Raw genomic sequence first — 144,179 nt, 5'->3', positions numbered from 1 at the left:
GACGTGTGCAGTTTTCTTTTAAAGGAGCTTTCCTTGCAGAGAGAACTTTTCCTGATTGCTTTTCGTTTACAAAAACAAGAAGTTGACATTTTCTGCAGGAAGTACAGCATTTTCTGATTAGCTCTAATAGCCACTTTTGGGAGCTGCTGCAATTTATCCCAGCATTTGAAGTAGCTGAGTGTCATTAATTGCTATTCACCAGGGTATTCAAGGCACTTGGTACCTGGTAAAGATGGGAACTAGAAATCAAACTGCAGGCCAGGGCTGAGCAAAACACTTCAGCACATGAATGAGGGCTGAGGTGAACACAAATTCTGCAAACTGTTGACCTGGAATTGTGTTTTAGAAACTCTGGAAAATGTGTCAGACCAAGTGCTAGTTTAAGCATCTGGTAGCAAAATATGTGCCCATTATTTGATTTTCTAATTTCAAAAGCAAGGAAACTTTTTCATACATAAAGTTTCCTGCTGTAAACTTTTCCATATTTTTTTTGCCTGTATCGCTGTCTTTTCCCTCTTCATGTTTCTCAAAAATTCTCTCTCTGGACTGAATATATCTCAGTCTTATATTAAAAACACATGATCTTGTTATACTGATAAACCAGATCTTGATAATGCCAAAGCTACAGTAATATGTAATTCTTGTCAAAAGAGTCACTTATTTCATTTCCCTTCCTCCGAGGTGTGCTCTCTAAGTCAGTTTCTGATGGAAACAAATGAAGGCAATGATTTGTCTTGAATAATAAAGCACCTGCAGCTGTTTGCAGCATTTAGAATGATGGCTTATCATTAGCAGAAACCCTTAGATATTCTGAGCACCCTACATGCCTTGCAGGTAGGACACCAGGGTCTGTGTCATTTACCTCCCTTTCTCATCATTTTCCAATAACAAGAACATCAAGGATGCAGCACATACATCACCTGCCTAGGAGTCTGGATTTGCTTTAGACACGAACCTCTGAGTAACTCCCCTCTGCCCCCCAAATGTCAATAGGAAAGATTTTCTTAGACTTGAATCATGTAGAATCTATAGAGCAGGTCCTCCTTCTGGGTCTGTGGTGGGAGCTGCTCTGTGGCTGGGCAGAGGTAAATGCTAAACCCAGCGAGGATTTTAAAGGCAATTATACACTCAGGTATTCCCCAAGCTGGCACAGCTTTGAAGACCAACTGTCAGGTTTGTCTTTGTTGTTAACAATCCCAGGGAGGTAAAACCTACACACAAATTCCTGTGCAGCCTGCTCACGAAGCAGCAATAACGCTGTGGAAATGGCTGTGGGGCTGTGCCAGCCAGCTGATATGGGACCTGGAAGCAGCTTTTACAGCATAGTCATACAGCAAGCAACTCAGCTTCATTCAAAATAGATTAACTCATTACAGAGAGCAGCAGAATAAATTGCACAGGAATGAGTGAGGGATTTTCAGGGGAGTTAATGCACTCTAAACCACCACAACACGAAACTCCTGTATAACTAGAAAGGATAAATTTGTAGCAGTATAATTTACAGTTTAGGAAGTTCAAATAATTACACATGAATTGCTAAAATAGTCATTATGGGAAAATCCCTTTGCTTTATAGAGTAGCTTTAGTTTTTCAGCTGTTCCACAAACACAGCCAGGTGAAACAGTTACTTGTCACCACTATTCAAATCACTGGTGATCTCAAGAAATAAAAACCCCATCCAGTTATTAGTGTTTTGCATCGTTGTGATTTTGAGTCAGCATTTTCTCTAGCTGCAAACTCACAAGTTACAGCTCCAATGCAAGGTTAATAGTAGATCAGTTACTGTAATTAACAAGGTCAATAATAGGCTAAGAATAACGCATTTTCCTCCTGGGATAAACTGTGCTGCATTCAGATAGTCCTAAACTCCAAGAGAACCACAGCATCCAGATGACTCGGGGCACCAGGGCAAGCACAGAAGATCTTTTCTGCCAATACTTAGAGGATTCCATTTCCCATCCCAGTCTGACATCCCAGTTTTGCTGAGGATGGACCGATATCAAAGCATGAAAGCTAACAGGGCCCATTTTCCCTGCCTCCCTGTGGTGTCACACAGCCATGCCCTGGTCTCTGAAGTGCCACCAGCCCATCCCAGCACACATCCAGAAGGGGCTGTACCTGCTGCTGGTTTCAGCAGGATGGTAACTGCACTTGGTTCTCGTGTCCCTGGGCATCCTGCACAGCTTTCACTTGCCCTGTCCTCTGTTTATTTTGGCTAAGACACTGCTGCCTTTAATTTCCTCATACCCATGAAAGGATATTCCTAATTCCTCTGCTCCCAATTCATTCACCCTTCCAAGCTTCTGCTCCTTCCTAGCAGCAGGACTCTGGCAGACATCACAGAGGACACCTGACTGCTCCACCAGCCCCACGACCTGTTCCACCTGTCTGGAGGCTCCTCGAGCCAGTTTTACATTTGCTGCAGGCTGTATACTGTGCACCATCATCTGAGTCTGCATCTGAGCTGCTCTCTCCCCAGCAGAAGAGCTGGGGAATGAAGGAGGGCAGCTGCCCAACCTCCTCTTTGGCAGGGAGAGGATCTGCTGAGGAGGAGAGCAGCAGTTCTGGACAAATACAACCAGTTTTGCCAGAGAGATTAGGGTGATTGGGGAAGTGCCAGCAGACACAAAGGAGCAACAATGTGCAGACAGCATGACACTGCTCTCCCTTGGTGAAAGGCTGACTTTGGTAATCAGGAGATTGCTTGGATTTATTTGCACCTTCAGTCAGGGCATGGGAGAAGAGCTGGGAGCTGATGTGCAATAGGAGTAGAGGGAATGGCTTCTCTCCTTTGCACAGTGATTGGAAACAGCCACAGTCATACAAGAAGGTGAGAGAAACCTATTTACACCACCCACACCACTGTCCTTCCTTTGTTCCCCTCTGAAGGAGCAAGAAATCCTGGAACACTAGTGCTTGAGAAGTCACCCAATACATGTCCTCAATGCCCAAATCAAGATCACATCTATTCCTAGCAGATGTTTCTCCAACCCAGCCTTTAAAAGCTCTGAGGATGGAAGCATTTATCATCCTTCTTGGTTAGGCTATACATAAAAGTTTAGAGATTTTAAATAGCAGCATGCAAGCTGCTACAGCAAGTGTTGCAAGCCTGTGCATTCCAGTAATCATATTCCAGTAATATTGGCCTTCACTTTTGCTCTGGGTTGCTGAACTAATACAAAATTCTGATTGAATATGTGCTGCCAGTGGAAAAGCTGGAAATCAGTAAACATACTAAGAGCAGTCTGTCTCTGCAAGAGCACCAGGCAAAGGACTGCCATGGGGAAAGAGAGAAAAGCTTGAGGAAAAGCACCAGGGTGAACAAGCCCTGCTGAGCCCTCTGGAATTGCTGTGGGAAAGTCTGCCCTTCCTCACAGGGATCCCTGCAGCAGTTTGAAGCCAGTGGCTAACGTATCATCTAATGGCTATTGAAATGAGAGCAGAAAGGACAGGAAAGGCAGAGAGGAAGAGATTATTTCAGCAGCTTTGCTCTCAGTAACAAGGGTTTTCTCCTTTATGGAAAGTATAGCATCATCTCGGGTTTCTTACACAACTGGAGCTTTCTACACAACCTTTCAGACTGCAGTTTGGGTTTATTCCCATGCAGTTTCACGTCTTTGACATGACCTCGAGGACTGTCATTCTGCAGCAGCCTAGTTTTGGGAACTGGCTTGGCTGAAGTTCACCATCTGCAAGGCGTTTCTCAATTTCCTTCCACAAGCCTCCCTCAGACTGTGTGCCGAGGTTGGTTACCAAACACACCACGTTTTACAGTCCTCACATAGTTGCCTTGGCCCCCCCAAAGGCCTTTTCTCCTGCATTAGAGCTCTTTCTGAGAATGCTTTCCATGGTCTGAGATGCAAAAGCACCACTTTGAAGAGGGAAAACAAGAGCTCAGGGGTCATGCCCAGAGGCTGTGCTGCCCCATCCCTGGGCAGCCACACAAGCTGTGCCAAGTGCATCAGCACTAATTTATCAGACAACAGCAATGGCTCTGCTCTCACCCAGGGCAGAACACCCCAACCTGTGTTCAGTTTATCCCGACAGAGAGCACCCTGCAAAGCAGTGCTGCAGACACAAATCGTGCATCTCCTTCCAGTCCTTCCCCAGTGCCTCCAAATGGGTGCTTCATCCAAGCACAGCCACATCCCATAGGATTGTCTGCTAAAAACCCCTAACTTTTCTGAACCAATGCAACTACAGTCAGACAGAAGCAGCAGGGTGGAGAGCAGTCCTGTACTTGTCTCACTGCAGCCACGGCACAGCAGGGGAGAATTCCAGCCTTTAAAGACAATACAACCATTATGTGGGCAGGAGTTCAGGATATACTGGAAAATAACCACATGGGGAAAACGCAGTTCAAGGGCTACATTTGTCAACATTTTCTGGCATCTAGAACCCAGTCAAACCTCATCATAATTCATGCAGTCACGCCAGAAGCTAATCATCACCCTCACTATTATTTTTAGTGGATCCCAAGTGATGACTGTGCATGAGCAACATAGAAATAAAGTTCTGAATTATTTATGGTGCTCAAAACACCTCAACAAAAATGCTGGCCCTTCTTGTGTTCATGCAGAGTCCTGGATTAGGGGCAAAGAGTGGAAATTAGGATTAGGAGCAGCAAGTGGAAAAAGTCAGGACAGAGGTTACAATCCAATTTTCTTTTTTAGCAGCCCCCTTGGCTTTGAATTATGTTTTATTTTTCACACATCAAGTTTCACATACCAGGCTTCAGGAGATCTACACTCAATTTCCAGTTCTTCTGCAAATCTGATACAGCTGTGACCAGGACATTTTATTTCTCTATGACTCAGTTTACCACATATGAGAAGGAAGCTAATTCTCAAGATATATAACTAAAAATAAATGAATAACATTTTAATTGCCTGGATATTATTGAGCTGGTCTACATAAGCAGAAAAATAGCTCAAGACAGTGTTCATGTAGAAAAGGGTGTAAAACAAACCAGCTTTCTAGATCAAAACAAGCAAATCTAATTTCAAATCAGAAATGGTTTTTATATTTATTTCATTATCTTGCCATCAATGCTTTAACTATTTTTTTTTTCCCCAGAGGGAGGATGTTCAGTTTCCTGGAGTGATTCTACAGATGCCTCTTTAAGCCTTAATTTCTCTGAATGAAGGAGCCAATTTCAGGACTAATAATATGGTTACAATTGTCATTCATTCAGAAAAGCAATTTAATTTTGATCAGGACCTACCCCTCAGCTTTGAATTCAAATTAAGATAGGCCACAGATTCTGAATATAGTTACTGCTAAAATGGAAGAGATCCTGCTGCCCACAAGAGACATGTGGACTCTCACCATGCCAAAAATTTGTGTCAGATAGATAGTACTCGAAACACAATTCTCATTAAAATGGATTGAAGCATTCATGTTCTGGAAACACAAAGAATAGAGACTAATGGATTAATCCGTGGAGAGTGCCACAATGATCTTTACCTTGTTCTTGGTAGAACAGCCTTCCCACAATCCTCCTTCCTTCATTCAACTTCAAACAAACAAGATGCTCTAGCTGAAAAGAATTCACTGAAATCAAAGCATCCCAAAATCCTAAACATGTTTCCATCCAGCAGCATGGTCTGACATAGGTAATGACGCCTTTGCTCCAGTAAATCCAAAACTGCCTCATCTTTTAATACCTTCCTGTAAGAAAATCTACATCTGAAAAATGCATTTCCAATATCTATATTAGGTATATTTTAATAAAAGTACACCATAAAAATAAAAAGCCTGCACCAATGAAAAGCCTCACTTGCATAATATTAAACATCTGTGATTAGGTGGAATCAAATTTCATTCTTTCCAACTGTAGTGATTTTTAAAAAAATAATTTCAAGTGATAGCATTTATCATCATGCACCTTTCTGAAGGGAGAATACACTGACTGGTTCACTGTATTTTAAAGCTCCTGTGATAAAGCCAGGAATGAGACATTTGCATGTGAAAAGTTCTGCAGAGGAATGCTCTTACTTATGCCAGTAATTCTGTGATTGCCAGCCCAGTGACCTCTGAATAGGCATTATACACATCTCTACTACCTCAACAACCATCTGTCTTAAATATATCCATCACAGACACTAACTATATTTAGAGATCAACTCTATAAAGATCACAAAAGGGATTAAATAACCCAGCTTTTCAACAGCAGGTGACTTGACACATTGATGTAGGGGATCACTTTTGGTCCAGTGCTCCATATTTCATTACCCCTGACCCTGGAGGTAAAAGTCAATATTGGAGCTGCTCTAAAACTGGTATTTCATCCACATTTCTGCTTCACTGCTAGAACACAGAATTATAGGACCATAAGGAATGTGGAGAGGTCACAGGGGTCATACAGATACAGCATCAATCACAGGTGTCATCTGTGATCTAATGTGAACCATTTCCAAGGAGAGAGGCTCCACAACTTCACTCAGGACTTCCCCTGGCAAACCCTCCCTGCAAGGGATGCTTTTCTTCTGCCTAATCTTGCTCTAATCACTTGTAATAGCTCCGTGCTTATTCATTCCTTTCTCCTTAACAACAGCTCTATGCAACCAGAGGTCTACTGGGGCAAAGCAGTACCTTTATTGTAACAAAATTTGCAGTTTTCAAACAAATATTCTGATTTCTTTTGCCCAGAAAAATAGCGAGCTAAAGTAATTAATTTTCAAAATACTAAGGGCAATGAAGAACTGTTCAAAGATTGCAGCACTACAAAGGGAACAGGACCTTCCAGTGCTTTGTCTGGCAGGAGGAATACAGAATTTATCTCAGCAAATGCATCTTCAAAAGAAGAAATAAGCCCATAAAGTCCTGTTGACTTGTCTGTAGAGGTGGAATTAATTAATTGCATCAAAAGGAATTGGAGCTCCTGCCCCTCTTTCCTTGCCAGTCATGGCTTTCAAGAAGAAGCCAGGCAGGAATAGTCAGCTGGGTGTAGCACCACACAAACCCTCCCAACCCTTGCACCATTGCTGCTGCTGCCACCAGTGACCAGTGCTCTGCTGGGTGATAACACAGCACTTGGATTTCAGGGTGTAGTTGTGGGGGAGGAGGGCTCTGCTCCACCATAGCATGAAGTTAAGAGGAATCTCAGTTCCTGAAGATTGAAGGTCCATCCAAAAGACCCAAGATTTTTCCAGGAGGTTTTTTATTATGCTGCTCACACCTTTCCATATAGAGGATAAATAAGATTTTACTGTGTGAGGCACCTAACATTACACCATTGCTCAAAAGCAGACACTGGATTGAAAAGAGATATTCTAGCCCACCCTCTTGTATTTATTTTTGAGAGAGTAAATTTTAGTTGAAGTTACTTCTGTGTGCAGCACAAGACAAGGAATCACAGCCCCAATTAGGGGTTTTATAATTTAGAACTGTTCCACATGGCTGCCCATTCAATCCATATAATTCGTTATCAAATCTCAGGCCCTCTTACTCACTTTTTCTTTGAATGGGTTGGATTTAATTTGAAGTTTTATTTAAATGGTCACGAGCAGCATTTAAATATGAATCTATAGAAGTTTGGTTATGCAAAGTTCAATTAATAGTCCACATGTCTGTGTAATCTGAAGGCCCAATTCCATCCCAACACCTGTTTTGTATTTAACAGCAGGTCACAGCCACAAAGGTTGATGTAATGCCAGCATAACACAAAATACTGTGTGAATATTCTCCCTCCATTGAACTCCTAGCAGATGAACTATTAATCCCATGATGAAATTAATGGGGCACTTCTATAATTTTACCAAAACCCCCTCCAAATGGCCTTTTCTTTATGTCCATAATTTGCTTTCTTTTACATTTCATTAACAGTGCAGAATTATTTTGTGTCTTGACTTGATCTGATACTCCTCAACCCCCAAACAACCTTTGTAATATCTGGACCATTTATTCCCTTAAATAGTGAATTTTCCTGAAAAAACTTTCCACTAGAGTTTTATAGATCTCATGGAAATTGCCACATAAACTTGGAGAGCCAACACCAGAGAACATTAAAGAAGGGGTAAAATTAATTTGCTTTCTGGTTACTTTAGTCACTCATTAACTCAAGGACAGGAGAATGACTTAGTCTTGACTAACCCCCCAGAGTGAGTGTCCTGCTGTGTGAGGGAAGGACACTGTAGAGTTTTTTGTCCTGGCAGGTACTGGAACCCAAAGGATCAACCTAACCTTGAGATCTGACCCATCCTGCAGCCCCTCACTCTTCTGATACTCTGAGAAATGCTGAATCCAAGTGATTGGAAATAATCACCCCCTCAATGAAATGATAAATTCACAGAGAAAACGATGCACTGTATTTAGAAATTGTTATTGTATTTGTCTGTATACATACAAATGAAATTATAATCCACCACGCCAGAGGAAGAACATCTAAAACAAAAACCTGATGACATTTCCCCAACTTCTGTCCCTGTTAGCTTCTGTTACTTACACTGGAGCTGACACATGGAATGTTTGTCCATACTTAGACATATACCAGCACTTATCTTAAAAAATAATGCAAGAAGTGGATAAAACTTAACCTCAGCAAAACACCTCATCAAAACAGTGAATTTCAATTTAAATTGAAATAGCCAATCCAGCTAAAACACACAAGAAGATCAAATTGTCATGCAAACACAATACCTGTAAAGACTGTAGATAGATATATAAATGTGTATATCTATATATGGCAAAGTCAGAAAGAATAAAGCCAAGGTTCTTCTGAAATGAAAATTGAGAGAACTGGTGTAACTCTGAGGCAAGTTTTTGCCAATTTCTGTCCATCTGTGGAATTCATTATGGGCAAAAACCCCTGTGTGATGGGATGAGGAAGGTATTCTGGAGCAGCAGCTCCCTAGCATGTCTGCATCACTGAACAATGAAGTGAAGGCTGTTTAGTTTCAAGGCATCTTACTTATTCTGGGGTACACCTGGAAACACAGGAATCACCTGACAAAAGCGTTGTCTTCAGGGATGTAAAACATCAGAGTAACAGGAGCTCAGGCTGGCAACTAGCTGGATTTGCTCAGTGTTCAGAACAATGTGGTGGAAATAAAAGGAATTAAGAGCTTGGAATTGCCTTGATTGTTATTTTCCAAATAGAGCATGAAAAAATAACACAAAAGAGAAAAATCCACTGGGAAAGATGCAACATTATCAGTTTTGGATCAAAGTCGTAGTATGGCTAAAACTAAATATATTATTTCAAACTCATGGTCAATGAAAAAAGCTCAAACACCCTTTTTGTTGTAGGTTCTCGGCTCAGGTTTTTGTTCAGTAAAATTGTACAGGTTCAGTGAGGATTTTCTAATAGCCTTATTGAGGGGTTTTGCAAAAGTAACATCAAAGGGGTAACCTGACATCTAGATCAAAAAGATTTTGGAATATGGAAAAATAAAGTTTTTTTTGACAGACAAAAAGAAATCAAATACCCCATATCACTCATGCCCTGCAGTCTGAAGTTTAAGGCTTAAGCTTCAGCCTTCACCCTGCCTTGCTCACACAGCCAGGTGTGTCCCAGCAACTCCCTTTGAATTCAGCCAGGCTCAGCCTGGAGGTTTGGGGTTTAGTGCATGCACAGCCCGTTCTGGCTCATCCCAGCACAGCAGATGCCAGTGGATCATGGCAGTCAGAACTGGAGCCTTTACAGCAAGTTTTTAACTGCTCCTTTTAATTCTATTTTTAACTTTTTTTTTTTTTTAATTCTTTCCACTGCAGATGGGAAGCAATTTGCACTTTTCATCAGACATCCTGGATTACCAGCTGCTTTGGTGCTCATCCCATACCCCAATCCCTCCTGTCCAGCCACACATACAATCCCAGTACTCACTGGGGCAGTTGTGTAAAATTCAGGTGTTCAACCTTCCTCTCTCTGCTAGAAACCCTCTTTTCTGCTGTAATGACACCATAATGCATCTAGACTGGGGGAAAACCATTGGGAAAGGAGCTGCAGGGCTGCTCAGACATTGCTCCTGCCTTTTTCACTTTTCAAGTGGAAGCACTTCCTTTGTGGGGATGTGCAGCCCACTGCAAACTTATCCCAGTCCCAAAGTCTCTTTACCAGTTACAGCCAGCTTGCTCAGATGGGAATGCACAATGCTCCCAGTACTCCTCAAGACCAGGAAAAAAAGCTCTCCTTTCCCCCTCAAAAAATACCAAAACAACAACAAAAACCAACCAAAAAAAAACCCAAAACCAAATAAACAAACAAACAAACACAAACCACCACCAAGAAAAGGCTACAGAATCCCACATAGGAACACAGGAGATAAACTTCGAGTTACAGCCTGAGCTGGCAAAGAGAAATCACAGCTCTAGAGCAGAATGGGAGAGCTGAACATGAGAGTTACTGTCTCAACTACACAAGGTTATAAAAGGCAACTGGCCTTTCCATTCCTTCATAAATAATATCAACAAATATTTAGTCTTTTTAAAAACTTGGTTGGTGCCCAGCAGGAAAGCAAAAGGCAGCAGCACACAGGTTAAGGTGCTTATTTAGAGCTGATACAGCTGCACCACTTCAGTGTCCACTGCTGTCCAGTTCATGCAACCTTCTCAGGCCATACTGGCCATCATCACACACGGATAGGAAGATCAACTCTTTATTCCACAAGATGAGCTCTTTATTCCACTCATTTATTCCGTTTCAGACACCAAAATGCAAGGCAATGAAAGCATTTCCAAAGGAAAGGAAGGCATCAAGTATTTGAACTGCAGTGGTCTTGTATCACTGAGAAAGGGGGTTCTTGTTAAGTGATAGAACAATATGACAACAGCAGAGCCAATCTGAATCTTTGCAGATCTGTAAGTAGGCAGCTATAAATTGCAATATATCCTGACATTCTTTACCAAGTACAACATTAAGGAGACAAATTATACTAATACAGTATGATTTCAAGGTGTACCCACATTTGCAGCATGTGTAAATTTCTCAAATAGAATCCGATGTTTGCTAATACGGGACGATCTAAGTTAATAAGATCAAATTATGTCTGATCATACTACATTAGCAAATGTCACATCAAATTAGTCATTTTCAGAATTATAATGAAGCGCAGAAAGCAACCAAAAATAACTTTTCCAACACAAGTAAGCAGTGCTGAAATTGAGAACTGAGCTAAATACCAAGCCCTCAGAAAATGCTTTTTGAATGCAAGATTTGCCATTTTTTCCTCTCAGTCTTATCCCAGAGAGCTCTCATACAAGATGTGAATCATGGTCACAGTAGAGTCCTGTCCTGAGGTCACAAGTAGGACCTGGAGATAAGGTCATGAACTAGGAAAAGATGGCACCCCCACTGAAGGGCTTTTAGTTCAGGGGTAGTCAACTTTCAGTGGTCCCAAGTAGGAAAATCCATGAAAATCCACTGAACAGAAATTTTGAAAGAGAAACACCTTGAACAAGAAGTTGCTTAAACAGTTATTAAACTTTCCTCTTTTGAAGTGTGTTATCTGAACTACCATAATTAACCAGAGCTTTTATTTTTCTTCCCTGTTACTGAAACCTGTCAGATGCACCTGTGGTATAACCTCATTTACTTGTAAACATACAGGGTTTGGTTTCTCTGAACACAGCCAGAAAAACAAACAACTTCTTGGCTCAGGAATCCCAGAGCCTGCCCTCAGCACGTTCCTCAGCCCAAGGTCCCTGGCCATATGCTGGATTCCAGCACCACAGTCATTTTTTCCCACGTCCTTCCGCCAGCTTGGAAAGCTTCCCACAGATTTCCTCCCCGTCCCTTTGTCTAAAGGTAGAGAATATTTCTTGAAATGCCCACATTAAAGATGACCTGTCTTGTGGCAAAGGCAACCCAAGTAGGATGCCCAAAGTCTCCAAGCCTACCCTAAAAATAGAAGGCTGAAGTCAGTCCTGTTGAGTCTCCAGAACATCTCATACACAGCCTTTCCCAGAATGTTTAACAGGGATAAAAACCTGGCAAGTGGCAGAAGCAGAAACACCAGAAATTTTAAGTAATGTCCAATGTTACCATATTCACTGGGAACACGTGGAACCTCAGTCTCTCCATAGGCCCCCATCATCTATTTAAGTGTGAGAGTACAAGGAAAAGAGGAAAAAAACCAAAAGAACCCACCCCACAGCAAAAATCCCCAAATAACCCCTCCAAAACCAAACAAAAAAACCTGATGGAGAGGAATTTTCTCCCTATGTCAACAGTTAAAGCAGAGTCCAAGATTTCCCCAGGTGATTGTGTCAGCTCCAAGACACAACATTTTTGCCCCTTTTGATGAACTAAAAGACATTGGAAGGGGAAAAAAATACTTGAGAAATTTCATTTCTGTCCTTACTGAGTTAAAATATTACCCATGTAACCACAGCTATCCAAATCTTCTGGGTAATCCACCTTTATTCCCAGCTGAACAAATTAGTGCCAGCTGCAAGCTCCAAGCCAGAACCATTACTCTGTACAGTGCTATGAAAAGTCAAGGCCAAAGTAGTGGTGAACACCTCAGTTATCAGTTCAGGGTTGGGTTTTTTTAAGACTAAAAAGCACACTAAAAAAGATGCCCACTGTTGGAAGAAGGATTTCTAGATACTTTATCAGAAGGTGGAACATATGTTCAATATTGTGACCTGTAGTGTTTAATATTAATTTTCTTGATTTAGTATACACTGGCATATGTTTCAAAGAGCACTTTTTCCCCACAATGACTTTACCAGCCCCTGTTGCTCATGACTTTTGTTTATTTGCTTGATATTTGTTTCTTTTTAATCCGAGCTGTCTGCATGAATTTTAACAGAATTATGGGTGTTTACATAAGGCAGTCTGTTCAGGGACAAAGTTGTTGATCCCTAGAGAAAGCATTGTTCCTATCCTGTCTGCATTTCAGCAGATTAGGTTTAAACCAGACCTATCATCAAAATACAGTCACCAGCACACAAGCTTTACATGTGTTTTAGTTTGAATGGAATAGCCATAATAGAGCAGCCTTTTGTTATTAGTAATTATGAATACTTCTGTTGGATTCTGGTATGTCAGTGGCCTAGGAACCCTTTGTTGTCTTTAAACTAATGTCTACATTATTCTGCATTTTCTTCTTCTAATCCTTCCTCTATCCTAAAGGATTTCAGCAACGTTTTACTGTCATTCTGTTATGAAACTTGTTTTCCCTTGAGCATGTGGCAATTTCATTAGGTACCTGAGGATTGTGTAAAAATCAAATAACAACAGAAGCTAAGCCAAAGTTAAAAAAATAAAGCCAAACCAGCATTTCTACTTAGCTCAAGACAAAAATAAAAGCACATGGGAGGAGGAGGGGAAAGGAGAAAATAAGGGAAGCATTATTTTTTGCATTGTGTTTAACTCCTTGCTGGCTATTTTGCGGTGGATCTCAGAGGGTGACGTGCAGCAGCAGCAGCCAGGCAGCTCAGTCATGTGGTGGTTCCTGAGCCCTTCTCCAGCCCAGGAGCAGCCCCTGGCCACTTACCCTGCTCTAGAACTGGCAACAAGGAGTGTAACTTTCAGGGGAAAACTGGTATTTTTGTATGGAGACCAACTATATCCTACAGTGATATCTTTAACCCAACCTGCTCTACCTTTCTCACCCCCTCCTCTCAAAAATCTTCCTTCAGGCTCAACTCAGCTTTAAAGGAGAATATTGCAGAAAGTGAAGTGAAATTGCACCAGACAGAACCTGATGACCCAGAATACTCTCTAGGATCTTCTTCCAGGGTCATCATCTCAGCTGCTCCCAGGAAAAAACACATCAGAGATGCATGGGACACACTGTCCTACAAACTTCTCTCTCTGACCAAATCAGGCCACCTAGAACAGCAGAGCCACTTTGATGGGACAGGAAGTCTGTTCACCATTTTAGCAGGACAAATAACTCTCCTGCTCATTATAGCACATCAAACAAGGCATTCCTTCTCCTTGGGACCTGTTAGCTACATGCTTGAGCACTTCCTGAAAAAACTATTTGGTGGTTCATGAACATGACTGCTGAGCGTTGTTCTATTGACCACTGAGCCACTCCTGCTACCAACTGGTTCACATTTGAATTAATCACTCAGAAACCCAAGGGCTTGGACATGTGGTGCTTGCACTTCCCAGAGAAGTGATCTGAATCCAGCTAGAAAAGGGTATAAATTCAGCACAGGCTCGAGCCGTTCTGCGGAACGCCACCGTGCAAGCAGAAGTTTGCACGTACGTAGGAGTTCAGCTAATTAAGCACAGCTCAGTGACACCAGCACAGTGAGCAGCACTGCAAAGCTGGCAGCAAGAAGTGGCTTGGCAGAGGAGCCATGTGTGCTAACGCTGCACAAACAGCATTTTAATCAAAGCCACAAGTCACAAGCTTCGGTCTCTTGGCTTTGGCTTAAATCTTGGGTCATTTTCTCATTACACCCAAACCCATCTCGTAGGATATAATACTGCTGTGATTTTACACAGAAACACACACACCCCCTGGAGAAAAGTAACATTAGTAAACAGCAACATCAATAAAACAAGCTTTTCATACAGTAATTTATGCCCACAATGCACAGACAGCACCACAATGGCCTTTGCTGGGCACGGAAAGATGGGACATAAATTGGTCATGGTGTGTGTCAGTACAACAGCTGTGATAGATCAAAAAGGAGACTTTGAAGATGAAAATGGCTTATATAAAATTGGCTGAAAATTTATTAGTGCCAAATTAAACTAAATATTTTCTAATTTTTTTTAAATAGGGTGAAAAGACAGCAGTAACAGTTTTCCTTTGTGTTTAAGGAATCAGATTTTTCAAAGCTAAAGGGATTTAATTGGTCAGTGCCTGTTATCCCTGAGTGCTGGGCAAGTCCTTGAATTGCCTTTGCTAATTGCACTTTAAGACTTAGAAGTAGAAATAAGCTTTCTCCTCTTGTTTATAAAAATGAGTCATGTTTATGAGCAAGAAAATTAAAACAGGTCTTTGTTCATGGCAGGAGAGTTCAGATACACTTGAAAAGGGAAACACGCCAAACCTTTGCTTTTAATTTCTCCAGGGTTATCCACCCTGAGTGCTTGTCCTGCCTAACCTTTCTGAGAAGAAAATCCCATCTAAAGTTATTTACACCCCCTTGGACACGAGAGGTGTCTGCATGCAGACAGACACACCAAGGAACAGAGCAGCACTCAGGGACCAGCTGAACTTACTGAAGCTCCCAGGGAATTACAGAGTTTTCTTGCCTGTGAGCACAGTTAAAGCTCTGCACTGGTCTGTGTCCCCCGACCAGCCTGGGCAGACACAATGAAATCTCAACTTTATTATCTCCAGCACTATTGAACAATCGATTCCAGTCTCATCTACTGCCCTTGAATTAAGGGATGCAACAGCACTTTCATCTTTGCTGCCTAATGAGCAGCCCTCAGCGACCTTCATGAACCGAGGCTGCCTGAGTGTGTAACTCTTTGTCTGAGCACATTACACAACCCACCAGGACAGAGCAGACTGGTTCTACTGCTGCCCTGACAGTTCCAGGGTCCCCAGCAGCACCCCAGTGTTTGCTTGATGATAGGCTGCTGATTTTAAAACTCTGCAGCCACCAAAGTATCTTCCCATTTTATCATTGCATGAAATGCAAGGCAAGGGTGGTGGTCTTGGAAATAAAAGGCCATCCAAAGCCCAATTATCCTTCTATTTCTTTGGCAAGGCTAATCCACATCTGGCCTGTGCCTACAGCACTCCAGACAGAGACAGACACAAGGCTCAGCCCATTCCTTGGGCATCTGCCCCAGAGTGTGATTAAACAGACACATCCAGCATCTGTTTCCTTCTGTAGAGCTGTTCTGCACAGGGTGAGGAGTCTCCCTGTTTCCCTCTTACATGTGTGCATCAATAATTAATGAGCCCTGTACAGTCAACTGCTCCTTCCAAGAGACAGAGAACCCAAGATCACTCACTCTTCATTCACACTGTGCAGTGTTTTCAAGGCAGAGACCATATCTGGCCAGAGGAGTTAAAATAAAGCCCTTCTCCCAGCAATTCAGAGGATTTATCCATACCTTATAAAGCTCTGTGATTCCAGGATACTGCTGAAAATCCTCTCTCTGCTTGCAGAAACAAACAGCCAGGTGACATCAGCCTCATTCCCTGCAGGACAGATAAAACACAGAAGGGTTGCAGTGGATTCCCACTACCAGGACTGAGTCTGCTCTGGGGTAAGTAACTCTGTGCTTAAAGGTTTAGATACCAACAAGGACCACTTGCTCAAATACAGAAATCTGAGGACATTTTTGTAGAAATCTTTGTATTAAGACATCTTAACTTATCTCAGATCTATTGTTTCATCAGTATTTGTTTCTTTCCTTCCTATTCCCTTCTTTGGTTTAATCTCCTGAGGCATCTCCTCCCCATTTGATATTTTTCTTCCATAGAAAAGGCACAGACAGGGTAAGAAAACAGCTTCACAGAATCAGCAACCAAACAGCACCCCCCCCCCCAAAAAAAAAAAAAAATCCTAGGTTTAGAGCACTGCAGAAAAGCCAGCTTCCAAAAACTCTGCTATTCAACCCAACAACAACAACCCTCATAAAAGAAAAATAAACAGGAGAGGAAGAAAGCACAATTTTCACCCTACCCCAAACCTGCACAAACTCCAACCTCCACACAGACTGAATTCAGTCAAGCAAGTTTGCTTGAGCAAATTAATTTCACATGTGAGGGAATCCCTTCACTCAGGACAGCTGTCCCTGCCCTAGCACCCCATGCACTCAGGGCGTGCAGCTGAGGCCTCTCTTCTGCTAAAGAGCAGCACTTAACCCCTTCTCTGCCAACCCAAAATGAAGGCTACAGAGCAGACAGAAGGGGAATGTGACTGATGGCTCTTGATGAAGCCTTGTGCAGGTGATAACTATCAACTTTACAGCTGAAACAAATTAATTTTCCAAACAGAAACAGCTGCCTGACTTTGCTCCTCCCATGCACCTTGACCACACCACATGCCATTCTGGTTTCCCCTTTTGATTTCTAATTTCTTCTTTTCTGGGATTTCAGCACCTGGCAATGAAACAGTCTCCAGAGGTTCCTGAATGACTCTGAGCTCAGAGGAGCTGCACCACACAGAGCAGAGACAGCAGATGGTGATTTTGCATCAGTGTGATAGTTCAAATTACAGACACACTTTAAGGCCAATGTCCCAAAGGGCCCCAGATTTGGTTCACCCCACAGCGAGGAGTAGGGGCTTGTGAGTTGGATTGCTTGGGTAACTTTAGAAGTATTACTCCGTGTGCCAGAGGAAAACTTCACCCTAACAGCAGGAGTATTGCCAGTAATCACAGAAACCAGGTGGCAGAGGAAGAGGGGGTAGGTATGGAGGTGGAATGGACCATGCTCTTTGATCAGATTAACATGCAGGCTGGAAGATGGAAAGGAGATTTGTCCATGAATGCGTATTCCTCATCTTCTGTGAAAGCGTTTTGCTCCCTCAGCCTCAATATTTCCCACACACATGTTTCACTTCTAAGCCTTCTGGCCTGAATCTCCTTCAAGAACCATGTCTCATTCTGCACCACACCCCTGGACATGGGAGGGATTCGCTGGTTTGCAGTGGTTTTACTGAAAGGACAAAGAGGCCCATGTGGAATTACAGAAGAAGGATACTGAAAAAACCCAACATTCTTACAAAAACATGGGGCCCAGCCTGCTGCTCACTGCAGCCTCTGTGAACCAGGGGCAACTTGGTCAACAAGCACAGTTCAATGGACAGTCAGAGCAGAGAAGAAATCAGACATTTTATCCTCAAAAACCAGTATGTGCTTGTGGATTTACCCAAAGGCATTAAGGAGGGGGGTCTAGCACCCCATGAGTGCCCCCAGCTGCCACACACTCACTTCATGTGGCCTCAGGACTCCTTCACTCTCCCACCAAGACAGAGCTGCTCCTGCCATTGGCACATTCCAGACCTGAGCCTGGACTCTGGTTTGCCCTGCAAGCTCCTGCATGCCATTTGACAAGGGTTTATGTCATTATACACAATTAATCCGTGGCCTTCTCCCTTTGGACTGGGAAGAACAAGCTGCAATTCCACTCAGCACACACCCTCCCTGGGCTGCAGCTTTTACCCTACATCTGGATCTGCTCACTAAGGAAGCCAAGAGCTGTAAATATATTTAAAAAAAACACCAAGACTTGTAAACGCTGCAAGAAATGATTACTATCTCTCAATGATCAAGAAGAAATATGTCTTTTCATAAATGTGAACCATCTGACCCCCCAAAAAAAGGAAAAAAAAAGAAGAAACGAAGGCAAGAAACTGCTATTGCTTAGAGTTGGCTTGATCCTGGCTGTGCTACAGAGACCTGGCCCATCAGAGTGGTGTTGAGGGTCATGGCCTGCTGACCCCACTTAGAGATGTAAGGCGTGGATGATCCCTTCAAATTTTCAACACCTGGACTTGCATGGGCTTAAATACTGTAGCCAGGTGGGTGACAGTCCTAGAGACTGCCTGGTACGTGACTGCATGAGAATGGTTACTTTAATTAATTTCTGGGTCATTATAGGGATCAGTTGTGGTGTTGTGGCCCATTAAGCAATTTGGTTTGTCCCAAAGCACTTGGTCATTATTAGCTCAGAGCCAATAAGCCACATCACACACCCATAATCAATAGATGAAAAAGAATTTTGAAGGAAAAGAAAGAAAAAGCATGGATTTTGATCTCACTTAGATCAATAATCTCCCAGAAATTGGTGGAATTCCCTGATATAAAATCAATGTGAGCAAGTTCAAAATTGAGTTGTTTTGCTTTGTCAAGAAGATAAAATGGAGAGCTTGGGCTGTGCCTTTAAGGAGAGACATTTATATATTTGCAATATCTTCCTCTCCAGAGATTTTCTCCCCATTTATAACCTTGAAATATCTGTGTTTGGAGCTGGGGGAGGGGGGCAGAGAATAGAGGGATTTTGCACATCTGCCTGAAAGGAACCTTTGATAGCACTTCAGGCCACTCCTCATTCACAAACATATTTATCCTCTGTCCTCACCTAAGACAGGGAAACTGATGCTCCATTTAAACCCAGCACTTTCATTGGGACACACCACTGAAGGTGTCTGACCTTTATGGCCCTTGGTTTCAGCATTAACCTAAGGTGTAGCCTGGCCCAAATATCACCCACGGGGATGTGAATACCTTCAAGTGAGCAGCCCCGCTGCCCCTTTGCCCCATGCATTTTGTGCAATTACCAGTGCAGGGGCACTTCTGAGTGCCATTAGCATCACCCTATCCCACTCTGGGTTATAATAACCCACAGGGATAAGTCCCAGCATGACAGAGCTGCTGGCAGACTCCAGGGACCCCTTGAGAGAAAAGCTGTTTAAGGATATCTAGATGGATCAAATCCATAAAGGAGACATTTCGAAATCACAGACTAACATATGTACATAGATAAAACAAGCTTTTTTGCTAGTAATCCTTTGAAAGGGTTCCAAGATGGTTTTAGGTTACTCAGTGGCAAATACTGAAGCACATTTCACACAGGACTCCAAATACCTGTAAAAATACATGCAGCAGGTAAATGCATGATCTGCTCAAGCTGTGCACAAGCAGAAAGGGATTCCCTTACACCTGCAAGTTAGTGAGTTATAGAAAGCTCTTCTTTCAAGTCCAAGCACAACAGGGGACTGGAGAAAGCAGGTTTCACCACTAGTTTGAACTTGTGTTTGTGCACTCATCCGAGGAAGGCACGAGTGACTCACTTGGTCTCACACTCATGAAATGCAATAAAACCCCTGAGTGCTACAAAGTGGTGATGTACACGTTGATGCCACCATCTGCCTCTGCTTAAAATTTCACAGGAAGCTTTTGGTGAAAGAATGAGATGTTGTGCTCACTGCAGGCTCTGGGAGCTCTGTGTACTGCTGAGCCCCTGTGCCTGTGCAGCAGTCGGAGCCTGGGATCTTCAAAGGGTGTGGGCAGGGGCTACTGAGGGATTACCCTCAGCATGAACCTCTGGGCCCTCGATTATTTGACAGTAATTGCCTGTTTCTAGCTGCTACAGCATTTCCTGCATACAAGAAACCTCACTTCTTAACTGAGGCTTTGCTCTCTTACTGGGTAGCTGGGAAGGAGCAGCTCTTAGGGGCACTCAAAGAGCTGCAACTTCAGTGCTCCGTTCCCCCTGCAGTGACTTGTTAAACTCCTCCTTGTTCTGTGAGAAAGTTACAGCTCCAACAGAATTTGTCATCACTGATAACTGCTAATGGTGCTCCTCTGAGTCCCTCTGAAAATCCCAGCCAAAAAAAGTCATCTCCTTTGGCTATCAGCTACTCCATGTATATACAATGTAAGCCCAGAAGATGGAAACACTAAAAAAGGGGGTTTTGGTTTCTTTTTTTTTGCTGTAAAATATTACATCTGTGCCTGCAGCAGTTCACTTTAGAAGCCCTCAGAAGCCCCAAGTGTTCACTAGCAGCACAAGCCAAATGCTCAACAAGGGAATTGACAGTGTGACTCTGAACCCACCTCTTCAGCTAAATCTTGGCTTGGAGGGGAAAAATGTGAAATTTTTCTGCTTAGAAAAGATGCAGATAGAAACTTCACACCCATCCTGCCCACCCAGCTGAATACATGCCCCTGTCCCTGTTTCAACTCTTCTGCAGTTAATGGTTGCTTTTTAATGAATGCTGACTGTTAGGATGGGAAGCACTGTCAGCATGGAATAAAGGGCATGATTAAGAGCACAGATTTGTTTCCAAATTATCTGTAAAAAACACTGGAGCATCATTACAAACCCCCAGGGGCTTTGGGCAATTCAATCTCCAACACCATTTACAGGCTGTTGTGCTACAGCTGCCCAGAGGACGACAGTGGCAGCAAGATGTGATGGCAAATTCTGCTCTGTGGACACTCGGGTGGGATTCTTCACCTCCACCTTTCCCCTTCTGAAGAGGGTGAGATTATCACAGTCAAGGCTGCAACAGAAAGGTGAAACGAGTCCTGCTTTGAAGGAGGAGACAAAGTTCAGGCCTGGGCACATTCAGGACTTTCTCTCAGATATTTCAAAGTGCCAAGCAACGCCTGAAACCAAGCTCTGCCATGAAGCAGGGCAGCAGGTCTGTGGTCTTGCAGGTACATCTGTGACCGATGTAACACATACCTGCACTTCCCAATAGTCCTGTGAATTGGTATTGTGTGTGTTTAAATGTTTTGCTTGTTCTCCTTCCCTCCAAGAGAATAATTATGGCCCTACCTTCTCTCATTCATTAAATCAAACCTCGTTCTCCACAGTGAAGAGCATTCCCCACTGGATACACTCACTCTTGTGCTGAGACCTTGTCAGCTCAGTTACAGCCTAAAGCAAAATTTTCTGGCTGGGTTTATAAGCTCTCCTATACAAAGGGATTATAATGGAAACTGCAATTTTTCCACTACTCTGCCAACCTGCCTACCCTGCGACGGGACTCTCAGTACCCACCAGCCTCTCCCACATGCCCTGGGGCAGTGTGAAGTGACCACTTCCCTGTCTGACAGCCAAACCTCATGACTCAGTACAGCTGTGTGCTATGTTGCTCCACTGATTTGTTTTTATAGAAGAATAATTAATTCACAGTGACTGACATTGTTTTATTTCCAGCCCATCACTGACATCTTGTCTGAGTTACATCATATCCCTCAAATTGCCTATCTTTTTTGGCTGCTAGTGCTCTTTATTCCTTCTTCTTTAGTATGATACTCATTATAATCTGCTCTCTTATACTAAGGCCAAGACTCCTGCTGAGTTTCCAGGTAACGTACTCTTTTACTGAGTGATTCATTGGGGAGGAGAGAGGAAAGAGAGAAGGAAAAGCCTTGAGATGAAAAATATCCAAGTTTCATGATTTCTGAGTCTCTGAAACAGTTCCAAAATTCCTTGGTGTTCTGGAGGCCTTTCCCTGCACGATGAAAGCACTGAGCTTTTGTATTGTTTGCTTTATTTTGCAATATTTTATGATTCTCATATATTCTGAATTGCGTTGATTTGTGACTAGTTTTTCATCATTACCCCAGGAGGAAATTTCTCTGGAAACACAAGCAAGAAACAACACCCTGAAGTGAGACAGTGCAAATGAGCAGCTGCCATCAGACGATGGATTCTGTTATTTACCCCGTTCGTGCAGAATGCTGCATCTGATCACCTCCAAAAATGATGATGGGAAAACAAAAACATCCTTCTCCCCTTCCTTCCCCTTTGCCTCCTGCAGGCTATTACACAGTGAGGAAGAGCCACAGTCTTCCTCAGCTGGGGAAGTGGGCTCTGTGATTAAAGAGGTAACCATGAATGCAAAACAGCTCAGCTCAGTTCCATCCTCCAACATGTATTTTCTTGAAAAAAACCTGCCTGCTACAGAGCATCTAAAGTCCCCTGATTTGTCGTGAAACCAATAGAAATTATATATTTAAATCTTGTTAGGGAACTAGGCTCCAGTCTCTCTCTGTCTCAATGCAGTCTGTGCAATGAGGATATCAGCACCTCCCCAGCTCACAGGCAGCAATTGATCCACGTAGATATAGAAACACTCAGATTCTGAGGCCATGGGAGCTGTCGAAATATCTAAGAATGATGACTCCGTCTCCTTCCTCTGCGGTTATTCTTGATTTACAGAAATATAAATGAGACCAATTTCTCACCATTCATATTTAAGAGCACCTCCACAAAAACAGTGATTTCGTTGAGCACTAGAATTCAGGGACCTAATTTCCTGTGGATTTGCATCTGCATGCTGGGAGTCCCTCTGGATCCTCTAATAAGCACTGAATTCATGATACAGCCATTCTCTTAACTGGGCACTAATAGGATTTCTCCTCTTTACCCAGACGCCTGCATTCATGAAATGTGCTGAGCTTATTCTCTCTACCTGTCTGTCTCAGTGGCCACCAAGGCTCATTTCCACTAAGAAACTGCCCTCACTAATTTAAAACATTCATATCCTCAGCTGCTCTAGCAGAAAGGGTATAAAGCCTAATACAATTAGTTTCAAGCCAGCTTTACTTACATTGGAAAAAAAAAAAATTACACTGCTTTCAGTTCTGATCTCCCAAAGGGCTTTCATCATTTCAAATTCTGTTTGTATATCCCTGGAAGTACACTGACATCAAATCAGCATAAGTTAAGTGAGAATCAGTTAATGGAAATTTAATCTATATCATTTAAATTTTGTTTATCAAAATCTTGGCTTCACTCCAGCATAAAGGGTAGTTGCTGAGTGTTCTCCCTACAGCTGGTAGAACTACTCCCCATGTGCTCATGGGACTAAAAGCAAATCTGCAAATGCATCTATATCTAGGGAAAGTGGGCAAAAGCCTGGTGCCAACACCGTGGTTGTATGCACCGGGCAAAAATTCCACCTTGACTTTTCTCTGGAGCAGGAAAGAACGATTCCACCAGCTTAGAGGGGTTTTTTTCATGACCCACATTGTTCCACAAAGGGAAATGAAACCAGCAAAAGCTAATTTGCATGGAACTGGCTTGACTGGGTTTATAAAGGCTCTTAAAAAAGAAGCACCAACTTCCAAACCTATTTACAAGCCCACTCCTGAACAACAAGTTTCTTGGCAATCTGCATTTTTTACCCATTCTTTTGCTTCAAAAGCAAATGGGCCTTTTCTGGAGTATATATGGAATAATGTCTTTTGGCCAGCGTTCACATTAGGTGTCATTTTAGGAAGCTGAGTTTCTTATTCTTGGCTACTCACACTGAAGCTGCCATTCTTATGAGTCCATTTTAATGCAGCAATTAATATTCAGAACAAAGAACCTACGGTTATCCCATCACCAGAAATCCTTATGAGCTTGATTTTTTACTGTTTCCATTGTGTGGGAATATGGCTGCCATGGAAAAATAAAACAAAGTTTTCCTTTCTTTTCTTTTTTTCCCCTTTCTTTCCTCATGCAATTTACTTCTGGAATAGCAAATCTTTGTGTTTTGGGCTGGGGGGTTTATTTTTAAACCAACAAGCATTTGTTGTGTATTATAAATTGGAATGGAACATGCCTTTTCCCACAAATGCGTTAACCTGCTGGCCAGATGTGTACTTTGGCACACGGAGTGCTGGTTCTCTCATGTAAAGACCCACAGTTCAGACACTTTGGGTCTGATCCCTCTTATCAAGTAGGGCAAAAATCTTGCAATATCAACAAGTACCAGATAAGGGTTCCTTTCCTCTATGCTTTTTCTCAAAGCTTTGAGAAAACTCTTTAAATGATTTATGTGCAAGCATTGAGGTGCCTATTAAAGATGCTCTAGTAGGGAAATTTTCTCTAGTGTGAGGTAGCCAAAAAAGAATAATCTGATTCTTCTCACCAATACTCAGAGATCTGCTACTTACTCACAAGGAAACGACACGTCAGTGTTGTTCCATTTGCCAGAATACATTTGTGTTTATCAAGGCAGCATGAGCCTGTAACTCCCAAGGCAAATTTTTTTTTTCCAATTAAAACTGCAAAAAGGCACCATCTCCGCCGCCTTCAGAAACTGTATTTTCTTTAGAAAAAAGGATCTTGATGGAAAATTCCAACTCAGCTCTTCCTAGCTCATAGGAGCAGAAAGAGCAGCGTGAATTCTGTCATGGTGGGTGATAACATCCCTCGAGGGCAGGACCTCTTTCTGCAGCATCTCTTGCACAGAGCTGCACCAACCCCTGGGGACTGCACACCAGCAGACAGCTCCATGTGTGTCATCTCTTTGCAGAATCAAGGCCTCACCTGGTATTTTTGAGTTTTCATTTACATCAGCATCTGTGAAAGAACATGATCTAAGCATTTTGCTCCATTGAGGCCCATAACATCAACAGAGGAGCAGAGAGAATTTATGCCAAGATAGAAAGGAGGTGGTTTTACAAATGCCTCTGCCCATCAACTTAAATTTGTTTGTCTTTATGTTGCCTTCTAAACTATAATTCCTTTGTACAGCAAACTCCTTAGGCAACACCTTCAGATCTTAAGTATTTGGGTGTAGTGAGCACTCTGAATTTTTACAGGGTGTTCCACCTCTTTCCTGGATTCTTCCCATGGCTTTGCAAGTCGAAAGAGATGAGAATGGACCTGGGAGTCAATCCAGATGCATATTTGACATCAGGTAATGCAGGAGAGATTTCACCCTGAGCCTATACCCCTCACTGACTCTGCTCAGGAAAGAGAGAATTTGCTGTACCTATGGGGAGAAAATGCACGATACAGAAAGCTGGAGGGCTGAGAAAGATTCCTGAAACTCACCCATAACCTATTTTAGGAGAAATAGCACTCCAGCTCTTAAAAAAAACCCCAAACTACTCAAAGGTATCAAGGATCCTCAGGTCTATTTTCCAGAGTGTGTTTGCTTTGGCTGCTTTCAAATCCCAGGGCTTGCTTTCCTCGCTGTGTCTCACTGTTAATCCTTTAGTCACTTAAACTGAGACAGAGTTTGCAAGAAGCTTTTTGAATGATGCCACCTAGGAAAAGTCTACATGCTGTCTAGAAGCAGTTCATTGGGAATTTATCCATCACTGATAGCAGAAACAGACACTCACAGCATTCAATCCAAGCATGTGACACTGCAGGAGAAAGCAATGGATGTTGAGTATTTGTATTTATTAGGAAATGAAAATGGAGAAAAGCTGAGCTTTTGGCTTCTGTCCACTACTTTCCTTCACTGTAAATGTCTGCCCAGGCTTTGCTGTACCTCTGCATATTGTATTACCCAGGACTTGCAGAGCTCTGTTTTCAATATTAACCTAGAGAGGAATTATTGGAAGGCTCTGGTGTGCTGTGTATCACATAAACCCTCACAGGGCTGCCATGGCAATAGGCTGGACACCAGCACTCATTTTTAAATGCTCTGGGGAATGGACTGGTACTTTCACAGAGACTAAATAAGTTGTCCCAAACAAAGTTACTTAGAGCTCAATATAATTACATTTTTCCCTGCAGAGGTGGCAGCAAGAGACTAAACTGTGTTCTCAGCTTCACATTCAGTAACATCCACTTTTCTGCAAAAAATAAAATCAGCTTCATTGTTTATCCTCATTTAGGATTATGAAAGATGTTCAGGGTCCTGTGCAAGATGATTAATGTCTTCAGCTGCCCGTGAGGCAAATGGGAGTCGGAGATGCTCAGGTTCTCACTTTAGTTAAATGGATTTCTGCCTGGACACAGCCTCTGGGCTGCAATATCCATTCCTGGGGGACACCAGTGGCTGAGGTTGCTGTGCAATTAAGGAAAAGCTCCTGAAAAGAGCCAGACTGCACTAGAACAGCATAGCAGGAGTACCTGTTCCCAGCAATGCTCATCAAAAGATGCTCAGGAAAAAGCTAAAAATGAGGATCTGTGCAGACCCACCCTTCTCAGATACACATTCACTGCCATCCAGAGCTCTCCTTCTGCTTTGTAAAGGTGATGCTGCTCCCTCAGATTTCCAGCCATGGGACAATGGCATCTCCCCACAGACAAAGGATAACACTGACCTTTGTTAGAGTTGTCCCTCTAACCTGCACTGCCATTTGGACCCAGTCCCACACACTCCAAAATCCGTCCCTAGCACCATCAGCAAAGACAAATAGCATTTCCAGCCTTCCAAGAGAAAGGGAATGAAGGACAAAAATGTCCCTTCATTTTTCTTTTGCATGCTGGGCCTTACTGCAGATTTATTAATGTCTGGGCAAAATCATTAGCATTCTTTAAAAAGTCTAACTCTCCAGCCAAAACTAAAATTAATTTGATAAATTCTCTTTGACTCCCAAGTTATTAGGTGAGCGCAGAAAATGTTCATAAACATGAAGGACCTTGACATTGCATTCTGAAAATTGCCCTCATAATAAATTAAACATTACTAATATAATTTCTCATTGCACATTTTGCCCTGCTCCTTCTACCAAAGAAGGTTTTTGTATATATTTCAAGCTCCCTCACTCCACCACAGTTGCAAGAACTTTTATGTGCATTTTGAAATCAAATCTTTGCCAAATAGTTCTAACAGCAAATGTGAAATAACAACATGAGCAGTACTGCTCAGCATCACTTCAAGACTTCACAGCATGCTGCAGTTTGGTTTGGAGGTTCACAAAGATATTCTAATTAAAAATCCCAGTGGATTTGCTTTCTAAGGAAACTACCATTTACATGATAATGTTTTATGTCTCAGCAAGAAAGTACAAATAGGCACTGAAAAGAGAAAGAAAGAAAAAATGCCAGTGCTGCAAGGACATTAATACATGAAAACTGGGTCAGAAATAATTTACAAAGATTACAACTATTATAAATACTGTGTTTTCAGCTGGAAAATTTGGTTTATCAAACTGCTTTTTAATTTTGATGATCTGATTGGAAATCTGACATTGTGACCTCTGAACAACATCCTTCAGTCCTCCCATTTCCATGCAAATGAGAAGAGAATTTAGCACCAGGAGAATGGTGAGAGTTTGTCTTAACAAGAAATGGAAGTTGTGGCACAACACGAGACTGATCTGAGGGAGGAAAGCAGCATCTTGCTGGGCACAGGTATGAGATGTTGTCACCAATATCATCCTGAGAGGTATTTTCCTGAATTTAAAACTGCAGAACCAAACTCTACTGTGCAGCCACATGCATTTTACTAGATCATGCAAAAATCTCTGTAAGTGGCATTTATTTTTTTGTCTCCCTCTCTTTATGTTATCCTTGGTGACAGCATCTATATGGCTCAATTGTAAGATAATTTTGCATACGTTATTTTGTCTTTTCATAAATATTTACATTCTCTCGTTGAGCTGTTTCTTTTCTGTAAGTCACATGGGCTCTGTCTCACTGTTGATCACACTTCCACTGCTTGTCAAACTGTACAACATTTTCACACACAGGGTGAAAGGGATAAAAATGCCCCTTTTGCTGGTGTGGAGCATATTAATTCAATTTTTTTTTCCCCACAGATTTTAACAGCTAGTACACATCTATTTTTCTTTAAAGGAACTAAACATTTTGCTTTCTCTGACAGAGTGCTGAGGCTCAGTGCCACCCTTAATTACCACAAACCATCTGAGATCTACTGACTTAGGTGGAGCTACACCACTCTAACAGCAGAAGACCTGCTCTCTAATGTGCTGTAAAAATCAAGTTTTCCTGGCAATGCAGTACAAAGAACTTAAAAGCTAAACAGGGAAAATGTGATCTTTCACTGCCTTTTGTATGCACAGGCCATGCACAGGGCTCCCAACATCATGGTGACCCTCACTCTTCATGTGGCTGACTTAGCAGCTGACAAAGACACTCCAGGAAAAAGGCTTAAACTTTCAACTTGGACATCTATCACGTAGCTTCACTATATTTCAATATTTTTTCCACTCTAAAACAAAATTGAAAAACCGATAGAGACAGAAGTTCAGAAGTTCAACATATACATATATTTACATACATATATACATACATATATATATATATGAGAAAATTATTCTTTCTCCAGGCTCTGCAGTCTTCAAAAGGCCTGAATTAGTTTAGTTGAAGTGGCCAGAAATACCTTTCCAGGCACACAGAGAGCCTGTACAGAAGTGGGTGAAGTTTTGAGCGATGGCAGAAGGGGACTGGGACAAAAGTTGTTAAAACCCCTCTGTGCTGGTGCTCCCACTGGGATGAGAGCCCAAACCCCACATCTCCCTTACTCCAGCAGTTCTTTCAAATATGCAAGAGAACTTAGAAACCAAATAGAAAAAATGAGTCTGGTGACCTGAGTAGGATTGATTGTCCCAGGAAGGGAGTCATGATTACAGGGCTTTCATCTCAGGTGACAGCAATCAGGATTTTCATCTTCTGCACGAATTTGTGATCCCAGAGCAAAGTCACTGCAATAGCACTGGAGAGGCCACATGTAAAGCCCCTCTCTATCATCACCAACCAAGCCTTAAAATCTATTAATCAAATATATGGTTTATTGAAATAAGGCACTGCCTCAGTTTATGCACTGTCTAAAGCCCAAGGGGGGTTCAGAGGAACCCTAATGAGACTGGGATGGGTCCACTCTGCCTGCACATCCAGAGGTCTGGAGAGCACAGGGAGTCAAATTGGTTACCCCAGTCATGTGTATCAGGCTACTAATGCAGGAAAACAAGAAGAGAGGAGGGAGAAGTAAAGCATGGGAAGGCACAGGGGAGAAAATAAAAAAATAAACTGGACTATAACTGCTTAGTAAACGTAATTTTTTCTCACCCTGGGAAAAAACTGTTTTTCTGAATGTATTCTACATCATAATGGCACATGGAACAAATTAACTTGCAGCCATGACCTACATTAGGATGAGAAAAAGACTGTTCTGAAACAAAGTTGTGAGTTGATGTTGTCAAAATACTGAACTGTTGTTTTCTTACAGCCTTTAGGATGATCCCCTGCAGCAAAAGGCTTCAGTGTATTCAACAGCAAAGCACGTCTCTTAATAGCTTTCAACCATTTAAGTCCTCAAATCCCTGGGAAGCATGGTTATCCCTCAGTCATTAGCCTCATTTGATCTAAGGACAAGCACAAACAAGAGCAAAAACCAGGAACTGCAGGAGTGGAAACAACATTTCCCAGAAACATTCAGTAGGTGTGAAATATTTGGAGTCCCCAGCACGACCACATGAAGCCAGTGAGATGTATATGTACTTGGCACAGCCGTACTGGCTTTGAAATTGCTTTAGCCCTTTTGGATCACATCCAACGTGGGGGAAAGCCAGCAGAGCCTACTCTTCTGCAGAAGAGGCAAAGCAATGTTTGTTTGTTCAAGCAGCCCGTGCTCATAATGAGCAAAGCACACAGAATTTGCTGGCAGAAGGGCTGGATCCTGGCTTTGGAGCCGTACTTTTTGTGACCTGAAGAAGGCAGAGATGGGTTTCAACCAGGGCACTGAGTTCCAAGCCCACGAGCAAGCACAGAATCATCCCCTTGCCTCTGGCTGGTTTTAGTCTGTTTCCAGCAGTCTGCTTCCTGCCTTCGCTCACATTCCCCGTGTCCCAAATTCAGGCTACACCCTGCATGTGGAAACGAGTCCCTTGTGAAGGGCTCTGCAGAGCTCTCCCCTGACAAAAAGCTCCAGTGTGCTCTCCCTGTCACTCCGCTCTCCGAGGCTTTGGAAGCACAGACTGACCCATAGGCAACCCTTGCCAATGGACTTAAATATCGAGTTGCAATGAGGAGTCTGCAGTTGATGATGCGTGACACAGGGAAGGATGACAAGGCTGAAGGAGAGCCACAAAATGTCACCAGACATTATCAACCACCGTGGGGCCTGGAGCTTTCCTAGGGAAGGCTGCCAAGGAGGCAAGAGAGCACCACGGCTGCAACTCGGTGGCAAGTGGCCTCAGACAGCGTAAGAGACCCAGAGCTGTCGTGTATAAATCTCTGAAGGGTGGTGGAAAACAGCTCATGCAAGCAAGGGAAGCAGCAGGGAGAGAGCTCTGAAGGCAAATGTTGGAGCATCACCGAACCATATGCAACCCTACAAAGATAATGGCCCCAAATTACCCCTCACTAGCCTTAGTCCATTAAGACTTTGATAGAGCTCTACTGGTGGCACTGGAAGCCTGCTCAGGGAGCCAAGTGGACTCTGGATCAGGCCCTAGGACTGGAAAATATATTAGGTCATAAAGTACTGTTACATATTTTATAAGGGAGCAGCTATCAATGTCTGCTCCACCCGGAGAATATACAAAAACCAGCTGGAAGCACAAACAGCTGTGCATATCCCAGCCTCTCTTCAGCTGCAGCTTCTTTCAGATGCTCCTAAACTCATGTTAGGAAGACATTTCCACATCTCCCGATCTCTAAAAGGACTCTTAAACCACTGAGAAAACCATTATGTTTGGTGACATATGTGAGTGAAGATAATTATAGCACAAATAAGATATGCTTGGCATTATTGCCAGTTATTTGAGCTAACCTCTGGGTATGCAAAATGGGGATGATGAGAGATATGTTTGCAGGCAGCTTTAACAAGTGCTTCTTATATCACAACTTTTCAGTCAAGATTTGGGCATTTGTTAGCCAGATTTAAAATGATTCTGTGAATACAGCCCAAATCAGAGCACCCATTGCTTGTGCCTGAGATTCTTCCCAGAACGGGCGGCAGGGATGTGTAGTGGTGGGAGGTACTGCTAATGAGACTGATACTTACTGCTGAGGCAGAGATTTTTAAACCTGTACTAAATTACCAGATTCTTTGGCAGAATTCTTCGCTCTCGCTCACAAATCTGGTTTTGATCACACATTCTGTGCTATAGATCCATCTGCAATTCTACCACAGTGCCACCAGCACTTCCAAGAAGGAAGAAAATCTGTAGATGGGTGGTTCCATGGTGAATCTGGACAATTTTGCATTTAATTTCTTTTCCATCATGTCCAGGGTTTGGACCTAAATGGTTCTTCTGTCATGGTTTTCCTTCTCCCTTAGTCAAAGGAACTAAAATATGTGTTTCATTGATATGTCTTCTTGATCACTGAATCTAAATACCCAACAACTGATGAGAAGATTGGTTTACTTTTCTGGCATTATACCCCTGGCTTCCTGAGAGTAACAGATGGGTATTTAATTGTTATAAGGACTTCTATTTATTTTCCTAGAGATAAATGATAAAAAAAGAACACTGTACTTTCACAGAGTGCCCTTAAAATATAATGTCTCTGAGTGGAAAACTTGCCCAGAGTTTTCCATAACACACCAAATTAAATAGAAGCTCTGTTTGAAAGACTCACAGAGCGCCTGAGGCTGTTTTTAGTGCTGCTCACATGGAAACGTCACAGCACAAGTCTCCACTGCAGCCCACGCAAGGCCAATATTGCTCCCCAGGAACAAAGTCATGGCCTGTGCTGGTGGAGAAATGGATGCAAGCCTGCATGGATCATTGGGAGATTCCTGGTGGCTGAGCTCTCTGGGGTAGTGCTAGCTTCAGTATGGGACAGATTCGAGTGATTCACTGCCTCTGATTATGGCAGAACTACAGAAATCTGTACACAAGAGAAGACTTCTGGAGACTGGTGGTTGCTAAAGCTCATATATCTCACATATCTGTCCTGAAGTTTTAGGTGAAATGCTTCTACCATCTCATTTTATCCACACAATAAGAAGCAGACCTAAAACAATTGCCCAGCAATGACAGAAAAGCCCAGACGTGATAACATCTGCCAATTTAACGTGGAAGTTGCCAAGACATAGAGCAATTCCTGGGTGACAGGAATGTCACCCTGTGTCACCCTGCTGTGATGAGAGCTCCTGCTCCCAACACTTATTAGGAAAGCTATTGCCTCTGGAGAGAGGAAGAGCACAGAGAATACCAGTGACATGAAGTGTCTGAGCCACAAAGACCGAGCCTGCTGAAACTGGTTTTTAATAAATATGCTAACACAGAGGGAATTCCTGAAAAGTGGACAACAGCTCGCGTGGTGCCAAGAGTCAAGTGGAGCTCAAGTTTGAGCCAGCTAGCCGAGGCAAAGCTGATAAAAACACCAATTAATAAAGATAATTAATTAAAATAATCAAGTATAGAAATATAATTAACGCTGGTAATCATGGTTTTATGGTAAGCAGGCCTCATCACACAAATCTGATGTCACTCTCTGATGAGATTACAAATTTGCTTGATAAAGACGACCGCAGAGATGCAACACACGGAGCTTGGTGAGTCACAGGACTCAGCAGAACACAACATGCTGGTAATAAAAACATTATGAAACATCTGTAGAAGAGAGGTTGTTTGTAGCATGATATGGTTGCAAGGCAACCACAGCCAATGGTTGCAAAGCCTCAGTAATCTGACAGGCAGGACCAACTTCAGAAAATAAGGGGTCAATCATGGAGATCAATATGCATGATTTAGCAATTTTGGGCACTGAAAGCAAGGTGTGTTTAATTCAACCAAATCCAAAGTTTCACAGCTATCAGTGAGGAATGTAGGTCATGCAGGCAGCAAGGAGGACTACATGAAGCAGAGGGTTGGGAAAGAGTTAAGCAGCTGAATATGAGCCCTCATTCTAGGAAAGAAAAAAAAAAAGGCAAATAAGCAAATTTGACCTTTGGATATTCTAAAAGAAGAGAATTGGGGGTGGATTCTTACCTCTGCACACAGCACCAGCAAAACTGTCCTGTTTTAGCACTTACATATTTTAAGGCTGCTGAAAACTTGAATAAGGAGCAACTCTAAAATAATTTAGTAAAATGTCTTATATATATTTTTATGGAATTCAATCAACCTGGCCAAGCAGCAAAACAACAGAAAGTAACTACAGTGTGTTTATACACACAAAAGGAGAAAACATTGGAGGACCTTTCATCTAAAGCAGCAAAGCATGACAAGAGGCAAGGTCTGAAATGTGAAGACACAGTTTTAAGGGAGCAATCAAGAACATATTTTAATTGGGAAAGTTATAAACTGCTTGCAGAAAATACAGGAGAAATGGTGGGTTCTGCAGTTCTCAGTATATACAAGTCAAACCTAGATGCTATTTGCATTTCTGGAAAAAAAAAGTTAGCCAAATATAAGTTTTCAGGCTAAATATAGGGGTAACTGGCCTTCATTAAACAAAATGCCAGAATAAATGATCTAAAGGTCCTTTCTGGCCCTAAGCCAAATGAATCTGAAGAAACAGAGGCTGCTTTTTCTTAAAAAAAAATCACATGGTGACTTCTGATTTTCAGCCAGTTGACAACATGCTCTAAATTTTTCAGAGTTTTGACTGTTTTTTCCATTCTGCCTTTAGTATTTCAAGCAGAGCAGCATAAATATTGATAAAACATTTCCCACCAAAAAGGAGATTGTTCAGTCAATAATTTCCATTGGCATTCGTATATTCCTATATGTTTATGGCTGGCTTTACAAAGTGCTGGATTCCTCTCAGCATTTCTTGGTGCAAAACAGAACATTTTGTCATTTAAACACGCACACAGTTTTGGTTTGTACTGTCTTTCTTTCCTCTTAGCCATCATTCTTCCAACTATTCTCTTTATCTTTCCAGCACTACAGTCACAAAGTAAAAAAAAAATTAATATTTTGTGAGCAATCAATGAAGTGAATGAACTTGACATGTGACGTTGTTGTTTATTCCTGTCTTTGCAGCTGAGTTACATCAGTGCCATCTGCTAAAGTTTTTCATTTCTGTAGCACATGATAGGATCATGTTAAAGTGGAGCAGTTTCTCACTGCAGTCCTGTGTGTGGTGGGACGTTTTTTGCACCCCTCCATTGCTGCAGGATGCATTGGATTCGCAGACATTAACAAATCCATTGCCCGTGGATTTGTGCAAACTTTGGATCCAAAAATAACAGAAAATATAGAACTTTAACTGACCTAATGGGATGTGACCTCCAGGCCCAGCTTTTCCTGGCATTTCTCATGGTGTGTCCTATTCTTTCCCACTGTTTTCCCACCATGCTGGGAAGGCCCCCCTGTGCTGCTGACTCACTTGGTCCAAAAGGTTCAGCATAGCTCCCACCCACGCATCAAAAAGCTGAAGAAACAACATCCTTTTGTCTCACCAGCAAGATCGAGGCTGGTTATTTATTTTTTTTTTAAAGTGATACAGCCAAATACGAGTTGGTTTATCTCATTGGGAAATTCCACTTTGGGAAAACAAAGGATGAAGTGGAGAGTCCTAATGAAAAGCATACACTGCTGCAACCTACAGGCCACAGCCAGAATGCATCTGCCAAGAAACACCTCCTTTTGGGTGGGAAGACATTTTTCACTCTGTTTTCCTCTCAGTGTTGGGCTGAGAACTGGAGTTATCCCTAAACTGTACGATATCAGTGAAAGGAGAATTAGAACTCTGTTTCCAAAACTGGTCTCTAACAAGTACCAACATGTCTTCCATCCATCTCCAACCCATGCCAGATGTTTACAGCTATTTCCCTTATCTTTCTAGCACTATAGTCACAAAGCAAAAAAATTAAATCCTGCGCCACACATTTAAGGTATATTTAAAGCAAGCACATGGCAGCCTCAGTCAGAGCTGCACACTGCATACCAACCTTCCTCCAAGTGAAGTGGAGGACTCGGGGGGACTCAGTTTGGAGTAAACTTGGGCACCTTCTCCCACATTTTCCACAACTACCAACTTTGAGACCATAGTTTGTCAAGTAGCTATGTCTAATTCAACCCTTTTGCTACAGACATGTGAACAAGCACTGAAAACACCTGGAAGCATCTCCTCCTCCACCCATGGGGAGCTCAGGGCCCCTTGGTTCTGCTGGTGACAGTCAAAACTCCTTCCACATTCCTGACCAAAGCATCAGTTGTAGTCATAGGGAAAAATCAATCTGGGACCCCAAGGAGCAAGATGCAGGCTTTGCCTGGCTGGTGGTGGTTGGACTCCCCATCTGCTCTTCCCTTCACATCATTTTCCTGCTGTAACCATCAAATCACAAAGTCAAAAGCAAGGTAGCTGATTACACTCCACAAACAGTAAATAATCAAGTCCCCTGAAAGGTTTTACATTTAGGACATGGAAGTTGAGCTTTTCCAGTCTTCCAAGTGTTTGTTTGTCACTCGTGTAGCACCTCTGTGCTTTAGAACATCTCCCTTTGTACGGGAACGCTTCGTGTGCTGTCAATGATTTGCTTGAATTATACACATTTCCAAATAACTACATGGTCCAGAAACTAATGGTAAGCTCAGAAACCAGCAGCAGTTTGTAAATCATTCACAGATCAACCAGGGAACAGAGCCTCGAAAGTACTATTCAAACAGCTATAATGTACTTAATAATATTGCAATAAAATTTTGACACTTGGAAATCAATAGGGTCTGACAGACTAAGTATAACTCTGTGGTCACAAACAGGAGTTTAACTAACTTCAGAAATATGGCTTAGGCTGGATGAAGATGAAAATTGGCCTTTCCCTCTACTGAGGGAAGAAAACAAGGCTTTCCTATGCCGTGATCATGTAGAGATTTCAACTCCCTGCTGCCGTGCTGCTCTCCTGATAAGCAGCTGTTTAATCTCCCTGGCCCAGGAAACACCAATTCTGCTGATTCTCCAAAGGAAGGAGGATGTACAATGTGCCTTCATCTCATCTCAGACGTGTCTGGGGCCCTGAATGAGCAGCATGACAGGACATGCACCAGAGCTGCAGCGAGCCACGAGTCAGCCTCCTCCGGCCACAAACCCGAGTCATTGCAAAACTCCCTGCCATTTATCCCATCTGATCCTCTCCCCCTGATTAATTTGGCAATGCTGCAGCTTTAAAAGCACAGCTATGCTCCCTGAAGAAGGTACAGAGTCTCTGGGGAGTCTTGGAGCAGGGTTGCCAACTCACATGATTTTTATCTTGAATCTTATGATTTCTGAGTGTTCTCCAGCCTTGGCTGCCAGAAGCGTGCAATGACATGAGAAACTCCGCGAGCTCCTCTCTTAATTCTTATTAACAGTAATTTTCTAGACTTTATGGTTATACCCTAAAGACCCAGAAATCAGAGCACAAAATGAAAAAGGGACCAATTTAGTCATTTTAACTGTGATTTTTAAGATTACTGTGTAATTCATGAAAACCTGACTCAATATATTTTTCTATTGAAGTTGGCAGCACTATTTGCTTTTCATCCTTTCTAAACTGCCCTTTAATATTATTCTAATTTAACTGTCTAGATTATTAAAGAAATTGGGAATACAAACTCTCTGTATCTGGAGGCAGAACAGCAACCTGAGTAATTTTTTTCAGGTGGAAAAGACTTGTTGGCACTGAATGAGAAACAGCCATGGGGACAGTAGGGAGAAGAGGGGAAGGAGACAGGTCCTAACTGGAAAGGCAGAGAAGAGAAAGAGGAGTTTTCTTCCCTTAAGGAAATTCCCCTCCATGGAGCCTCCCAGAGGAAGAATAGCATCTTTGGCTGCTCTTCTCAGGATGAGATAGGCTGCAAGAAGCAAGGACATCTTCTGCAAAGCATGTCCCCAAGCACATGGCTCATCTGCTTCTCCTCTGGTTTCCACAGGACTGCAGAGTCAGCTCTGAGCCAAGGAAATGCTGTTTTGGGGCAAAGAGCAGCTTGTATTTAACCAGCTTTGAACCCAGAGGGGCAAATTAAACATACATATGATGCAATTCTTGCAGTTGCCCAGCTCCCAAGCTGGGCTTCTCCTCTGCCTGTCCAGGTGCCAGGGGCCATGCACGCAGTGGGTGCATCCACAGTGTCACTGCTCTTCAAAGCATCCAGGCTTGCCAACGAAGAGAGGGCTCCCATTCCCTCCTCAAGCATTCAGAAAGGGTTTGCTGAAGTCTGCTGTGGCCAAGTGATGCTGCTGACAGTGCCAAGATCTCTCTGTTGCTCATACAGCAGCCAAGCTCCCATAAAGGGGCTCTTTGTTAGGGCCAACTGTTGTGACGCTGAGGAGGCACATGAGCATCAGCGCCGCCGCGTTTCGGGGGCAGGCAGGAGGTTGTGCTCAAGTTGTCTGTGCCTCTCTAAGAAGAGCTGCTTTGACAGCAGTCAGACAATGGCTATCACTGCTCCTGGAGGAAGTGCCTCTGCCCAAAAGCATGGTGGCAGATACGCTGTGGGTGTGTGCTCCCTCGCTGAGCCGTGGCCTGGGCACGCACTGGCGGCCACAACGCGACTCCTGTGATGCTTGGCATCTTTGTAAGTGTTACCTACTGGAAGCATTGAATTAACTGATCATTTTAACCATCAAAACAAACAAAACAGAACACAACTGTTTAGCTCTGATGACTTTGGAGAAAACCTCAAAAACATAACCCGGGCATTCCCTGTAGGCATCAAAGGCAAGTGGAAAGGTTGCCAGACTTTGTATTTTGCTTTCAGATACTGTGGTTGTAAAGTCAACCTCCTACTTTTAGAGAACCTGACATAAGTTTTGCATGGGAGGAGGCATTAATAGCTTCTCTGGGCATTATCTTTGAGAGAAAAATCATTTAGCAGATATTAACTATCTCTGGATAGTAATGGGCCAGTGAAGAAAAATGTGTTTTGCTTAAGTGTTCATTACCACTGCAAGTTTCACTTCCTTTGGAACAACTTGCATATTAAGTAGCAGTAATGTAAGCCTCATTAGGGGCTTCCCATATGTCTGGCAGTGAAAGGATACATAGCCCTGGTACTGTGAAAAAATCAAAGCTATTCCCAGCCTCTGGCAATCCCACCCTGCCACACTCCTGCTCCTGGGCTGACCTGCAGTCATTCCTCCTCCCCTTTATAAATAGCTACTCACACATCTTCCCATCTGTTAAGAACTGCATCACTCTAAGTGCAAAATAGATGACTGGAATGTCCATTACCCAACTGGGCTGCTGGTGAAATAAAGTGATATTCAACAAAGATGAGCAAATGTATCAAAATGCAGCACTAAGGAAGCATTCATCCCACCTCAAATGGAGAATTCTTCTCAGCTGCACTGAGCTTTGCCCCAGAGAGAGAAGGAAAGGGACCCGAAGCACTGAGCCTGATAATATATATGTTAATATAAATGGGAGAAGGGTTCTGACTAATTGAACGTTTAAATATGCAAATATGCATTTGTAAATTTGCAAATGTAAATTTGCACACAAAGATGTAGATTTCCAAGTGTACTGAATATTTTGGAAATGTGGACATTTGACTCTGAGAAAAAAAAAAAAAAATTAAAACATCAAGATTTGGTGTACTAATAGCCAGACTCAAACTAATAATGGAAGAATTTCACCCAAAACTTAGATATCTTGTATTTTCAATCTATAACACAAAATAACTTTGAGTTCTTTGAAGTGTGCTTCTTTATGGAGTTAGAGGAATAAAAATTCTGACCTTGAAATGCAATCATATTTATAGTAACAAACGACAAAATACATACAATCCAGTTTATCACTGAACCTCAGCGAGATGAGATTAGCTAATCAGGCAGTTTATTTTCCAAACACCCATATGCTGCTATTGTTTGTTTGTAGTTCTGGCAGACAGGCTCTACAAGGATGCACAACATGACTAAGGATTTATTTACATTTTCTTTAACTATCAGCAGCATTATATTATAAATGACACTTCTAATCACCCACCCAATTCCTGTGTTGATAATGCCCATGAATTCAGAGCACTGATTTGGTCTTTTTTGACAAAACTTTGCTGCTTTTATGTACAGACCTCTGGAGCCTGATCTAACCCTCATTAAAGAATCAATGGCTCTCACAGACATCTGGGCATTCAACCAGGTCCCATCAGTACTTTTTCAATCACTGGCAAGAACACAAGAGCAACAGAGAACTTACAGCTTCACCTCAAAATATAAAGTCTGTGGTTTTAAAGCCAGTCCTTGGAGAGGCAGAGGTGAATGCACTCGCTTTTACAAAGAGCAGATCTCCTCTTGTGGGTGGCTTTTTAGCAGTAGCTCTGAAATCCATGCACATTTTATCCCTAAATTTCAGACAGGCGAATACAGCGTGCAGTTACATGGTGGATGTCAGCAGATCCACTGGCTGCCATTGGAAAATGGGGGAACTCTGCTCCCTCCTCCCCTCAGCCCCTGCCTGGCCCTTATGGGACATCCCACTGGGCCACTTCAACCCACTAATCCAGCAGAAAACTGTCCACATTTCCCACCCAGTTAGCAAGTTTGCCACAGTTACCTTAAACCCTCACTTCTGCACCCCCAAAGCCAACTTACTGCCAAGGACTGCCACGATATTACCACAACACATAATGTAAAATTATCTGCATCAAATGCCTTGAGCCTGATCTTAACCCAACAGAAATCAAGAGGAACCACGCTGGAGCATGGAAAGAGCCATAAGTGAGGGGAGAGTCAAGGCTTCAGGATCCCTGGGTACCCCAAATTTCTCCTGCCTTTGTGGGCTGCACCCAGGCTGTCCACTCAGCACCTTGGATGCTGCCTCTGAGAGGGGAGGGAAAAGGATCAAAGGCTGAGAACAAAGAAGGTCATTCAGCAGCTGTTTCAATCCTATATTTTAACCACACCCCAGGAACTAAGAGCCAGAAAGACTGAATAGGTCACCCTAGTCAACTCTCCGCAGTGTTTTCTTGAGGGTTTTTATCCAGTTTATATTTAAATGATTCAAGTAATGGGGATTCCACAAGTGACTGGACTTTGCTGTTTGGAAAAACCACACTGACAGCCAGCTTACATTTCCTTCTGCTCATTTTTCCTGCCATTCCTACTCCTTCTACCACCAACACAAATTTTTCCTGTGCTTGCCCTGTCCCTGCCATGCTGCACTCAGGATGGGATGAAGTGAAGGGAAAGGCTGACTCGTGTGAAACACAGCTTTAGGCACAAATTTATCCTCAAGATCTTGGGAATATTTGCTCCTTGGCTGCTGGCATAAAGCACAGCTATCCTGGGAATGTCCTGAGAGACTTAAAGCACAAACTGGTGATCTTAAACTAGATACCCTGCTCTGCTGGGTGTCTCCAGTGTCACTACTGATATCTAAATTACACCCCTCCCCCGAGCTTTTATTTAAGCCATTCAGAGTTCCTTTGAGCATCCCTCCATGGAAAGCCCTCCCACCCCCACTGACATCCTTCCAATCCATCCAAGGGAGCCTTTGTTCTCCCAACCCACTCCAGAGAAACAAGGCCCTTTACAAATTGCAGACCATCCTTTCAATTATATTTCTATAGTAATGCTGGCACATTAGTTCCACTTATCCTTGGTTAATAGTTCAGCTTATATTCAAAAAGCCATTAACATAAAATCAACACAGCAATTTTGTATGAATTCTCATATCATTAATCCATTTAAAGTGGATACACAGTTCACAGTCCAAATTCACTTAATTATTGACTTAATAACATTTAAAGAGACCGTGGTCTTTGGCTCCACTGGAATGCAATATAGTTTTTATTCCTCTCTCCCTATTTTTATAGGTTTCCTGCAGAAGTTAGTTCTGCAAGGTTTGGGTAATGCTTGGAGGTGTGTCACAAAACCTCCCCTCTCTGTGAGAGCTCCCCCTGCAATCACAGATAGTTTCAATCTCATGAGGAAGAGCCTGATGGTTGGTTTGCTGGGGGAAAGAGGGAAAATCTCCATGATGGGCTGCACAAAATGGGCTCTGTTTGCCCAAAGCCCTCTCAGATGGCAGCCCTGGGTGCCCCAGCCTAGAGCATCCTGGGGGAACTCCTGTCAACCTTCTCCATTGGCATGGACTGCAGGGAGCCCTCATGGCTCCCTGCTCCAGTGGCAGCCACGAGCCCTGCTGAGGAAGGGGAGAGAATTCCTCCATCCTCTGTAATTGTTTTAAGGAGCTTTCTAGCTCTGGCATGGGCAGTGGATGTATCATGATAATTTTTAAGCATACACACAAAATTAATAGTTTCATCAAAACTGTCCATGAAGAAGCTGGTTTTCCGCCATAATTTGATTCAATACTACTTTTTTTTTTTCCTCACTTCTTCCCCATTCCTCTCTTTTCTCTCCTTGTCATCATTCATGGCAAATGATGTTGTTTGCGCTTCAGCTGCTGTTACAGGCCAGAAGCAATCAGCGAGCGGCAGGTCCTGCATTTCACTTTGAAAAATGTCAGGTTAGGACTTGTTTGAATCCTCACATAATTTGTGTCACTGTTGGAGGCCTTTCCCTAAGACTTGTTTTCCTCTGGTGGCTCCAGCAGGATTTTGGAGCATGAACAGCGATCTGGGGAGGATCAGAAAAACATCTGAGAGCTGGGGGGAAAACATGTTCATGGCTGACACGGACCATTGACCCTTCCAGCCTATCCATGTGGCACTTCTCTGGGTGCCTCTGGTGCAGAGGAAGGTCCCAGCACCACACAATCCCAGCTGGATTTCACCTTGCTGTCACACACAGCCATAGGTAAAGAAGTCCATATTGGACGTGCTGTTTGACAAAAGTCCTTGAAAACTACTTTGAGCCATCCCTGTGCATACAGCAACTCATTTCATTACCTTAAAGCCACTTCTGTTTGCCCTGGCCATGTGGGAAGCTGCATCCCACAGCACAGACACATCCTGAACACCCTTTGTCCTCTTTCCAAGTCAGCAGGACAAGCCAGGCATTCCCACTGCCCATAGTACATTCCCAGCACAATATTGGCAGGAAAATTCCATTATAACAGACTCAAGTAGAGCCTAAATTGCATCAGGTTTTGTGCTGGAAATGGTCATTGGAGCCTATGAGGCTACTCTGCTTCTCCCTGCCTTTCATAGAGAAGTGAATGCTTGGAAGATCACACCAGTGGCAAGGAGCCAAATTTTACTAATGTACTCTTGCCACAGACATCAGCAAGAGCAGAATCAGATGCACAGTGCTGCAGGTCAGCACAAACATTTTAATCTGGATAGTGTAGTAAAAAAAGAGCAGAACCTCTCAGCACAGACAATAACCATAGCATGTGGTTTCTCCTTCTCAAATGGGCCTCAGGGTGTTTCCCACATCTTCACCATACTTAACTCTGTTTCCTCTTAATTCAGGCACATGGGAATTCCCAGGTAGCAGTTTCTTGGGATTGCCTTTAAAAGGCTGCAGTGGTACTTGGTAAAACTAAGTGCAACTTTGCACTCATAGCACGTGCTTGGTTATAGCTCTAAGAATGAATATTGTTTCCTCTTTGAGATCCAAGACATATCTGCACCAGTAAAATCAGTCTGTACTTTGTTTAATATCTACTGATGCATCTATTTATTTCATAAACTAACACTGTAACCCTGCTTTTACTACAAAATGAAATAAAACCATTGAAAGGAGTCGTAAAACTGCCCCGAAACTGTGACATTTCACAAACCCTGGCAGACATCTCCATGATGCTCTGCCTAATTTTGCCACAGATTTTCTAAGCACTGTGTTCAGCAAACACAGCCCTCCAAAACTTCTCTGAACAAGATCCAGAGCCTGGTTCTGGGCGTTGTGCAGATCAGTGCTCTCACTGCAGGCACCAACGTGTTCCTTGGGATCATGGCTGCCCCTGGGATTGCTGGGGAGATGAAGCAACTCAGCCCTTGCCTGTCCCTACGTGCACTGCCAGCAGCGATCATCACTCCTGGCAGTTTGAAGGCTATGACAGGACAGGAGGAATCTGCTAACACAGCTCCTGAACAGCTGGATTCAGGCTGGGATGTCCCTTACATCAGCCAGGTGGTGCAGAGCAGTGTGTGACCACAGCAGGGGCTGGACCCTGCAGTGGCCTCGCAGCTCAGCTGAGCCGCCTGCCTGGGGCACATGGGAGACCTGGGAGAGCCACGGGCTTTGGAGCCACAACAGCCCTACTGCCACCCAGCATTTCTGAGAGAAAAAGACCCTAACAAACTCACGGTGTTTGGGTACAGCACACAAACAGGTCAGGGTGCAGAGGGCACCCACAACCTGCACCAGGCCAGCCCCTGTGGTAACAGAAGGGTCGGTGCCTCCGCTGCTGGCACAGGCTGCCCTGCCAGCACTGAGGGTCTCCCTGTGCTGCTGCTCACACTCAAACACCCAGTGTGGGACGTGTCTGGACTAACAGGGCTGCTGAGCTCTCACCTTGAGCAGCAGGAGTGGAAAAACACCTCTTGCCCATGTGTACCCATTCAGCCTCCCAGCTGCTGCCCCCCTGTTGCACTGCATGGTGCACACAAGTTAATCTAAACCACCTTGGAGGGCTGCCCTGCTTTGGAGATTCACGTCATTCTTCCTGTTGGGCACCTCGCCACCCTCATAAATATGTACTGAAACGATGGTCCTTGTTCCCAGAATAGATCACATCATAATCAAATCTGGAACAGTGTGGTTAAATATTATCTCTGGCTTACTGGGTCCAGATATTTGCTGTGGAAAATCACCACTGGAAGGAACAACTTAAGGCTAGGTGATCACAAGTTTAACACACACACACACACACCTTTTCATGAAGGAACTTCAGAGAAAGAAAGGAACTGAGTCACTGCTGGGCTCCTCTGGGGCACGTGCCAGCAGTGCTCAGCTGGAGGGATGTACCTGGGGATGTCTCAGCTGGAGCCAACTCCCAGACACAGCTTCCCTCTTCCAAGGAGAGCAGAGATGCTCAAAAACACTGGTCTCAGAAAGAAAGCAAATTTCCAGCTGTCTGCATTCCCACTGACTTGGGGGGTAAAGGATCAGAGCCCAGTCGTGGGCCTGGAGATCATACACAGCTCTAAACCAGGGAATAAACACCAGGAATTGCCTTTACCTGTGGAAGTGATGCAGACACTCCACACACTTGCCAAGAACATTTGAACATGGCAGGTACTGCACAGATGATCTTACAGCAGGATCTGCTTTGTCTTACTTGCAGAAACAGGACAGAGAAGAGCAGTACTTTGTTTAATTTCCACACTTGTATGAAAACAACATAGTCCTGATTGCTGTATATGCTTGTTGAAGGACAGGATGCATCTGCTTACATCTTTTTTTCAATGCAGATGAAAGAAAAATAAGAAAACATGTTCATACCAATGAACAAGGCAGATTAGGATTTTATTCAGCACATGCTTTAGACAGATGGGCTTTTCTTAGTGCCATGCACTTTGCTCCTCTCCACAATTTTGCAGTTAACATAAAGACACCCAGAAAACTATTGAGTATTTTGCTATCTGTGCTGAGCCCTGCCCACTGCACAGAAAAAAAAATCCCACTCCAAATCCCATGTCCAGCCTTGCTTCCCAGAGCAGAGAATTCACCCTACTTCTTGTAGAGTTTTGTTTCGTTGGCAATTCAGCCCTACCTGAAATCTTTAGATTCTCTCATGATTTTCATCTACAGCTCTATGATCTGCAGACTCCTGATAATTTCTACATAGATATGAGGTGCAGAAAGACTGAACTATTTAAATATAACATAAAGCCTATGATAATAAAAGGATTTAAGGCCACATCCACCAAATCCTTGATGGTGCTCAGACCACTGGAATTTTATCAGTAAGAGCATTTATTGCAGCCCTGGGTCACAACTGGACATGCTGTTTCATGGAGGATATGTTCAGATGAATTTCTCTTCCACATTAGGCCAACATTTCAAAATTCCTGGCGAGAGAAATTTTTTGAGGAAATATTTGCTTTGCATGTATCAAAACATTTGGTTTCTGCATGAATTACTTCTTATTTTTGACAGTTTCTATGACAGTAGGAAAAACATAATTTTAAATTCCCCAAAGGGAAATTGGAGTTTCTCATTTTACTAATGCAGGCATGGACCATACCCATGCTGCTGTAATTTCCTTGTCTCCCCCCTCCCCCTTTCTTTTCTTGTTTTCTCTACAGCAGCCAGCAACAACAAAAGCACTAAACAACATGATTTCACAAACAGTTTTGGCTCTGTAAGATTCCATCCCCAACAGAGACTCAATGAACACCCCTATGAACAGTTCATTCGTGTTGTCAGAGGTACCAACCAACACCTGCAGCTGAACAAGCAGGTTTTGCTCTGCCCTTTTTGCTTCCAGATGTGCCTGTACTGCCCCAGCACAGCCTTTTCCCCACTTTTGTTTTCCTCTTTCCTTTGCTCCATCAACACAACCTTTCTGCAGCAGCCTGGGATGCCAAGTTGGAGTTGGCCAAGCTGCAGCTCACCACAGAACTCCAGAAGTGCTGGGGCTCCTCTCATCCTGAACAAGGATTTCAAATGAGAGATATTTGCTGTCACATGAGGCAGACATAGTTTAAATCGACTTTTTAGAGATGAGCAGGAACTTCATCTCTTCAGGAATAAAGGCCCTTCTAAATTGTACCATCAGTTGTGCAAGGGGGTTTCACAGAACTCATGAACCACCTTGGGGAGGGTGGGGTGATTTTTTTTTGCTCTGCATCAAGTACAAATTGCTGTCCATGTGGGGTTTTGCTTTAGGCTGCTACATATTTTGCTATTGTCTCTTCCTTCCCCCAAAGACACTGAGAATTCCTCTGCCTCATGTTTTATTTACAAGTTTTTGTGGTTTTGTGCTTTATCATCTTGAGTGGGTGGGAGAAGCTCAGTTTTATGGATTTTTAATAGAAAAGTAGAGAATAGCTCACCTCAAAATCTTACACTAATGGTTTGTAATATGTCAGGAACTATCCTACTTTCTGGAAGAGAGAATATGTATTTCTCTGGTTTGGGTCCTGAACTGAAACAAACTTTCCTCTGAGGAGGCTCAAGTCTGAACACCACACAAAACAAAAGAGCAGTGCAGTTCTGGGCCCACAGTAATTTGAGGCTGACAGCTTGTTTTCCACTGCTGGTTTTGCTGTATTTACTGGATCAGGTGTAAAGCTCCTCCTGTCTTACTCAGGCATCAAAGATGGGAGGGAGATTTCTACCCTCAGAGGATCAGAACCCAAGGAAACAACAACTACATAAAAAAATAATTGCACGTGAAGGGCTTAGAAAACACGGGAGTGTGAAGAACTCTTCCCTTTCTCTGGAGTAAAGATCATATATATGATGATTATTTCCTTTCTTGGTCCAATCCTTTTTATCAGAGGCCATGGCTCCACCTCAGCCCATGGCACACCAGGATTTCTGAGTGATTCTTCCAAGATCCTGGCATGGAACAGCCCTCCCTCTTCAACTCATGGAACAAAGCAGCTGTTTGACCCCTCAGGGGCTGGGAACAAGCAACACTCAGGAGAGAAGCATTCACCTCTTGGAGCTAACAAGGGGAAGGGGTCTGCATGAAATATTCTGTTTGTGCAGGTGGAAAAAAAAAAAAAAAAAGCCTTGCCCTAGCTGAGAAGCCACCCATATTTTTTCAGCTGCATTCAATACAATTTTATAATCGCACTTAAATCAGCACCCTTGGAGCAGGGTGGAGCCCAGGTTTGAAAGCCAAGAGTCATTTGAAAACATCTTTCTCTGTCAGCCAAAAGCTCTTCTTATTTGATACGGCCAGAAGGATGGGAAAAGCTTTAAAGGGGCCTCGAGAGGTGCTCGTTGTGGAGTTTCCCCAGAGCCAGAGCTCACACACAGCTACCCCAGCTCAACACCCTCTGCCTCGCTGTGTGTCCTCCCCAGCAGAAGGGTCCCTGTCCCCGTGCAGCTTCTTCCCCCAAGCTTGGGACTGGCTTGCATTAGCAAGGATGTGCTGGTACTGCTTGACTACACACACCCCTAAGGGGAAAGCAGCTCACACCCATATAAAAGAATTCATTTGTCAGGATTGCTCGGGCTGGCTCTCTGAGCAAACCAGCTCTTACAGCAAAAGGATGTTGTTGCTGTGTAAGCATGTCTCCATTAAGGCTTTTCTCCAAAAGTAAAACAAAAGCGTAGAAAAATCATACTTCTGTGAAGTGCTAAAGTGAGGGGCAGCATTTGGAAAAAAAACCCAAAACACTGGTTTTGCAAAAGCAAAGGTCTATAATCCTGATAATTTTTCAATTCATTGAAAGAAATCATGGGTGGATACTGTGTTATGAAACAGGTTTAAAGACAGGTCACAAAAAGGTGATGGAAATTGGCTATTTAGAATTAGGGAGAAAAACCTCATGGTTTTAAGCACAGTGCAATTTTACTCAAGCAACTAAGATGGGTGATAAATATTAAATAAATCATAATATCATTTTATTATTTATAATGCTTACTGCAAATATGAGTATTTGAAATAGAAAATTGAGCCAATTTCATAATTACTAGTGATAAAATGCTTTAACCTCTGCATTAGCTGCTACCCATATTGTACCTTTGATTCCACTAATCGATCTTAATTGATTAAATGAAAGCACTTCATCTTTGGATCTTATTGCCAGCATATTCTGCCACTTTCTATTACAATCCATTTTGGAAGATACCTGATGATCATACCCGAATACCCTTCTCTTTTCTTCTCACTTTCATCCTCATTAATTATCTGCTGCCAGCCCAGCTTTCTTGCAGCAAGGGACTCCAGCACACAGACACACCTAAAACACAGCACATCCCACACCACCAAGAGCAAATAATCCTTTCTACTCAAGTCTCTGCCTCAGCCAAGCAGAAGCCCAGCACAGAAGACCCCTTTGGTTCACGTGCTCTTTTCCCTTAAAAGTTCTTTGGGCATTTTTTAACAAGGACTCAATAAAGAGCTGCTTAATAGAGAGTTTTGTATGTGCTCCAACAGTCTGTTTAAATCTAGGTAATATGAAGATGTTTTTCCTCTGAAGTTTGCCCCAGGTTTCAGGGTACAATTCCCCTGCAGAGAACCTGCAGTGCACCTAAATGAAGGTGAGGGAGGTAGAGAAAACCTCACAAACTTGAATAGCATGAAAATTGTGGCTGCATTTTTCAAGCTAAGGAATTTATTCACCTAGAAGGGAAATATTCCCTGAGAAAGCAGACAGTGGACCACCTAAATTATATTTTGCATATTTTTAATCATGAAGGGATAGGTACTCAAGCACTCAGATATTGAGCAGTGCCCTACAACCAAGATACTAGAGGAATACAGGCCTGTATTTGGGTAATTTGTCCCTAGGTGCTTCAGTCAGAGCTCATCATGCAGACTCAGAATGCAATACATAATCTGACCCATATATGTTATTAGAGCACTGCACAGAGCACTGGGAAAGCGCAGAGCAAGGGGAAATGTGTTAGCACAATCCCTGGAATCTTTATTCATGAGAGCCAGTGAGGTAGATAATGTGCTGCTGTGGTTTAACCCCAGACAGAAACTCATCCCCAAGCAGCTGCTCGCTCACTCTCCCCCCTTGTGGGATGGAGAGAGAAGCAGAAGGGTAAAATTGAACAAAACCAACCTCAGACACTTATTAGGTAAAGCAAAGTTCACACCCACAAGAAAAGCAAAACAAGGAATCCATTCACCCCTTCCCATGGGCAGGCAGGTGTTCAGCCACCCCAGGGAAGCAGAGCTGCATCACCTGTAACAGTGACCTGGGAAGGCAAACACCATTCTGAGGGTGTCTCCCCTTTCTTTATTTCTTCTGCCAGCTTTAAACACGGAGCATGAAGCTCTGTGGTCTGGGAGATCCTTTGGTCAGTTGGGGTCACCTGTCCTGACTGTGTCCCTTCCCAACTCCTTGTACACCCCCATCCTCCTGTTTGGTGTGTGGGGTGAGGAGCAGGAAAGGCCTTGACTCTGTGTGAGCTCTGCTCAGCAATAACTGAAACACCCCTGACTTACCAACACTGATTCCAGCACAAATCCAAAACACAGCCTCAGACCAGCCACTGTGATGAAAATTAACTCTACCCCAGCCAAACCAGCACATAGGCAGAAACCAGTGGTGCAGATAATTAAGAGAAAATGGAAATAAGTTTTTCAAGGGAAAGAAAAATGGACAATTCCTCTTTCTCTGTCACAGCTTTGAAAAGGCAGTGTTCCCAGGAAAGAATAACCCCTGCTTGGTTTTGAGTTCTCCTAATGGCTGGGAATGCTGCCACCACAGTGACTGGGAAAGGCTCAGGAATGATAGTCCTGTAAAAGTCTTTTTGACCTCACTGTAAGAAAGAAACTCAAGAAATACCCACATAAGACACAAGCCTTGCAGCCTGCTAAGGTCAGCAGTTTTTGGAAATGATTGCCACACATGTTAACATGGCATGAAGGCTGTCTCAGAGCAAACAACTGAACTTGCCCAGCTCCAAAAGCTCCAGAGGGGAGAACTGCAACCTGCAGATGATGCCTTGGTTACCATCCAGTCTCCAACAGGAAATACACTGAGCCAACAACTGGCCTTTGCTTTTGCTAGAACACAGTACAAATCCATACCTATTTTATTTTTTATAAACTGATGCCTGCTAAGCTTTTTTCTCCTAGAAAATGGCTCTTCCAAGTTCCTGCTGCACTTAAGTTTTATCTCATATATAGATCTTTATCTTATCTACTGTGTGAGTCAAGTAGGGAAGGAGGCTTTCTAATCTATCTTAGCCAACAGGGAAGAGCTTAATGAAAAAACCCTATTGTTCTCCAGTAACAATCTGCTCCCAGCTGCCAGCCAGGCACTGATACCCGATGGAGATACTCTGATACCCATCACACTGCTACAAACATCCCTTTAGATCCAAATAACGCATCTGAGTTACTCTACAAGAGCCCAGACAGCATTTCACCACACTTCCCCCCCTCCTTCTTCTGGACTTCTGAGCATGCAGGTGTTATTGGATTCTTTAGCTGGAAACTTGTTTCATAAACGTTTCAGATTGTTGTGTGTGATAAAGTTCACCACGTTTACACTTGGAAGGTGATTCAGACTAAAACAAGAGTCTGTAATGGTTGTTTCTCACTAACTCCTTGTGCAGACAGCTGTCATTCCAAAACATCATCTCCAGGGCAGATCTTTATTTGGGGAATGCATTAATTCAGAAGTATCTCTGCTGTTTCAGGAGAACTTGGAGACCACTTAATCTTTCTAAAGAGATGCATTAATGAGTGCAACACCTAAAGGAAAACCCACAGAGGTCTCTCCTGCTGAAGCATCAGGAAGTATTCTGACTTTGCTAATTTATTCCTGCAAGGGAAGGCAAATAAACTCACCCAGCATATGTTAGTTTCTATGTTTTTAGAAGTTTCATGCAGGGATTAACGCAGATATAAGTTTCTCTTACACTGAGTTGGGAACACCAGAGACTCAATTCATCAGGTGTACAAAGGGCCAAAGCCCTGACTGGTTTTGTTTTTCCTTACCAAAACACAATTAAAATACAAATTCCATCTTCTCCTTGCATCAAATTTGTGAAAAGGAGCCATTTTCTTGTAATAAATGCCTAAAGATTTTACTCCATGAGTAGCAGAGCATAGTAGAAGTACATAATAAATCAGTCCAAATTCTAGCTGTGTCTAAAAGGTTTATAGAAAGCTCTCTATCCGTTTTTCACACTCCAAAATCTGAATTATAATTAATTTCAAGAATCAACCAACCTACCCCTTACTTTAAAAATGTCAAGCTGAGGAGTGCATTATGTGAGATTACAATTAATCAGAAGTGGAGGCACACACACACACACACATCTTCCCACTTAAATTCTTTGGCCAAAAAAATATTACAGCAGCCTTGACAGATACTAAATGATCTTTTCAAATAATACTCCCTGGTGATGAATGTTGCAGTTCCACAGCCTTGTGCTAATACAGAGCTTTTCGGCAGCAAACAGGCATCATTTGACAACTCCTGCAGTAACTCTAATGACATGCTGATGGCCCTGACACTCCTCGCTCTCTTGGATGCACTACCCCATCTGGAAAGAACTCCGGGGATAGAAGAGCCCAGCATGCTAAATTATATAAAAAGAATTATCAACATTCGCAAAACATTAATGAAACATTAAGCATAAGTGTTTCGTAGGACAATGCTGTTATTTACTCATTTTCTTGCACAGATTAAAGGAGTTATTTACAGCTGCTGTCTTCGGCCCTAATGGTGCCTTCTAGTCTAATGTTGTCCCTCTGAAAGGCATCTCTGCCTAATACACTTTAAACATTGGGTAACCTGGGCTGCAGTCAGAGCATCCTCAGAAAACCCCACTGCACCTTTAGAGCAGAGCACCGGTGCCTTTTTACATCCACAGCACAAGGGAGGGGCTGGGTGGGCACCCCCCTCTCTGGGCAGGGTCCTCCCCATGCCCTCTCTGTGCCCTGCAGTGGCTGACCAGCGCTGGGAGAGAGGACATGCAGGTCATGAACACCACCCAGAGCCAAAGCAAACCAAAACATGAGCTTTCCTCCCCTCCTCTGCAGCAGGACCTGACCTTCCCTCCTCTCCTGCCCGACAGCCCCACCAAGGGAAGGCATCTCCTTTCCCTGCCTCAGCTCCTGAGGTGCTAATGAAAAGGCTGGCCAGAGCCTGTGCAAAGCAATAGCCCAAAAATATCATTTTGCTTCACTGTCAGCTGCAAGCGGTGAGGAACAGAAATAACAGCTCCCTAATTTAATGTGGGCTTCAAATAAAAGCACTTCCCTTTCCACTTATCTACCTGTGGAGCTATTTTTGTCCAGTTCACTGGGAGAATTGCTCCATTCTGTTATGCCTAAAATATTTTGCTTCTTTAATCACTGCACAGGGTTCCTACCTGCAGTAAGTGGATTGAGCAGACAAGAGAAATTTACTACAGCCACCAGCCAGAGATCAAATTCACCTCTCATCAATTATTTGGGACACTATTGTTTCCAGCAGTTTCTCCTCTTAATAAAACTGATCACAGCTGAATGTTTGGCTGCTTCTGTAGAAAATGCCAAGACTTGTTATTTCATTATACATGTATTCTTCCTACCTGTATATTCTCTGGAAGGATTTTATATATAAGTGATGAGCATTGTCTGGTTGACAAAGTGTGACTAAAGTACAAGCCAAAGAGCTGGAAGATAAATCCATCCTTGCAGTGCTGCAGCTGATTTTCTATGCAACAATTAATAAAAAGCGCTTTTCCTTTGCCCCTCTATCAGAGGCAGAGCTGGCAGTTTGGTGTTTTGGGGAGAGGAAAAATAATCACACCAAAAAATCTAGGCAGAGCAATCCCCTAATCCAGCACTGAAAGGATGACACAACTTTTGTACAACCCTCCAGGGCTGGGCTGACAGAGCACAGGATGGCCTTGTCCCTAAGAAAGCCCTTCCATACACTGGGAACCAAATGCAAGTGATACAGACTTAGAGTCTACATTGCTTTTCCCCCTCTTGTAGGGCACAGGATAAGGCCTCTTCCAAAAAAAAAAAAAAAAAAAAAAAAAAAAAAAAAAAAATCCCTTTGCAAATCCCAGCCCACCTCTACAACAGCTCCAGGGGATGGGAAAGCAGAGTCAAAGAGCAAAGAGGAGAGACCAAGAGTGGTACAAGACGAACCTGGGAAGGACTGGAAACATGGCAAGGTCTCAGCTCAGGAGGGGCAGCAAACCCCATCAGGAGCCACAGCTCTGCAGTGACGTGACCCACACGGGCTGGGGAGGACCAAAGTGCAGGCAACCCTCCCCAGCCCCTGGAGGGGCTCTGGCACAGGGCACCGTGTGGAGAGGGACTGTGCCACCCCAAGGAGCAGCCAGCCTGTTCCCAGCACCCGCCAGCCGCTGGAAGGCGAGGATGGATCCCAGGATTTATCACTGGACACACAGATGATTCTCTTGGAGGAGCCATCCTGACAGCCTCCCAGAAACAGGAGATCACAGAGGCACACGGGGGCATAAGCAAGGCCTCCCTGCTTGGCACTGGTGGAAAGGCAGCAGCGAGGGAGCTGCTGGGAACAGGCCTATTTCCATCTGTCTCTGTTGGAGCGTGGCACTGCCTCAGGAGGGATTAGAGTGAGGAGTCAGGGCTCCTCCCCAGACTCACAGGAGCTCAGCATTTCATAAAAGAGACACTGGCAGCTTTGGGCACCCTTGGCACACAGGTCCAAAGCAAAAACGCTTCTTGTCCTTGGATAAAGGGCTTTTGGCCGCTGCTGTGCACACAGGCAGGATGCTCCTGCTGGAGGACTGAAACCATGCTCTCATTCCCCAGCATGAGAAAACAATGAGAAGGAACTGAGAGCCCACAGAAGCACTGCAGTACAGAGCATGTATCCTGAGGATTTTAAGCCTTCATGTTAGTGAAAGTACCATGAGCAATCCCTGTGAGGGATGGGCAGAGTGGAAGTGAAATGGAGAAAGAGGGGCCTGGTTGCACCTCAAGGACTTTCCTCATTCAGCCTTTGAGGACGTATCCACTGAGTCTCGTTTGCTCTGATGCAGACCAGCTCCAAAACCACTGAAGTGAGTGGAGTCCTGCCACTCACCATGAGTGATGCCATGAAGATTTTTTGCCTTTTCTTTTATACCCCTGTTACACCTTTTTTTACAACTTCTGTATTCTCAGTGCTTTTTGCCTACATTCTTGGCCTTGTTTGTCAAGCTAAGAGACTCAACATTTTAGAAGCTTCATAGCCAGGGATCAGTGTGCCCCAGAGCCCAAGGTCCTCTCCAGAACACATTCTGTAAACCAAGATAGAACCATCCAGGGGAAGGGTCCTTGGGGAGGGGGGCTCACTTGAGCCTCTCACTGGGGAATCTTTGATAGATCTGCTAATTAGTAAAACCTATAATGTTATACCTGATCTTTGGACTCTCAGCAGAGTGCATCTCGATGCATATGACCTGGATGTGTGCACCTAAGGATCCTTAAAATAAATACCAAGGTAAAATCCCTTTTCCCCTTCTAACCCTGTATGACTCTTGATTTTAAGACCAGGAAAATGCATCATGAGGATTTTTGGATTGCCTCTTTTACCTTGCACAAGTCATTTCACCTTCCTTTTCACTCACCTCATCACTTGGGAAAGCAAGAATAAATAAATTCCTCTACTTCACTGAGTTACCTTAGAGATCTCCCAGTGGGGATTGCCAGGCTGTGTTATTACAGCCAGAGGAGTCTATGACCAGCACTGGCAAGGCACATGAGAAGAGCTCAGCCTTGGAGGTCTAATTAGAGCTCCATGTTCTAGTGGGAACATGGTACTTACTCTAGAATAAGAAGAAATTGTCTTGATTCTACTAAAAAAATTGATTAAAGAGATAGATGAAAAATTAAATGGTATAATTACAAAGGTTAGCAAACTCGAGGGAGTCATTAGACAAACTGTGAGAAGATCATCAGTTTTTAAAAAGAGCAGAATCAAAGATAACGGAATTCAACTGTTTCAACTCAGTTTTTCTCATTTTCCTCAGCTGAGAAAACATCATAAACCCATGTCAAACACAAGTGTTAAATGGTAATTTCTACAGCATTTCTCTTTGAGCATTAGGTTTAGATGAGGCTTTATAAGGTAAAGGCTGGTGACTATTTAACCTGCTGTAGTGGAAAAGTATTTAAGTATTAAACATGATTTAAAGTTGTTATAACCCATCATTTTCTAATCCCTTATTTCTTTGGGAAAATTTAAAATAAATTATATAAGCTTTAGTAAACAAATAAGTATACCATATAGGAAACTAAAGCTGAAGAAGATTACCTGGGAAGGAGACAGACACACTGCACATGTGGTTCAAAGGAGAGATTGCCAAAGTATCTCGATGAATTAAGAGCCTAATTTGTATTTATGGAAAAACTTAGGGCTGTGATAAAGGACAGATTTTCTCCAGCAAAATTTTAAACTAAAAAATACGTGACAGAAGTACTTACTTTATGATTTTTATGACAACAAAAATACACAGTGCCAAAAGGCTCCTGGAGCTCCTGATTGCTTTCATTTCATTTCTCACCACAAAAGTGAAACAAGAGAACGAAGGGGAGATTATATTGCCAGCTTTCTCATTATTAATGGCAAAGGAAATAGCTGCCTTAATGCAGTTGATTACATCTTAATAATCACAGTCACCCAGTTCCTTTTTAAACACGCCAGATTCTGTAACAGAAAAAATATCTTTACACCAACCACAAACCGTTCAGCCCCGACCACTGACAGGTTGTGACAACTGCACTGAGCCTGCTGGGAGAGTGTAAATATAACTGGCTTTGCATCCACGTGAGTATCATCTGTCACCACGGGAGCATTATCAGAGCTCAGGGAAGGCAGGGCTGGGTGCTGCACAAGTTTCCTGAGGTTCTTTGGGAATCCTAAAAAAGAGCAGCACACCAGCACAGGGAAGGAAGGGCTGCTCAGTAGGCACGTGCAATGCAAGAGCTACCCTCCAAATTCCTGATGTTTACAGGCTGTCCTCAGGGATATTCCTGGGGAAAAAGCCCCCAAAAAGCTGTTTAATACTGGTAGAGCTGTCTGAGGAAAAGTTCTGCACCTAAAGTGTGCCCAAATGCTGAGATAGGGTTATCAAGTGTGCCAAGCTGTTAAGAAAACCCGATCTTTAGCAGAGAATAAAAGTCAATCACTGGAATGTCACAAACTTCCCAAGCCTGAAATGGTCTTTCTTGGATTTGAGCTAAAGAAGTGCAGAAAGCTTTCAGGAGTCGCTTGACTTCTTTTTCCCTGTTTCACACCTCCCCTCAAGGTCTTGGTCTAAGAGCTGACCAGCCAAAGCTTGCAAAAATTGCAGCATGGCTCATGAACTGCACCAGCCTTGGCTTTTTTCTGGTGCCCAACAGAACCAAAAGTCAGAACTGAGCCTCCTTTGGGAGGAGGGAGCCAGCAGTCACCCTGAAAGAGCAGGAATGCAACTCTACTACCCAGCTTCCCAGGGAAAACAGACCTGGCAGTGACAGCTCTGGCCTCTGCCCACAGCTTTGTGTTGTCCTTCACTTACTATGACATGAAAGAAATTACAAGTTTGATAATCAGCTGTTTCTCTAATAAAAAAAAGCCAGCTAAATAAAGTCACATGCAGCAGCTCATATAGTGGGACTCTGCACTCAGATATGCTGAGATCCAACAAAAGGCAGAGATGCACAATTTTTTCTAGCCACCAGACTTTCCTGTTGCCTAAAACCCCAGGAGCAAAGTCTCAGCTCCTTTCTTAGTCCCTCACAGGTGGTTGTCCAGAGCGAGATCCTAGAGGGATGGAAATGAGAGAAGTGTGAAAATGGAAAAAAAGAAGCAATCAGGAAGAATCACAGGAGGAGCAGTAGTTCAGCACTGCCCTGAGACTGCTGTAAAAGGATGCTGCATATGGGAAGGGAATAATCTATTCTTCATGTGCGTGGTAGGTTAGACAAGGAATAATGAGATAAAATTACAGCTAGGGAAATTCAATTCAGACATCAGGAAATACTTTCTAATGGTAAAGACTGTTATGTCCTGAAACAGATAGCTTAGGGACACTGGGGAATAGGTGGTGGTGGTGGTTTAAAGAGGCAGATGAACTAAGTGAACTCCTCGGGTCTCTTCCAAGTTCATTTTCTTTACGTTAGGGTAAATCAGCTCAAATTTCTCCATACAGTCTTGCACCTGTATGACCTCGAAGCCTCCAGACTTCATGGATGTGCTTAATTCTGAATTAACAGTGCCTTGGGATTTATTTTTAAGAACAGCATATAAACCCTGTGATTATAATTGCAGTATTTTATGAAATACTTTTATCACAATTATACATGGACTACAGCTCCATTTAATCCAAGAATGTCATTAGACATCTGGCTACGTGGCCGTCACTCTGTCAAGAACATCAGACATTTCAAATAATGGCCTTCAACTGCTCCCAAAAAAACATTCACTGGTTACAAGGCATCAGGTTTCTGGACTTAACTACCTCAAGCACTTCAGTGTTGTTCACTGGAATGGCTCAGTTTAGCAGTACTCTGGCTGGAGAGCTTCTGATAGAGTGCATTGTAAAAATTCTGTGAGAGAAGCACTTTTTGGGGGTGATTTATTTAGTGTTGCCACTTATTTTTATCAAAATCACAACCTAGAGAGCTGACCTAAAGAGGCAATAAAGGAAACCTTACAGTTCCCCTGCATGCAAAAACCAAAGCAGGGCTGTGGTGGTGGTCACTAAAAATCTGATCTTGCCACCCATTGCACACACTGGCATCAACCCAGCAAAGCACTTAAGTGCATGCTTAATTTTAAGCATACAGGTAGAGCCATTTAAACTAATGGAATCATTTAAGTGCTTTGCTGGATCAGGGCCAGCCTCCTCAGCATCTTGCAGTGTCAAGTACGCAGAGCAAGGGCTTCATCTAATTGCATCAGGCTTTAATTGACAAAAATCAAAGTAATGCAGCATTCAGACTGAGCCCATCTCTCTCAGGCTGCTGTTCTAATCACAGTGAGTAGCACAGTTTGTTCATGCTCTCCCAGTGCCTCAAGTGTCCTGCTGGATTTGATCCACCATTGCCTTGTCTCTGGCATAAGCTCCTTCCCAGCAACTCTTGTCTAAGTTTTCCATCCAGCACACTCTCATGGAGACACCCCACTCGTTCACCTGCCCCAGTGATCACACCACATAATTATGTGGTCTTTCATACCAACTGTGTTCTATCACTTGCTCTTTTCTCCTCCTGAGATGCATTCAAGCTTAGGCTGTGCACTCTTTTAGAAAGGGATTTTACTTACTTTTTCGCAATTTTTCATGCATCTGTGGAAGTACAAAAAAAAAATTAATTGGGAGAATTGCTTTGACGCTGCAAGCAACCAGACCTCACACTGAACAAGTCTAAAATCTCCATACCCTGAACCATCCCCCTCCTTAGACAGATAACTTATTATTCAACTGCCAAGCAAAGGAATGCTGCACCCACAGTGACACAGGAGTCTCACCTCTAGATAAGCTCTTCCTTTGCAGTTCTGAAACAGAACATGGGAGGGGGGAGGAAAAAAAGCAAACCAACACAACTAATTTAGCATGGATGTAGAATTAACTTCTCACCACAGTGTGTTCCTATAAAAACAGTTATGAAAGGGGGAAAATAATGACACGTCTGGGAATTTGTCAGACTACTGCATTGAGTTAATGCAATTACTGAAGAAGGGTGATTGAGAGCTGTGAGAGGAGTGTGGGCAGAGTAGAGCAACAGTGAACTGAGAGTGCTCTGCATCTGCACAGCCCATCTCACATGAGCAAGGCCTTTGCCTTAGCTGCTTTTATCCAAGCATGAAACAGAACACACAGCAAACAAAACAGCAACTAGAAAGGAGGGGAAGAAGTTTCCAGAATTGTAAGGGGAGTTTGTAACATCTTTTGTTGTTCTATTTTTCCATGCTCACTGTTGGAAAATAGTCATTTTTAATCTACAATTTATGAGCAGGCCTAGGTCTAAAAGGTAAAATTCCCTGGCAAACATGGAAATAGGAAGAAATACTAAAGAAATATTAAGAGGGAGGTGGGAAGGGTCATGTAGCTGAACCTTGCCATGGCAGAATTTCTGCAGTAGCTCTCTGAAATGTAACTGTGCCTTCAGAAATGCAACCACATTTTCCTGTGCCTTCTGCAGGAAGCAAAATTCTGCAGTTAATTGCTCAGGAAACAGCTTTTTGCAACACTTAAAAATGAAGTGCCACTGAACAGTGACCATCCTCCCAGCAGCTGACGGAGGGAAAATCCCCCAGATCTGTTTCTCTCATCTCTCTGTGCTCTGGTAAAACCTGTGCTGCAACCCTCCCATGACAGACAGCAGGAATAATTCAAACACAGATAATATTTAATGTATCAACACATTTTAGCTTGCAAACAGGATTCATCATCTTGCAGTCTGAAGAAACATAAATATTGGGGAAGTTGTGTTGAGTTTCTAAGCCCTTACTTTCAAAGGGAGTCTGGAGTGTGTAAATCACATGCAGCAACTTGAATGATGCAAAATTTCAAAACCAACCTGAAATGGGTCTTTCTGAAGAAAGACTTCATCTGTCAGCAACTCTGTAAATCTTTGTCTTCTGTGATGCCCTTTTAGAATCTGAGCCTTTGTTCACACTTATAAAACAGGTAAAAACTAATGAGCCTCAATGCAGACACTGAACTGCACGTGAATTTGGATACAGCAGCAATTTTGCAACTCTAGATTGCAGGGTACACCTTCATATCTCACTGATAACACAAAGTCATCAGCACACTTCTGGATTGAGTTATTCATGGGGGAGAGCCCTGAATGAACACACGAGGTTTCCAGTTGCCCTTTGCAGCTACCTCACATGTAAGGCTCACTTTCTAAAATGACAAACACGAAGACATAAAAGTCAAATAAAGGAAAAACTAATTTTAAATGTCAACAAGACCATCTCTTAGCATTTACCCAGCTCTCATACCAAGCCCTACAACTCCATAGTGGCTGTCTCTACCAGGGTGTTTTCCCTAAAAAAACCCCACACTTTAGCTGCAAAAGAAATAAAACACCTTTTCCTTTTTTTTTTTTTGTTTTGTTAGGCTGTCCCACAGAAAAGGACTTTTAGTCATTAACTGGAAATTTAGCCTTTAATCATATCTGCTCAGGAGAGGGCTGAAGCTGTGATGCAATGCACAGCTTTCCTGCACAGCATATGGTCTTCAAAAAGCGAGTAGAGGGGGAAAACGACAGACAGGAAAAGGTTCAGACTTCTGTAGCCTTGGTTTTGCACTGCGTGGTAATTATGCTGAAGAATTCATGACTCACTTTGGTGCACTACTGTGCGCTGCTAAATTAGAAGTTTGGCAAGGACAGCAGACAAATGATGAAATATATAATATTGGTTTCTCTAGCATAGCTCATCACTATAGTCTCATGGTGTTTCAAAGGGCTTTTTTTAGCACTCTGGGAAAACAAGGTCTTTTTTAAACAAGAAAAACATATTTAATCAAAAATGTGCTGTACATAAGTCAGCAGAAATAGGTAAAATTCCTCTTTTAAAAAAAAAAAATCAGCCTTTCAGGTAGCTTGGGTAATTGCTCTTTAAAACTTATTTCTGAGTCTACACAGAGCATCTGACACAGACTACTAAAAGCTGCTGTGCATTAAAGCATCGGTGTGATGTGGAGATGAAGCTCTTCCACTATATAACGTTCATAGGAAAACGTTTTCTTTACACCAGCTTACAAATGTGTATTATCAAAATGATTTACATAAAGGCTCCCCAGTCATTTGACAACTGCAATGAGGCCAAGCACACTGGAAGATGCACACATTGGGATAACACTTTAGTTAACTCTTAAAGACAAATCCTTTTCTCCCAAGGACTGCAGTCAGTCTGGAGTTAAGCAGCATGTTGGAATTAATCCAGTTTTGTCAGATGAACCCCCCATATAATGCTGCACTAGTTATTCTGATTTGTAATGAGAAAGAAGTGACACCAGTCATGAGAAAGAGGCACCAGCATTAAAAATATTTTGCTGTGTGACCCAGAATTAACATCTCAATTTATCCAGATACAAGCCAAATAAAAATACCCAGCTCCCCAGTAGGGCAGGGATGGGAACCAACTTCTATTGGGCTTTCCATATCTTTTCACAAATTTACTGCAACATGCATAAAGAGTTTCACAGCAGTCAGAGGGTTTGACCATGGAGAGAGTTAAGATGTTAGCAGAAATCCTGGCTATGAAACTTGCCATTAACTTCAAGATCTCCCTGCATAAACCTGGCACAGTCTCAGAAATATCGGATGTTAAAGCCTCCATATGCTAAACCACCACTGCTCTGTATCATGTATTTTGTTTAAAGGCAAGCACAGAGATAGCAAACAGCTATTTTTAACTCTTTTCAGCGTACAGTACATCTGTTGTGTTTCTGATTTCCATTAGAAATGAGAGTCATTTACTGATCTGGCCGTCATCCAGATTTCTACATGAAACACATGGGCTAAGCACAAAATAACACTGTTTTATGTGCATGGGTGCATGTATTGTATTTATTATCTACTACAAGGATCAGAAACACAGTTAAAAATTCTGTGGGGACTTTGAAGGAACAGACTATCACACTTATTGCCTCAAAGCCCCTGGACTCAAAAACATCAAGAACAAGGCCGTGAAACCTTCCTTTATGTTTACATGCTGCTTCTGGGACATAAAATCCCATTGACTTTGCTCACTGGAGAAGAGGATCCTGAGGCTGGGGACACAGCTTGGGGTGTACCAGACACCCTCAGCACAGCTGCAGAGAACGCCCATTGAGAAAAGCCTCCAACAATAACGAGCTACTGAAGGATCTGCCAACATGGACCTCAGCCAGTAAAGTCAAGCAAATGAAAAGCTGCAATCACTTCTCTGACAATTCTCCAGCAAAACTTGTCCCAAGCTTTGCTTCCCTAGTAAAAAACAGGAGATGATCAGCATGCACCAGAGGTCAGGAGGTTCACACTGACACCAGCAAAGGGAGGAAATTAAGACACAGAGGGCACCACAGAGTGCCCTGCCAGCAGCCTTCTACAAGCACACTCCAAAGCCTGCTGAAGTCAACTGGACTCTTTGTAGACGCCACCAGCTTTAGGTCACATCTTGTTGCAGGGCTCCACTGCCCTTCTCTCTGCTGATTTCAAAGGCAGTGATGCAGCATTAGAGAAAAGAGGGACTCTTTCAAATGAGCACCGAGTTAGGGCTAGAGAGGTCACACACCTCAGCACTGTTCTTATGGAAACTTTAAGTGGAGAAAATATAAAAATATTCACTCAAATTTGAAAATTATTTCCAAGGTCACTGTCTGGGCAACCTTTCAGCATTTGTTTTCCATGCTTGCATGCACAGAAAACCTATTTCTAACCAGGACACCTATGAAATCAGCAGGCCTAAAATGTGAGCAGCCAGATGTTCAAAAAAAGGTGAAATCCAAACTGTATCTTTGATTTCTGATGTGATTACATAACCTGTCCTGGAGGAGAGGAGCCAATACCCCGAGCTTACACGAGTGACCCAGATGGAGCTTTGCTCATAGGGCAGTTCCTGTTATTATTAGCAGAGGCACATCTGGCTGGCCCAGGCACAGCCAGCCCCCAGCACTCACAGGTCCCAGACCATCACCATTACAGAACTGGCAGCACTGGAGGAGCTACAGGGCTCATCTACCTTCTGTGGCAGATCACAGCAGAGATGCCACTGGGCAGGGCAAGCACTCACCACGTGCCCACTCGCCCATCAGGCAAATGACACAGTGCAGTTGCTTCAGATGCACACGTTCCCAAAGTTCTCCTCTTTAAGGACAATGTGGTCCCCTCTCACTGTGATTTATTCCCCTGGCCTTTATGTGCTGGCTACATATGGTACTAATTTCACAGCCATTTTCAGATGATGCAATGAGATTAAATGACATGGCCATAGTCACAAAGGGATGGCAACATTAATGCAGACTCTGGGAAAAGCTCCTTGTTTTCAGCTCTAAATACGGGTGTACCATTTCTTTCATATTGTGTTACTCCTCCATGGCTGCCAGACTTGCCAGACTGACAATAGCATCTTGTGTTACAAAACCTACAGTTTAATTTAACTTCAGTGTCCTTCAGAGGTTAAATTTCCATGGGAAATTACTTCTAGAGAAATATGGCTTGCATATGTTTGTGCCAAAAAGCCACTTCTGCTGCTTTTCTTCACAACTGTGATCCGTGCATATTTTATTTTTTGAATCATGACTCAGACTAAATAAAAGTTCAGCTTGGGTTTCAAGAATGCAAATGTGAATATTCAGCATCCAGGGTAAGTTTTCCCAGTATTGGCATTAGCCAATATTGGCACTTCTGCAGGATCCAGCTGGCAGCAGTTGGAGTTGCCCCTGCCCTTTGAACGCTGGGGCCTGGAGAGCAAAGAAAAGGGGAAAATGATTTTCCACAGACCTTTCTATTAAAAGACTTCAGAAGCGACTGCCACTGCTGTGTCTCTCACCTCTTGAGGCTCAGTCCTTTTTTTCTCTCCTCACTCTCCTTTACTGCAGGTTGTTCCTCAGCCCTTCTTGGCTGTCAGGTGCCAGCAAGCAAAGAACAAAATTACTTCAGATGGCACTTCCCGTGGGGTACAGCCAGGAGCACATTTGCAGTCCTCACCCATTTCCTGCTGCCACGGCAGGAGCAGATGAGCTGCTGCACCAGAGCACAGCCTCGATAAATTTAATGGTGGAAAAGAGGCTCCAGGGCACACGAACTGCCAACATTTCCCTCAGCAGTAGGGTTATATATTCAGCTTGCATGGCAAAGTTTGGCTAGTGGGGGGCATCTCTGGGATAAACATGTTTAAGAAGGGAAATAACCCCATAAAACTTCACAACTGCAGCCAGGAGAGAAGAGGCTGTGCTAGAGCAACAGCCCTGCAGACACCCAGATCAGGGAGGGAGGGGGTAAGGGGTGCTCCAAATGTCAGAGCAGGCACTTCCCTGCAGTCCATGGTGAAGGACCCACACCCTGTCCCCCTGTGCCACTTTGGGGGCAGCAGGGAGAGAAAACACAAGTGAAGTTGAGCCTGGGAAGAAAGGAAGCAAAAGAAGGCATTTTTAAGTTTTGACTTTATTTCTCGCTATCCTCCTCTGATTTGATTGGCAAAAAATTAAACTTGTTTACCCAAGCTGAGACTACTTTGCCTGTAACAGTAATTGTTGAGTGATCTCTCCCTGCCCTTACCTCAACCCTCAAGACTTTTGTTCTATTTTGCCTCCTCCATCCAGCTGAGGAGGGGAGTGATAGAGCAGTTTTGGTGGGCACCTGGTATGCACCCAGGGTCAATTCACCACAGACTATTTGTATTTTAGTGCCTTCCAACATCCTTACACCTCCTGAACTGTTTTGCAGCAATGCCAATGTCTCCCTTCTGAGAATAAACCAAAATGCCAGACCAGGTGTGGAGGGGAAGGTTCCCTTACCAGGAAAATGGTTTGGGTCTGGCTGAACCCATGAGATACATTGGCCACTTCACTCCCATTTTGCCAAAGGTTTGAAATACCAAACAGGTGGAAAATAGAGTGATTAAGCTCTGTGACTTTTGTGTTGCCTCTATAATGGGATCACCCTGGAGTGTGCTTGGGCATCTGCTACACCCCCAGCCCTCACCCAGTGCTGCTGTGCCCTGAGCACCAGTGCAGGGGGGCACGTGAGGACCTTCTGACCCTAATTTCTATGCCAATCTCCACATGGAGTTTTCAACTAACAGCTACAAGACAAGACTCTGGAAAATGGCATCTTCCTTAGTGCATCAAGTACCCTGTGGACTGCAGAGGTACTTCATGTTTCTGTGCATCGCTCCATAGGCAGCAGATGGGACCAGTCACACATTGTCAGACCTCCATCCAAGACTCCTCCCCATCCTCCATAAGCCTTCACCCGACTGTCAGGAACACCCCCAAGTCCCACCCAAACTCCAGCACTTTCCATGCTCTGCCCTTTGCCATCTGCAGCCCCCACCCAACTTCTGCCAGGGGCACACAGCAAAGCATCCAAGCAGGGCTTGATCACCCACAGCACTATTTCTGCGAGATCCTCAAGGGAGGAGGCACAGCCTACCTGCAAATCATCATTAGAAGGAACTTCTCTTTTCTGGGTTGAGAAACAATAAAAGAAAAGAAAAATCAGAATTATAAAGGAAGTGTTCATACTGCACTACGAACACCTACACAAGTGATACTCAAAGCTGCATCTCACTATTTGTTATTCCCTTGTTTCATTATTTTTCTGAGTCCTTCATTTTCAGCCCTTCTGTATAAGACATTTTGCTCTTTTGCTTCATAATTTTGTTCTTTAATTTATTTGTCCCTATTTCCTTTTGTTCTTCCTTTGATCTTTATCCTTTTAACTTTGGATTTTTTTCAAAAGCTTTTTTTGTAAACTCTGCCAGTTTCAATGTGCTGTCTTTGATGCAATTTTGAATTTGCTGCTACTTTGCTCTTTATGCAACTTTTATTTTTCTTACTGGCTTATTTGTTATCTGTGGGGCAGAAGCAATCAGATGCCAGGAGCCTTACTGCATCACTGCACACTAACTACTAAATTTAATTTTCACTTGATTACCTCTGGAACTTGACTTGCCCACCTCAACTCCATTTGTAGGCTGGAATTCTAAAGTGGGCCCTATGGATAACAAGCAAAACATCTGTGGCCTTACATGAAGCTCTCCAATATCATTAATTTGAGTCTTGCAGAACTTAGTCCAGAAAAGTAGTGCTCACCAGTGAGTTGGGCAGGAACTCTGCCCGCATTTATGGTGTTACTCACTAGGAGCTGAGCAGGACCTCTGCTCCTGGTGATGGAATTATGTGCAAGGGCTTCACCAGCCTCTCCCTTCAATCTGTTCAGTCCATGAATATCAAACTTCTGTTGATTTCAGTGAGCAAACAAGGAGGCCAGGCAGTTTTTGCTGGCTCACTTCAAGCTGAGGGAATCAGATTCAACTGAAAAAGCCTCTTCCCATCACATCAAGGCAAAAAAGCTTTGAGCCATGGCACTACCCTTTCAGGGATCTCAAGCATTAACCCTTTCTCAGAGTTACACCAGTGCTGAAGGAGTAACACCTACACAAAAAGCACAGGAAAGTCCCATCCCTGTGCCCTGGCTAACCTGCCAGAAGGGTACAATCTATATTTGAAGAGAGCTGGAAAGAAAGGGAGCTGCATGCCTTTGCACCACAAAATATGAGCACAGCAGAGCTTTGCAGCCACTGTCACTACAAAGCCCACGTGCTCTTGAAATTATTAGCTCCAGTACCAATAGCAGATATGCCTCCTGAAGGAGGATTCATAAATATGAGTCAACACATTAGCATTTGTATCCACGGCAGTCCTGTCTAAAGGGTTCCAGATGAGATCTGGGCCATCCTAGCCCTGCTCTGCCTGGCTGTGCTAGGGCACCCTGTAAAATATTCCATAAAACAACCATTGCATTGGCTTTTACCTCTTCTGCATGCTTTCCTATGAGAAAGGACAGAAATCAGAGCAGACAGCCACGTACAGAGCGCTAATCCAAAAGATAATGGGAAGAAACTTTGCAAGGAGAGAATTCAATTCACTTTATAACAAGAAGATATTCATTTCTCACAGTGACATCCAGAATGAGCAATGCTGGGTTCCTGCCGGCTCAGCTCTTTGTATAAAGGTTGTGATATTTTGTCAGCAAGGAAAACAAAGGTGCTGAGATTGGCTGGTCAATAATTGACTGAGCCTTGTTACTCACTGCAATCACTATCTTGTCACCATGTCTCTGTCTCAAAGTTTCGGTTAAAACTACTGAATCACCACAGTAAAAAGGACTTCTTACCTTGAAAAAAAAAAAAAGGGGGAAATTACCATCACTGACAACAACAACAAAAGACTTCCTATCTGGCTTTGTCAAAGGTCACTCAGCAGTTAAGTCCATTTACAGTGACTTCTACCAGCTGTGAAGAACACAGAACAAAGCGAACACCAATATTCACTCCACTTTTCCACGGAAACCTTCTCCCCCCCTTCTTTTTAAGTTATCTCAATCTTCAAAAAATCCAACACGGACAAAGCCTGCACTTGAAACCACTTTCACTTTGCACATCTGACATTCGTGTTTCCAGCCCACCTGAGAGTCACAACCTTGGCACATTTCTTGGCAACTGCCTGGAGTTTTATCTTCCAGCAGTGAAGGTAAGTGAGCAACTCCTTTCACCACTGGGTTACAGGTGCTGTGTGTGGATATTTTCCCCACCCTCCTTCTAACCTGTACTTCACCTGAGGACACAGCTCGCTTGTTGTAGGCTCTGTACAAACTCAGAGCACAGGGGACATCCTGCCTCAAAGCACCCCTCTCTGAAGAGAGAGAGCAGATAAATCAAATCTTACTACTCCAACCTATATGTGTAAAACCATCTTGGTCTCTCACCTAAATGACAAACCCAAAGGCAATTAGGTCTGATTTACAAGGGAGCCTGTGGCAATTATGCCTCCAGCTCAGGCACCTAAATTGTCTCAAGTGTTTTTGAACCCATGCCTTGGAGAAGCCCACGGCCTGACAAGAAAAATGGGATACAGAAAACAAACTTGCCCCCAGCACCGACACATTCCCAACCTCATAGATCATCCCTCCCCTGTAACAGCACAGCTGCTTCACCACGAGGACTGCACACCTCCAACCTTCAACTGCAAACACAAAATAGCCACACTGACCACTCAAATTTACTATTGCAACCTACCAAAAAGAACAATCCAGAAAGCGAGACAGTATTAAAAAAAAGCCCTTAGGGAAACCAAAACAAATGTAGGACTAGAAGAGCAGAAATCACTGGCAACAAAAGAGTGCCAGGAAAGCCCATCCCGCTGATGGGCAGGGAGGGAGAGACCCCAGGACCTCACCACCTCCCTTGGCAAAAAACCAGCCAACTCCCCCCATTTTCATAGAGGCAAGCCAGCCCTGGGCCTGCCTTAATTCAGGCTAGAATTGGTTAATTCTGATCTCAGGGCTGCATAGCAGGAACTGCAAAGGCTGGGACTGGAGCAGCTGCCTCAGCAGGGTTACAGCAGCACTGGAGTGCCCCATTAAGGGGGACAGAGAGGCCCAAACCACAGGGCAAGTGGCAATTCATCAGAAAGGAAGCTCCCATCAAGCCAAGAAATAAGGACACTGCTAAGTTTAAGAGGTTTCATGACTCAAGGACTAAGTCCCACTGTTTCAGACCTCCCTATAAAAAAATATCTTTAGGATTCTGAATTTCTCGTGGGGTTGAAGTCAGGAGTATGACTTATTCTCCAAAGAAGAAAGACCTAAAATACCACCATTTCCCTCCTGTAGTGGCTTTTATTAATAGATCTCAAAATGCTCCCAGGGAATCCTTCCCATCAGACAAGGAGACAGAACTGAAGCAACTCTTCAGAATCACACTGGTAAGGAGCATCCAAGCTGGGGAGAATCCTGGTGTCTCCCAGGGGCAGGGTAATTCACAGCCTGTTAGGATACACTGCTTAGTTGTAAGACTCTCCCATGAGGGTTTCTATTAGTATTTTAATTTCTATTTCAGGCTGTCACATGCTTAAAATGTCTTGTGGTTTGCTCTCTTAGTTTCTCAGGTGGTTTTTTTTTTAATTATCTGATTGAAAAATTATCCAACCAAGAGGAAAAAAGCTCAAGTTGAGATGTCAAAACATCCATAGAAATCAAAATTAGACTAAAAAAATAAAAGAATCCCTAGAAGAGATTCTTCAATATACAACTGAGCTGTTCATAGCTCTGTATGCACTCAAATGGGTCTGTGTGTGACTGCACACTGCAATAGGCAGAAGCTTCCTGTGTGCACATGTGGCTACATCTCATTTTCGCATCAGGATGCATTTTTTCCTGGCATAAATCAGGTAGCTTCCTCAATTTCACTGAAACTGGAAAATTATTTTATATGTAATTTACCAAGCCATTTTTTCTACACTTTACAAAGATTCATGCACTAACCCAGAAAGTCCACAAGGAACACAGGCTATTTGATCACAATTAGTTTTTGAGGAATCAGTTGCTATAGGAAGATGAAATTATGATAACTCAAGCAGTGCATGCTCTTATGTCATGCACATCAAGATAATTAGTTTTGACTTGGTTTCAGTGATAATTTTTAGATAAGAACACAACCTCGTAACAACTCATTTTCTTTGTGACATCCTACCATTTAGGAAGGCAATTTCTCAGCCCCTCTGTAATGCAGCTATGTGCAAGATCACTACCCCACTTCAATGCCTCCAGTAAATGTGATCCCTCCACAGGCCCAACCCCACCGCTCCAGCAACAAGAAGAATTTTGTTCTTGCATGGCCAGGCAGCTCTTTGCTCCAAAGAGTGGAAGAATTAAGCATTGTGGACTGGATCCTCAGCTGATCTAATGAGATGGCATTTCATTGAAACCAGGGCCAGCTGAGGAGCCAACCCTTGATCTGCAGCAGCTGAGGAGTAACAAACAGGGAAAAACCACCTCCTACCCCATAAGGACAACGAGCTCAGTGCTTTCAACAGGCTGATCAAGAAACCCCTGGGGGTTTGGATCATCCAGAATATTGTATCCCAAATTAAAGAACGGGAACACTCGAAGCAAAAGGCTGGAGCTGGCAGCTTTGGATTTCTGAAATCAGTTGAGGCTGGTGATGCATTTCCAGAGAGAGCCCCCCTTTGCCCAGCCCTGATGATCTGACAGGACCAGCCCATCAGTCCCTCCTTCCAGCACTATTTAGCTCCAGCTCGCAGCTCAGTGCCCCTTCAGGCAACCTTAGCAAAGCCACCATGGGGAGGAGCAGGTGACCACACCGCCTCTGTGATTTGTGGGTGGAGACTTGGGTCAAGATTCATTCAAAAAAAACCAAATATCTAACAAACCCCTGGGCTGGCAAGCAGCCAAAACATTAGTATGCATTATTAAAAAATATCAGCACACCACTTAAAACGTGTGCTGCTGATGCTTCATACACAGAAGTTGACAGTGAAATCAAGCTCATGGAATCGCCTCCTGTTCAGTACCAAGTGTATTCCACAGCAATGAAAGTGATTTTGGCAGTGTGGGAGGTTAATATGCAGTACCCATTAGATTGCCAGTGTGATCTGTGTTTATAAGGCAAAGCACCAATAAATTAGGTCAGCACATCAATCTTCAGAGGGAGGAAGGAGAGGGAGAGCAGGAAGGGCACCCTGGGCAGCATGGCCACAGGGGCCAGGCAAGGCATGTGATGCCCTCAGGACTTCCAGCATCATAGATGGAGGCTCTCAGAAAGGAAAATCCATTTTTCCATTAGAAGTAACAATAAAAATATTACACTGATTCAAAATGTGCAATCAGGCCTGACTTACAGCTTGCCCTGCTGCATTCAGGCTTTACATCAGAAGGCTGTAAACTGTTATAACAGAAAATAATAGCTGGGTATGTTTACTCGCCCAAAACCATGCTTCATTTATTTACCTGAATACACTATCACGTACACTGACCATTGTCCCTGCTCAGTGAGGCAGGCAGACAAAAACGGGGAGAATAAACATCTACAGAGATTTCAGCAGCAGATAAGCTATTAATTCATGCACAAAACAATGAAGAAATGCCAGGATATACAACAGTAACCCCTCCCAAATTCTTGATTGTGTTAGTAAATAAAAGCAAAGGTAGAACATGCAAAGAAGTGCTGAGTGCCAATCTGTAATACCAAATTAAAAAGCTTGTTAGATCCAAAGCAATCCTGGCTCATGACTGTAGCAATTCAATGTGAAACTCCCAATAACTTTCAAGTACTTCAATAAAAGAGAGGAAAGATTTTAATTCAGTGACCAAAAATAAAATAAAGAGTTGATGTAAGGGACTTGATTTCATTTACGTTATTGAAATGAGCTGTATGCAATGACTTATTGATGGCATAATATTCCATTAAGAACTTATTATTTTCTTGTTTACATAATGCCAGCAATTACAGGGGTAATGCTGGTCCAACACACAGCACAGCAGAAATGAAAAGCTCTTTGCCACATACTGGAATTCCATATGAAGGCACAGAATTTAGTTAAGGAGAAATATTTACATATTCCTTACTGAGACCAAGTTAACTCGGAAAGTTAAATAATAAACAACTACCTTCTGCATCTAACTAACAACTGCCCAAACCAGGCATGATTACAAAGACCCCGTGGCTCTATGCACACAAGTTTGGTACTTAAAAGCCTGCTTGAACAATAATCAGCAGCTACCAAAAGTTTTGGGGTTTTTATCAAGCCTTGCACGCAAACATTTGAAGCCAGAGGAGGCAAGTTGCACGCAAACATTGCACTTGCACTGAAAGTGAAGGGGCCAGGGCCTCACAGTACATGCACAGGGATGTAGGGCTGAAATCCAGCTGCCTAGACACAAATCCCCATTTCTTCCCTTGCAGCAGAAAAAGGGAACTCTTCCCGAGCACAGGGGATCACACACACCCCAGATACCAGCACAAGCACAAAAGCCCTCTTGCACCAAGCTCACACTTGCCCAGGGCCAGCAATGCGTTTGTCCTGGCAAGCTGCACTAGCCTTGGAATACCTCAGACCCAGTCCCTGGGTCTGCCTGCCCCCTGCCACCCCACTTCCCGGCTATCCTGACCTGCAGCCCAGCTCCTGACTTATCCCAGGGGTTTCATGCATCAACCATCTGTGGCTTCCTGACCACAAGCCATCTCAGCCCTCCCAACCCAGCAGATACTTCAGTTCCCATCTCCCTGGCCAGAACACCAGGCTCCTGCCAGCCCCGTGGGGTCACCAGCAGGAATGCAAATGTGAGATTGGCACTTGTTTTGTGTTCCCAAACAGATGATTAGAGAGGTGAGAGCAGCCCCTTCACTCACACCCAAGGCACAGTGACTCCAGGACAAGAGCAGGGCTGTACTTTTGCACCTGCTCATGGGAAAGATCCAGAAGAAAACAGGTGGGCTGGTATCCTCCTTGTGTAATGGGCTACAGGTGGAGCCCTCAGGGGTTTGGGAAGAGCCAGATGAGCCCTGGCTCCATTCCCTTGGCTTCACCAATCAGCACAGCTTAGAGGCACAGAGGGGCTGTAACATACTGCTGGTGCTGATCAGCAGCAGCCTTCAGGACAGAGGAAGAAAGGCTCAGGAAACAATGAATTATGCTTTTCCCTTAGTCCAAAGCAAAGCCACAAGCTCTTTCTCTGCCAGATTTTGCCACCTGGCAAGTGTATCTTAGGTCACAGATGACCCATCAGTGGCTAAAGGCATTTGTAGATACTGAAGCTGAGAAACAAATGCAGTGACGTAAGACAGCTCTCCTTTATTCACATCTCTGGGGCACTTGGGTCCAAGCAAAATTTGTCCCCAAAGGTCAGTTGCAGAAGAGAACACGGTACATCTACCAGTCTCACATCTTTAGATAAAACACAAATGTTTAAAAGGCTTGAGGAACAAGCAGCTTGTGGAAGACAGGGTGGTTCAGACACAATTTAGATGAAATCATACTTAACTAAATAGACAACGTGCACTAAAGATCACATTGATGAAAACAAAAACATGTAGTTTCAAGGAATTAGTTACTCGTTCACAGTATCATCATTTTCAGCTCTTGAAAGTCATGTAATTAACTACCTCTAGTTGCCTGCATTATATTTCAAAGCCAGACTCCTTTTCATTATATAACTCTTACACACGGAGTTACAACATGTTTGACACAATGTTCTTTTACTGCAAAGTAAATTCAAGCAACCTTAACCTCAAGAACTCATTTAAGTAATTTTCAACCTTCTCCTCAGACCTGTTCAGTTTCACCCCCATCTAACACCATAGACCTCAGTTTTAGCAGAGCAAACACCAAAAAAACTCCCACACCTCCACGTAGATAAAATTTGCAACCTACAAGCTCTACTTGCCACTCTAAAGGAGATAATGCACCACGTTATCTATCCTCACTTGAAGTGCTACAAACAGCTCCTCCAGAACTCCTTAAAAAGCCACAGCAGAGTACAACACAAATGATACACAAAGAACCTTGTACCCTGCACTCACCCCTCGCTGGCTTCGGCTGCCTTCCTCCATCAGCCACTCCCCAAGCCACAGGCTCCAGCTTCCACCTGCCCCCTTTTGTCTCCCTGGGCTTGATTAGCAATCCAGCTCAGCTGATTTCCCTAGGAGACAGCAGCAGGCAAAGCCACAGGCAGGCAAAAAAAAGAACCTCAAAACCATGGAGATAATTTTCCACATGCCATTCATACTGCACCCCCACCACGTATCGTAGCCCTTTCCAGCAACTGAGGGTTCCCCAGCTGGACCAAAACTGCAAGGTTCTTCCTGATGGGCCTAAAATGCCAGCTTCCTAAACTAGGTTAAAATAAACTGAATGTTATCTCACTGCATAGAGAGGTAGCTAAATTATGAACCAAACTTGATTTCCCAAGCAGGACTGTACAGACTTGATACTGAACAGTAGCAGGAGGCAACAACACACAAGGAACCACTGTCACTGTCCACACAGTCCAGACACCTTTGTCCAAGCTGTTTTTGGTGAAAAAAAGTGGGAAAAGACAGAAAACCTTGCTTCTGGCTCTGTAGCAAAACGTTTTGCTGTGACTAAGTACACCTGTACTTAAAGGATCCAGGTGCACCTCTGAACCCTGGGACTACAAATTCTTACTAGGACAGCGAGTTTTGTCCTTCCACAAAGCTACAGAGCAGTCCATAGGATCATGGTCCTGTTAGGTCTTTTTTATTTGTTTTTTTTTGTTTGTTTGTTTTTTGGTTTTTTTTTGGTTTTTTTTTTTTTTGTTTGTTTGTTTGTTTGTTTGTTTGTTTTTATTTTTCTTTTGGTTCATCAACCTTTATTCCTGCTGGAAAAGGAGTGATTTCCCTTGTGCAAAACATGGTGACTCTGTAACACTGCACGGATGTGCTTCAGAGGAGTGCAGAGTGCTGGACTCTGCAGAAGCACCAGGAAGGGAACAGTGCTGGATGGGAGAACACTTTTTGAGGAAAAGCAACACTTTAATGTGGCTTAATTCAGGGAAACGTGGACCACTGCATTCAGCACTGAGATAATTCTGTGGAAAGTTGGTGGTGGGTCGGAGTAAGCACTTCACCTTTCTCACTCCTCCTACAGCCCAACTCAACCACCGCTGGAGCCTGGCTATGGTCCAGAGAATCCAGGGAAACTCTGCCCAAAGACAGAAACCAGCAGCTCTGAGCATCCCCGCCTGATCACCTGAAGAACCAGGAACAGCTCGTTCCTCCCTCCAGAGTGCCCTCACTCTTCCACAACTGCCAACAGCACTCTCCGGGCTGTGCTGGCCCCGAGGCCACCACTTCCATTAGCCCACTGGGCCAGCCGGACACGGAGGCAGCTGCGCGGGGAAGGCAGCAGGAGGGCGGGCAGCACGCTCCCGGATTATCACAGCCCGCAGGATCTCGGATTAGACAGCAAGGCTGTGTCCCGGGGGGAGCGGAGCCCGCGGCTCCCCGGGCTGACCTTGCCGGGCCGGGGGCGAGGGCAGCGGGCAATGCGCCACTTGCCAGCCCGGGCAGTGACGGAGCACAATCGCCGATCCCAGCCCGGCACACACCGCGCTCCTGCTTCGCAATGCTGGGAGTGCAGATTCCTCCCTCTTCTACCGCTTTTTTTTTTTTTTTTTCCTTTATTTTTTTTTTCCCCAAACCTTTGTGGAACAGACGCCCTCTCCTTGCCCCAGTTGGAGCTGCAGTAGAATGAAAAGGGGGGGTGGGAAGGAGGGAGGAGAGGAGGGAAAAAAACCCCCGCTTTTGGTTGAGGTTTTCCTGTTACTATCACTGTAGCGTTTATTTAGCCAATCTCCTAACTATGACGTGAGGAAGGCAGGAATCATGGCTCGCTCATAATATTTAACACACCCACTGAAAGCTCGAGCTGCAGAGCTACTAGTCCAACCAGTCTCCAGAATTCAGTGTAGCTGAAAGAGGTTTTCACTCTGCACCTGCCAAAGATCTCTCCCCCCTTTTCCCTTCTCTCCCCCTTCTCTCTTCCTTTCTCTCTCTCTGCTAAAGAAAGATCTGTAAGACCCAGCAGAGATCAAAGACCTCTTCGCTAAAGAGAACCTCTGATTTATATTAGTTTCTTTCCTCTAATCCTTCCTTCTCCCCCCTCTTTTTTATTTTTTCCTGTGCCATATTTAACCTTTATGTTGCAGTTGTGCCATCAGACAGTTTTGCAGCCAAAAAAAACCAGCCCAAGCCAAAGCACAAGCCCAGCTCGGATACAGCAGCCACCTAGACTCGATCTCAGTTGAACATACTAAGCTCTCCCAAGCACTGGACGCGATGGATGAAGAAACTGGAACCGCTCTAAGAAAATGATTTTCCAGCCAAGGTTCTTAAAGAGTCTGAGAGAAGAGAGGGAGCGAGAGCGAGCGGAGAGCGCTTCTGCTGCATCACTGCTCAAATCCAAGGGAAAGGAGTCAGCGTTTCCAGCACAGCCAAATATTATGGATGATTTTTTTTCTTCTGTCGCCTTTCCGCACAGGTTTTCTTAATATTTTTCTTTCCCTCCTCCTCGTCTCCGTATTCTTTTTTTAAATTTTATATTTTATTCAATCAGCGGCTGTGCCTGATGCCGGTTTCTCTCCAAGAGCCAGTTTTCCCTGTTTGTTGTGATCCCTGTAATAAAAAGAGGGAGAAATCGTGAACAGATGGCTTTCTATATTGCCATGCCGCTGGCACTGTTTTCCTGTTGATTTTAAAGGCTCGGTCCGGAGCTTTTTTCTTTCTTTTTTTTTTTTTTTTTTTTTTTTTTAATTTTTTCCCCTTTTATTTTTTTTTTCCTCCCCCTCCCAAGTTCTTGATGATACTGAGACATGAGGACCTATCGGGTTTAGCCTGTTTATTTCTCGGCGCCTATGGAGGTAACTTTATTGACTTGATCGCTCGCTTCCCGACCCGAGAGGAGCACCCCGGAGCCCCGGGGGGGGCCCGGCAGCCCCGCGCCCGTCCGGGCTCTGTCCGCCGCCTCCCCTCCCTCCCCCTCCCCCGGTAATTCATCAGCCGCCCCGGCCATGAAAATGCTCCTGGTCCGCAAGTTCCGGGTGCTGATCCTGATGGTGTTCCTCGTCGCCTGCACCATGCACATCATGATCGACCTGCTGCCGCGCCTGGAGCGCCGGGGCCCCGAGGGCCGCCCGGGCTGCTCCTGCCCTCCGCCCGCCGCCGCGCCGCCCCGCGCCGCCGCGCCGCGCTGGCCCAGCAAGCACACGCTGCGGATCCTGCAGGACTTCAGCGCCGAGCCGGCCTCCAACCTCTCGTCGCAGTCGCGGGAGGCGGCGGAGCGGGCGGCGGGCGGCGCGGGCGCGGCGGCGGCGGCGGCGGGGAGGGCGCGGCGCTTGATCGGCCCCGGGGCGCCGCGCCCGCCGCCCCCCGCCAGCAACGCCGCCCCGCTGGCCGCGCTCTTCGAGCACCCGCTGTACCGCGCCGCCCTGCCCCCGCTGGCCGACGGCGACCTCCTCTTCAATGTCAACAGCGACATCAGGTTCAACCCGCGGGCGGCCGAGCAGCCCGAGTGGTGAGTGGCCGCGGCGGGGTGGGGACGTGGCGTGTCCCCCCCAGGGTCGCCGCGCTCCGGTGGGGAGCGCGGGCTTTAGGGTGTCGTGGCTGGGTGGAAGTGGGCAGAGGGTTGGACGGAGCGGCTCGGGGCCACTGGGAAAAAGAGAAACCGTTCGCAGGCTCGGCCCGGTCGTGTTCGTCCGGAAAATAAATGCCGTGAAATACAGAATAAACACAGGAGCACGGGAAGGCTGGAGCGCTGGGCCCAGGGGGTCGGTCTCCCCCATCTCCAGCTGCAGGCGAGGAAGATGCTGCCAGAAGAGCGGTGTGAGCAGGAGGGTGAGCTCACAGCGAGCCTTCCCTGTCTCCCACTCAGAGGTGAAGGGGCTGAGCGGTGAGGCCAGGCAGTAACACATTAACTTTCCTCAAAAGCAAGGTCTAGTACCACTAAGGCATTCATCCTGGCAGGTATTTCCGCTCTCAGGATCTGATCTGTGCTACATTTTTCATCCTCAATTAATTCCCAGTGCCCTGCACCTCCACTGCTCTCCAGCCTTCAAAGCAGTCAGTTGCCTCTGCGAATCGTATGCCCTGTTGGCTCCTTAGAAATGCTGAGAAATTCAATGACTGAAAAATCAAAAGGGTTGTCTAATACAACAGCACCCTCTTCCAAACACACTGACATTGTAATGTTTAAACAGCTGCATTGTACCGTGCAAAAGCTCTGTCAAGCTGCAGAGCAGCCAGCATGATCTAAACCTTTAGAAAGAGAGGATAAATAATTCTGATTTCCGCCCCATGAGCATGTGAATTGTCCAGGCCCCTTCCATCTAATAATCCTAATTGACTGTGAAGGGAAATAACCTGGAAAAGTTTTGGTTTCTCCGAGAGAAAAAAAAAAAAAGTCACAAATGCCTGAACATCTGGAGATGACTGTAAACACAGAGAACTCTGAATCAAAAATATGGGTTAGTCTGTTCTGTAGGTGAAGAGTGAAATCAGCACTGATATCCACAATGCAGCTGCCTGTTGTACATATTTTCCTTAGTGGCTGCAGCCAAAGTTCACAGAACTAAAGGGAAATTTGGAAGGTAACAATCATTTTAACAGTTCTTTGCTGAAGTAGTATCCTGCTGCTCAGGAAGGGGCAAAGCCAGCCAGTTCTCTTGCAACCAGTTCAGAGTGATGCAGTTTCTCTCATTCTCTCCCTTTAAGAAGGAGGAGGGAGTGGGAGCGTTGGGCACCACAGGTCAGGTTCTGCTGCACTCTTGGTTTCCTGCCCCACATCCCTGTTAAACAAAGGTTCAGGGTGATGCTGTTGTTCGAGTCAGACCTGTCAAAGCTGTGTGTAACGTAATGCAGCCTAAGCACGAGGTAAAACTGAGCTCTGTGTTTCTGCTGTAGAAGGGCCTCTGCCAACGCTCGGTGATGCCACTCTGAGTGTTGCTGCTGACTTCCATGGGTGTTAAATCAGGCAGGGTGAGGGAAAGTGAGAATCCATCTCCTCATTAGCCCTAGGTGGGAGAAGGCTCCTGGTGCAGGGAGGAACCTGGGACTTCTCCTCCTCCTGTAGTGCTTTGCCTGTCCAAGTTGTCACATTTTGAAGCCCTGTTTCTTGACACGTGTTACAAACTGTAGCATTATTTCTTTCTGTTCAACTTTGGGTTGTTGTTGTATTGTTCTTTTCTTTTTTTTTTTTTTTTTTTTTTGCTGGTAGGCAAAATGAAGATCATCATGAAGAATTTTTGCCAACTGGAGAAACCTCCATAGACTCCTACCCAAACTGGTTAAAATTCCACATTGGCATTAATCGGTACGAGTTGTATTCCAGACATAATCCTGCAATTGAGGCTTTACTACAAGACCTTGTCTCCCAAAAGATAACCAGTGTTGGTATGTTTGGATATATGTTGTTTTTTTATCATTCTTTGCTCTTTATTCGGGATCTCACTGCTGTTTGAGTGTTCATATTTTGCATGGCTTCTCTCCAGCGTCCCTGCAACATCGCTTTCCGACTTCCCTGCTCATTTTCCCTGCTAAACATAAAGAGATATTGCCAGCTCTGTATTACCTGAATAATTGCCAAGTCTGCCAGCAAGGCAAACCCCATTCATGTCAGAGATCTTTTAGTCACAATCAGGCTGAAAGTGCCCTATTCGGTTATTTGAAATAAATACGCTGACCAAAAAAAGGGATGGCAGAAAGCAGACAGCATCCTGCACGAGCTAGATTTGTATTGCTGGCTGATTATTATTTAAAAGGCTGTGCCTGGCAGCGCTGGCCGTGCCAAGGAAGGAGAGGCAGCCCTGCAGCGGTGGCTGCGGGAGCACCGCGGGCTCTGCGGCTGCAGGAGCTGCAGCTTCCCCAGCCATGGCAGGGAGCTCCAGGCAAGGCAGCCTCCTGCTAAGCACAGCTCAGCTCTGTTTACTCTGCTTGTAAATCCACAACAGGGATGTGCCCACGTCAACCTTTGGCTCTGGTTAAGCAAGGTGACACCGTTCAGGGCTTTTCTCCAGGGTTGTTTAATGGCAATGTGTGTCTTCTTGAATTTAGCTGCGTGGCTGCACGGGGAAAAAAATGACAGAGCCTTAGATGAAAGCCCTGGGATACTAAACAAGTGCTCACCCCGTGGTTTCCAGAGGTAGGGAATTGCAGCACAGGCAGTGGTTTCCATCCACCAGGCAGAAAATGGAGTTACTTGTGCTGACCACAAAGTTGCAAAGTCCCTTTCAGAGGGATGAAACAGCTGGAGCTCTGTGAAAGTGCTGATGGTGTGTTGGCACTGCGGGATGAGGTCAGCAGGTCTTTAACCCTGCAAGGCAAAAATTCCCCTGGCTTCAGCAGGAAACGGCCTGGGCAAGAATAGCTCAAGCAGCCCTAAGGTTTACATTTTCCATTGTGTGAATCACGGCCACTGCTGAGCAGGAATAAAGGAGATCCTTGGTCATCAGGAGTGGGCTGATTTAGCTGGTTGGGATGGAGTAGGTGTAAAATGCAGGATGCCACAGGAGACCTTCAGCTCAGTGCATCTTGCTGCATGTTGGCTGTGCTCAGCACACTGCTCTACTGAGGCAGCACTCTGAGTAAAGCAGTTTGTGGTACCCAGGTGCTGTCCCACATGTTAGATTCAGCAGTCCAGTGGACATGTAGCTTGGGAAAGATGACAAACATGGGCTTGTTTATTAACCTGTGATGGGTTTTCTGTCCCCAAAAGTCTGGATTGGAGTGATTCATTGAGGGGGTCATGTTTGACCATTAAGCCATGTGTTTTCCCTTCCCCAGCTCAGAGGTGACACTGCAGGTAGCAGCAGACTCTGCCCATGCTCCTCTGGTCTGCACTGGAGGGTGACGAGGGCACTGAATGGACACAGCCTGGGTGGTTCTCTCCCTGACACAGCCCTCACCTTTCCTGAGCTCGCCCCTCAATACCCACCAGTTTTTGGAATATTAGTGGCATGTGCCAATGGGGATTGAGCCAGCACTTTGTAACACGTGTGTGAACGTTGCTCCTTGGGCACATCCACTGAGGAGGGAGAGATGCAGTCTGTGCCCATCCCTGTCCCTGCAGAGAGCAGCAGTGCCCAGGCAGTGGCCAGGCTGTCCCCAGAGGGGCAGAGGTGATGTCCAACCGAGCCATCTCCTGGCCCATCTCTTGAGCTTTGCACAAAGCGCAGTGGCTGTAGCAGTTTGTACCATGTGGCTGCTGAGTTCTGATCTCCACTCGCCTCCCCAGCCCTCCAGAGCTCAGCCATGTGGTCTGTGCAGGAGGAGGAGAGCAGTGTCTGCAGCAAACTCAGCCCTGCTCGAGCCTGAGGTCTGTCCCTTTCTGCAGAGCAGGGGCATGGCTGGGGTGGAGTAGGGACACACAGGCTGCGCTGGGGAGAGAGGGAGGTAGGAGCAGGAAATAGTAGGTGAGAGCTCACTCTTGATCTTCTGGGCTTGGTGTTCACTTGTGCTTCTGGGCATGTGGCTTCACCTCTCTCTGCTTCAGTTGAGAGCAGCAAAAAATTATTACCCTAGAAAATGGGAGTGAAATCCTGACCCTGGTGACGTAAGTGGAAGTTTTTGCCACTTACTTCCCTGGGGCCATGATTTCACCTGATGTGTCATACAGATGTATCCTGGGGTTTCCATTAATTCTGATTTTGATAGAGCTTTCAGATCAACGGGGGGGAAAGGGCAGTGGGACCTCAGAGGAAGATTTATGGTTGCTATTAGCAATTCCCTTTGGGATTGTCTCTGTTAATGTTTGAACAAGGCTCTTAAGAGCATGGTAGGGCCTCTTATGCCTCTAACAAAAACACAGAGCCATGGTTTCTAGCAATGAATCAGGATAATTTCCATAAATTAAATTATGAGGTGTATTTGGTATTGTTGTTGGCCGCTATGGGAACTGACAGGGAACGATTCCTACACATAAATCCCAGTCTAAAATCAAGTATATGGAAATGGAAGGGGACTTTTTGCCAATGCAGAGATGCCAGGATCTGAATTTTGGTAGTAGCATTCACTGCCTGGCCCTGTGGGGATTCAGGAGCTTTGTCAGCCTGCAAAGAAAAAAAGAGCATATTGCTAATATACTTTTTAAAATTATTTTTTGCACAATGCAGCATCTCTTACTTTATGTTGCAAATTCTTTGGATGTTTAAAAATACATGCTTTAAAGTAATTCCTGCCAGTTTTCAGCTTTACTGCAGAGCAGCAGAGGGATTCAAAAGCATGTAAGCTGATTAATAAAGAGTAATATATTTGACCAAAGGACATTTATAGGGCTGTTACATTCTTTGCATATTCCTGCTTATCTTCTAATTAGCCTTGGAGTTTTACCTTATGGTAAATTTTTGCTGGGTTGTGTTGGTTTTTTTTTCTTCCTTTTAAGCCAGCTGGCAAGATGTCAGGTTAGGAGTATAAAATAAATTGAAACCTTGATAATGCCTGGTCTTCAGGCTTCTTTTGGCAGGCAGGACAATTAAATGTTCAGGGTTACATGCATTAGGTGAAATGGGATATGGCTTTATCCAGTTTCTTCCCGGTGTTCAGATTTACTTTGGCTCTAATAGAATTAGATGATTTGCCTGATACCTACAGCAATTAGATCCAAACTGCAGCAAAACAGCATTCTTGGCCTCACTGTGATTTCTCTGCTCACCCTGCATTATTTATGGGGGAGAGTGGGGACCAGACTGGCCCCCCACATCTGCTAGAGCCACTCACGCGACTCTGTAACGTGCGGGGGTGTTCTCAAATGAAAACGGTGACAGAAGCAATTCCCAAGAGCAGGGAGCACCAAGGTGACATTTTCTTGATGTTAAAGTTTAAATGGAACAAATCCACGGATGGGAAGGAGCATCCCATCCAGCTCCCACAGTGACACCTAGAGCTGGCCTGGAAAAGGACAGGGTTACCCCGGCTCGGGCTGAGGATGTTTCTGTGCCCTGCATCTATATGTGTATTTATATATTTCCTATTCATTTTGTTCAGCATAAAGGGATAGCTCTTAATTTGATTTAATTCACTGAAAATTTCCTCTTGCCATAAATAGGAGCCTAGAGAGAATTGTTTTTCCACTGAGCACTGAAGCCTGGTTTTCAGAAGCACATGCACAGGCAATTGCACATTTCCTTTGCCTTTCATAGCTGTTTATTGCATGCATAAATAACCATAGTTAGCTGTTTTCTTGCATATTTACAAGATGTCTGTGCATAATTGTGGCAGCAGTATCAGCAGTTCAACACCAGCTCTGGCATGGTGCATTGGAAGGACAGTGTGGGCTTGGTCTTGCTGTCCAGAGGAGGTTCCCTGTAAGCAGAATAGGCCTTTGTAATTCCTCTGAGCAGCTGGGATTTAGTTTTTGATTCTTTAAGTTCTCTGGTTGTAAAGGCTTGGAAACATTACCTGACTGAGGTGATTTGTGAATCTGTGATGCCTTCAGTTTGTTCAGGGAGTAATTAGAAAGCAAGTGTGTGAGATTACTCACGCTGGGAATAAAAGCTGCAGTTACCTGAGGTGGGCTCTGCTTCAAGGCAGGGGAAGAAAAGAGAAAAGGAAAAGACAAGGCTCTAAATACTGAACATAAATTCTGGTTCTAAGGAAAGTTGTGAAAATTTCATCCGAAGGAAAGGAAGAAGTGCTTCTGAGAACTTGTGAAAACAATGAAATGTAGCACCTTTGATTTACTGTGTAAGAAAACAATGAGTCTGCCAAGAGTCAACAGATTGATTTAATGTACAATTCCAGATGAAAGGAGGGGACTTAAAATGTACAGCAAAGCCTAAGAATAATTTCACAGATCTCTTCCCCTACAGTCTTTACTTCCTTGACTAAATCAAGAAAGTCCTTTAAGAACAAGTTACCAGAATTGGCTGAACAAGGACAAACTAAGAGATGATGAGGGCTTGAATTTATTTTGAAATTTATTCTTTACAGCTTGTACAGGGCCATGTCTCTAGCCCGGGGCAGAGCATTACTTGTTAAAGGCAATCAACATGTTTATGTTAGATTTAAGCTTGATCTATAAATAGGAATCCAAACTGGATCTGAGCATCCTCTGTTTCAGATGTTAACTGCATCCCAGGCTGTGACTGTATGTCACTTCTCAGGCATTAGCACTGCATAATTAAATACATTTTTAAATGTTTGTTGGATTCTGACCAAAAGAATCAGAAAAAGTTCAGGGGTCCTGTTGGGACTCTCTCTCCCCATCAGAAAACAATATGGTTTAGACAGTCTGGTAGGATCAGGGCTATCATGGGGCAAAACAGAGGAGCTGGAAAGCCAGACTGGTTGGAATTCCAAATCCCTTTGGGTCAAAACCCTCTGGGCAGCGTTGTCAGTACCAGACAGCAGCCAGGAACTCTGTAGCATTCAGCTTGAAAAGATGACTGAGAGATGATAGCTAGGTTATCTTTTGTACTGGATGGGCTCTGTGGCTCAGGGAGGGAATTCAGGCCTTGTGTTGCTGAGGGGACAGGGTGGGGAAGTAGCAGACGTGGCATGTGGCCATGACAGCAGGCTCAGAGATGTAAATGGGGTGGGGATTTTTGCAGGCTTGATCCAAAGTCTGTCAGAGAAAACAGAAGGAGTCCCACCAATTTCACTAATCTTTGGACAAGACTGTAATCCCAAACATTCATGCAAAAAGATTTCTCAGGGAATTTTTTGCAAAGCCTCCTGAAGTTAGGAAGATTTCTGATCACACCCTAGAGCCCTTACACTGGGTTAACAGGAAAGGTTAATGCTGCTTTCCATTTGCTTCTGCTTTGGAGGGAAAAGAGAAGCTTTGAGTTGCCTGAAGATGAAAAGTAATGATGGCATTGGGATTTGTTTTTAGCAGTGTGCCAGTACATCCAGGAGCTGTGTGAGACTTGATTTGAAGAACCTGCTGTGAGCTAGCAGGTTTATAAAGCCTTTACAGAGCTGTTTGTGACCTGTGGTGTTACAGTATATTAAAATACTCAAAAAAAAAAAAAAAAGGTGAATTCAGAGTGTGACTGGTGGTTCCTCTGGAGTCAGCACAGCCTTGTGTTGCAAGGCTTTTGTAAAAATCCCTGAACCTGCTGATCACAGATGTGACAGAGCGCGATGGTGCAGCACCCTCCACTCCTTGGAAAATTGGATGTGCTGCTTCTGGGTGTTCCACATTCTTCAGGAATGGGCCTGTGGGCCGTAGATGAAGGCACAAGGATGTCTCCAGATGAGCAAACAATGTTTGGGACAAACCCCTGGAAGATGACAGGCCATAATGGCCAGAGGGACATGTTTAACTGAGGCTGAGCAGGAAACAGAGTTCCTGGAGGAATACAGCTCAGAAAACGAGAGGGAAGCCAGTGTGCAGATGTGATGCTAAGTTAGGACAGGGGAAGTGATCTGACTTAGAGTGAATCATCTCCAGGGAGATCTGCTCTTCTCTGGCACTGCAGCCCCAAAATGTGGGCACCCCGGACTGCTCCAAGGCTGCTTAGTTTGCAGGTACAGCAAGGGTCTTGTTGAGCTCAGAAGAACAGTCCAAGCACAGGTGTTTCCATCTCTGCAGGGATTACAGTGCTGGGCTCTAACCAGCTGGGATCTGGAGGGTGGCCTTGTATCACCCCCAGCCTGGCCAGCACGTCAGTGGCACTGGAAGAGCCAAGTGGGAATAGCTGCACGTGAGTCTGGACGATGGGGGGAAGCCAAGGTGGAGCTCTGGCATGGGTTGTTTTCCATGATCCATGTGGGTTCCAGCATGCCCTGCCACAAAGCACAGTGGGAACACAATTCCCACCAATGTCCCCCTCTGGTTTTCAGAGTTCCAAAGTTTGCTCCCAGCAGCAGTGGAGGAACAACTTGTGCCAGCAAAACTTGTGTTGGGGGGAGGCTACTGGTGCAAGCACTTAAGGCAGTACAATAAGATGGATCTAAAAAGACGAGGGGAATGCTTTTGTCTTACTTCAGCTCAGTTCCTTCTGACAGGAAAGCAGGCTTTTGTGTCTCATGGAAGAATTATTCTGAATTGTTAATCTTCTTCATACATTTCCCTGCTTGGTGGTGACATCCTCGCTGTTGAGTTTGGCTGCTAACAAAATGATTATCTGTTGAGTGGCTTCAATTTGCTGAGAAACCAGCCCTTTTAGTATCTGAAACTCTGTGCTTAGAGAAGGCCATGCTGGAACACTGTTTTTTGCTTCTTCTTTGTACTGCTGGGATGGCAGGGGTGTAGATTAGTGGATCTTTAAGGTCCCTTCCAACCCAGACCATTCTGTGATCCCATGTTGCTTTGAAATGCCACGCCTGTGGCAGTGGCTGGGCAGGGAAGGTGGTCAGGACTGCCCTGTGCCCTGTGGGCATGGGGAAAGGGCAGCTCCAGCTGCCCAGCCTAACCAGGGCTGTTTCCAGAGTGCACAGACGGTCCCAGGGCACCACATGCAGGGTTTGGACTGGAAGGTTTCTGCTTTTTATAGTCCTCAGGATGGGAGCTGGGCATGAAAAAGCCTTGTGCTCCTCCTGCCCTCAGGTGCACATCAACTGACCTGTCCTGCACAGGAGAGGGAGTTTAATCCTGGAAAGCCCTGTGCTTCTGCTTTACCTGGTCAGTGCAAATTGCTTAATGCCCTTTAATTTCTTATTATTTATTTGGTCCTTTGGGATGAAGTGGAAAGGCAAGAGAAGGCTGGGATCAGCAAAACAGAAGGGCAGGAGGGATTTTATTCTAGGAGAAGTATAATTACACTGACCAGATTTGCATAGCATTTTGTTGCAAAAATATAGGCTACAAGTGCTGAAAGAGAGCTGATGACCTATCAGTGATAAGGCACAGAGATGAGTAATTAAAAAGGTGTGCAGCTAATAGCATTGGTTAGAGAAAAAACATGTACAAGCTCTATAGGTGGAACAAGGGCAGCTCTCAGCCAGAATTTACAGAGCAAGATAACCTGACATTTATGTAGTTCTCCAGTTGACACGGGTTTTGTCAGAACTGCAGAGAAAGGGATTGATTATCTGATGATTTGTAGAAAGCATCTTTAAGAGTCTGACTCATCCACACAGCCCTGCTGGCCATTCCCAACACAGAGGTGCATTTAGGAGTCACACTACAGGTAATTTCATTTATTAGGACACTTTTGTTTGAGGCAGTAGAAAAGCAGCTGTTATTTGAAGTATAGGTTTATCTTTTTTAAGTAGCCTTATCATCAAGTAAAATGCATTTTTATGAATTCTTATATATAATTTAATTCTTATATATATAAAAATCATCCAAATTTTAGAAACACTGTAATCTGGCTGTTAGTGTGACATTGTCCAAGTTTTTCAGAATGGTATGAATGAGTGTCAGTCTTAGATTCCCATTAGCTCCCAGTTGGGAGATGAGCAAAGCCACTGTCCTTGCCACCTCCACTGTCCTCTCCTGCCTCCACGTGTCCTCTCCTGCCCTCCCAGCCAGGCCAGGCAGCTCTGCACAGCTCTGCTCTCATGTATGAACCACCTTGGGATGCCTTGGAGTTAATGACTGGGCTTGGATACATATCCACTGTGCATGGAGGAGCTGAATTTACATATCTCTGCTGCTCAGAAACAGTTATTAAAATCGCAGCAGAGATCAGAGATTGCTGCAGTATCTGCTCATACTTTTAATTAAGGAGCTGTCTGCTCTGCACTGGGCTGTACATCCCAGCTGCAGTTGTCTCTGAAAGCACCCCCATCTCCTTTCCCAGTGGGAGTACCTTGTCAGAAGGGACTCCAAAAGCAACAGGAGATGGAGAAAACAAGACTCCAATGGTCTGCTCCTATAGGTGCTGTTCATCTGGGGTGCTTATGGAGCCCATGGTGGCCATGGTAGCCAGAAGAAGGCAAAAAAGTGTCAGGAGATGCAATCCATGTGTAGTCCTGGTCAGCAGCTCAAAGCCTTCCCCTGTAGTCTGCTGAATAATCTGTTGTTCAGTTGGGATCACCCTGCTTGATGCTCTGGTACCACGGTGCTGAACTGATCCAGAGGAAAACAGATATGATTTGGTTTCAAGGAAACTGAGTGTAAGTAGATCCACGTGTCTCATTTTAAAGCTGTTTTCTGTTTTTCCCCTGCAGCAATGAAATCAGGAGGCACCCAGCTGAAGCTGATCATGACATTCCAGAACTATGGACAAGCATTGTTTAAACCAATGAAGTAAGTCCAAAAAGTCTGTGATTTAAAGTGAAATTGTGGTGGAGCAGCCATCTTCTAAGCTGTTAAAAGTTTGCTGTAGGATCTCCCAAGGTTAATGTGTCTGGCTCCCGAGCCTTGCTGCTGGGCCTGGAGCTGCAGGGTCTGTTGATACCTTGTCCTGCCAGACTGGTCCTTGGAAGAGATGCTGAGAAGGCTTCAGAGACATTACAGTTTTCTCAGGAATGCTGTTCACTCTGATCTCTGTGAAATCTCCCGTCATAAATACAGGATGTTTTCAGCATTTCCATCTCATGTAAACTCATTCCTCAGGTCTGAGCTTTATCTAGTGTCAGTGCTCCTCTGGAACATGGCCAGACAAGAGAGATGATTCAGAACAGCTTTGAGAAGAGCTAAACAGTATTTGTCTGATAAATCAGAATTTAATCAGTTAATTTATTGTTGTTTGTATTAAAGAGTTGTATTAGTCATTTGGCTGGGGCTATGCTGAGTCTGTGAAAATGAGTTTATCCAAGAGTGGTACTGCAAGGTAATGCCTCTGGAGAGAAAGGGAAAGGACTAGGATTATGCAGCCTTAATTTGTGCCTGCCTGGATCCCATTGAGATGAGAGAAGTTATTCAGATACAAAACAGACTCCCAAATCCTGACCTGTATGTTTGTGCTGTAAGAAGGAAAATGACTCTGTGCTCATTGTAGGGGGTTTAGCAAAGACACTCAGGGCTGCAAAATGTTTAATGGAGCTACTCAGTATCTGTGTCAGGGGTACCACTGGAGTAACAAATTCATTTCCTTCTTTTGTTCCCACTGTAGGGAAGTTCAGGTAATTTCCTCTAAGATGGTCCATGGAAGACTAAAGTAGCTGAGATTGAGTGGTTTGGAATATGTGTTGGCATTGTGTTAGAGCTGCAGTGGGGAGCACAGCTCAGGGGGGAAGCTGCTGGCTGGAGTCTGAGAGATTCCCTGTTTCACTACACATTTTGCTATAGATTGACTTCAGACAAGTACAGATTTGACTTGATTTTATTTGACTGCAGAAGGGTCAAAAAATTGATCTGACCTTCCTTCAACCTTCAAGGTTTGAGCAAGAACCCTCTCTATGTGCCTCTACCCTGGGAATCACAAGAAAATCCTGTGAACTTCAAGAGAACACAAGGCATTTGTGCAAAGGCCAGATGCCTCTGTGTCATTTCCCAAATTGCACACAAATTCTCCACGTTTCTAGTGGATCACTGGGTGCCTGAGAGAGGCTGGAGGCAGCAGAGACAATACTGGCAACTCAAGAGGGAAGGTGGTACCAGAGAGCATCTACTCCAGCACCTGCCCTGCCTCTCCCTGAGTGTTTAGATCACCAGTGCACGAGCCCATCCCCTTTACCTGCAGGTTTGATGCATATAGGCACAATTCCTGGTCACATCTTGTATCACATGCAAAATCAAGAGCCAGGGGGATTCAGGCAGCCTTTGAGTATTTGGCAGAGTCGTGGTTGTGCTGTTGTCTGTTCACATAGTGTGTGATTTGCTCCTTCTCCCTTTCCTCAGATGCAGATAATCTCAGTCTTTATCATTGGTATGACATTGTAATTCTGGGAGTGCTAATGAGGTCAAATCAAAGTACTGCACAGTGCACAGCCTCAGCAAGATGATGGATGACAGCAGAGGTGTAGCCACGTTCCTGTGTAGAAGCAATTACTACAACCCGCTAGAACAATAACAGAGAATGATGATGTCTTAATCATTCCCTTGGGCTGATTTGAGGGGCAGCAACACCCTGTTTGCTCACTGCTCTTTGCACTGCACAAACCCCTGGAAGAAGCACTCAGCAGCTGCTTTTCCAGGCAGCACACCTTCCAGGAGCAGCACTGCTGCAGCTGTGCTGAGCGTGGCTGAACACGTCAGTGATTTGGAGTAAGGGTGTTGGTGAGCATTTGTCTTCACTCTGATAACAGGGAGCAGGGAGCCAGATGCTCAGCCAGCATAAATCTTCCTAGCTCCTTTGGCATCTGGTCCCACTGGTCTCTTTCTCCACCTTACAGATTGTGGTTGATGAAGTTCTTGGAGAGGTTTGCAGCATCAATTCTTTATGCAGAAATAAGCAGCTTAAAATGAAATTAAAAAGAATAAAAATAAAAAACAGGCTTTAAATCTATGAGACTTCTGCTTGTAGGATCTTCTTCAGGTCCTAGACTGTTTCTGGTGCTCCCTCTTTTTACATGGTACCCTTTTCACCCAGACTTCACAAAGCTGGCTGTTCCTTCCCAGGACAGGAGGCTGTAGGTAGCTCAGAGACATTACTGCTCATCAGGACTGGCAGACAATATTTTTCTAAGTAGTTTAATTTGAGAGCCATAAAATGTCATCCTGGTGGCTACTTCTGAGATGAGGTCATAGGAGGAAGCCCTTGGTGGGCAGTCAGGTTGTCTCCACCTGGTGCATCCTCCGTGTTTCCCTTGTTTCTGTGTTACCAGCTCTGTGGCTTTTCAAAGCAGCAGAAATTGCACTTTTTTTTCCTCATGAGCTGATAAGCCTCTTCAGACAAGCAACCTCCTTCCTGAACCCCAGGTAACATGGCTATTAGAGGAGGCTGAGTGTAGGATTTCAGGCCTGATCCCAAGGAATATGGATAATCCAGAGCTTCCCATCCTGTCTGAGATCTTGAGTACCCAAAGCTGCACAGTGTGAGGTACAGAGGGTATTATGTAGACATGAGGCCAGTCCCAGCCTCTGCTTGGATTTGATTCACTGGACTTGTCTGGAAAGCTGTTTTTTGCTACACACAGTTCTACTCAGTGTCTTCCAAAGTGAATTAATACCTGTTGGAGTGGGGTTGCAGCAGACAGGGGAGACCATGCCAGCCCCTCCCTGACACAGCTGGGCATCTGCTCACGGGAGGGGAGCTCTCCAGACCTTTGGCAGTGACTTCTGCAGGGCAGCCACAGCAAAATGTGCTCCCTGGAAAATGTGCTCGCTGCACAGCTCATCTGACTGGCTCTGCCCTTTCCCAGCCTCTCAGTTCCATGCTGAATCTATCCAGGGAGCAAGCCAGCTCCAGAAAGGCCCAGGCAGAATTTGGAAATGGGGAAACGAGAATCAGCCTTTGGCATCTTTTGTGCTCTGTGTTTGACATTAACTGACAGCTCTTCATCTGGTCATTGATTCAGTCTAGTGGAGCAAATGAGAGGAGGGAAGTGTAGCAGTCAGGGAAATGTGATAGCAGTAAATAAAGCCTGATCAGCTGCAATTATTTTATTTATTTGTGGCTCTGCATCTTCATTTCTGAAATAATTGCCCATAAAGTATTGCAGAGGAAGCCAAATCTATTTATAAATCCTATGGCCCAGTGTAGATTCCTTTGCTAATTCCAAATGCATGATAGAAAAAGCACGTATTTGCTAAAACTCCAGGGAAGATTTAATGTATTTGCAATGTATCTTACAGTTAATGTGTACTTTTATTTAGCTCATAACAGTTCAATCATACAAAATTATTACCATATGGGACAGGAGAAAAATAGCAACCTCCCCTCCTCCCATGATTAGTGTATCTAACTGTACTAGTATTGTACATACAGCATAATAAAATTTATTTACATGATTGCTGGTATCTGCAGTTGCAGATTTCTGTGTGACTTATCAGGTAGGGATGGGTAGAGCCATAAATGTCAAAAGAGTTTTGGCTCATTTGTCCAAAAGGAATATTTGTAGCTTTGTAGTTTTATTTGGTTTCCCTTTGTTTCTGCTGGCTCGTGGAGTTAAATAGCTGGCTCAGCCACAAAACCAACACGCTATTTTTTTCCTCCCAAGGCTTTATTCTTGAAGAGGGAAATTCTGCTCCAGCAGAGCCAGTGTTAGGATTCCTATTGCACACACTGGTGCCAGGATTTTGAGAGAGGTTTACACAGTTCCTTATGGAAAAGCCAAAGAGGATCAGATAGAAAATTATACCTTGTTATTGGAGTTGTGAGAATAGAGTCCTGTGGTCTGTGTTTAGGAACGACATCTCTCATTCCCATTTTTATAGACTGCATTGTACAAACGTGTGCAAGGGGTTTTATTCATGATAAAATCTCTGAGGCTTACTTGTTCCATTCAAAGAAATACTACTGTATCTAGTGAACTCACTTTTGACTGAACAGATAAAAGCCAGTTCTGTTCCAACTTTAGATTTTACTTGATATTTTTAACATCTTCTTTTCTTCTGATTTTACAAGTCACAGTGCAGGATTAGGCAGAGCCACATGACTGTTTCTTCCAGTACATGAAGTTTGCAGTAAAAGTCTTTATTAATGTAGAGCCAATTAGTATCAGGGTGATACCAGGCCAGAAGAGGCTTTTGGGGTGGCGAAATCCAGTCTCCTTGGATCATGGGCATTCCTTACCTGATCAAACACTGCTGACCATGTTGTTTGTAACTTTGTCCCTCACTATCCCTCCTAAATCTTGCTGCTGGAAGCATCTCCACGTTCCTGCCTTCCTATCACAGTGCCAGCCACAAAACCAGCTGGTAGTCACAGGCAAACTGCTTCTCTACAGGAATGGAACAAGCACACCCATCTTTTGGTTCCTGTAATGTTCCTGTAGCTGTCTCGTGGCTCAAAGACACTGGTGCTGTTAGCTGGGCTGAAGTCAAGCAGCCAAGGTCACAGGAAAGCTAATACTGGCCCTCAGGGATGTGGATGTGACACCTGGGGATGTGGTTTAGTGGTGAGCACCGTGTGCTGGGTGTTGAGCTGGGAGTTGGGCTTGGCAGTGCTGTGCTAGTGGATGGACTCAGTGATCTCAGGGGTCTTTCCCAACTTAATCAAGTATATGATTCTGTGATTTTTGTTTCAATTGGCAAAGCACAGCTTTACACTGGCTTTTAGATGTGATATTATTGTGACAAAGGATTAGCAATGTTCTTCAAGTTTCTCTTTGATTTGCTTTTAGGACTGCTCAACAAATAATGCATCTTTTAATAGGGATATTAAACAGTCCAAACAATCCCCGTAATGCAAACAACTGTTAATCACTTTCATTTCCTACAGTTATACTCCCTTTCTGAAGTTGTGGCTGTTGTACCTGGGAACTGCAGCCTCCAGGCTTGATTATCATATCAATTAGGGTGGTGTAATCCTTCTGCACTGGTAGCACTGCTTCCAAGTCAGAGGAGTTGAAATGAACTCCAGAATGGAGGCTGCTGAAAGATTGCTTTGCTTATTACATTGCATCTCATGCTGTTTTGAGGAAATACGTTTTGCCAACCTGTTGCATGTGAGCTGGCAGGCATCCAGTATAAACACACTGTTATAAGTCAACATAGCAATTAAATCAAATTGCAGTGTTTTCTCTGAGCAGCTAGAGAAGTGAGATGTGCATCCAGTAGCTGCTCTGCTAGGAGCCTTCCAGGATTAGCACTTTGGCAGTCTGGAATGTGCTGTGTGAAACCCAGCTGAGCAGTCGCTGGTCAAAGTACAGCCCAGCCACTAAGGTTTGTCCCTCAGCTGAAGCAGTGTTACTGTGCCAGTCCCTGGTTCTGTGCAAGGTGGGTTACTGGAGACCTAAGGTTGAATAAACTGGTTGGAAAGGTCGAAATTGGTGATCCCAGCATTTGGTTTACGTAGGAGTCTTTTAAAATTGCAAGGAATGCTCTCGTTTTATCATGAAGAAGGGCTTTCTTTGCTGCTGGAAGGAATAATCAGTAATCAGATATTCTATGGACCTCATCTATGAGATTTGGGGCTTTTTAAGGGCATTCAAATCCTTGCCAACCAAATCTCTGCTGAAATGTTTACCTGAATGAGACTGATAGGCACATTTGATTGTACTTATATCAGGAATAAATCTGGAGTTAACTGGATGAATTATATCCTTTGATATTTAAAGTGCATGAGATCTGAATGGGGTCCTAAATAAGGACAGTGGAGGATGCTGTGTAGTACTTTAGCTCTTTAACTTTTGGTATATTATGCATGAACATTTTTCTCTTTTATAACTAATCCTGTTCATCAGATCAGACTTCTTCAGTATTTCAGTGCAAATTGTGTTTCAGGACTCAGCAGGGCCTCTGGTCCAAATCTCATTTATGCAGATTGGAAAATTTGTGGTGACTTCAAGGGGAGCTGGATCAGGATTGAGGCTGGCTGATGGCCCTGGACAGCAGTGAAATCCAGTCTCTGTCTGCCACTGTGCTCTGCATTTCCCCTTGCCACAGCTCAGCAGCTGCTGGTTGGAATATTGATCAATCCCATCCAGCTCAGGAGCAATGTGTTCTCGAATTCTGCAAACATGTTTATGGAATGACCCCAGAGTCAAAGTCTGCACGTCCAGGTAGCTCAGAGGTTGTCCATTCGGATTAGGATCTGCAGGGATCTGGCCAGCAGCCAGGAAGGGGAAAATAAACCTCCTTCCTTCTCTGGGCAGCAGCTCTGTTGTGCTGTCCCAAGCCGAGCTGCCCCGGATTATCCCCTCCTGGAGCCAGGCAGGATCTGCTCTTAGCCAGGACTGAACAATGGGAGTCCCAGTGGTGGGAGGGACCAGACCTTCCTCCAGCAAACCAGGGCTGTTTTGCTGGATATCACCATGTCCATGGGGTTCAGCTCCATCCCACTTCCCACCACTGGGAAGCTGCCATCCACCACTGCTGGTGAATTATCCCCAAAATCCCTCTCTCCTGACTTCCCCATGGCATCTTCAGCTCCTGACAGAGAAAACTTTGCTCTGCAGCTCACAGAAATGCCAACCCCATGATCTCTGTCACTGGGGTTTTTTGCACAGCCTTCCAGCCATGCATTTTTCCTCAGCTCATTTGTTGGTTTGTTTTTGGCAGATGATAACAGGATGCTCAATATCTATTTCTGTTCTTGTCTTGCACTGACACAAATGGCCACAGGTGCTGCCTGTACCTGCCCCTTATCACTGTTTGGAGGGAGACCTGGGTTTGCAGTCACACTTTACAGTACAGAATTGTCTCTGCTCGATTAGCTGCCTTCTAGGTGCTTATAGAATCTTGCTAATTAGTCTTAGGGAACAAAGACATGCCTGTGTTTATTTTTTTCTTTAAAAGCTGGTTATTGCAGCAGCTAGCTTTTTTTTTTTTATTTATTTTACATTACCACAGTATATTAGGAAAGAACCATCTTCAGTGTCTGATTTTAATCAAGCCACTTCTTCACTCTAATTTTCTGCATACCAAGAAGCGCAGTCCTGTGGCTTTGTCTTTTAATCAGAGAGGCACTTTAGCTCTTCAGTTCCTTATTTCACACAGTTTACCATGTATCAAGGGTGCAGAAAAGCAGCAAACATTGCTGAGGGAAGAGCTGGCATGAAATGCACAGTCTGTAATTTACTGCTGAGCAACAGGGCTTGGCACACGGGGACTGGTGGAGCACTGAGGTAAGATGTCCCAGTAAATCTAAGCAAAAAAAATGTGTCCACAATGTTTTCAGTGGGATATGCAGATACTGCTACCCTGAAACATTCCATGGGAATTTGTCTCCGTTTCTCTACAATTTATAATCCTTAAACTGGGCTCCAGAGACTGAAATTCAGGGAGGGAAAGATGATTTGTGCAAGACTTGTGGCGTAAACCACAGGCTGAGGCTGTTTTCCCTCTGGAGCAGCACACGTGGCTTTGTCCTGAAGATGAGTTGCCCGTACTCATCTCGCCCCTTGGGAGGAGTTATTTTTGGATATTTTATGGAGCTCAGTTGCTCTTTCTCTGCCCCTGGTCTTTATCTCACACAGAGATAGCTCTGGGGATCGCCACCGCTTTGGAGGAGGCGGATGGGGATTTGGCCACTTGCACCAAGATTTGTTTGAAGTTTGTCAGCTCATTTAAGCCCTCAGCATCTCTACAGGTTTTTGAGTCAGGGCTGCTGGCCATCCAAAGGGGCAGGGGATAATCAGCAGTGAACTGGATCTGATGAAACAGCAAGTGTAGGACTGAGGACCCGTGTCCAGCTTCTCCAGAGGTCACCGGTTCAGGCAGCACAGTCCTGTGGTCAGTGACAATGCAAAAATGGTGTGGTCTTTAGGACAGACCCATAGCCAAAGTAACAGTGTCTTGCAGGTTGAGACAGGAAGGTTTTGGCGAAGCTTAGGAGAGAGGGCACAGCACAAATCCAAATTACGCCCTTGGCATGGTGCTGTGGGTGACTCACTGCTGTAAACCAACAATAAAAGTGTTTCAAAGAGCCATAATAGCTGTTAATAACAGAGATTTAGGGCACGCTGAAAATTTCTGAGGTTTTTTTTTTTTTCTTTTCTGTGTCTGGTTCAATAGTCTTAGTACTTTTCTTCTTAATTTATAATTTTCCACCCTGCTGTAGTGTTGTGCATATGGGTAAATAAAAGTGAGAAAGCCTGAAAGACTCATTTGCATGTGAAGAAGTAGCAGAAACAGAGTAAGTAGCATCTGCAAATGTGTGGGAGCTGGAGAGTAGCAGGGGGACAGCAAAACTGTTGTAAATAGAAGCAGCTTAAAGTGCAGGATTATGTGCTATGGATAATAAAACACCCCAAGCCAGCACATAAGCCAGATACTGTTCTCAGCAGCAGCATCCAGCTGATCCTGTTAGCACTTCAAGGCCCTTTTGTAAACCTTGCTAATTGGTAGTCCAAATTCTTTGTGCCAGGGTGTTCACCTGGCCAGAGGACACATAAAGCCATGGCTGGCCATGGAGACCTGTAAGAGCAGAAATACTGCACACAGACCTCAGCTACACACAGGCTGTACATGGATTTTTAACTGCTTTGATTAGCTAGCAGCCAGCAGCAAAAGAAATGGAGATGTTATATAAATCTCTAGGTTTAATGGGAAATCTGGCAATAATTGGTGTAATTTTCTTTGGTTTCCAGTATGAATGACCTGTATTTAGTTTGAGTCTATCTCATGATACACAGAAGAGAATTTTGACCCAGCATATTTGTGTTTCCCTGTATTCTGGGCCTGTTTGAATCACCACGCTTGGATAACCCAGCCAAAATTTTCAAACCAACCTCTTTTGCATCTGATTCTTTAGGGGGTTTATTAACCAGAAAATCTGATTCCCAGGGCATAAAACCCAGAGATTTTTCAGCCTTTCATGTTGCAAGCCCAAGTTTTGTGTCAGGGCCCTGAGTGAGCCCCAGCCAGGAGGAGGGAGAGCAGTGCTGTAGTTCCAGCGCCAGCTCTGCCTTCTGGGCTGATGATGGCAGACAACTGACAGCAAAATCATGATTTTCTCCATAGGATTGAAATGTGGGGCTGGGGGTGGTTGGCAGCAGAAAGATGGGATGCTGCAAGAAGGGCTTCTGCCAGCCCTGGAAAAGCTGGGGACAGCAGCTGTGCCTTCAGCTTGACCCAGGGCCACCAGGAGGGCAGAGTCTGCTTTTCCCATTGCCTGCCTAATTTTCCTATTCCCAGAGCCAGCTCAAATTGTTTTGCATTCTCTCAGGTACAGGAGTTGGGTAACTGGGATTTTAGCCCAAAACATGCCCTTTTATGCTCTGCCTGACCTACTTGTCACTGCCCGTGGGGAGCCGCAGGGGTTTCTTCTCCGCTTGTGCTTCGCTTCCAAGAGTCAGGTTTTGTGCCCGATGGTATCACGGAGCCTTGAAGTTATCTTGGCGTACCCTGGGTATTTTGGTACAGAAGCTGTGCCTGCTGTGCTTCAGCAGCACTCAGGGCCCTGCTGCTTTGCCTGAAGCGTGGCAAGGCTTTCATGCTGCAGCGTGGAGGGGCCGTGGCAGTCCGGAGCGAGCTGCGGCTGCGGGCGCTGTGAGCACAGACAGGCCCTGCTCTGTCAGCAGTCAGCGAGAGGAGATGGATTTTGCAGCATATCCAGGCCACCTATTCAAGTCCAGGCTCTTTTGGCACCCGTGAAATTGTCTGACAACTTGTGAGCGGGCAGCGTGCCATGTGAGCAGATGGGCTGACTGTCCTGGCAGCCAAGAGCCTGGGATGCTCAGCTGGCAGAGGGGAACGGGAGCAGAGCTCCTCGGTGCTGCTGCCCAAATGCCTGTCCCTCCTGATGTTACCCTGGGAAGAGCAGGCACATGGGGTGTCTGGCATGGGCACGGGGTGTTTCACAGCAGAGATGATACCCCCACATTCTGCCCCAGGCTCCTGCTACTCCATCACCGAGGATAAGGGAGTTTCTGAGGTGCTTTCAGCCCAAGCTCCCCACTGGGGAAGCTGGCACCTGCCACTGTCCTGTGTCCTCCAGAGACTCACCTTGAAGGCAACAGCACAGCAATTATTTTTTAACTACCTCTGCTAGGTAGTTTCCTGTGAGAGGCTGGCTCTCGCCAGAAGTGAATCCTGAGATAAAGGGATTAAAACATCCTCTTCGAGGCTTCAGAAATTGTCACAAGGACTTTCTCCAGGGAAGGCCTTAATGCTTACTACCCTGAGGGGCAGCTTTCCTCACACAGGCATGCACTGCATGATGATTGACACATCATTAATTAACTCTTATTAATTAACCCCATAATCTGAAGGGATGGGGAAGGAATTGCTCGCAGAGCTGGATCCTGTCATTTCTTTGAACACACAAGTCCCCTGTTCTGCTGCATTCCCACACCCATCTGGCTTTGGGACTGAAGAAGCTCATAAAGAAGGCAGGACTAATGAACAGCCTTTTACAGGCCCCCCTCAACTGCCTTCATTTCCTGGCAGCCACAGTTCAAACATGGTTTGCAGGAGAGCAACTATTTGTATCTATTACTCAGAGTTTAGGAAGAGGAAAATGAAAAAAAAAAGGTAAAGAATTGATTCCCCTTGTTCCCTGCTGTGTAGGGGGTGATGCTGTGAAGGATAAAGGATCTATCCCTGATGTAACATGGGTTCCACACATCCTGTCCCTCCCATTAGGCTGGGTGTGCTACATGAGCCCAAAATTAGGACAGGAAACCAGTCCTGCCTCTCCTTCTTTACTCCATCCGGGTTTCCTCCCTCCCCACAGCTCTCCAAGCCCAGACTATGCTGAAGGGCCGAGCTGCACCCACAACAGCAGCACAAGGGACAGTTCTTCTCCTGCTGACTTCAGCTGGGCTCTGCTGGTGTCCTTGAAGACTTTATTTTGCTCCCATCCTCTGAGCCAGCCCGTATCTTGTGCCAGTTCTGCCTAGCGACTGCTAACAATCTCCTGTGTCAGGCAGCAGCATGATTATAGCTTTATTTTGCTCATTTTGTCTGCATTTGTCTTTCAAGGAGCAAAAAGGCAGCGATTCTGTCGTCTAAATGAGGCCTAAGGACAGAAATTGCCCTGTTTGCCCACAAACACCAGATTCTTGGGGTGATGCCAGTCTCAGTAAGACATCAGTGGTGCTGATAAGCCAACAGTCATAATCACTGATAAGTGCTTTGCTGATGTTTTGGCAAGGTTCTGCGTCCAATATTGTTGACCCTACACTTTTCCTATTATGTGCTGCATCCTTTGGCAGGAGAAAGGATTTCTCAGTGATCAGAATGGTACCTGTACTGCAGGAGGTGCCCAGACCCCCCCTGTGCCTGGCGGGGCTGGCTCCTTTTCTTCGGGGTTGTAACTCAGTGCTCCTCCCTCCGATGCAATCCCAGGCCCAGCAGCATTAATCCTGCCATTTTGTGTCTCTGCATTTGGGAACAGCCTCCTGTTGCTGACATCTGAATTACATTTTTAACAACAATTTCCTTTGTTATACAGAACGATGCCAAAGCAGACACTGGTGTTGGAGGCTCACTATCTGGTTTAAATAACACAGACCTTTAAGTGGATGAAGACAACAAAAAGTTTTTATGTAGATTCTGGGTTTGTGTTGTTTACTTGCTTGTTTGTGAAGGATTTTGTTCTTTTTTTATTTTATTTTTTTATTTTTTTGTAATTTTCCCTGGCAATGTGAGCCTGTCACTCTTGCAGTAGGACAGTTTGGAAAAGCTCCCTGATCCCTCTCAGCTAATTGTATTCTTATTATATTATTATATTATCTCTCATCTTTCCCTTCCCCTAAAAAGTGTATTGAATTGCCTGATATTGCACCAATTCTTTATTGCAATATCTTCTAGATTTAAAAGCTACATGTACTGAAACTATTCTGGTGTTACCAAAGCCATTTAATACCTGTGAACTTAAGGAATGTATTTTCTGGCACTCAGCAGTGACTCCAAAGCCCCAAAGAATTACACTCAACAGCCCTGAATTTCAAAGCCTGACATCACTGCAAGCAAGGAATACAAATCCATCAACAGAAGCAGGATTTTAATTGCTTTTGAATGATTCTATAGAAATCTAAAATTGCTTTGTGGGATGAAAAAAAAACCAACCCACTTTTGTCTGTGAAGAGGTTTTAATTCTGGCGAATAAAATAAGTGGTTGCTGGAATAATACAAGATTTTTTCCCCTCTGACTGTGGAGCTGTTCCTACAACCCTTGCCTGCTGGGATTTTATCCTTGAGCAGTGAGACATGAGAGTTCATCAGATATTGTATGTGGCAATTGCCAGGCCAGAAGAGGCTCTTTGGTGGCTGGAAGATTTCTGCTTCTATTGCATTCACTGTTAAAAAAGAGACCACCTGCATTCTTTTGCAATGTGACCTTCTCTAGCTGGTCATATGCTGTATTTTCTTTGTGATCTGATCTGATTTTAAGGGTAATCAAAAGGCCAGCAGTGCTTGAAAACCCAGTAATACCTTGACTCTTCTATGGTTTTCCTTTCTTTTTTTTTTCCCTCTTTTTTATGAAAGGAATGAAAACCTTTGCAGACGTTTCTACATCTGGCTTAGCTTCTAGTTAAATGCATCCTCAGGGAGTGCTGGAAAATATTACTTCTGTTTAGAAAAGAAGTAAATGAGTCATATTTTACAAAATAGTTTACAAGGAAAGGGATATCAGAAGTTGTTTGTATTTTCCTGTTTAATAAACTTAGCGAATACATAAAATCTGGTCTGCATCACGAGAGGAGCAGCACCGGGGTGTGAGTGGTTCCATTGCCTTGGCAAATGGCAAAAGCCTGCCCAGCTGGCAGGTGCCAGGGCAGAATCCACGGCTGAGCCCCCCAGGGATGGGGCAGCCTGAGGGTCCCTTCCCTGTCCCACCCCTTTGCTGTGTGTGGGGTCAAATGCTGTGGCCCTCCTGGCCTGCAGAGGAAATAAAATCTGGTTTCTCATCTTACCTCAGCATTTCCATGTGTGAATCAGCTGGAGGAATCCCCTTCCCCTACCTAAATTATTTAGGATTTCCAAAGGTATCCAGGGTGCCCGAACTGGAGGCAACAGTGGAGGCTGGGAGCCTGTCCCAGCTTCTGCCTCTCCGTGTGGCTCCTTGGCAGAGAAGCCTTTGCTGAGACCCTGAACAAGCTTCAGCCTAGGCCAGGGCACAAAATCGTTGTCATATCCCCCATGTCCCCCCAAGCCAGCATCACTGATGAGCGAAACCTTCTCAAAGGCACTCAAGGACATCCACAGACATGGCTCAAGTGGGGCCATAATAACATCTAATACAGCAATGACATTTCCTTAACCAGGTATGGAAAGGATTGCTGAGCTCATTTCAGGGAAAACAAAACAATCCAGTATTCTGTATTTTACTTAACGTTACACTTGCAAAAAGGTGTTTGTTGTTTGCAGCATCTGATGTTCCACACTGATGTTTTCCTGGCATTTGAAGCATGTTGATGCTGAGATGTATTAAAGTACAGAAAACCTTCCTACCAAGGGCTTTTAAATATTTCTAATTATTTTCAGAAACAAAACGAGCCATTATTGTATTTTTGAAAGACAGTCATTTTGTCCTTTCTTGCATAACCACATCTCTTAAAAATACTTTTTAAACAATTATTTTTAAGTCACTTTTCCTTTAAATTGACCATAACAAACCAGACAGGTCTCTTCAGGATTAATTTTCCACCTAGCTGAAGAAATTAGCTCTTGCTTTCTCCCTCCCACCTTGGAGCCGTGCTAGGATGGTTACCTGGATACCCTGCCTGTAAAGGATGTATGTGCCGAGGCAATTTAAGTAGCCTAATTTGTCATCTAACTGCAGACATCATTAGCAAAGCATTATTTGGCTGGAACACTGTAGGCTGAACGTGGATAACTCCTCTGTGTTGAGGAAAGATTTAATTTAACCACCTTGTGACCAAACACTGTCTGTCTTTAATGCAGCAAGGCTGGTGTGAGGAGTACAAGTGGTATCTGGGTGGGAAGTTATTTTCCTGTGGTGTGTAACTATTGGGAATTTATTCTGCACCAGGAGGAGGACAGCTGCTTTTAAATGTGTTGGTTCCGAATCTACTGGTTGGTTTATTTTGGGGCAAATAATTTTTGTGTCAAGGAGAAGAAGGGAAGAAGATATGAGCCTGGCTTTTCCTTTTTTGCTATGTAACTTCTCCTTGTCACAGTCCCCATTTCAATTTATTTTTCTGGTTATCATCTCTGCTTTTAAAATGGCAATTCCATCAGGATGGAAGGATCCTTATAAGCAGGTTTTTAAAAACAAGCTGGTGGAGTTACAACGATGGTTTGAAATATGTGACAGAGTGTAAAGCAGAAAATAGTGGCCTCTGATAGGACCTGTGTGTCAAAAGGCAGAAATTGGCATTTCCTTGGAATCTGACTGTGGAGCGTGGTCAGGGGCGTAGTCTGGGCATAACAATAAGGAACATGTGAAAACAATTCTGAGTTTTAGGAAGAGGGCTTTTTTAGTTCTCAGACCACTTTTTAGTTTAAGATTGAACATAACATAAACATTTTAAGGCTCTAACCAAAATCGGGTCATTTATTATTGATCCAGTATGATTTGGACAAGTCAGCTGGAGTCTGGTGATCTGTCAGGTTCCACAGACCTGCAGCCTCCCTTCGAAGGTAATTCTGCAGCTACAGCTGAATTGCAGAAGCACCACAGTTGCAGAGCTGCCAATTATATATTCCTGAACATTCTTCTTGGCAAATCAACTCCCAAATCATGTTCAGAAATCATAGTCTTAAATGAAGCACGGCTGCAAAATATTCTGCTGATCTATGGTGCAAGTCCTTTTCCTTTAGTCATAATTGATGTTACAAAATATTTTATGGCTTCTGTCATCAGTATTCCCCAATTGGCTCAAACTACAATTTATCTCATGCTGTAAAAATGCAAAGAATTTTCTACTGATTAGCAGCAACAGTAGGGCATGTTTCGACATTTATCAACATGGGGTATTTTTGGGTGGGTAAGGAGTCCTTTGTCTTTGACTGTCTAGACATTCTGTTTTTGTTACAAATCTAGCAAAATGAAGATGCTTTTGAGGTAGTAATTAAATTCTTTCAGTGACATATAGTCTACTGTGCACAAGGCTTCAGGATAATGAATATATTTATTTCCAGGAAATCTACAGTATTTTCCTTGCCATTTGTAGGACTCAGCATATAAATAATGCAGGCCATGCTGTGCTGATTTTCAGTTCATCCCAGGAAATTATGCCATTAAAAATGCCACAATTCTTTCAGGCACACACAGACACAGCAGGTAAAGAGAATATTCATGTGATGAACAGCGACAGAAGCAGCATTAGCTAATGCATAACCTTGCAAAGCACCCCTTAGACAATGAAACTGTTTGCAGTAATTACAGTGTGGAATGAGACTGTTGTTTAACTTAACATCATGGCAGCTAAACTGTGATCCATCAAAGTGGCTCTGAATTTGTAACCCAGGGTTAGGACTTGGAAGTGCAAACGAAGGTGAAGGGAAATGAAGAGCTCTGGAGCCTCCCCTGCCACCCCAAACACACACGGTTGATGAGCGCGGTGAAAATGGAACTTCTTTTAAGCAGTTCTGGAAATGTAAGGACCCCATAAATTCCTCACAGCCTTGCTTTTGTCTGTGAGCATATGTTGCTTTTTGAAATCTGCAATTCCGGTGTTAAAATCTCCCCTCTACAAAGCCAGCCGTGGCTCTTGCAGTGCTCAGGCAGCAAAGATCACACGGTGTGTAAGGTGTGTAGAAGCAGCATGGTGTGTCTTTGCTCTGTAAGGTGAGAGTGGTTTGTGTGCTTAAGAAGGAAAATTTACTGTCTCCCCTTCGTAGGCATTACTTATGCATAAGCAGAGCTTTAGTACGTGTTGCAAATGGAAATCAAGTACATGATGTGCCTGGAAGGAGTTTATCCGACTATTTATGGGCTGATCACATTTGGAGCTAGAACTGGCTTGGTTATTTTTAGTTGAATAACGTTACAGTAGTAGTTGCATTTACAAAGAAGTGAGAAAATTCTCCTGCACTTCACAGCCGTTTCTCGCTGGATCTCAAACCTCAGTGTCCCCATACTCCGTGTCCCAGAGGAGAAGCTGAATGCCACATGCCAGGGGCTGCCTGTCTGACTGCAGGTTAAGGAGTTGCAGCTCAGACACAGATTTAAACTCCACAAAGCAGCTTTGTGGGTCTTTGTGCCTGTCCTCCTTCCCTCCCAGCTCTGTGCAGCGCACTCAGACGGGCTTTGCCTGCTTGAAGCCACACGCTCTGCTCTGGAAGCAGACCATGACTGTGTTTTGGCAATGCAGGACAGGTTTTCCCATCCCTCAGAGGTGGTACCTGCATGGAGTGCATGTGTGTGCCCAGTGGTGTTGGAGGAGATCAGTTTTCAGAGCTGGAGCTGGGTGGAACTTGCACAAAGGGGCTTTGTGCAGGAGGGAATTCAGCTGGGCACGAGACTTGTGTGTGGAAAGTTTTGGCTGGATCTCTCAGGATAGTTCAGAAAGAAGAAAAATCTCGCTGTTTTTGGAAAAAAAAAAGGCATCCATCTTCTTTCTCGTCTTTATTTCATGATAAAAATGAACAATTTTAAGCTATTGGTCTTTGATACGCCTCTGGAAAGAAGTCCCAATATTTTTAAAGATGCAGAGGTAATACATAAGTACATCATTGCATGAGTCATTGTTCCTTCTTTCTTACAAAGAAAAGGAATTGAAAACCATTAAAAATCATGAAATAATAAGGCAGAAGCATATAATTTAATATGGTCATCTATTAAAAATGCACACTGTGCATAAATAGTCAGACATATCAGCAGGGAATCCACAGCCATCTAACAACTAAGTTGCTTTGCATTTGCCATCTGACCTGTAGATAAGTGGAAACGATGTCTTTATTAAACTTACAGAACTGAATATTAATCATTAGCAAAACCAGCACTGCAAGATGAAGGGGAAGTCTTGCTATGTCCCTGGGAGCTGTGTGCATGTACCTAATGGCAGGGTTTAACTATTAAGGTCATATCAAAAATAGATCTGCTGTTTGTCCACGGGGCTTACTGGTCTGCTACAAAGGTAATCAGATTTAGGATGTCGTTCAAAGACTTACTTCATGGTGTGGGAAGAAAAGGTGTATCTGGAAATGTGCCCTAAAATCTTGACTTCACTTGACTTGCCCTCTTATTTTCTCCTCTGGGTGAAAAAGATTAAGAAGAAATGAATGTTTAATTTTTATTCGATTTTATGGAAGAGTGGGAGATTTTTTGTTGTTTTCAGTGTCCCCACTGCTCTGGCCTCTGCTCCCTGTCAGAGCCAGGTGGTGGGAGCAGGAGGTGGTGATTCCCTGACATTCCTGGAGCACCCCATCTCAGGCTGCACTGTAGGTACGTAGGTGAAATCCCAAATTTGGAGAATGTGACAGTGGGACATCGTGGCACCAGCGTGTGCAATGCTGGAAATCAAAGGGTAGAGCTAATATTTTTAAAGAGGTGACTAAAAAGATCTGTACATATATGTATAAAAAATGTCAAATTTAATCTTCTTTGCACCTTTGGGTCATTTTCCTCATTCTCCTGGAGGCGAGCAAGGAACACACTTTATTTTGTTTCCTTTGGTTTCCTGTTCCACCTGTTTGAACCAGTAAGCTGATTCAGTCAGAAGGTGCTCTGGGCTGTCTGTAACTAATCCTGAAATACTTTCCTGACATTCATATTGCTGGTGAGCAGTTCTGTCAATACAATCACTACCTGTGAGCTCCATGGAGAACAGCACCCAGGAATAAAAAAAATTTAAAAATAGGTTTAATTCTTGCCAATATTTGTTATAAAATGGAGATCTTCACTCAACTTTATTGGAATTTACTCAGGCATTTGGTAATAGCAGCCTACAGGAGATTGCTTAAGGAGAGAACTCGAGGGACCTGTAATAAAACACAAGAAGATGACTTGTGTATTCTTTGCTGTCTGGTATCTCGGGTCCTGAAAGTGTCAGACACACAATGTGCTTTAGACAGAGTTGAAATTCCAATATTAATTTAAGATTCTTCAACTCCTGCTCTTGCCTAATCCTGCATTATCTGCCTTGATACTAGCAAGAGCTGTGGAGGATATCATGGACGTATTTAAACTAAATGCTAAAACCAGAGGTTATGTGTTCTGTCCCCCTCATCCAGGCATGGACAAGAAAGGGGTGTTTGCTGTCATAGGTGGCTCATTTAGTTATTTGGTTGAGTCTGCATGTGTGCCACAATCCTCTGGAGTCAACAGGGAGCTTTTCCCATGAATTCACTGCCCTTTAAATTTGAGTACAAGCAGGTCAGGTCCCAGTTTATGAACTGGCTCTGTCTTTCCTGATCCAGTTCACCTTGACCTCATGAGAAACCTTCACTGAAAGAAGAAGAGTTGGATCAGACCCAGAGGAAAAACAGTAAGTGCTGCAAGAATGGGACAATGAAGTCCAATGGTTAAATCACACAATTGCTTTGCTCTGCCATATACTTATCCTCACAGTAGGAAAACTGAAATACAAGTGTCCTTGGCTTTGGGAAAAACATCATTCTGTCTCTGAAACCAAACTCCTGTGGGCTGTGCACACACACAGCTATCGCACTGTACATACAGTAGATAAGCTTCACATTTTGTAGACATTTAAACACAGTTAAAAATTCAAGGAGAGGTAACCAGACATTCACTGTTACAGAAAAGCAGCTGCATGTCATAAATCAGCTCCACATAAAAAAACCCCCAAAAAACTGGCAACAATATCATTTCACTAAAGCTTTTACTGCACATCTTTTGCAGAATTTTCCTGCCTTCTCTTGTCCTCTACTCTTGCATCTTTTTTCATATGTTGTTTTTTCTAAGCTCTGCTTTTATTTTCAACCCTCGCACACTTTACTGAAATCTCCCCTTATCTCCCCAAACATCCTCAACGTAGATAGACTTTAAATTAGCTGAGACTAATGTCTAAGAGTGGGGCAGGGGAACACACCTGTGTCACATTGAGCACTGGCTCAGCACAGCCTCGCCAGGGGGAAGTGTTCCCTGTGTCTGCCTGTACACACACACACAGATCCCTTTCTTTATCTCCACTCCAGCTCTGAGTGGGTGCATTTTTGCAACCCACCAAGCGTGAATATTCCTCTGCACCTCGAGCGTGGGAGGTCACCGAGCGATGGCACTTGATGGGAGATGTTTCTATAAAACAGTGATTGCCCTGAGCAGCCAGGCCAGCCACAGCCTTCCTTCCCTTGCAGTGCCACGGAGCACTTCCCCTAACATCCTTCTGCTCTTTCTCTTTTCATGTGGAATATTTTTCAGAGATTTCAGTAGGTTTTTTTCTTTTTTTAATTTATTTAAGAGGAGCAGTTTAGGCCAATACTGAGCCCTTTTGAAATCCTGCATCCACTGTCATTTTAAGTGATTCTCCTCAAAACCTGCACCTCCATTTCCTTCCCTAAAATGCTGTGTCTGTAACTGGGATTAAAGGAGGAGAGGGATGATGCTCTGTGGCAAGCAGGGACTGTATTTGCTGCTCCCCAGCAGCAGGGCCCACATGGAGGCTGGCAGGTTAAAATCCTCCTTCTCAGTGGAGGTGGAGGAGAGGGAAGAGATGCTAATATGGTTTGATTTTCCCCTGGGAATAACCCAGTGACTCCCTGTGGGCTGCAGAGCGTTAACCCACCCTTCATGCAGACGGCTGCAAGCTTAAAGGACCCTGATGTGTCATTTCCAGTGTAATTTGTGGCTCATGTGGTGCCCTTAATATAAAGTGTGGATTAGCAGGGAAGGCTTCCAGCCTGGAAGAGGAGAAGTTTAGAGGGAAAGTAAAGGGGATTTTTTATAGTTTTGTAAAACAGCATGGTTATTCTGTGAAATGGCCACTAAAAAAAGCTTCCAACCCAGTATGCTCTTCCTCATGCAATAAGTGAACAACCAAGGCTGAGGGAAATACAGTAAAATAACTCAAATTTAGCCAGGGAGTGAAACTTGTGGGTTAATACTAAGATGATCCAGGCCTGTGTTCTACCTGAGAAGTTAAGGCATCCTCTGACTGAGGCTGAGGAACGCTGTTCCCAAGTTCTTGAGAGCTTTAGGAGCACCCAGGAGTGCTCATGGGTGCATGTGTAAGTCACCTTGGCAGCCTCCAGGCAGTAAGTAACTCCCTGAGAAATGCTCAGTGCACATTCCCAGACATGTAACCCTCTGCAGATGGAAATAATCCAGGTGAGAGATGTGTCAGTGGGGGGAATCAGCCTCAGAGGTGTACTGATCCCACAGCAGTGGGATGGGACCAGTGCCAGAGCTCAGCTGGGGAATGGCGAGCAACGAAGTGCTGCTCCATATTCCTTGTTCAGGAAAAATTCTGGCTGGGAAGAAAACACATGAGAAAATGAGGGGTTACCACGAACTGCAGAACCATCTTAGGGCAAAGAATAAGTTGGGCACTCTTCACAGAGATTGTGTTTGCTGACAGGAGTTAAAATAAACGAGGAAACAGAGAGGTTGCATAGTTTGCTTTATTAGAGCAATGAAATAACCACGAAGCAGTCTGAGGTAATTACACCTCCCTTCCAGCTCAGAGAGGCACATCACCCTTAGCCACAAGTTAAAGAATGTTAACAGCAGCAGGGAGGCGAGTTCAGGGGTGCCTGTGCTTTGTTGGGAATCCCACCTCTGAGGAATTACAAACACTTAGTCGTGGAGAGCAATTATCTCGCAGCAGCCACGTTCCTGCTGTCCTTGGTGGCAAAATTACAGAAGATTCTCAGGATTTGAGATTGAAGAAAGCTTGAAAAGCACAACTTGTGGTTCTATGGGTGAAAGTCCCCTCTGACAGGCAGAATGACTGGGCACCAGTGCATCCTCTGGCCCCTCTGTGGGACATTTCTGGGGGAAATGATGTGTGGGGGCTGGAGCTGAGCTGTCTGCTGGCACTCAGAAGGTCTGGGGTTTGCAGGAAGAGGTTGCACAAGATGCTCTGACCCCGTTTCTCATTTTGTACTGAAACTTTGACATGCATAGCTGGTGTAGCAGCTCTACAAATAAGAATTTCATGCTCTTTTTTTTAATGTATTGGTCCACACACAATGTAGGCTCTGTCCTGTTTTGATGGTAGTTTATCTGCAAAGTCTTGGACACTTAACTCAGTGCAGTTCAGTATCCAGTAGCTCCTGTATGGTAAACTGGAAATACAAAGCCAAAAGTGTTTGAACTCCTGCGTGGGCAGGTGGGAAGGGAGCAAGGAGCATGCCCTAAATTAGCATGGTGACTGCTTTGGGCTCCTTGGGGGAGCACAGCTCCCCTGTACAAATGCAGATGTATAGGTCAGCCAAGACACAAAACAGTGAAATCTCAAAGGATTTTTCACTTTTATAGCCAGAGCCTTTTATTTATTCCCCCAAGCCATAGGTTTTATACCTGTTATACGAGCTTAATGTTATAAACGACCCAGATCCGATATGGAAATGAGTTATTAAAATTTATTGAGGACTCAGTAAAAACAGCAAAGCAAAAGGGGACAGCGCTGGGACTGCGGCTGGGTGCCAGAGGCTCGCCCACAAAATTTATACCCTTGTGGTTGCCTCAGCTGGATGCATATTTATTTCCTGTTTTGCATAGTCCCTCCCGCTTGTCAATCTTTTGGGAACCCTGCTATCCTGGTGCTGTGGCCCTCAGGGTCCTCACTGGTTGGAATGGGACTGGAATGGGACATCCCACTGGAATGGGACTCCCATTCCTTTTGTGAGAAACAAGGTTCACTCTCCTGTGAATTTAAAGGGTTTAATATAAAGACAAGAAGAAACCCATAAAATAAAGCAAAGAGGTAGCGGCCGGGTGCCTTGGTGCTCTGCCAGGAGCACACCCGATGCTCGAGGTTGGGCCTTTTTAGACCATTTTTGCTGTCTGTTCTTTGTGCATATTCCAACTTTTCCCGGAGCTGTTCTGCGTGGCCGCTCCTTGGTGCCGCCTTTTCAGCGCAGGCGTATTCTTCTGCCTTGGCTTTTATTTCTCTTGATTCGTGGGCTCGGGCTCGCCAGGAGCGAGTTGAGGGCTGGGTCGGGCTCTCAGCTCCCCAGACAGCCGGGGCTGAGGGCAGCTTTGGCCTCTTTGCCCCGGGCAGAGCGCTGAGAGCGGCTCTGGGCCCCTTTGTTCTGCGGGCAGCGCTGATCAGCCGCTGTGGGCTCATCCTCTGCTCGCTTGGAGCTTCTCTTACTCGCTCACACTTGCTAAATTCTTGCTAAAAAGAGAGCAAACTGCATCCACACAGCGAAAAGCGTTTCTAACATTATATAATATCTACCTTAATACTCGCGAGAAGCCAATATTACAATATATGTTTATAGCGCTTTTGTGGTGGTGCCTTCCAAGTCTGGCCGGCAACAGCCGGGCCCTTTGCACACCCCACAGCACTGATGTTCCAGCACACAGATCATCCAGCCCCTGTAAAAACCAACCCACAGCCAGAGTACCCCAGCAACCATTGAACAGCTCTGACCATGCAATGTTAGAACTCATGATGGAATTCATAGCTCATATAACATACAGCGAAAGCCAACTCTCAATAATTCATCTAGAACATTAAGAACTGTAAGAATTGCAACGCTTCATGAGAGAGAGAGGGCAGGGGATGCAGGAATTGAAACTCTAAACTGCAAATTGGAAGAGGGAGCCTGGGCCAAATGTGCTGAGTACAGAGTGCAAACACTGTGGTGCTTCTGGTGGTGTCCATACAAAGTTCAGGCGACTTTTGGCCTGGAGAGGAGAACATTGGGCTTGTACATTGTGCTCATACAAGTTGTCTGCCCTGTGGCCCCTCAGCACATTCCTCTACCTGGCACAGCTCAAAAGGCATTTCAGGAACACAAGAGCTCACAGAAGTTGTTTGAGCCTTTCTAGATCTCTTTGTGTTTGCCTGTGTGGGGCAGGAGACGCACTGAAAGCCAGGATTTGAGCCTTAATTCACTTACAAGGAGTCTGGATCACACCAAGGAAGTGCAGGCCTCAGTCAACCACAAAGGTGACATCTGGGATCTACCAAAGCCCGTGGCCAAACTGACTTGTGCTTTTGGCAGAATGACAAAACGCTTTTTGGGAAATGGTCTTTTCCCAAAGAAGTTGTTGTCATGGGTGGAAAGAAGAAGAAGGAGGAAAACCAGCTCTGAGTCTGGCAGTGGCCAGGGTGCGTGGCCAGAGCTGCTGCGGGGATCTGGTGCCGATCACAGGCTCGTTCTTGCCAAGTGCTGAGCACAAAACAGCTCCGAGGAAGGATTAAGTCTGTGCTTGACTGTCAAGGACACACATAGTTCACTGGCTATATGTGTGCCCAAAGTTAAGCATGTGCTTAATGAGGCTCGAGTGCTTCGCTTAGGGCAGAGCTGAATCCGTAATAGCTCCATGTTTTTGCAGCTTTTGCTGAAAAACGGGGCTAATATTTTCCTGCTCCCTGGGAGATTCTGAGGACAAGCTTGCTAGTGTTCATGGTTCTCGTAATGATAGCGAGGAAACTCGTGAATAAAAAGGAAGAAATTATGTATCAATACATCAGACTCACAGTAATTACTTTTTCCTACAAACCTATTGTGAACCCAGGAATTTCAATGGACACGTACATCACGTACAGTGAGAAGAAAAAATGCAAAAAGCTGAAAGAAATTTGAGCTCTGCTATGCTTCTAATATGTTTAATGTTATTGTTCCATTAAATCCCTACCCTTAATGACCCCAGACATATTAAATAACATTCTCAGGGCTGAAGAAATGCTTCAGACTTCTAATTTTACACATATTTTTTCCTCTTGTGCTCTCAGACCTCTAGAAGTGTTATATATTGAAAAGCCTCTGTAGAAAATACTCTGCAGTCTTTTTCCTGAAGGGAGGCTGCAGGTGACTGGGCTCACATGGAGCTCGGTTTGCTCTTGATGGTTTTTCAAAAATAGTTTTTGCAGCTGTATCATTTTTCATGTTTGCAATTTGTGGCGAGTAGACAATGTACAGTGGAGCCTCAAAGGGATAAATCAGGGGGAAAGATGACAGATATCATGGGCTTGGCATGGCAAAAATGCTCACACTGCTTGCTTAAGAGCACAAAAGAACCTAGGCCATGCAGGGACAGAAAGTATTCATGGTGATATAATTTCTTAATGAAGATGCCTTAAAAAAGGCACAAAATATCACTGCAACACCTCATTAATGACATCTCCTGCTTTTTTAATTGCTGTGAGGCTTTTTTCTCCCTACTGTGACAACAGCATTTGACCATATTAACATTGGCACCGGGAACTCTTTTGTTGGGCTGTCAAGTACCTTTTAATCTTTCAATTCCTGTATGTCAACTCAGGTTTCTATCTCAAGGATGAACCAAACCTTATTTCTAGGTCAAGAATTTTTTTTTTTTTTATCTGCAAAGTAAATTAGTGACAGGAGCTTCCCAGAGCTTGCCTTTCCTTTCACACCGTGACTCATTTGTTTTTCTGTACAAGCCCTGCTTGTTCTGGATGATGGAAAAACATTTCTACTCAACAAGCACTGCCACTTAGCCACTGTGGCATCAGTGTTCATCTGTTCTCTACATTCCCTCTTCCCACCAGCATCTCAAGAGGGGAGACAAAGATGAGTTTGCAGCCAGAGTCCCACCTTTGCACCCCTGTAATTTATGGGTGCTGCCTCCTGTGCAGTCAGCACTCCAGTATGGATTGTAACCCTCCTGGGCAGGGGGAGGCTTCTCTGAATCAGGGTGTGAAGACCTGAGATTCTGATTTTTGAAATACACACTTCAGTCCCCACTGCTGGCCAAAAAGCAGCCGTGCCTGTTGCTGCTTACAGCAGAAGCAGCCCTGGACAGAGCTCACTACAGCAATTGTGAAAAGCATCTTTGTTTCCTTTACCCCAGCATGGGGTAAAGGTATGGGGCTGCTTTTGCATAACTGAGATCTGCTCCATAACACTGAAAAAACTCATCTTACCTCAAGTGTTTTTTAAACTTTTGTGCTTTCTAACACTGCCTGCCTCTAAAATTTCAAGATTCCTTAAAGAAAGGCATAAAACACCCTTGTAGCACCTCACTGATGTGTGCAGGGGAAATACAGGCAAATGTTACTGAGAATGATCCTATGTGTCGGGTCACATCATGTCCAAACCACAGCAGGCAGTGTTAGCTGTTGCTGTATGTGCTGGGTTATACATTAAATGCCTCTCTCTGCATCCACCTGGAGCTGGGTAGCACTGGAGCTCATCTCTCTGGTTTTGTAGGGCTTACCTGCTCTGTAACAGCATTTCATTTGGCTTTCTTTACAGCCACCTCCTAAATAATAATATAAAACAATTACAAGAATAAGAATAAGAATAAGAATCACAACTAGCCTGTGAATCTCAGCTCTGACCAGGCTGAGAGCTCAGCACCCAGCACATCCCATCTCCTCAGCCACGTTCCCAGGGGACACGGAAGGGACCAGCAGCTGTCACACCAAAAAGTGCGGGTGGGGAACACATCCTGACAAATGTGCTTACAGTAAGAGATTTCTTTTCCCATTTTCTTTTCCCATGGTGACAGTCAGCTACTTACTGGGCAGAGCTGGAAGTAATATTCTGAATTGCTGGAGGAAATTTTCCCAGTTGATCAAACTCTTATGTGCTTTGTGCTGATCAAAGATTCTCTTCATGTCTTATGCATTTGAAAGCACAAAAGAATGAATGAAAAAAGAGCTATTCTTCTGAGCTGGTAGACAATGAAATGATGATTGGTGAGATTATGCCTTGACTTTACTGTCAGCACAATGTCAGTAAAGGCAACAGTATAGAGAAAGTGCGTTTTGAGATATTAATACCACTAAAAGAAACAGAAAATCCCCCGAAAAGAGGAAAATGTCTGGGTGTATTATTATTTTTATAGTTTAGTGAAGAATAAAATGAATTTTTCATATTCTTGAATCATATATTTGCCCTGATTATTCATCCCTTCATATCATATCTGCTTGTGTAGGCAGGAGTGGTAACTTAATGTTTTGCTCAGGTGAAAATCTGCTTTTATAGATATATATATATTTTTATATATATGCATCTAGAGCATGGCATGGCAGGAACCTTCCACTGGTGCTGCTCCCAGCAAGGGACTGACTTTGCACAACCTTCTCACAAATGCCCTGACCTGTGTAGAGGAATTAGAGGTTGCTTCTTTGACTTCTAGCAACAGTGTTGGTTTTAATGGCAAAGTCTAAAATAGGCTTTTTTTTAATGAATTAAAAATAAATTAATTGTGCTGAGTAAAGAAGGCACTTCTGAGCTGAGGAATCTGCAGTCTCAAGGCGTTAAGGCTTCGTTCCCAGGTTTTGCTCTTTTCAGGAATAGGAGCCAGTTTGTCTGGTGTGTTTGTCACATGTATCACCCCTCAAAAAGGCACACACATCAACTGCAGCAGGTGTCTCTGGGATGGTTTTGTCCTGCTCATGGAGCAAGGAGAAAGAGCAAGACTGGAAATAAGCAGGGGAGGAAGGCAGCACATGTGGACTAGGATGAGAGCCTGTAGCCGTGGGATCACAAAAGGACATTTTGAAGATCACATTAGAGCAATGTCTGTCAGGAATGGTTTAGTTCTAGCTGATCTTGCCCTGGGGCCTGGGAATGGGCTAGGTGACCTCCTGAGCCTCCTTTTGCTTTTACAAAAGAAAACTCACCTTAATAACGCTGCTTCCTTGTGGATTTTCTCTCCCTCTTCCCCCCACTGTCCTTCTGTGCCAGGTAACAAGACATTTATATACACAAATGTGCTTTCCAAAGCTTATTGTCATTCTCTGCTTAAGAAGTTTGTGATTTATATTAAGCTGACTGGTCCTTGAGCATGTGCTGTTGTCAAGCTCTCTCCGTCTGCTCAGGAGAAAAGCACTCCAGGGCTGGCACGCAAGAGCATGATCTGGGTATTTATCCTTTTGGCAGTTTGCTAATTATTCCTGTTGCTATCACATCCCCGTGTGGATTTCTGTCTCTCTGCCACAGTAAATATTCTCTCGTTTTTTCGAGCTGCGGAGCTGGTACTTATACTGGAGAAGCCTGAATATCCTGCAGGGGCCCATATTGTCATTTGGTTGATAGCAGTGGAATGGGCCAAACATCCTTTCTGTACCACTCAAATTGCATGTCTTTGCATTCCTGCGTTGGCCACTCATTTTCTGGCCCATATTCTGCTCTTGTAAACAGCTCCTATCGTCCCTGGGAGTGCTCTTTGTAGCAAATGCTTTGATAAAGCCGGAGCCATCAGCTGCCAAGACTCCATAAGGAGTCAGAAATAGGCACCAGATATCTCTGCTACTGTAGATGGAGCTGCATTAGCAGCATCATTTCTCTTCCTGAGGACTTACTAAGCCATTAAAATGTATTATAAAATTAAATGGCATTTTTTCCACCTGTTCTAACTGGTGCCAAGTGCATTGAAAACCCTCCCAGATGACACAACTCTGTATGCAAAATCTCAGAGTTTGCCCTCCTAAAGACTGCAGCTGCCTCAGAGACATCTTTTTTTTCCATGGGCTGCCTCCTTCCCTTAGAATAATAAGCTTTAGATGATCTTGGGGCACTCTAGATCCCCCTGCTGTACAATCCAATTTGACCTAGGTGTTGCATGGAGGGGAGGGAGGGAGAAAATCTTGCAAGCAGACACCGGACTTTTAGTCTGAGATTTCCATTAGTACAAAGAAGACGTTCATCAGTGAGGGCTTGGGAGATTTCATGCCTGTCTGTGTTGGAAGAAGGGCTCTCTGGAATTGATGGAGCATCATCTGTGCTTCAGTGGTGTGCTGGATCAAGGGGCTGCCTGTGGAGCTTCCAGTCCCTGAGTCCTTTCCAGGCCATAAAATCATTGAAACAGCAGCAATCTGCTGAGTGGACACCTTTTAGTCTTGCATTAACTATCCTTTTAGTCTTGTATTAGCTGTATTTTATCATTTAGGTAATGCTGTATATGAACTGTTGAGCCTGCAGCTCAGCTTCAGGACAGGTATTTAAACACCTTAAGTGCTCCACAGGAAGAGAGGAAAGCTGCTTTCCAAAGGAGAAGAATAGCAACCTATGGCTGTGGGTAGACCCAGTTAATCTTCTGTTATCTGTTCTGATAGCCAAATTATGCTCTTATCAGTGTTAGTCCTGTCCCTGCCAATGCAATTACGAAGCCTCACTGGTTTATATCTCTTAGTGAGTTTGCTGCTGCCCAATTCCCCTGGCTGGGTCAGGCAGGGGCTCTGTCTGCAGAATGGCCTGACCCAAGCAAACCTGCTCCCTGCTGCAGCAAAGCTCATTGTTGTGCTCCCTAATCATCCCTAATCCTAGCGGCTGATTCCCCTGATTATGTGTCAGAACACGAGGGTAACCTGTTTAAAAGGAGCTGTTTTCCAACCAGCAGCACTTCCTGTCGTTAGTTCAGGGATGTGGGTCTGACACAAGAGGTGTCTCGGAGAGGTCTCTGGATGGCAGCATGGGAAGACAGCATGTGTCTGTCAGGATAACACTTAGCTCACATTGGGCTCTTTGCCCTATTTTCTAGCTTTTTGGCTGCTCTACAGATAATAGAACCCCTCCAGAGCAGAGGAAGTCTGGCACTGAGCAGGATTCTTTCGAGTAATGCATGGCCCTGGTGGGTATTAATCCTGGTAGTTTAGGCAGGTGTATGCTAGTGATCCTGGAAACTAAATACAGATTTCAATGGTAAAGGTTTTATTTTTTAGAACATAATGTTTTCTGAAATAGCAGAGAGTCTGCAGAGCCTGCAGTCACCCTGTGGTGATTTGGTTCATGAACAGCAAAAAGAAAAGTCCTGAGAAGTTACTAATGTTGAGGCTGGGGGATCAAGTGATTGGCAAAAAAAATGTTTCCAGAAATATTTAAGAGAAGCTTGAGACTTTGCAATTATTTCTGAACCCAAATTACTATGTTGATTTATCCAAATACTACTGAACACCAAACCAGGTCCCAACCATAGCTAGAATGGAGCTGATTTATTCATGACTGTTCATTTATCAGAGCAGCTTTCTCTCTTCTGTTTGTAAGCATGACTCACTTTTATAGCCACCAGATCAGATCACAGTTGCATCTTGTCTTGTGTCAACACAAACGTGTCCCTGTCCTGTTTAAAATCATTCTTTGCTTCCTATGTTTTTTCTGAGTTGTGCCATGGTGGGAAAGTCTTCATGGGCTTTGATTTCCCCTTAGTTCTTATTTCTTCCCTACACGTGTTACCGTGCTGATTTGTCTTTTCCTCATGCTGTAATTGGGCTGGTGCCACTGTGTAATTTTTAACTGTGTGCAGTATCAACAGACCTCCATCTGTCTCTCCTCCAGAGCTTCCCAGCCTGCCACTATAAATATCTGCCAAATCCTTCTCCAAAGAGAGGATCACCAGATTCCAACTGTTTGCAAAATAAGAGCCGCTGCCAGAAATCCTCTCCCACCGTCTGCAACCTGTGCAGAACCTGTCCCTGCTCGGTGTGGGATGGCACTGCTGGCACTGAGGAGCTCAGACTGGAATTCATTGTCCCTCACAAGTGTGTGCTGCTGCAGAGGGCTCAGCATGTCGGTCTCTTTGCTCAAATATCTCATTATAGGTGTCATTTTATTAGACAATAACCTTCAATAACCACCGAGTGATAAAACCAAACTAACTTGTAGGTAGGGGGTTTTTTTTCCCTTTTAAAATGAAATTCTAATTTAAAACATGCTGTGGGGTGGATAAGTTCCAGTGTTGTTTTATAAGAGTTCATCCCCCTGTCCCAGCCTGTCACTTAGGGACTGAGGACCACTTACCATGATATAAAGCTGGAGTAACTGGTTGGACTTGCTCAGAGCAGTTTGATCTCCACCTCTCTATACTTATACATCAGAATAGATCATTAGAAGAATTAAGAATTAGCACCAAACAGGCTTGGTTGGATTGTGCACAGTTAAAAAAAAAAAGAGGAAAAATAAAATAAAATAAAATATATTATACCTTTTTTAAAAACTATACCATTAAAATAAAACTTGGATAAAATATTTTTACGTATCAATGCAGTTGGATAAATAAAAATTCTAGATTATGAGGTGGGTGCCCTTTAACAGAGTTAAAGCCCTTCTCATATCAGTCTGTTAATGGCATTGATTCAGAGCTCTGTGAGGCTCATGTGGCTTTGTAAGTTCAGTTGTGTACCTTGGGCTGTGACCCACACGTGTTAGTGTTTGCTGGTGGTACGGCAGCTTGCTCCAGCTGGGGAATTCCCAAGGAACCTCTTTAGGTACTGCTGCAGACATCATATTAAAAATAAATGTCTGCTTGAATAAAAATCTGTCTGTTTAATGTCAGATCCAAGGAACCAGGTTTCTGTTGTATCCGTGGAAGATTGGAGTAAGTCAGCAGAAAGGATTTTTCGAGGTTATTTCAGGAGAGGGTTTCATGTCTGGACCTGCTACGTCTCAGTTGTGTAGAGCTCTGCAGAGGAGCATAAGGAATGTAAAGCATCTTGGGGGGGTGGTAAATCCTCCTTCCAGAATACATTCTGAGTAACAGGGCATTTTCAAGAGGCAGAGAAGTGGGTGCCATGGGTTTGGCATGAGCATGGACCATGTGAAAAGTGGCTGGGGAGCACCTGAAGCACCAAAGAAACTTGGGAGTTTGTGTCATGATGTGTCATCAGGTTCAAAAAGAACGGGGGTTTCCATTGTCTAGATTGCACTGTGGATTTGGTGTCTGTTTTTGAAGGTTTTAGGGCAATCAATTTCATGATTTTCGTAGGAGGGTGTGCTGCCACTTAATAATACATTATGACAGCAGAAAAATATGTACAAACAAGTCTGAGCCTGCAGGGCACCTGAACTTACTCCCAGTCAAAAAATATCCACAGCCATTCCTGGGGTGGCAGGGAGCACAGGGAAGAGGGAAAGGGAGCACAGGCTGGGCTGGGGCAGGGCTGTGCTTGCAAGGCTGAGATCCAGCCCTCAGTTAAGTCTGATTTTCTGGAGCAAGGTTTTCTTGTAAAGGAACAGCCGTGGTTTCTTTCACAGTCTTTGGGAGATAAAAAGCAGATGGCATTGATTAGCTAATTAGTAATATTTTCTGCAACTTATCAGCTTGATGTGCATAAAGTTTGCAAAATCTTGGGGTGAGGATTTATTGAAGAAATCAACTCTTTTAAAATCTGGGGAGGAGGGAAGGTTTCATGCAAATGTGTAATTTTATGTCCAGCAGAAATAGGTTAATCTTTTTTTTCTTTGAATTCATATTCAGAGCTCATTCCTTCATTTTTTAGGGGAATATGCACAGTGAGGTTGCAGCTCTCCTAACTCTTGTCTTGACTGTGTAGTGCATTGTGTGATGTGCCAGAGGTTCTGCTCTCCCCCATTCCTCTTTCTGGGTGTGCTCCTTGCCCTTTTGCATTTCTTATGGAGACAAAGCAAATACTGTTTTTTATTTCATGCCAGGCTTGCTTTTAGCTTGTGTCCTTGTGAATCCTTTGTGGCTACAGCAGCTCCCTAGCAGGACTTCTGCCAAGTGTTGGCCACCTCCATGACCACTGCTGTGACAGTGGTCAGTGCTGTTGCGGCCAGAGCATCACTGGGGTGTTTAAGGCTGCTCTGACCTTGAGTTCTATTGGACATGAGTCAAATACCTTGATGTTTTTCATCATTTAGGGCAAGATAGAGTACCTTGCCAAGAGTTAATATAAAAAGGAATGTCTGAGAAAGGATATCAGGCTTTCAAACCCTGCTGGGTGCACAGCAAACTCTTCATACAGCAGAAAACCACAAGATTTTTCTCTTTTCTCCAGCAGCCTGGAGAGCCCTGCCAGGGCTTGTGGGCAGACACCAGCCCTGGTAGTCACAGTGGTGGGTGGACACAGCTTCAGGTCCTCAGCAAACCCAAAATTAGGACTTCTGCGGAGGTTTGAGCTGTGCACCAGCACCACCCCAAAGCCTCTCATGCACCAAGGTCCCTGTGCAGAAGCTGTATTTTAATTGCCAGCGTGCAGCACGAGTGACGCACGAGCTGTCAGCTGGGCCACCTGTGACAGCGGGCAAGGAGAAGGAACTTTGTTTTCCTCTTCTGGAGAGCTGTCCTCCCTTGCAGATGCTCTGCAGGCAGCTTTGCTGTGCTGATCTCCTGCTGAAGACTTCAAAACAGGGCGTTATGCAGGTTGAGGTGCAACCCAGGCATGGCACTGGTCAGCTGCTTGAGTTGTGCTCCATCCAGAAGGACTGGAAGTTGCCTGAAGTGAGACAAAGATTTGCTCCTGTCTTTGTATTTTCTATGTAGTGTGCTATGGAATCTTTAGCCTTCCTATTTCCAGCCTTCCTATCAGAATGACATTTTTTATTGGTTCTTAAACTTAAGAAACAGCAAATTCTGCATCCTCTCTCAAGCACAGTCTTGTTAATGTTCTTTGAAACATGACAAGTGTTGTGGCCATCAAACTGCAATGATCCCGTTCCTTCTGAAATGAGAAAAACATGTCACTTTTGGCTCTAAGTAATACAAAGGGAGAGGCATATTCTAAGAGCTGCATGGCTGCCAAAGATGAAAGAAAAATGTTATTACTTTTGGAAATTTCATAATTACAGTTAATGATAATTTAATGAAATGACATTGTCTTCACCGCTATTGCTAATGAAATGTTTGAGAGTGATAAAACAGGTCTTGTTAAGTAGAGGAGACTTTTGAGTGGAACAGCTTTGTGACAGCAGACTGCCTGCACAAGTCTTGAATTCCTATTTTTTGTTAGAGTAGTTTAAAAAAGAAGATAAAATGAAGGCTGTGTGAGAAATAATGCACAAATGAGGTATTTAAAGGTCTTCCATTAAGCAAACAATACTGAACTACTGAACAGCATGCTGATGACTGAGCACTGCTCCTTAGAAATGCTAGCCCTTCATTAAAACTCTTCCCTTGTTTTCCTTTGCAGGCAAACCAGAGAACAAGAAACCCCGCCTGACTTTTTTTACTTCTCAGACTATGAGAGACATAATGCAGAAATAGCAGCATTTCATCTGGACAGGCAAGTAGAGCGGATTTGCATTAAAAGAAAAGGGGAAATATTGTGATAAGTTGCTGCACTTGGCCATTCCTGAATTACTTTTTAAAAGGGGAAAGTGGAACAAAGTGGGCAAACATCATAAATAAATGAAATGGCAGATGATGAAAGAATAGGTTAATAATTAGGAAATGCGACTTGCTCTGGGAATGAGAAACCTGGCAAAAAGTAATTCTCAAAAAGAAAGAGAAGTTATATTGAAGAGAAACTGAGAAATTAATTTCCCTTGTGATCTTGAAGTACATACGGAGAGGACCCATCTCCCAGGGAAAGTGTCACGTAAGTGTGACGGGAGTCTGGCTCACCCCAATTAGCTCCAGAGCACAGAGATCCAAGCGACACGTGGGGAATGGTGTGAGTTTTGAGAGGAGTAATTGAGATGGGAAGGGAGTTCTGGTTCCACAGCAAAAAGCTGGGACTGTCCCACATCAGGAGCATATTTAGGCCCCAAGTTAGTGGGAAGGAGAGGGCAGTGGTGGTCATCTCATGCTCCTGTTGCTGAAAATGCCCCCCCTCCAGAGTTAGTGCAGGGGATGGTGGATGCCCCAGGACTGCAGCCCTCCCTGCCTGCCCAGGTTAGGAGTGGGAATTACTAATTAGTGATTAACAGTATGTCTGGAAACAATGGCATTTCACTGAAGCATCTTTCGCACTGTGAAGGGCCAAGAAACATCCTTTCAAAAGCTCAAAGCTTTGGGGCCACAAGTTATTTGGGGGTTTATGTAGTGTTGCTGCCTTCTAGGATGATGGCTGGGATATGGGAACATATCAGCGGGTGGCATAGGGTAGGTTTGCCAGTAAGAGCCAGTCCTGATCAGATCCTTCAAGGATCTTCTCTATTTTATTGTTGTTGACCTTGGTGTTGATCCCTTCTGCTTTATATTTTATAGCGCTGTTTTAAGCAGATGGTGCTGTAGAAAAAAACATTAGTGGAGTTCCTACGAGGGGTGTGTTAAATATCCACACACAAAGCAGGAAAAGCAGTTGCTATGCTGTGTAGAAAATGTGAACAGCAGACAGTGGGTATAAAAATCCTGCCTATGGGGACACTTTGTATGGGGTCTTTGCTCTTTTACTGTATCTAATAGCAATGCTTTGTAGGGAGGTTTTTATGATCTACAAGGGCGGGGGAGTTTGGAGTGGAGAGAGGCTCTTCTCCCAGCCTTTGCCTGTGGGAAAATTTTTGGTCTCAGGGAGATTGTTTAGGTTGGTATAAGGGTATTAAAACAGAGAGGAGCAGAAGGAAATAAACACATACTAAGACTGTCAGCAAAAGAATTACATGGCGTTTGTGGGAGAAAGAGGCTGAAATCCCATTCGCCAGATCACTTAAAAGGCTGGTGAGCAAAATGCGTGTCACAACAATCATACAGTAGCATGAAGTAAAAAAAAATAAATTCTTGCTGTTTCTGGTTTTTGGAATCATATGTATCTTCATTTTTATCATGGAACAACGCCCTCCATACTTTTCTCGTATTTTACTGCACACTATGTGGGCAACTCAGAGCTCATCATATTCAGGACATATTTTGTAATATATTGTGTGAGGGATTAGCCAGTTTAAAGTTGATGGGCTTTATACTCCTTAAAGAGCACGGATAAATGTGCCTTCAGAGTGTAATGAAGCTTCCTAAAACCTCTAACTATCATTACATCTTAATCCTTTACATAAACGATGTCTTTTCTCCCTCTTCCAGGATCCTGGATTTCCGGCGCGTGCCCCCGGTTGCAGGTAGACTGGTTAACATGACGAGGGAAATACGAGATGTTACTCGTGACAAGAAGCTCTGGAGAACATTTTTCATCTCACCAGGTAGTCCTGGAAATAACACTCTATTCTTTCTATCCTGCTGAACACATACTTAAGGAAACGATGTGTAGATTGCTTAATTGCTCAGATATTTCTAATAAAACTGTCTTCTAGACCTTTGAATAAAAATAGATGTGGAGACATAGCTTACAAAGAAGACTTTATTGTTTTGAGTTGAGTGCCTTTTCCCCTTGACAAATTATCCGCAGAGAGAGGCTTTTATGTTCACCAAAGCAATGTATTCAACAAATGTTTTATGTAGAACAATTTCTAAGACAATTTTTTCTGGTGCTCTCCATTTACCCAAAACCTTATTACCCAGCCCATTAGTTATTTAGGGCTTTTTTTTCCTACTGCAGTGTGATCTGTCACTTCTGTTGGTCAGATGCCTTTATTTCTGGGTTTGACCGGAGGACCAAACCTAATTTCTCGAAGTCATTCAGGTTTTATTACAACAGGAGCTTGGACAAAAAAATCAGGAAATGGATATGTAATATATCCTGCTTCCAGCTCAAATTCTCTGTTGGGCTAGAAGTGACCTGAATTGTTCCCAGTCCTCACTCTTGCTTTGAGGGCTGACCCAGGAGCTGATACCACTCTCTCTTACTCTTCACTCTTTCACAACATTTTATGAACCCAGTCAAGGATGGAGCTCCACAAGGTGGGAATTTTACAGACACAGGATAAAACCTTATCCTGCTCACCAAAGTATACAACTGGAATAGGGAAAAATGGGCAAAGGGTGGGAAGAAGTGACAGCAGCTTCTGGAATGCCCAGATGGAGAAATTAAGGCTCTGAGTTAAGGCACAGAAATAATGGTTAAGTTTGTTCTTACATATAGAATTTATAGGTTATAGGTTCAATTTAAAGCACAGTGCCACGTTCCAGTAGCTTAACTCATATTGTTTCAGCTGTGTGCAAATGTGCTTTGCTGAACTGAGGCTGTGACTTGTGTAAGAGGCAATCTGGAGCAGAAACCTCTGGAGATCTCTCCCTTGCTCTGTGTGTGATTGGCCAGAAGCTGTTTATCCCAGATCCCTAAAGTCGAGATCCAAAGACTTAATTACAGTTTCTCCCAATGTAACTGTAATTTATTGCTGTTAGCTCAAAACCAGAGCCCTGTCGTTGCAGAGCTTTTGCTCTTAAAATGTTTATCACACTTTTCTGATCCCCAGTAAAGTCATTATTACAGCTGTTATTTTTAGCTTCATATTTATGTTCAGCTCTGCAGGACACAGTTGAGCAGACAGTTATTTATTCCAGGAACTTCAGTTGTAAAATACATAATTGCAGAAGGTTTCCTTTTACCCCGTGTTGTGAGCACTCCAATTTTACATGCATGGTTATGGTGACAGTATGTGTTCCCCAAACCTGGTGGGCAGACATTCTGTATTTGCCTCAACTGCTTTCCCTCCCTCTTTGTCTCTCTATACTTTTTTTGCCTTGATTTTTGTAGGCAAATACGTGCAAAAAAAATGGCAAAAAAATCTTTTGATGCACAAAGTGCTTTGGCTCACGTCAAATATAAGCCATTTTATTCCTATTTTGGTAGGTAAGATGTGGATTCGTAGGTTTGCTTGATTTTTAGTCTTCTCAGGTTATATTTCAAGGCTTAGGGGTGAACTTGAATGATTTCTGAGAGTTACAAAACTGTTCTCAAGTACTGAGCAGCTTACAGCAGCCAGAGCAGGGCAACACAGAGTTAAGGCTGCCAGTTCGGATGAAGATCTTTATCTTGTCATTATGAAATTCTGGACATCCAAGGGATGATCCAAGCATAATCCTTTATTCAAATTTATTTAGAGGTCTCAGATAAATTCAATTAAAATATTTGATTAACTATGAATCAGGCTTTTCTGGAGAACAAAATGCTTAAGCAATTAATTTTTCTTTCCATTTTACATTTCCTGAATCAATACACTTTGGTTAAATCACATTGGTTACTTGTCAGAGTTCTTCCCTACAAGTCCCCAGATTAATTAGTCAGGTTCTCATTAACATGTGCCCAACCTCTGTCTTGTATTTCATACTGACCTTAAAAGGCAGACATTAATTAATGCTTAATGAAAAAATAATAAAGATCCTAAATTAAGCTTTTAGAAGCAACTTTCACAAGCCCAGCAGGCAGCTCAGGCAGCAGATTGAGGGCAGGGAAGGAAGAGGGAGGTACTGGGGTGAGATTCGTGGTCTGGGGACTGAGGATGAAGAAGGACCAGGGAGCCTGGGGAAGGCTGAGGGGCTGACCTGGCCCTCTGGCAGATGGAGGGCAGCTGGGTCAGTTGGTTTTGAGGGAGAGTTGCCTCCAAAGGTGAGAAATTGAGGTGTGTGACCTCTTGGTACATGCACAAACCAGGCTGTGCACCAACATAAAGCTGCCAAGGACCCTCTGGAACTCCCTTTCAGGTCGCTCTGTCACTGCATCTCCATCCCCAGCAGTGCTCAGTGACAATTAGTAGTCATGGGGACACGTGGTGCCTGCTGGCAAAATATCCCTCTCCATACACGTGTACCCAGCTCTTAAAATTAAACGAGCACTAAATGAAATGGATTTTATAGGAAGATGTTCCCCTCGGGCTGGGAGGGGGACCTTTGAGGGTGGTTATTGATGATGCTCATCAATCACAGGATCATGGAATCAGCTGAGTTGGAAGGGGCCCCTCAGGCTCATCCAGTCCTGTTCCTGGCCCTGCATAGGACACCCCAAGGATCCCACCAAGAGCATTGTCCAAGCATGTGTTATCTCCCAAACTGGTGTTGGAAGAAACCTCACTGCATTTCCGCTCCTGGGCCACCTCCCCTGTCCCATCAGGCACGGAAATCAGGGCCAGGGAGCCACAGGCAGCCGTGGCTTCAGAGCACGGTGCTGAGCAGCATCCCTGCTTCCATGGAAAAGTGACAATGGCTGCGAGCAGGCAGATCAGGGGATGCATTAGGCTGCAGTCAGAGAGAAAGCAGATTGCAGAAAAGTGCACTTCCAGGCAGTTTGGACTTAAACATGAGAAATGGAATTAGGTCAGTAATTATTTAAATTAATTTTATGTCCTTTGCAGCAGGGCAGACTGCAGTAGTCCTGCTACTCTTACAAATGAATGGTAATTTGCTAGGAAAAAAGAGACATATTAATGATGTCAGCCTTCATTTTGGAAGTAATTGAGGCAGCAGCTTAAAGAAATCAATGTTACACAGCGAGTAAGCACTATGTTTTTGTTCATATTAACCAATTCCAAGGGATTATGGATTTTTTTCTCTTTCAGCATACAATAGTGGTTCTTGAATTACCTATTATTTTGAGCAGGTAAATGAAAGATCTTTTGATGCATTGCTGTAGTAAATATTCAGGATTCTTTCCAGTACTCCAATTGCACAGGCTTGCTAAATGTCCTCTATTAACAGTCATGCAAAGCTGAATAAAAGAATTGCTCTGCCAAGCAATTTGCTTTAAGGTATCCCACCTTGTTCCTGTTCTTCCTGAGAAGAATTACTGTTCAGCTATCAGGAGGATGCACAGAGAATGTGCAGATGAGTACACAGACACTCTGGTTCTTAATTGTTGTAATTAGTTAGAGTTTCAATCACCAGACCATGATTTTTGCCTGCATTTCATTAGGAATTGCATCCGTTCCTCCTCGGATAATGAAAATCAGACACTGCAACACGGGGTTCTCTTCCCTTTCTGGTGCTTTGGGGAAACAATTTTCATTTATAGTGAAGAAGGATTTTGCATGTTGCAAATGCACAGCATTTGAACATTCCAGCAGGTATAAACATCCCTCCCTGCCTGGTTTGCCAGCACTGCTGCTGTTGCCATTCCTGCCCACTCTGCAGGAGCACAAATTCCTGGCTGTTGCTCCCTTTGCAGGTGTACTTATGCAGAAACACCTTCATCTGGTGAGAGGAACACATGGTTTGGGCAATTTTAATGAGAGGAGAAGGACTGTGCTCCAGTAGGGAGCTCATCTTCCCTTTCCCTCTTATTTTTGCTTCGGAAAGCCAAACCCTGCTCTCAGCGTGGGATTGCCATGAAGCGCTGGGCTTGTGTCTCTAGCTGGAATTTCACCCTCAGCCTGCTGTGCAGAATGTGGGTCACCTACTTAGGTTTCAAAGAGCCTTGCTACAGCACCTTGAAGTCTTAAACGAGAACTGTGGTTTTCTATATTTGGTGCCTCTTTTTTTTTCCTACATTTTTAAGAAGCCTTAAAAATGAATGTTTCCCCAGATAATTCAGGCTGCTGCATCTTACTGCTGGTATGTAAGGACTAGGGTAGACATAATAAGACATCTATTCTGTGTCAATCAAAGCAGCTAATTTCTTTAGCAGTAGCTTGAGATAAAGCATCCTTTCACCTCCACTATCCCCAGAAATTGGACAGGAGCTGTGGGGAGTAGGTACCACAGGTCTGAGCCCACGGGGGGAATAACTGCTGGCAGAAAAGGGTTTGCCATTGAAAGTAACTTCTCACTGAGAAACATACTCATGGTTTTACTGCAAGTTCTCTGTCTTAATGCCAGTAAACACCTTGCTGTTGCTCAGGGGATTGGATGCCTGGAGCTGGCGATGGGGCTCCGTGGAGGATTGATAGCTGGAAGATCGTGGCAGGGATGAGTGGGATGAGTGGCTGGCATGGTGCAGGCAGCACACCTGCTCCCTGCACAGCTCTGCAGCAGCAAACACCAGCACTGCCACAGCCCTCAGCTCTCCTCAAGATTTACCTGGATACCAGTGTGTGATTACTGTCAAGTGATTAGCCCCAGTTACTTTTGTTGACAATACAGAGCAGGGTTTCATTGTTCCCAAAGTTAAATTCAGAAGCAAACTATTAAACAGAGTATTTATCTTCCCACTGAGCAAAATGCTGTGTTTAATACAACTTCTTTTTTCTTGAAAGGTCAGATTTACATAGCGAGCAGCAGAGGCTGTAATGGCGTGGGGGGCATTTGCTGGGCCTTTTGCTCTTTACAAAACTGTTTGGCAGGAGATAAACGAGCACTGGCTTCCTGCTGCCCAGTGCAAGTCAGGTCACAGAAACCTTGGAAGATAAGTTATCTCAGGCAGTCAAGATAAATCCGAATGGTTTCCTCCCTCCACCGATGAGGGGGTGATGCTGAGACAGCTGAATTGAAGCCCAAGCCCCACTGCAGCTTCAAATCAGTGGAAACACAGTTTTTAAGAGAGGATATTCTGCTTGGTAAAACACCTGAATTGCAAACTTAGAAGTACAGATATGTCGAGTGATCCCTTCCTTCCTTTTGTAATTTCTGTTCTTTGTTTTCTCTTCCCTCAAGTGCTTTTCTTTTCCTTGAGTAATTGTCAACAAGCTTTTTGGCCACAGAGTAAATATTTCTGGCCTTGGCTGGGATATATTTAACTGCTATGATCCAACCTTGTGAATATAAATACACAGTTTGGTTCAGTTGGTCCCGAGCACGGATGGATGAGTGGCCCTTGTGAGTCAGGCACAGCAGAGCGATGCAAAAAGGCTGTCTTAGAGTTAAGTAATCACAACTTCATGGACAGATCAGGTGGCCATCAACAGGGAAAGCTGGGACATCAGTGGGAAGCTGGCACAGATTGTCAAGGAGCAACACATCAGCCTTATAGTGTGGTTATTTGGTGTAATTCCATGGTTAACAGCCAGTCCCAGATAATGCAGCTAATTACTCAAAAGCATCACAAGACCTTATTGCTACTCCATGTTCCCCTACTTCTCCTTTCTCAAACACAGCTGCTTGCTCTGTTCCTCCCTCTCTGCTGTCATCCCCAGAGTTGTCCCCTGTCCTCCTGACTCACCATCTCCTGCTGGCAGTGCCCCATCTCCACTGGGCTGCCGCTTTGGACTGGGGGATGTCACAGTGACGTGCAGGGCCGTGTGCTGCAGGGCATCACTGCCATGCAAACCCACCCCTTACCTTCCTGTGGCAGGCAGAAAATCACCTCCTGCTACTCCCAGCCCTTCCTGCCCCATTTACACTGAGCCTGCCCAGAGGGAGAGGAGCTCAGAAACAATATTTGAATTTAGAGGCCTTGTGGGGAATTAGGAAGCAATGTGACTTCTCAGCTTCATGCCTTACCATGAGGAAAGGGCACAGTCTTCCTCTAATGACATTTTATGTGCATAAAGCAGTGTCAAAAAGAGCTGTAGCACACTGACAGGAGCAGCAGTGTGCTCCTATTCCTGTTCACAGTGCGGCGTTGGTGGGCTTTGGGATGAGCTGCTCTCTCTCACCCTCAGTGAATTCCCGTGGGCAGGGTGTTCCTGTAAAGAGGTGGGTGTTCCTGCTGGTACAGAAGTATGTGGTGGCAGTTTTGGGGAGGTTTTAAGGTAACACACGGTCCAAAACCTGCTGCAGATTCTTTTTCTGTGGTTGTTGGAGTAACGTGAGGTGTGGAGGAAGGAATTTGTGTTTGGGATGTGTGCTGACAGCGTTACGACCGTGCTATTTCCACCTTCCACGCACACCCCCACGGGACTCTTGATGGTAAATAATTCTCCTTGCAAAAACTGCCAGTTCTTCTCATACCAGCAAGGAAATGAATGAAATGTTCTCTGTTCTTAAAGAAACGAGCCAAGATTTTGAGAAGTGACTTAATTTTGGGCACATGCCACTTGTTCAGCTGTGGGATTTGGGGTTCCAGCCTGGGGTAACAAATAGCTCCCAAGGAATGTATCAGTCTGGGAAAACGAAAGGAGAAGGACAGGATTTAAAAAAAATGGGCTTGGGGAATATAAATAGAGTGCAAATAGTCACAAAGAGCTTAGCACAGGGCGTGATCCCAGCCACTGAAATGAATGTCTTTCTAGTGGTTTCAGCAGAGGAAAACTGTGTGTGGTAACAGGGGTTTGGATTTATTTCTGCTCCTACATACACCAGTGCTTTTATGAATTCTCAATACTGATTTAAGAATAGGCTTTAAAGCTCTTTTCCTTTCTTTGCCAGCCAACAACATCTGCTTCTATGGGGAATGCTCCTACTACTGCTCAACAGAGCATGCCCTGTGTGGAAAACCAGACCAGATTGAAGGGTCTCTGGCTGCTTTCCTGCCCGATTTGTCGTTAGCAAAAAGGAAAACCTGGAGAAACCCTTGGAGACGCTCCTACCACAAGCGCAAGAAAGCAGAGTGAGTAGTGGTGAGCAAAGCTGCACAGGGTGACAGGGAAATAACCCAGCTCCTGGCCTCAGGAGAGCAGCTGGGTTTCCCCAGCCCTGGGAAGGGACAGGGCACTTCACGTGCCAGGAGCTCCAACTTATGGTCCTGAACCCAAAAGGACCTTCAGTGGCATAATTCCCTCATGGGACAGACACCTCCAGTGGCATTGACAGGATGCAATGGGACCTGTCTAAGTCCTGTCAGAGGGAGGAAGATTCACTGCTCTCAGCAGCCCTAAACAAGTCTCAGATGTTGCCACCATATGACTGATGGTGCAGCTCATCTCCTAAATCCTGAAGCTACTGGCCAGATAGTTTTCAGTCTTGTGATTTTCTTCCTTTTCCATCAGTCACAGTCTTCCTTGCTTGCCTGCATTGCTGGAAGCAGCCTGAGGAATGTGCTGCCTCTACCTGACCCTGCCCTCAATTGAACATGATACAAGTAGATCTTTGCAAAATAACATCGTTTTTTTGTAGTTTTCAGTAAGCTTTGTATGTCACATAAAATATCAAAATATTGCCTTTTCCAGATGGGAAGTTGATCCAGATTACTGTGAAGAGGTTAAACAAACACCCCCATATGACAGTGGGACCAGAATTCTGGATATAATGGATATGACAGTTTTTGATTTCCTAATGGGTATGTTTCATCTCTTTCAAAAATTAAATGCAACATTTAATTAGAATGAGAACCATTTCTTTCTGCACTGCTCTGCAGAGCTCAGCAGTTTGCTAAAGCATGGCTGAAGCTGCATTTACTGTATGTGCTGTTCTAGATGATTATGAGAAAATGCAGATTTACGTGGTTATGTATTCCCATCAGTGCAGATTAAAGGAACAAAGATGTTCAGAAATGTAGAGTGATGATGAATGCAGGTCAGGCCAGTCTCCTTCACAACAGTGAAGGGCTTCACACTTTGCTTTAGTGAGTGCTTTACCCCTGTAATACATGGCTCCTGGATGCACATGCAAGGACTGCTCATTACTGGTGCTTTGTTTTCATCCTGCAGGAGTGTTCCCTGCTGCTTCTCTATGAAATGTCAGGGTGGGGGGGGGAAGAGGCATTGCTCTGTCACCAAGGCAGCTGTGGATTCTATCAGGATTTTTTCTCTTTACGTAACCTGATCTCAATAAAATAATTATTTACAACCAGGTAATATTGACCCATTCCAAGCCTAATTCTCCTTCTCCTATGAAACCTTTTGTGCTGCAGCGAATACACCTCTAAGGTGCCAACCTACATCCTTGATCTTTGGGCACATGCCAGCACGGACACATCCTGTGCCATTGCCCCCACTGAGATTTCTGCAATAGGCTGCAGCAGGGGAGGCCAAGTGACAGCTCAGGAGCCATATGTGGCATCTATAAGTAGCTCAAGACCCCTGCCATGGAGACAAAATTCGTAGCTTGGCAGCAGTCCTTTGCACATTGACCTTAAAAAACAGATCACTCAGGGAGGGCTGTGCAGCTGTGCAGATCAGCACCATCCTCATCCACACCTACTGTTCTGGCTTCCCAGGCAGTCAGCAATTGGTGCAAAGTTCTTGTTAGAGGAAAACCAGGGTGTGTGTGGTTCAGAAAGTTGAATGCAGTATTAACAAAGTGATCAGGATTAACACCCCTGCTCGAAGCAGGCATTATCTCCTCCCTGAGCTAAGCCTTGCACATGCTGTGTGCACCATGTCTGCTTCAGACACCCTGCTGACCCCAGGCTGCAGCAGCAGGGCTTACTGTCACCAGGGCAGGAAGCTCTGGTGGCTCAGGACACAGCTACCCTACAGGTGACCAGGCTCCCCACACAGCTGATGCCCTTGTGCTGGAGAGGGATTTCCCTGGTGTACCCCAGGAGGGGTTGCTGGAGGCTGGGAAGGTTGGCTTTGTCTTCTGATGGGCCCGTTAGAGCTTAAGTATAAAAGCCACAGAGAGCTTGAAAAGCTGCAAGAGGCTTAACAACCCTTCCAGCATCACACACTTTGGGGTATCCATGGTAGGAGCAAATGAGCTCAGCAGATCTGTTGTTTGCTCTGCTCTACCCAGCCATGGTTTCTGGGCAGCACTAGGCTTTTACACTGCCCTGACCTGCAGGCTCAGGGCAGAGTGAGAATGGCCTTTTTTTTCCTTTGTTCCATAGGTAACATGGATCGCCATCACTACGAAACCTTTGAGAAGTTTGGAAACGAAACTTTTATTATCCACTTAGATAATGGAAGAGGGTAAATACCTTTAATAATCTTTCTGGGGCTAAAGGAAAATGAAAAAAGTTGCTCTTTAAAACAGCCTTTGTTACATTCTTGTCCTTATCTTTAAATAGGTTTGGAAAATATTCCCACGATGAACTTTCCATATTGGTGCCTTTAAACCAGTGCTGCAGGTACGTTTTCCCTCTGGAGGTGTTTCTTGGTTTACAGTTGTTTCCACTAACAGGACTGAAAATGTTCAAGTGAATCTTGCATTGCACACCATGGAGAGGAGGAGATGGTGTGATCCTGCCCAGCTAGCCCTGAGCATTGGCACTGCCATATTAAATGCCCTGTTGGGTCCAGGACCTTGCAGGAACACAGCCATGAGCTGTTGGGGGAGAGGCTTTAAGACAAAATACACATCCCATGGAAGTCAAGTGACAAAATCCCAGCTTAAGTGCTTCTCAACAGCTTTCCTTGGTGCCCCTGGCCAGGGTTTTCAGAGGGGTCAGGTGACATTTGGAGTTTCAGCTCTGCAGGGTGAGCTCTGTGTCTGTGGGGGCTCTGGGCAGCCCTGCAGGGTGAGCCTGAGGAGCCTCTGCTGCTGTCCCACATGTCCCTGCTCACGTGTGTCACACGTGTCATTGCCAAGATGGGCATGGCCCTGTGAATGCTGCAGCAGCTCCAGCTGGTGCCTTTCCCAGAGAGGGGCACGAGGGCTGCCTGCACTGCCCCATGGATCTGTGCTCCAGAACCTCTGCCCCTCTAAGGGCCCCCAGAGATCAGTGGCCAGGTAACAATGCCAGCTGCTCATTAGGACTGGCAGTGCCTGAGTCTCATCATTTCAGATCACAGAATAAGGCTCTTAGACTATTATTGTAATGCTGGCTATATAAGCCTTTTAGCTCTGTCAAAATCAACAGTGATGGAAATACCAAATTGCTTTTTTTTCTCCTTTTTTCTCTTAGAATCAGGAAGTCTACCTATCTGCGATTACAGTTGCTAGCCAAGGAGGAATACAAACTCAGTCTCCTGATGAAAGAATCTTTGCTAAAAGATAAAATAGCTCCAATCCTCTACCAGCCTCACTTGGAGGCGATGGACAGGCGGCTGCGGATTGTCCTCAAGGCTGTCAGTGACTGCATAGAGAAGGATGGTTATGACAACGTGGTTGAAAATGACTTTAACACGGATGTTAACACTGTCACGACCGAGAGGTAGTGAAATGGCAAGGCTACGTTTTTACCAGCTGAGTCAAGAAGATTCAAAGAGGAAAAAGAAAAAAACGAAAAAATAAAAATAAGTCTTGCAAAAGACTGTGTATGCCACTTTGTGAATTCAGTGAATTCAGAAATGAGATATAATTGTTCCCAAAGTAGGTAAAGTGTAGACTCTGCAAAGGATTAGTTCATTAAGAAAAATAAGTCTAATGTGATGCTTTTCATTAGTTCCTGAAGAGAGATTATGAAAAGATTCAGAAAATACTCAATCATTGACAGACAACAGTCTGATAGCAAAACACCTCCTGTCCTTTTTGTATAGAAAGGAGGCCTTTACTTAATATTTTGTATTTATATATAGTATATCTATGAAACCCCAGACCTACCTTCCAAATTTAACTGAGAGGGACAGCATAGTTTTGTGACTCACACTTTATTTGTGGTGACAGTCCACTTGGTATTTTGTGTTAACCCTTTAAGTGCTCTAATCCACTATATCTTATTTAAATTGAATGCTTATTTTCCCCCCGGCTACTCAGCATTTAAAGGGTTAAGGCAGTATGAACTTTTAAAGGCAAAAAATAATAATAATAATTATAATAATAATGATAATAAATACAGGGGTTACCAGAAGGGAATTTCACTAATTGTGCTTTGACAGGAATACTTGAATGTTGGTTTTACAAAGTGATGTAAAATGACAAGTTGTACTATTTGTCCATAAGGAGGTGGCAGCTCTTATCTTTCTAGACTGTCATAGCTGAGCTGCTACTTTTCAATTTTGCTTTTGATAGTTTTGTGTAAATATATACATATATGGGTAAAAAGCTGCTTTCAGCAGCTCTAGGCTTACTTTTGCAGCATTTTTGTGGAATTGTTTGCAACGTGGTAAAAGTGCAATAAAGATATGCAAAATGTGTAGCCATCTTGTCTAAATGGATTCATTCATCTTGTTCAGAGCAAAGCTCTGTGCACCAGCCAAGTGTCCCAGAAGTGGTTGTTTAAATTGCCATCCCCTTTTGTAGCAGCAGCAAGTGGAGCTGGAGTAGGGAGTTGGTGATTAATACTCAGTGCAACACTGATAAGGGCCGGGGTGGTGGAGAAGGCTCATCTTTCCTATGAAAGCATTGTTTTGACTGTCATTTCAGCATCCCTTCCTCTTGCCCTGAGAGCTGTAGAAACAAGCTGTAGAGCAACACCTCTCAAAGATTATGCCTTGACACGCTGCCCAGAGGGTTTAGAAACACCAGTGCCTCTCACTTGGGCTGCAGAAGCCCTTGCACAACCTAGGAAATCTCAGCCTAAATTAGCTGGAAACATGGTATTCTTACCCAAATTGTTTTGAATCATGCTCAGCTGCATTCATTTAAGATGTGTGGAGACTTTCAGCCCAAAAGCAAACTATTTGAACACGTGGCTGCATTTGACTTGTGGAAACATGGTGTGGTACAGCAGGAATTCCTCATCGCTCCTCTGGGTGAGAGAAGAATTTATTATGACAATGTTCATCACAACTATAATTCAGAGCTGCCATTTGTTTCATTTGATGTCTTTTTTCACAGGGATTCATAACCATATACTTTAAAAGCCAGGTAGACTAAAATGTAGGCATTTCAGCATATTAAAATTATGAATGAGAGAAAAAGCTGCTATATGGGCTCATTCACTTCTTAGGTTGATATATTATCACTAAAAACCACGTCTTTTATATTTTATGGCCCATTTTGAATTCCCATGGCGCTCACAGACATGGCATATAAAGACAACAGAATATCTCAAATTGTTCAACTGTGCGTGAACTCGGAAAATTTCTGTTTTATCCCATGGCTTTTTTTCACTTTTGAAGACCCACCTATCATAACAAGGATTCCTCTGCAACACAGCACTGGAACTGCAATGCTCTCTCCCCATTAGCCAAAAAAAACCCCAAAACACGACATTATAAACAGGTGAAATGGGTGCTATTATCCTTGGTCTGTCTTCAGTGCCTGGCTGTGGTTTTCCTGCAGGTGCAGGTTTTTCTCACTTTGAAATTGTGCCAGGACAGCAGAGGAGCTCTAAAATCACCTTCCCAGGGCAGCTCAGCTTTCTGCTTCCAGAGCCAGCTCAGCAAACCTGGTTTGCTTCTGGAAAGTAGCACTTGGCAGCCTCTTAGCTCAGAGGGGATCAGATCAGTGAAGGTCTTGGCTCTTAAGAGGCTGGGTGTAGGTCAGGAGCTCCTGGCAGGGTGGTTCAAGCTGAAGGTGTCTGCAGAAGGCTGCCTGGTGCTGTCAGGGATATGAACTTACTGTTATGGATCTGATTCTGAATTCCTATAAGCAAAATTAGTAGTGTTTCTATCGAAGAAGTGTTGTTTAGGATGGAATAAGTAGTGTTTGTATAGAGTATAAAGAGCTAAAGGTTGTTAATCCTTGCCACACTGTAAAGTGTTCTGAGGGTCTCCAGTTTCCTTCTCCTGGACTTTGATTCTTCCCCTCATAAACTCTGTGCTACAGCTTTCTAGACTTGTAAAAATTCTTCCCATTTCCAGTCTTAAATTAAGCATACAGAAAAGCTGAAGGGGAGGCTTTTCTTTGGCATGAGACCTGCACGTACCTTGGAAGAAGGGAAACACTGGCTCACACGCTGGAGAAGTTTCCCCTCCTCGGTACCTCTGATGAGAAACTGGGGTGGATTAGCCCCACATGGGCAGTGCAAGTCTAAACCCACTGCGGGGTGCTCAGGAGATGGATGGCAAGAGCTGAGTCTAGACCCCACCTGTGGTCAAGGGTAGCTGAGGACACAGCTGATCTGGAGGGTATTGCAGGGGTGGAAGGGATGATTAATTAAACAGGCTGTGGAGTTCTTCTCCGTATCTACCAGGAAGCTCTGGCGTGTTTGCATTCCCGCTGCCAGGCAGCTGGAGCTTTGACTCATGTTCATTTTCTAGGTTTTCGGGAAGGGAAAAGAATTACTGCCTTGTTCCACTATTTCTTTTTTATGTGGGTGGGGGTGAGTGGGCACGAGAGACGAGAAATTGGAGCCAGGGAGTGAACTTGTGGCTCTGCCTCTCAGTTCTTGGGGTAACACAGCCCTGAGGATGGCTCTGTACAGCCCAGGCAGGGGCAAACCCCCACTTTTGGGGTGCATCTGCATTGCCCCAAGACATAGCTGGTCTGAATTCCTTTTGAAAACCTCGTGGGTTTGCCTTTAGGCAGAGGGTGTTGCCATGTGAGCCCGTGGCTCTGAAAAGGCTGTCACTGTGTGTTCGGTCAGCAATCCAGGAACTGATGGGGATGGTGTAACATCTCTTTAGGAGTCCCACATATTTACCAGACAAAAAGATTTGCTCTAGGAAGACAAATAAATGTTAGAATTCAATTGGTTTGTGTCTGAATCTCAAAAGTGGGTGTAGCAGCAGGGCCCAGACAATTAACACACCTAGAAATCTGCGGCAGCCTGTCAGGGGCATAATGTGTTCAGCACGATGAATACAGTGTGCACAATAAATAACAGATAAAAATGGATAATATATTTCTAAAAGCACCTAATTACAACAGTATCTGACAGTGTAGAATAGTTTACCGTATTCTCCTGAGTAATTCAGAGGAGAGCCTCATTTGTTTTTGTGGTTTTCCTGTTATTTAGGCATCAAAGGGAAATTGAAGGCAAAAAGCTCTCATTGTTTGAAGTAGGTATCACTGTTGTGATCAGCAGAGCCCGTGATGTATATACAAGCTGGAAGCCTGAAGCAGATTGCAGTGTAAGCAGCAGCAAGATGTGTTGTGTAGGAGGAGGGAAACTGGGATTTCAGCCTGACTGTTGCCCTTGGGCACTGAACTGAAAATGAACTTGTCTTATGTTGGCGTTACAGGGAGGAGCATCCAAAGGGTGTTCTGGTTCCATCTATGGACCTGTACGTGCTGATGATAAGGGGGATGTCCTGCTGTCTTCCACTGCAGCAATGGCATTGTACCCTCTGTCCCCTTGGCACAGCCAGGCTCCACCTAATGACAGTCAGCAAGGCTCTTGTGACCCCTGCCTGAAAGTGCTGATTTCCAGCTTGGAGCTGGACACACACTAGAGCGTTGATAATTTGCATCCTGAGGGAGCAAACTTTTCTTCTAGTACTGAATGTAAAGGTTCATTTTCCAGAAATTATTCCAGCTATCAGTTGTTTCTGTGGAGTCTCTTGCCAATGGTTGTTTACGGAAGTATTCGGGGCTCAATACACAGAAATAAGCACGCACAAGGACAATTCTTTTGAAACTAAATTGAGCGTTTGGAGGAAATTTTGAGTGTTGGGGGACGAGTTTTCACATGGAATTTCAAGTTATTACCAGTTGGAAGCTGCTGGATTTCTTGAGAATAATACTTTTATGCTCAAAGTCATTCATAGGTAGCCTCCAGCCATAACTCTGTCTGACCAGATCAAACTCAATTATCTGCTCCCTTCTACATTTGCATCAGTAAAGTACCCCTTCAGTGCTTTTGGGGGCTGGCTAGAAAAAAAAATGAAAAGCAATTCAATTTGGTGGGTCAAAAGACTTGAGAATTGAGGTCAGACCAGTTCTGGCCATGGTTAGAAATGAAGCATCAGCAAAAAGGAGGCTGTTGATTTGGCAGTACCTATTCCTCTTCCTCCAATGCAAGGGCAGAGCAAATATTTGTGGCTAGGAAAGGGCTGCTGGAATACCTGCTGCTCCACCTTTTTAAACACTTTCCAAGGTTTTCCATTTATGCAACTCTGATGTAATTATGATGACCAGCTGAGGGGATTTTGAGCAGGATGGGGGGAATGCTCACATTTGTATCCAATCTCCTCTAGGAGGATTTAGGTGCTGGGAGATCAGCTCCTCTCTTTCAAATGACCTTACTGCATAATCAGCCCTGTCCCCTGTCACAAGTAACTCGTGTTATGCCTTGAGCCTTGCTCAGGTATGGGCCCAAACCCAGGAGCTTGCAGATGGAATTGGCAGCTGGAACCAAAGCAGAACATCTCAAAATTGGAGATGTCAGATCAGAGCACTCTCCACTCCTATGAATGTGGGAATCTGGGTCACATTGTGCCTTGGCCACAGTAATGAATAGCATTAGGGTCTCATCATAAATTCTTCTGATGCCTATTCTGGAAAGGTGCTGGCTGACAGACACATGCACAAAACCACCTGTGACGTGTGCTAGTTGACATAACTTAAAAATACATCCCAGGGTGACTTATGACAGACAAAATCTCAGCCCCCCAGCTGCTGGGGCTGTACTAACACCAGCCATGTGTCACTGCAGAGGTGGTGCTGGATTCTGCTGGAACGCGATGATCCCGTACACCCGCCGTGCTCGCTGGAGCGCCTGGGTGCCTGCAGAACGATCTGCCTGCATCTCCTGAATCCCCCTGCACACAGAAATGAGAAAGGAGAGCTAAAGCTGTCTGCAAAATGCAAGCAATGCAGCTGAGGAAGACCAAGTTGGGGGAAAGGAACAACCCAAAATGATGGAGGCACGTTGATGGTCAAATCCATTCTTGTGAACACCAATACCTAAGCCAGGAGCAGCACGTATTGCTCTGATCACAGGCTGAGCTTTGGAGGTGGAGGACAAATCTGATTTGTAAACTAAGCAAATCAGGCTATCCAAAATTGCAAACAGCTTTCCTCATAGCTTTTCCTGATAGTCCTCCACCATGACAATTTATGCACCAGGAATCTCTGCCACAGGCAGCATTTATAAATAGCAGTGATAAAAGGCATTTCTTGTTTGTCCATCGAATGAAGTATGCATTGTTTTCTAGACCAAATCAGAACCCTTTCTGCTGATTTTTGAGCACCTCCTTCCTAATCAGTGAAGTCAGTGAGAGTTTTACAGATGCAGAATTTAGGTGCATTATCTTCTTTCACTGCCCCGTTCACAGATGAATGGTCTCTCTGATGTTCCCATGGCTTTCTTAATTATAAGCTTTAATAATTTATTATTACTGTTTATCTTTTCTCTCTATTTCTATTCTAGATGTTTGCTTCACTGATTTGTAGTGGATTTCCATTTTTAATGGTTGTGGGTTTTGCCTGAATAAACACCAACATTCATTATTTATAACCTGAGGCATCTATAGCCAACTCTTTGCACAGTAATTAGAGATTTTTTGAAACACTGGCAGTGAACTTTAGTCTCTGCTGTTTGCAGCAAGTTTCCTTGCATTGGTTGTGCCTTCAGAGCCCTCACTTTGTGACATGCCTGATAGACTGAAATAAGAGCTTGTGTGATAATCCCTGGCAGTGTTCTAGGCCAGGCTGGATGGGACTTTAGGAACCTGGTCTAGGGGAAGGTGGTCTAGGGATGTTGGAATGAGATTATCTTGGACATCCTTTCCAACCCAAACGATTCTAGGATTCTGTACTTCCTGTGAAATCACTTATTCCATCTTAAATTTATCAGGAGGGACTGTAAATGTTGCTGGCACAAGCGACCCCCTTGTCTGGTGTAAGAAAAAACCCAGTCTCATTGATTCACTACCTACAGATCCTCCTGACTCCAGCTGTTTTCTTGGCACTTGCACTGAACCTGGTGTTTTGAACTTCCAGCACTGCTCAAACACCAGAGTGTCCGTGTGGGGTGCTCCCCCTGATTCCCTGCTGTCCTGAAGGCTCTAACAGCTGTTCAGAGCAGGGTGAGCAAGAGGAGCCTGCTGGCAGTCTTCAGGTTGGATGCAGGAAGTGGAAGGAAGCTCTTCTTTCTGGAGAAGCTCAGATGAGGTTAGAAAATGTGTCATGACTCATGTTTCAGTGATAGCCAAGCACTGGAACAGCCTGTCCAGGCCAGTGGCTGAGTCACCATCCCTGGAGGGATTTATGATGTGGCTCTGAGGGACATGATTTAGTGGTGGAGTGGAGTTGGCAGTGCTGGATTGATGGTTGGGCTCGATGATCTGAGAGGTCTTTTCTAACCTAAACATTCCTGTGATTCTATGGCTCCAGTGGAAAAATTGGTTTTGTAGTGTTCAGGATGTGTGGTGCCCACAGTGCATTTTTTCACCTCTTAAAGAGGCAGTGGCAGAGCCATCCCATGAAGTCTGAAACTAGGAATATTTTCCTGTTACAGGACCCAGTCTAGTGAAGTTTATGGAAACCTTCCCAGCTGTTTCAACTTTCTTTGGATCCAGCCTAGAGCAGCTGCAGAGATACAGCGCTGCTCACATGAACTTCTGAGAAACACCCTGGAAATAGGGATGTTAAAAATTAAGTGTTCTACAAGTGTTTTATTTTACCTGGTGGTGGTATAGCTGATTAAAGAGTAATGCCTTTGCTGTTTACCTGGGGTTCAGTTTTGCAACAGGAGAAAATGGATGAGAGGGAAGGGTAAGAAGTCAGAACTATAATGTATGGACTACACCATCCTGTGCAGCCTGTAAACCAGCTGGCAAGGCTCCTGCATATTTATGAGAGCATCTCACACATCCTTACCCTTATTAGAGCATCCTACCTCAAGCCTGTGATGGCTGATTGGCATTTTGAGAGGTTCAGACACTTTTTTACCAGGTCTCCACAGTTTGCACCCCAGACTGAATGATTCCAACGTGGAGTGCTGGCAATTTGCAGGGATGTTGCCTCTCTAACAGCAACCCACAGCAGCCTGAGAGTGCTTTACAGTCCCCTCTGTTGCTAGAAATGATGGTGAACTGACTGGTTAGACACTGCTTCAGCCAGACAATAAGCTTCTTATTTGTTCATCAGCCTTCAAGCCCCTTTGCAGCCATTCAACAAAACCAGCACACGGTTTAGGTTGTCTGTGCTACTTGGCCATCTGAGGCACCTTCAGTGCAAAGCTGTAGGGACACCAGGAACTGGTGCCACAAAGGCTATGGCAGCTTCCCAGGATAATTCAGAAGCCAAATAAGTTTCAAAAGTTATGTAAAACAAGGAAACATGCTTAAATAAAACCACTATTTAAATAAAGTCAGCAATGCACCAATATTGGTGATTTTTAAAGAGCAGCTCCTACTTCCACAGCTTCTGTGCTGCATCAGCATGCCTGGCACACCCTGCTCCCCTATTCCCAGGCACACGTGGGTGTCCAGCTTTGGCTGGAAGTGAAGTCAGTAGAAGGACTACAGCAATTATTCTGGTTATGAATCACACCTTCTTACGAACGTCACTTGGAGGAAAATATCGTCTCTGTCAACCTGTTAGCAAGACTGGTGGTGCAAGCACGTCAAAACCCAAGAGCTGGTGATATTTTTTCTGGAAACCTCTTAATGACAGCGTTTGGAGGTGTTGGTGCACACCCTGCAGCTGTGGAGCAGGTCTGTGGGAGTTACACGGGTCACTTCCCATGGACCTAAGCCCTGCTGCAGGAATACCCTGTAGGTGCTCTCCTGTTGGGTTTCTAGCATCTGAATTACCCTGGGAAATAATATACTTTTAGATCTATCCTCTGAGTCATTTAAGGGAGAAATAAAAGCTCATTATTTGGTTCACTTGAGCAATAAAAGTTGCTTTCCTTTGAGGGAAGGGTCATGCCTGAGCTCCGGATACATCCTGGAGTGGAGGCTGGTGTAGGTTGTCCATGTCTTCCACTGTGCTTTGGACTTTGCCCTGTCTATGAAACCATGACATGGCAAAACATATTTGGAAGAACAGCTAATGGCCCCTTCCCTTGCTGCAGCATGGATCTGGGGGTGACTGGATGAGCTCCCTCCTCTGCATTTCTCAAGGCATCTGTCCAAAAGCATTTTTCTCTCGCTCTTTCTTTCAGGGAATGTACTGTGGGGAGCTGCATTTCCTTCTTTCCCTGCAACATGTTCTAATTTACAGGATGAGATTTGTGATAATTGAGTTCGGAGCTGAATGCTGAGCCTTCTCCATATCCCCTGGGGTTTTCCTGGGAACAAGATGGATTGCCCAGTACGCTTCACACAAAAAAAAAAATGAATGAATAAATAAATACATGAATAACAGCATGCCTCGTTTTGCCTATATCTTAGCGAGAGGGAAAGCTAATTCTTTAAGTATTAGGAATGTGCTCATTACGCAAAAATGATAGAGCAGATGCATATATTCAAAATAAATATATTAAAAATCCCATTTTAGCTCCTGGAGGACAAGTGCAAGTGCAAAATTGGGTGCAATTATATTTCTCTTCCCACCTATGGTGTGTTCTCATTTGAATATGTATTTGAGCTGGTTGCATCTAGAAGCGTGGAGTTTCCTGTGATTGAAAAGCAAATTATTATCACTACCAGCTTGTGATACTTTACATCAGAGGCTGGCTCCAAGGTTGTCTGAAGTCACTACAAAGGCTCTTTTTGAGTCCAGCTGGCTTTGCATGCAGGCAAGGGCTGGTCTCTTGAGCAGCCAGTGCTAGGTATGTGTTAACAGCCACACAAAAGAGCAGAGGACACAATCCAAGTGGGGCTGTTCATCATAACTATCATTTAATCAAAATAAAATGATGAACTGATAATTGGATGTCCTTGCAATGACCGCCCACAGCCAGAGCCCGGGGTAGGGTCCCTTTCATACACACAAATAAATCAGACAAAGAGTCTGCTGTGGGCAAAGAGATTAATCTTTGGCATGAGCAGGAACAATAGTGGAAATAAGTGTTGCTCATGAGACCATCGTTCTGTGTCTGACTGCAGAAATATGCTTGGTGCTTGCCAATGACAGGAGCTGCTCTTTCCTACCCCTACAGTAGCATTAAAGATTGTTGAAGTTGTGCAACGCCCAGATTTATGTAAAGGCTCTGATGGGGAAGACCTGAGTGGGTCTAAGGCAGCTGTTTTAATGATGTACACCTTCCACTTCAGCAGCATAAAACAGAGGTGGAGATATAAGACCAAACCCAGAAGAGGACAGGGACATTGGGAAGAGCCCTGGAGAATGGACCCCCCCAGGCAAGGAAGATGGACAAAGTTTTCCATGGAAATGTAGCCTCAGGAGTTATCCTATAGTTTGATTTTTTCCAATTAACAGTAACAGTAGGACTTTTCTCCCTAAATCCCAATCTCCACACTATCTGGAAAAGCCCAACCCTTTTTTTTAGACTTAACATAGTTACAAAAAACAGGGTTCCAAAGACCAAAACTCAAATGAACAGTAAGGAAAAGAACTTTCCTTTCACAGGAGAAAAATTATTAAGAACAAGAAGATGGTGCTGAAAATGCTCATTAACAGAACCGTTTCCTAACACGTGGCCTTACAATATTTTAACTGAAAATTCTCTTCATTGCTGCCCCACCTGCTCAGCTGTGGTGCCCTGGTGGCGATGCTGCTGCCACTGCTGTGGTTTTTGGGCTCCCTCTGGTACCACCCTGTGTGACTGACATCTGATCTGGTACCCAGCCCTGCACTCTGCACTGTGGATTTTGTCTGTGGGTTATCTTTCCTCCCCTTTTAACTGATCCCATTACCCCGACCCCCCTGGAGCAGGCAGAGCCTCAGAAGCTGCCCTGCCCTGTCAGGATCAAAGCCACCAACAGCCTGGCTTTCCACAGCCCCTTCCTTCCACGGGAGCCCGCCGTGACCCCGCAGAGCCCTGTCTCCTGCACAGATCAATTCTGCTCTCGCAGACAACTGTTTTGCCAGAGGAATGGAGCTGCTGCCTGCCTAGTCAAGGTGCTGTGTAATACATATCAGCTGAAAATCTGCTTTTCAAGCTTTGGTGAGCCAGGATTAATTGCAGTTTGGCGTTGCAGGCTCCCGCTTGGCTCCATTTTTTCAGTCACATATTATGTGTAATCTGAAGCCAGCGATTTTTTCTCCAATTTCTTTTGCTGTACCAACAAGAATTCTCTTACCTTTTCTCTCTCTCCCTCAAGCAAACAAGTTAATAACTACAACGTTTGCTGTTAATTATCCCTAAAATAAGTGCAGCTCCATAATTTGAGAGTCGGGATGCCTTTAATTTAATAAGAAGTGCAAAGTGAAACGATAAAAGCAGACACAAAAAATGTAACATTTTGAATAGTACAACATCCATCATCTGTGTCTCTAATTTTATATCTGAAATGAGTGTTGAAACCAGGGTGGTGGGTACCAGTGAGACACTACAGCAAGAATGCTGATTAGTTATATGAAGAGAAGAATCTCTGTTAGATTATTCTGGGGTTATTGTAAACATATCCAGAAATAACAGAAGACAAAATTAGCTGCAATTGTTAACTGAGAAACCTGTGTGGAATAGGAAGAAGAAAAAAAAAAAAAAAGCTGTGCTTCTGGGACTATTTTTATTTCTATAAAGAAGTCTTTTACAAGATCTTTCATCCTCACCATCATACAAGAGGAAGGTTGTCTGCTTTCCAAGGTTTAACGAGCAACACTTCTGAATACTGCTGCGGACTTAGAGACCTTTTAATGAATATGGTGCCAGTGGAAAGCTGCTGTCGTCCAAATGAAAGAAAATATGGCTTAAATAACAGAACATCTAATGTTCAGGACTGTGCCCGGGAAATACAAAAGCCAAGCCCTGTCACAGGACCATGAGGCTGACACAGACTGCAGCTCCAAGGTGTTTAACTGGGGCTAGTTCTACTCCATAAGGTGCTTGATGATTTGGGCCAGATCCTGTATTTAGTTCCTGCTGGGGCTGCTGGGCCAAATCCTGCTCTGTCTTGATTTGCATCTGGGCATAAATCCAGAGGGGATTTGTCACAGGAGAGAGGATCAGGGTGACAGAAATCTGAAACAGTCTGCTCTCCTTATGAAAAGGTGAAAGGAGGAGACAAAAGTGCAGCTGAAATCAGTTTTCTAAAAGAAACTGAAAAAAATTTGTTTCTTTGCAATCTATTCTTGATTTCCTTAATTAGCCGGGACCAACGGCAGCAACACAAATAGAGAGTGTGGCATTTATCTGGACAAAAAGCAAGATGGACTAAACTTCTAATTAGACCTCCTGTATGACAACAAAAGACATTTTCCAAAATAGCTAAATATTGTACTTTTATCCATAATTAGGGCATGATATTGCCCCAGAGGATCATGAAGGTAAGAAGACACAGACAGGGAGAGAGGTTTTTTATAGATAGGTTTTTTTAAGAGATCGTTAAAATTGTCACTAG

At 44.2% G+C, this 144,179-nt stretch overlaps 1 protein-coding gene across 1 annotated transcript; it reads left to right on the top strand.

Moving 5' to 3' along the window:
- The first annotated feature begins 74,102 nt into the window (after window positions 1–74,102).
- Window positions 74,103–133,072, top strand: FAM20C (FAM20C golgi associated secretory pathway kinase). The gene is made up of 11 exons (XM_069029506.1): window positions 74,103–74,945; window positions 75,258–75,977; window positions 77,676–77,851; window positions 86,516–86,594; window positions 119,666–119,758; window positions 121,492–121,607; window positions 128,542–128,722; window positions 129,282–129,391; window positions 130,883–130,964; window positions 131,063–131,122; window positions 131,900–133,072. Exons 2-11 carry the CDS (start codon window positions 75,475–75,477, stop codon window positions 132,150–132,152), a joined length of 1,653 nt encoding a protein of 550 aa, XP_068885607.1. The 5' UTR covers window positions 74,103–74,945; window positions 75,258–75,474; the 3' UTR covers window positions 132,153–133,072.
- Window positions 133,073–144,179: the final 11,107 nt, after the last annotated feature.

Source organism: Aphelocoma coerulescens, chromosome 14 (genome assembly GCF_041296385.1).
Source record: "Aphelocoma coerulescens isolate FSJ_1873_10779 chromosome 14, UR_Acoe_1.0, whole genome shotgun sequence".
Lineage (NCBI taxonomy): Eukaryota > Metazoa > Chordata > Aves > Passeriformes > Corvidae > Aphelocoma > Aphelocoma coerulescens.
This window is presented reverse-complemented; position numbering and strand designations above follow the sequence as displayed.

Coding starts and splice junctions, on each gene's coding strand:
- FAM20C (XM_069029506.1), top strand. CDS start 75,475: ATGAAAATGCTCCTGGTCCGCAAGTTCCGGGTGCTGATCCTGATGGTG. Junction 119,759..121,491: donor GCAGCATTTCATCTGGACAG/GCAAGTAGAGCG, acceptor TCCCTCTTCCAG/GATCCTGGATTTCCGGCGCG. Junction 130,965..131,062: donor CACTTAGATAATGGAAGAGG/GTAAATACCTTT, acceptor ATCTTTAAATAG/GTTTGGAAAATATTCCCACG.